Source organism: Quercus robur, chromosome 8 (assembly GCF_932294415.1).
Source record: "Quercus robur chromosome 8, dhQueRobu3.1, whole genome shotgun sequence".
Taxonomy (NCBI): domain Eukaryota; kingdom Viridiplantae; phylum Streptophyta; class Magnoliopsida; order Fagales; family Fagaceae; genus Quercus; species Quercus robur.
In genome coordinates, this window is record NC_065541.1 from 63,705,106 (window position 1) to 63,849,284 (window position 144,179).

Below are 144,179 nucleotides of genomic sequence, written 5' to 3' on the forward strand. Positions count from 1 at the left end.
GATAATCTTATTTTTCTAAGTGTAATTATGTTTTAATTAAATTCCAATAAATATTGTTTCAGTAAAAATTTACATTGAAACAGAAACTAGACTAGTACATCAATGAGTAAAAATTGTACTCATTTTTTCATATACCAAGCTTGATTTGGAATCCTTTTTTACATCCTTTTTGCCCAAATGAGAGATCCATTCTCATGCTTGTTTGAGTAATAGTAATGAAATTCTTCAATATTATGTTAAAATTATCTAGAATTTTCAGAAAAAGATGCCATTAGTTTGACAAAAAATAAAAGGGAATATTGAAAATTCAAATGGCTGAAGCTGAAGCAACTTTTGAAGTAACAAAAAGAAAAATAACGAGTGGAGTGGAAGAGTTAGAATCGAAAAGAAAACTTCTCACTTTTTACAATTTCGTGCATCAAATATATGTATCCACATAGACACACCCAACTAAAACTCACTTTAACATTGAAAATATGATCTATGAATTCTCACATGAACTTCAACAAACAAGATCTACAAAATATTCAAAGTTGTGTGTCTGATCAATACCTCACGTGCTTGACTTTAGGCATGCGTTATAACAAAGATTTGTGTTTTTCTTTTCTTTTCCTTCTACGTCGTTTTCTATCAATCGTCATTCGTCAATGATTACATATCAACGCTAGTGTTGGAATTTAAGAAAGTATTTCGATCTTATTTGACAATTTACAAATTAAATAATAAAGAAAATTGTAAAGGCTCTCATTTCCTAGATGAGTAGAGAATGGAAGCGGTTACCATATTTCCAATATTGTTAATACCAACATTGACAGGAAAATTAGGTACAATAAAGCCTAGTTAGATGACTCTAGGTTTTTTTTTTTTTTTTTTTCAAATCTTCTCTTCTTTTAACTTTGTTAACATTGTCACACAAGTTAATTAAGAGAAACTGCACACAAACATTTTAAAGATACTAGTAACTATTTTGAACTTATGCGTATTAGCCAATGAATTATTAACCAATGTTATTTTTTTATATATAGTCAAAATTGAAAATTTTGTTATTCTTTAACTAGTGTTTTTAACATGTTTCTTTGTTAATTGCACACATTATCAATAGATTCAATACCTTCTTCTTCTTTTTTCAATATGTACATTGCATGTTATATTCCAACATTTTAAGCATTTTTTCTCCTTTAAAATGTTCTCTAAGGTATCCATGAACGATATCCCTTTTTATACGCCCTTTGTTTTAGTGGATATAACTAGATTCGTTAGTCTAATTTTGAGAAAACAAGCCTATTTTGGCTGTATTGGTCAATTAAAAAAAAAATTTGGGTCTGTTGCTTAGAATTTATGAAATTTTATGATTATAACAAACTAGCCTCCATCATTTTTTTTTTTTAAATTATAATTGCAGACTTATTATTTTGAAGTTGTACTAAAGAAGTTTCCAAACCCCCCCCCCCCCCCCCAATTCTTATAAGTCTTAATGCAAACTGCAAAGTACTCTAAATACACTTGCAGACTATTATCTCTAATGATACAGTGGGCATGTATTTGGATTCTAGAGTTGAAAAGGATGAAAAAATCAGTTGAATTAATTGAGCATTTTCAGATTTTAGCTCCTTAAGAGCAACCTTAAAAACTTATCGATCGTAAAACATAGAAACATATGGTATTATGGTGGTTGAGGTCAAGCAATAAAATGACATGTAAATGAAATTTAGAATGTGGAGAAGATCCTATGTTGCATGTCGATTTGGTCATAAACTACACCAATCGATCTCAATACGTCCCAATTTTTTCCAATTAGTTCAACTAATAATTAATTGAGGTTTGAATTTCATTTATATTAAAAATTAATTTGTGCTTTAGCCTAATGATAAAGAACAATTATTGTGGAGCAGTCGTTATAATATAAGTTATTATTATATTGTATTATGTAATAATAATAAAAAAAATCATATATTAGCCTCAACTTAAAGGATTTTATTATTTATAGAAATTAGTTATGTTTTTTTTTTTTGAGAAAAGAAATTAATTATGTTTTAGTTACGTTAACTACGATATGTTTTAGTTACGTTAACAACTACCCCGATCGAAATAGATGACATGCAACGCTTAACTATCCACCAAAGTACAATTTTTATTTTTATTTTTTGCTGAGATACCCAAAGTACAATTAAAACAATTTACTGATGATACCAACATTGATGCTAAGATTTTACTAGGGAAAAAAAATGTTAAAATGATGCTTACGGCACTAAAGTAGTTGCACATTAGAGGAATAATTAAATAAAGATCGAAATATGTACAATGCATGTACAATTTACTTGCATCAATGCCTTAACTACATGATACTTAAGTAATAATAACTCAGCAAAACCAGGGGAATGGTGGAACAAAGAAAGTGTTGTTTGCTTGGATTGTGAGCCTCTATTTATATTCGAGGTCTCGACAATTATTGACATTTGTTTTTGTCACATAAAGCATCATCTTTGATCTTTAAGGACAATTGTCAATTGTGTTATCACTAGGCGTTTATTTCTTATTTAAAATCTCATAAAGTTAGTGATTAACACACTTAGCTCCACTCTTTAACGCTTTTAAAATATATTACCACCACATCCATCACATGTTAATCATACTATTTGTTTGCCTTCACAGTCTTCCATAATCTATCACATATGTCGCATCCTTTTTTATTTATCTTTTGGATTTTTGATTATAATACTAATGATAATATGCTTTTATTTCGTATTCACCATGTAATGAATCAAATGCATACCTCTAAGATCTTGTCTGAAGCTATCCTCAACATTGTAATTCATGACCCACATAATTGTTGCTCATGGTGGTGTTTGCTCTTAGAGCAAGGTACACAAAATCCACGACCCAAAAACCATGGCAATGAGAGAATCCAAGAGCATGTCTATTAGTGGAGGAAGATTTCTTTTATTTTTATTTGCAGTAGTTTCACAAATTGGGTTACACCCGTTTTGTAAAACTCACACCACATAACTTGCATGTTATATGGGAGTAAGTCCTATTAAATAAGGCCAATTTGGATGGTCGAGTCATGCCCACTCTAACACACTAGTAATAGCTATAGGTTCAAAAACTTTATTGTATAAAATTATTGTAACCAGTCACCACATCTATCAACAATAAAGACACCATCCATAATAATGATTCAAACAGTTTTTTTGACCATCACTGACTAAATTTAGATTCTGTGTCGTAAAATCTTTATGAACGAAATATCTCTTACCAAAAAAATAAATAAATGGGAACCCAAATAATTTTCATGCTTGCAAAACATAAGTGTCCACCAAGTTTGGATAAGGTCTCAGACTCTCAATTGATGATTGCCACCCAGACTAGTTTGTAGTTTGTACGTATCAAAAAAGAAAAGAAGAAGTTTGTAGCTTGTACGAACTAACCAACAAAAAAAAAGACGGATGAAGCTTCGGGTGCAAGTGGAAAATAGCTGCAAAACAAAAACAAAATCAAAAACAAATCTGACCGTTGAGTTCAAATTTCGAACAACGCGAAGCACGAATAAGTAAAAAAAAAATTAATAATAATAATAATAAGTAGAAAGGTTTGACTGAAATTTAAATTTAAGTTGTCCTTTGTTTAAAAATTAACATTTTACTTGCTTGAAGTTTGACCAAATTTTAAGTTGATTACTTATGGTTTGAAATTTTTTTATCTTATTTGATATTATATGTTTATATTTTTTGTATTTTTGAACGAGAGAAACATAAAAGTAAAGTAAAATCACATACTTAACAATGTTTTTAACTGAAGTAAATTAAGGAAATTAAACCGAATTAAATTTCAAACAATTTACCAAAAAGAAGGTAATGAAAATAATTAATATTTATTGATGTCTTAGTCGAAGATATTGATATATTATTATTCGAAAGCGACGGTTGAGTTGGGTCTCTCACTCTTTCAATGGCTTTCGGCGGGAAATTCAAAAATAAATTGCGGGAACGAGAAGCAAAGCCCATTAATAAATAAATAATAGTTTACCCAAAAAAAAAATATATTGGTATAGTAATAATAGTATAGAAGTAGAAAAGTAAATATTAATAAATAAATAATAGTAAATAGTATATAATATAAACGAGGAGTGAGTGAGGCTGGGCCAACCGAGGAAGGAGTTCGTGCAGGCCGAACGGCAGACAGTCCCCACCATCCATTTGTCTGTCTGTCTCTCTGTCACTGTGTTTGTGTTTGTGTGTGTGCGCTTTCCTCTCCTTTTTCCGTCTTTTGCAATAGAAAAATATAATAATTAAAGTATATTACTATTATAATTTATAACACTCTCCACCAAGAGAGAGTGACTTTCACATCCGCCTAATACTTCCTAGTGTGTAAAGGGTTTGGATTAGATTAGGTTTGAGAGGGTTGAATATTTCTACACCGGCTTGCAATTGAGATTTTAAAGTTGCTTGCATGCAATCATTGTGGTCACGTTTAATTTGAATTTCATATTCATTGTTTTAATGACAAAATTTGATTACAATCAATAATAATAATAAAAAATGATGTGGTGTTTTTGTTTAGTAAACCTCATTTAAATAATTGTATACAATTATTTTAAGTTAGTGTTATTGTTTGAATAATTCTTTCTTACATTTAAATTCGATTATGTTCAAAATAAAGGACAATGACCTTAGATTGACCTACCAAAAACATTTGTCAATTAGTATAGTGTTAATTATGATCCTCACAATCGTAATCTTACAATAATACAGACAAAAAATATTTAGGAAAATGATCCTTCATAATTTTCATAAATTTTTCTTATGTAAAGGAAGAGAAGAATAATGAAGATATGCATCTTAATTATAAAAAATAAAAATAAAATTAAAATTAAAATTATGTCAATTGAAAAAAGACAATATCTATTAACTTAAATATCATAAACCAGTGGTTAGTATCACACTGGTGTCATTCCAATCAAGCATCTATTGTTACGTCAACCATGTAATTAACTAGTTTTTCAATCAGGGAAGGAGCCAGAACTTTGAGTTAGGGGGGCGGTTTTATTGTTGGCTGTGTGCAATGATTTCAACCTCTGATAGCTACTGAGATTTTATTTATTTATTATTATTTTTTTTTTGTAGGTAAGAACAAAATTATTTTTGTTTAGAATTTTTTTTAAAAGACAAGGTTATTTTATTTCGAATAAAATTAGTTAATTAACCTTAATTTTGTTTTTAGTTTTACTCCTAAATTTTGTTGTTGAGCTTTTTTTTTTGGCTTGTATATTTGTTTAGATTTTAGATCTATAAATTTTTTTTATAGTCACTAAAATGAGGAAAATGCTATAGCTGCAAGTTTTTTTTTTTAATAAATTACTTATGTAATAAGTGGTTGACGGTAAGTAAAAAAATGATGTGAGTGGTGTGCCCAAATGCGAACCAATAAGAACTTGCTGTCAAAAAGGTTTGTAAAAATGTTATAAAAAAGTTTGTAAGTATATCATTACTCTTAAAAAAATCAATGATATTATTAAAGGGGAATAAAATGTAATTTTATAATACAAAATTGCTAAAATTAATACATATATATAATAATATTTTTTAAAAAAAAATTTAGGGGGGGCCATTGCCCCCCTGGTCCAAGGGGTAGTTCCGCCCCTGTTTTCAATAATCATACGACATTTCAACCATATAATCAACCGTCCAATTGCTTTTTATGGGTTTTTTATAATACTCCTTTTTTTTTTCCTTTTTTTTTTGCTTAATTGGAATAGAATAATAGAAAGGGAGCACTGAGTTATGGTACTACTATGACAGCACCTAAAATAAACAGTGCCCAAGGTATCAAGCCTAAGTTGATCTAAAATACAATTAAGGGGAGAATCAAAAACAACAAAATCTAGAAACATATTAGTTCCACTTTTAGCCATACTGTTAGCACATCTATTGGACTCCTTGTAACAATCTTGAATCTTGTGGTGAGGAATTCTACTAAGTATAATACTCGTTTTAAAATTTAGTCAAGTATTATGGTAAGAAAGTATGGAGAAATGCTAGAGCTACCTCAAAAACATAATCCTTGACTAATGATTATAGAAAGCAAACCACGTTCTAGTTTTTTTTTTTTTTTTTTTAGTAATATAAATTAAAACATCTTATTTTGGATTATAGATAGCAAACCACATTCACTAGTTCATGTGATTAAATCATTTTCTTTTTGCATATCTCCTACCAATCAATCTTACCATACAATTAATGGATGAAGACAATTTCTTTATATATATATATATATATATATTAGGGTAAATTGCAAAACTGACCCTTTAATTTTCTTCATGTTTCATTTCAGTTCTCTAACTTTCAAGTTTATTCAATTAAGGCTTTTTCGTCAACTTTTGTTATATGTTGTGGTTAATTTTTCAATTTTATAAATTTTTCTTCAATTTTTATAAATTAAAAAAATTCACTTAATGATTGAAAAAAATTTTAAAAATTTTAATAAAAGTTAACAGAAAGGTCTTAATTGAAAAAATCTAAAACTTAGAAGACAGAAATGAACGAAAATAAAGTTAAAAGACTAAAATAAAATCTAAAAAAATTTAGAGAGTTAATTTTTCATTTTAACATATATATTAATAGTTGATATTTTCTAGTATTTTCAAGTTAAACTTTTAAAGTTCAACCGTATATAAATTTTGCAGTGCAACTTACCACAAACATTGGACATTGAAGTCCCATGTGTCACACAACATGCAGTAAATTGTCGAGTGTAGATAGAGATATTGATTACGGAAGGGCAAGAAACTACTTTTTAGCCGCCATAATCCTTCGAAAGTAAAAGATTGCTGTTATTAATTATTATCCATCAAGTCTTAATCTTTAGACTAATTAATGTATAAGCTTTAAAAGCGTGACATACAAACGCGAGATTACCTTTATCTCTTATTTGACCACCGAAACCAATGAGCTGTGTCGCACTGCATAGCAGCAGCAATCCCAGCTCGATTACTGAAAAAGTAGCTTAGTCCTCTATTCAAAAAGACACAAATACCCTCAACAAAACTCCAAATCCCAAAATGTACATGACCAAACGAGCATAAATTTTTTGGTTTTGAAATTGCCCTCAGCAACAAAAAGATAAAAGTCTCATAAATAATCTGTGATATATCTCAATCACATCAAAATAATTTGTTGCTTTTTGAAAAAAAATAAGAATAAGTTTAATTTAATCACATCTCCATTTTTTTCAAAAAGATACAAAATAATGTTCCCGCTATTTTGACTAACGGTGTGCAGCCGCAGCAGCCCTCTTAAGGCAGGTATTTCAGCCCTGTCCCACCACGTCCTCTTTTGTCTTTTTCACTACTAATTAAAATTTCAAAATCAAATATTTTAAAAATTAGAAGAACGAAAATAAAAGAAATGCAATAATTTCTTATTCTTTTTTGGCGGGAAATTAATTAAATTCTAATTGATTGTAAGTTTTGAGTCCGGCGTTTTAACGATGTTTTAGCGATTTATCAAAAAAAAAAAAAAAAAAAATGGAAAAATTGTTAAATATCCATTATTTTTAAAGTATATAACAAAATATATATTTTTCTAAAGCATCTAGTAAAATTATCTCGATTTTGGGAACTTGATAAAATCAAGTAGGTGTAAAACTCGATATCCTCACAATTAAGTTCTAGATGTATTTTTAAATAATACTTGATATTAATAATGTTAAGTTCTACTTAAATTTCAAAAATAAACATGTCTTGTTTGGTAGGTGTGTTCTAACACACATTTTCACATTTTAAATAATATTACATATATTTTCATATATTTTTTTACTCACACATATATTAAAAATACTAAAACTCCTCTACTAAACAGAACCTCAAATACTAAATTATATATAAAATTCGATATTAACAATTTGGAGTTTCACCTGAAACTAACAAAATTGAGTTCTAAAATCATAGATATTTTCCTAGATACCTTGTTACGTAATTTAAAAATAAAGGATTTTTAACTCTTTTGCCCTAAAAAGACACGCCTTTAACGATAAATGTGAAAAGCCGTTAAAAGAGACGGCGGGAGAGACTGAGGGGATAACGACAGATGACAGTTAAGTTTTGCTCGAATCTTGTACTAGTGCCTTGTTGCCACGTCACATAAGATTCAGATTCCAAGGTAGCCTAAAAGATATTGTATATTGGGTAATGATCTGCTCACCGGGTAATTCACGGGTTCTCTGTGATGTCCGGACTCTGAGCTGTGATTGTGCACTCAGCTAGTTTAGACCAGGCACAAATTTGTGCTGTAACATATTAATCAAGCTTTTTCCATTTCTAGTATATTTCGTGCCTGTATAATATTTGAATCATTGATTGATGGACAAATTTTTTTTGTTGGTACTGTTGGTTCAGGAACATTTATGCTTGTATAGTATGATTTGGGGGGTTAAACAGCAAAACAAAACAAAAAAACCAAGATATCAAAAAGTCTACTCTCATTCTTGTAGTTTTTATTTGTCTATGATTTAGATAAGACAAAGTTTTCATTGTATTCTTCGTGATTCATTATAATGGGTGACTTATAAACTATCTATCTTTATTATTTAAATAAATTATATAACTTAATTGAATAAATTATTGTGGAGACTTTTTGCCTCAGCTCGGCTAATAACTTGCGGCCAATAACTTGCTTGTAACCGATTTTGGCTTGAATCCCACATCAAAGGAAAACCCCCCCAAGCCTCTGATCTTATTGTGGAGACTTTTTGCCTCAGCTTGGCCAATAGCTTGCTTGTAACCGATTTTGACCTGAATCCCACATCGAAGAAAAATTCCCCCACTTGCTGCCTTATAAGCTGTGAAGTTAAGGGAGTAGTGTACCACCAAGTAAGCCAAAATCGGTTACAAGCAAGCTATTGGCCGAGATGCCCATAAGCCTTTTAAGTGTGTGTATTTTAGAAATTATCGAGAAAATAAGAAGTTTAGAATATGATACATCGATATTTCATGAATAATTCTATAGCCAATCAATCACTGCTTCGCTAATACCTTTGCTATTTGATTGCAAAAGCCTTTTGATAATTTTCTCCAACAAAAAGATCGATTGAGCACGCTTTAAAAAAAGCAACCGTTCTATGGATATACTCGCTAGATTTGAATCTTCTATGTCTAATATTTATGTTTTGTTTGACAATCCACCGCCTATAAACTCTAGCGAAGAATTTGTTAACCCATGATACGGAGGGTTTACCTTGTAGCATTTTGGGGGTGGGGTGGTGGAGAACACACTTGAATGCCTGCTATGCGGGCAGTTAACCCCCGGCAAAATACTGTGAATCTTGCATATTAGTGGATGAAGGGGTACTGGATGTTTTGACCATGCGAAGCAATGAGAGGCAATTATTGATTAATAGTAGTAGTACAACAAATATTCACATAGATGACCTAATGAAGTAATGATTGTGTCTGTTACTTTAATTAGCGATGACTGGTGACAGATGAGGTTAATTAAGACTGATAAATGAATGAGAATTGGGTGCTCTTGTGCTAGTAGCAAAACACAGGGAAAGTTACTTAGAAGTGGGTCATCTTAATCAGCAAGATTATATTGATAAAGCAAAAAAAAGGGTAGCTTGGTTTAAGGTTAATCAATGCATGGGGTTTTTTCTTTTAATACATATCAAACTGCTTTTGTATGAAAAGTTAAGAGCTTTATTGCTCAAATGGTACCCTATTTATTTTCAATTAAGACATCTAATCACCAACGTTTAAGGGGGTGTTTGGTTTAGTAATTTTTATCACTCAATTCTCAAATTTTGTGGGCTCCACTTTAAGGGTACTTGTTTGGTTCAATTTTATCTCAAATCTCATGACTCATTACTCAAAAAAGTGAGTTAGAATTGTGAAAACTGAAAACAACTTTTAAGAGTTTTCAAAAATTGAAATTTGAGTTTTGGGATATGGGATATTAGATTTGAGTTATGGGTGATGAGTTATGAGTGATGGGTTTGAATGTTCAAATAGTGTATAAAACACCTATGAACGTTTAGATCCCCAATTTACAAATTACCAACACAAGCTTATAATCAAACAATGTATATGCGAAATATGATAATAAGTTAAAATATAATAGGTAAAACAATCTAAACCATAATTAATCACAACCACAACAGTAATTAAAAGGCAAAAATTAAGGGAAGAGAGATGCAAACACAAAAACAACATAGCGATGTGTTATCGAAGAAGAAACCGAAGTTCTCGGCGTAAAACCTCTCTGCCGCCCTCCAAGCGATCAATAATCCACTAGAGAATAAAGTTGAGATACATGAATAGCAGAAAACCCTTCAATCCTAATTTACCCAGTGCACCTAAATCCTCCAACCTTCTTGCTCTAACAGAGTTACGCCGAACCTTATATTCTCTAGCTTATCAGATTCCGCAATAGCTCATTACATCAACCAAAATCAATTGGTCCCTTCTGAATTGTTTCCCAAGCACCAAAATACTTTCTCACAGATATGGGTATGGTGATATAAGGATTTGGCTAAATGTATCTCTCAAGGCTGTATCAATGGAGAGAGTGAGAATAGAGAAATTTGGAGAATCAAAAGATGAAAATTGTGGATGAGTCAATCTTGTTTTTCTCTTGGGTTTCTCTTTCAAAATTCTTTCTGGAAACTCTCTACATTTCGTGGGTATAGGAGTATTTATAGTAGGGTGTGTATGGAATGCAAATAGTCAGTTATAACCAAACAGGGTGTTTTGGCGACTCGAGCTCGTGACTGGAACGAGTCGCGAGTTTGAGTTGTGAGCTAACTGTCTTGCCAAATTGGAGGTTTTGTCCTGTAGCGCAATAGCTAGCATGACCCTTCAGCTCCCCTTGCATGCTTCACATGTGTGCCATTATGGCTACTTGCCAGTCGCGAGGCTCTTCTTTATTGCACACTCTTGAGCTTTTCTTCACACTCACATACTACCCTTACGTGATTCTCACCTAAATACAAGGTTTTTAAATGTTGAACTACAAGCAAATTTGACACGGAATAAAACTAACAAAATGATTGAATAAATTCAACCTCACAGGGTTAACCAAACATGCCCTAAATCTCTTTATTTTCAACTATTGGTGTATACAAAATAAATAAATAAATAAATAAATAAAAAACGTACGAGATTGCATATTATACGTAAATGACAGACTGGACCAAATAAAATGTAAATGACAAGCTAGAAGAGAGGCAAGATGTGCGTGATAATTGAAGCTTGAATCTTCACACAGGACGTGGCATAGTATGAAAAACTTTACTTGAGTATGATAAAGCTGCATGAGCAAAAAGGAAAGGCAATAGTGAAGGCTACCAATTAATGTGATTCTAATACTCAGCCAAGACGTGTAACTAAAATAAAAAGCCCAAGACTAGGTGTCAAAGAAAGATGCATGTGCCTATTAAATGTAGTAGAAATCACCAATGTTGTTTTCTTTGTAAAATTTTAAATCCAAGAATGATACGTATAAGGTTATTTGAATGTTGTTCATGGCAGGGAATAAATCAAGATGAATTTGCAGATTTATTAGAAATGGTGGAGAGAGAAGGAACTTAGATCTAGTGATTACATACATGGATTAATGAAGGCCACTAAAGCCTAACTCTTATAATTAATGGAGGTTACATGGAGTTGGCTCTAATACAATTTTAGAAAAGATAGTTTCAATACCATGTTAGAAGAGGTATGGAAAATATATATATATATATATATATATTAAAATTACTATGCTTACAAAAAAAAAAAAAAACTTTGCTTAAACTCAAACATTTGAACATGCACACTATTTTTATTTTTTGAAAAACGTACACACTATTTTTTTTATTATGTTGCAATTAGTGGAACATAAAAAGTTAAAAAATAAAGCATTATGAAGTCATATATTACAATATACATGATTTTTTTTTTTTCTTCCTCCTTTTGGTGATATCGTAGTTAATACTTAAGAGAGTACTTATGACTAACAAACATGCATGATTTCAAGATTTACGAATTGACATGTGATTGATATTCATGCCTTAGGCCCTTAGCAATTCATTATCAATTATATCAATTACCTCCCAGGAGTAATTATGGCGACTCTTACGGAAAAGTTGATGTGGCACTCCGAATCAATATAAAAAACATAAAATTTCAGCTTTTTTTTTTTTGTTCATTTGATTTTTTGAGCTTATGGAATTTTTGGTATTAGATAGTTTGCTCTTATTGATTTGGAATATCACATCAACGGTACTATGAAGATCAATACACTTTTTTTTTTTTTTTTTAGATCAATATACTTTATATATATATATATATATATTTATATATAAAGGCGCTTCATATCTCTTGTTCCATGACAAAAGATTTCATTAATTATATTAACTAAAACTCATATATTATATACAGTACGTAATCCATAATTAGATGCGCAAATCACAAAATATATTGATACCATCACAAGTTAGACAGATTTAGTTTTCTTCCATTTTAAAGAAAAGTTCCTTAAATTCACTTTGTAGGAACTCAACAAAATTATCCATGTACATTTTTAGTTATATGACTTACTTTATTTATGGATTTTTTTAATATAAAATTTAATAAATCATGTGATTTAATATATGTGGACGATCTTATAAACCATCAGGTAATGGGATTGAGTAGATTCATTTAAATAAATTTAGAGGAAAACTTTGTCCATGTTAGCCAAAAGATAATAAAGTTTATAGCAATTTCACATCGTTAGCCATATAATATGGAATTTATCTTTCTTAAATTCTAACCAATTATACCTTTAGTGAGACTAACCTTCTTGACAATGCATATCTATTAGCATTAGTGGTAGAGTCAGAATTTGACTTGAGGAAGGGAAATATTTATACATAACACACACATATCTAGTTCATTTAAAAAATAAAAAGGCATTAAAAAAATCACATTCATTTGAGTACTGAGTGACACTTTAACTTCTTGATAAGTAGGTTTCTCAAAAAAAAAAAAAAAAAAAAACTTCTTGATAAGTACTAACTAGTAGTACACAAGGAGTACACAAAGAAGAGTAATAAATGATATTTTAACCTAAGAAAACCTACAAAAACATAGCAAATTTCTTATGTTGCGTTTATTTAATAGATGGTTTTTCCACATGAATAATCTATATTGCTTTTTTTTCAAAGTTACATTTCCATTCACGAATGGAAAGATTTTTAATAGTTAAATAACTAAAAATTGCAGCTTACATACATTTCAGTAATTTTAGTTAATATAACTTCATAAAATGTTCAAGTTTTAATAATCTAAAACTATACTATAAACATTTATGTACTCAAAACTATTGAATTTCGATAGAAAATAATATAATTTGAAATTTGTCATGTAAGTATTTTCATATTTTATTGTTAATACACAATTTCTTTAAAGGGAAACGAATTATTAAAAAAAACAAATTGAGATTCTATTACCATTTTTTTATAACTTTTGAAAGGTAACAATAATGTTCTTTTATTTTTTTTGTCTCTTTGATTAAAACTCTTGTTTCATTATATTTCTTTGACATTTTTTTTCTTCTATAGGCCTTGAAAACTATAATAGGCATTGATAAAAATGTGTGTTTTTTTTTTTTTTTTTTTTTTTTTTTCTAATGAAATCTGACATATAAGTATAAGAGGGATAATGGTTTATTAATGACATCAACAAGAAATTTTATCCAAAGAATAACAATTATGAGTTAAATTATAGTTTTTTTTTTTTTTTGAGTGGGGTCGGATGCCTTTAATAAGTATCATAACAAAATGTTTAGGTTAGTTTGTGACATGATAATTAGTTACTAGTTTTTTTTGTTTTTTTAGAATACTAAGTATTTTTAACACACATGGAAATAGGGGAGAAGGTTTTAAAGAAACTGATAGTAGTGTATATTCAAAAGAGCATAACTCTTAAATATACAATACAAATTTTAAACTTCTTTAACTTAAACTCATTTTTCTAATGTGGGATTAACTCATTGTTTTTTGTTTTTGTTTTTAGAATACTATGTATTTTTAGCATACACACGGAGAGAGGAGAGAAGGTTTTGGATACTAGTTATTGATTGGTCATAATCTTGCTTCATTTGCAACCATTAATTAAGGAAAAATAAATACCAACTTTGTGTACAAATGAATACCATACAGAGTTATTATGTAAATTATATATTACTATATTCCGGAATTCATAGCAAATCCTTGACTCCTTGAATACATTAAGATTTCACACTTGCAAATCTTTCACTCTATGTCCTCTTATTAAGACCATAGAATATATGTTCCTGCAAATTTTGATCTTTGTCCGGAATTTGAGCAAATATATCATGAAATATAAATATTGGCAATTAAATTACTCATGGTACATGAAGAATGGCATGCTAGCCAATACTAAGCATTATTTAGATTAGCACATACAAAATCCTTGTTAAGTGCTTCAAATTGAAGATAGTAGAACAAGTAATGGATGCCAATTGAGTTTGAGTAAACCACATAGGGAATTAAAAGAAATTCGAATTTCCAAGAAGTGTTTCGATTTCAACATTTTCAAATACTACAATAATCAGCAATAAACAATAACCCAGAGGGAGTGCTTTAGAAGAAAAAATTGCAGAATGCAGACTATAGATTTGGACAGTTAAGCTTGTAACATCAGAGTTGAAATTGGACAATAAAAGGGCATGTTTAGGAAGTCCATTGAATTCTAGGTTGTCTCATATCATGTCGTTTAGTCTATGGCAATGCAAAGAAAACCAATCATTTTGAATAGTTTATTGTAGGGAATGCATATCATCATGGCATATCACTGCGACTATTTGAAACGGCAATCAATTACAATGATGATGATCGAGGTCCAATATTTTTTTTCGCTTTAAAATAAAATTCAATAGTCATTAACATCAACCTGTGTTTTTAACTGTGTTTAAGATTAAAAAGCTGCTGCACATAAGATACTGTTGTATGCTATGTTTACGGTTAGTGACTCAGTGGACTAGTAAGGATAATTTTTATCTTTGGGGAATGATTGAAAGTGTGATGATTAATCATTTTTCTTGTATATATTATACTTCTATTATATACAGTAATATAAAATAATTAAAAATACCAACTAAATACTTTATAAGTAACTGTGTACTACAAAAGGAATATTTAATGTGTGTTTGGATTGAGATTATATATTCAGCTTATTTTTAATACCACCTATTGCATTTTTTGGTACTATTCATGGGCTCCACTTTATTATTTCAATTAACTTTTATCTTTATCTATTGTACTTTCTATAATAATTTTTTAGTTTCAGCAAAATAAGCGGTATACAAATACACCCTTATTAATATAGACAAATTATTTCAATATTGGCAAAATGATTTTATATTTTTTATCTATCTTTAATATTCTACAATAATTAAGACACTAGCCAAGAACCCAAAAAAAAAAAAAAAAAAAAAAACTTTAAGCTTCTTGATTTAAATTACAATCCATGAAAGTGTAAAAAGTAATTAAGATTCGTATTTGTTTTCCCCTTATTACATGAGATAATACTTAGGATAATTATATGTTGATTATAATTTTATGAACATCCAATTATTTTAAGTAATTTGTACAACTAATTAATGGTCCATTTGGATTGAGGGAGAGGGAGGGAGAGTAGAGTAGAGTAGATTTAACACAAAATTAGCTTATTTTTAGCTAACTCTACTCTACTTCCCTCCACTCCCCCTCCTTCCCCCCTCTATCCAAACAGATCATAATAGTGAGATTATTACTTTATTTAAATGAATATAAATAACCATAAATTCTTATAAAAAATTATATACATTTTTAAGCAATAATATTACTTTGAAATTTGTAATCTGAATTCAGGGTGTAATATGTTGCACAATGTTGTAAAATTTGTAATCAATGGCCATTATATTATTTTAAAATTTATTTAAGATTTATTTTAAATTTTTTTTTGAGGGTCCATGACCCCTTGTCCCCAATGTGGCTGCACAAAGTCCAGTGTCCACTGTGTGTCTGAACACTTGCTAAAAACAATTGCATTTACAAATTAAAAAGACAGAAGTATTATTATGCAAATGAAATGAAATTAAACAAAAATTTCCTTGAAGTAGACAAACTGACAAGGTGAGGGTTGAAAGTTTAAACTTAAAAAAAAAAGTAATAAATAAATTTCAGTTAACTGTAACATAAATTCAAAAAACCAATCACCTTAACTTAAATGAAGCTCTTAGAATCTGTGGCAGTAAAAACAAGTAGATTAGTAAATTAAGTAATTAAGTGTTTACCCAAATTTTTTTTTTTTTTTAAGTAATTAAGTATTAACTTTCCAATCCCAATCATAAGTTTACTGTATAATAATACAAACAATAATTAAGTAATTTTTGTATTTGTGCAAAATTTAGACAGGTGGCAGATTGATTGCACACAAGGACAAATGTCTCCAACCACTGGGCCATTCTTCCAGTTGTTTTCACATCCTACTCTCTCTCTCTCTAACTCTCTCTCTCTTTTTTTCATATATATATTTTTTTGAACTTGTCTCAATGAGACCCTGAAACCTTAATAAAAGCAAGCTTGTCTTCAACATTCTCTACTCCCAACCCATTCTCTCTCTCAAACTATAGATAATAGACTATAGTTCCCTCTTTCTATTCTTTTTTACTTTTTCTATCTTTTGTAGTTTTGTTGGGACCCTCAGCCTGCAAACTCAGCAAACTCATCTGGGTCATTATTAAATCTTCCCCAACCAGCAACACTTCCTCATACCCATTTCATTTTCAACCGCAACACCCTTCTGGGTCTCTCTCTTTCTTTTTCTCTATAACTCTTTTGGGTTTTGCATGGCTAAGTGTCTGGGAGACTCTGAGCTCTGGCTTCCCTCTAAGTTTCTCACTGAGGAGGAGGCACTCATGGACAAGGAAAACCTCAACAAAAATGGGTTCAATACTACTACTACTACTGCTGGGTTTGAACCGAGTCTCACCTTCCCAACTGAGTTTCCCTACGAGTTCGACTCGTTTGGCTCCAGCTCAGCTCTCAGCTCCCCGGTTGAGTCCGTTGCGGGTTCCACCGAAACAGAGAGCAGCGACGAGGAAGACTTCTTCGCCGGGTTAACTCGCCGCCTGACTCAGTCCTCTCTTCAGGAAACTCAGAAACTCACCGTCCCGAGTAGTTTCTCTCACACCAAACCCGAGGTAACTTTCTCTTCTAAAGCAAAAACAACCCTTTACTTTAGTTTCTTCTTCTTCTTCTTTTTAATCTCTTTTAGTTTTCGAGAACCGAGTTCTGATTTGTGTTTTTTTTTTTGGTGAGTTAACTCAGTGGGTCATGGCCGGGTCGCCTCAGTCGACGCTGAGTGGAATCGGGAGCTGGTCAGTTCGAAGCGGTGTCTCAAGCAATGGAAGCCCAAACGGCCCGTCTCGGTTCCCATCTCCTCCAACGACGCCGTTCGGTGCTCAAAACGACACCTGGGATTTAATCTACGCAGCGGCTGGTCAAGTTGCGAGGCTCAAGGTATCTGGTGAATCTCAAAAGTACAACCCCCAAAGCAGAGGCCTACTGTCTTATCCTAATACAACCCCAGCAGCCAACTCGGCAGCTCCAAAATCCTGCAACTTTGGGTTGTACCCCAACCAGCCTCTCACTCACAATCTTCCCCATACAGCTCAGGTAAGCTTATATTTGTCTTCGGTTTGCTTAATGCTTAAGGTTTAAGGTTTAATTTTCGACAAATTTGAAATCCGGGTGTCTGATTTGCGTGTGGGTTTTTGTTGTTTTTTGCAGTTTCAGCATGTAATGAAGCCACAGTGCTCTTCAATTTGGGGGAGACAACAAGTGAAGGTGGGCTTTGCGACTCAGCAGCAAAGAGAGCCACAGATACAGACTCAGAGTAGAGTGAGAAGCACTAATGGGTATGAGAGTGGAAGAAGTGGTGCTCGGCCTCTGGGTTTGCCTCAGTCTGCATGGCCTACACTACAAGCACAGCAACAAAATCAAGCGCCAAATCCCAATGGTTCAAGTATAAGAGCTGGTGTTTTGCTTAGTGGATCCAACACTTCTGTCAAAAGGGAATGTGCTGGTACTGGGGTTTTCTTGCCTCGCAGATATAGCAACCCTCCAGATTCTCGCAAGAAAACAAGTATGTTTTTAGATTTTTGCATTTGGGTATTTCTGATTTGGTTAAATTTTTAGCCTTTTTCACACTTGCGGTGTGAATGTTGTTAATTTTGGTCTGATTGTATATATTTTTTTGTTTTTGTTTCAGGTTGTCCAACAGTTTTAGTCCCAGCCAAGGTTGTTCAAGCTTTGAATTTGAACTTTGATGACATGAATGGTCACGTTCAGCCACGCTTCTATACTGGTTTTACCTCAGACCATGGTAAGCCAGTTTTCTATGTTACTTTTAAGGCCTAAATCTTATAGATCTGTTAGTGTTTGGTTGTGTTAAATTTGGGTTTTATATTTCAGATGCTATTGTGGCTCGGAGGAATGCTCTATTGGCACAGCAAAGGCGAAGTTTACGCACTGAAGGAACACTTAACCATGAAGTACATCTGCCTCAAGAATGGACATACTAAACGCTGCAATTAGTCTCTTTATATTAGAGTTTGTTTTGTTGGACACAGAAAGCAGTATATTAAAGTAGAAGGTTTGTGATAGATTATGGTATTTTGGGTTGGTTTTATAAAGCAAGGATAATTCAAGAATGCGAGTTGTAGTTGCAATAAAAAGATCCAGCTTTTTGAGGAGGTTGCAGCTTTTGGTGTTCTAGCTTTAGGTAAAGTAAGAACAGAAGGGAAGGGAGAATAGTAGTGAGTAGGAGAGAGATGGGTGTTGTTTAAAAGTTTTTAACTCCTTGTAATAAGTTGGGGGTAATTTCTTCCATGGCTCAATGGGTAAAAAAGAGAATGGAGAAAAGTGTAATTTGTGGGGGAGAGGGAAGGTTTTAATTAATTAAATTATGAGGTTGTAGATGAGGTGAATTTACAAACCTCTTGTAATATCCCATATCGGGTAAAACTTTAATAAGAAAGCTCCAAGTTCTTGTCTCTAATGCATGTGTGTGTGATTGTTTTCTTCCTTCGTGTCATGTAGAGATCGTTTTGTTTTCGTGTTTTAAAGACAACCAGAACATGGGGGATCTCTTTGGCCTTCAATATTTTTAATTGGGCACTTGCGGTTGTTTAACTAACAAAGCTTTGTGTCCCATCAAAAAACAAAAAACAAAGCTTTGACTAGTTTAAAAATTTGCTAAATAGTATAATACACTTAATTAAGTAAAGTAATCAAGTCCAACCTTAAGTTTCAAACTCTTAGCCAACTCTTAATGCTTAAGCAAGAACTGTGTATGCTCTGCATGATTAAGCTCCCATTTGGCCAGCATTATTTTACTCTTTTTGATTAGATTTCCCTTTGTACTATTTTATGAAGTAAAAGGTGTGAGTGAATGTTGGTTTAGTGGAGGATGATATTTCCTTCATAAATTTTTGCTTTAGCAATAAAATAAAGTTCAAAGGATAAAGCGCAAGTTAAGGGTCATGGTGGAGATATCTTCAGCTTGAAGTTTTATTTTTTTTAAGTGCTGGAGATAAGAGAAGGGTTTATAGGGATAAAATTTACCGTACGGTTTTTGTTTATTTTTTGTGGGACCCGAGATAGGCAATTTTTTGGTGGGTCCCTTTCTAGAACAGTTCCCGTAGCATTTCCCGCTTCTTTTTTCTTAAAAAAAGTAACCGGAGACAGCTTTGGTAGTTGTGATTTGGTGCTCTGGAAGCAGTGCAATGTTTGACTCAGTCAAATCTCTCCCTTTCACTCAACAGCGTTTTGATATGAACAATATTTTTTTTTTTCAACCTATAACTAAAAATTAATATGACAAATTTTAAAGTGAATGACTTTTTAGAATGACTTGTAGTTATTTTTGTAATTTCCTAGCAAAATTTACTCTGGACTAATAAATGATGTGTGTAAATGTACATCTATATCACGTGAAGCATAGTTTTGGCTTTTTTTTTGTTTTGTGTTGCAAGACTTCTGCATCAGTGTCTCACTTATCTTAACTTTAATTTGAAAAAAGAAAAATACAATTATGATACGACACTTTTATAGGATTCTTTTTTTTTTTGAGCATCAGTGTCTCACTTTTATGTATTTTTTTTGAGAAAAATACATGTCTAGGAGTATCTGCATTTGCTTCTGCCAAATATGCCTAATGAACCTCATATAAAACACCAACATTGAGTTATCTGTACATGATCCAAAATGCTATTTAGCTAGAGCACTTCTCTAAAAATATAAGACATTGTAGCTTATGCAAATATATATATATATATATATATATATATTTGTGTCTCATAATGAAATAGTGAAAAGTAGATATTTTGAAAAGTAGGAGAGATATTATTTTTTTATATAAATAAAAAAGAGAATAGAGAATAAGATGGGAGTTGTGGGGTCAGAGAACTTGTGACCCTAGCTCACTTTACGTTAGGGCCCAAGGCCTGAGTCGAGGAGGAACATTGTCGAGGACATATAATGAAAGTCCAAATGGCCTAGAGATATAGCCGAGGACAATTCTGTCATCGGCATCCTAAAGCGCTCCTGAAAGAAAGGGTAAGTACGGTATATGAACAGTTTGAGGAAAAGCTGAACACCTCCGCATTGATGAAGAAAGGACCCCTGAACAGTATGGCGACAAAGGACAAGGGAAAGGCTGTCATTATTGCAATTAAATACTCTGCGCCTGACAGAGCAATGCTTTTCAGTTTTTACAACCATCCCCAACCATTTTGGGTATGGGCTGATAGGACAAGTATCAGCCCTAGAAAGTTGAACCTACACGTGGACGTTGGAGGGAGGGTAAAGGCTAGTACAAAAAGAGAAGTAAGCAATCCAGAAAGAGGGCTGGGAAAAAAGGCCAAGAACTAGAGCCTCCCAGGCCGTGCCAAGGAGAAAGACTTCTTGGGCAAACATAGCTCACCTCTGTGCATCCACCATGTACCCTATGACTAACCCCTGTCCGGTGACCAAGGTTTAGCCTTTCAGCCCACTCTCTACAAATTTTATTGTTTGGGCCTTTAATGTACGAACCCAATATCAGTTTGGGATCGTTACAAATTGAGTCCTTACAATTGGCGCCGTCTGTGGGGAGGCTTGTTCGTTGGCATAGGCGGTAGTAGGATCAAGCCCCTGTCAAACAAGGGTCTGCGAAAGCCCCTCCATCATTTCCAGCAGCCTGCTGTTGCTGCCCTAATATAAAGTCCCACTAGGGGCTACGCTTCGAAGCGCCCGTGGCATGGACAGTTCTAGGAGCTTCCAACATCAAGTCAACGGCCCACACCTTGGCCGAGGGGCTAGTCCTCGAAACTTTAATAAAAAATTATAAGTTTTGGACAGAACTAAGGTATTGCATGGTCCTCGGACTCAAACCTATGGGGAAACCAACTACTTTAAGCAAAAATTATAAGTTTTGGACAGAACCAAGGTATTGCATGGTCCTCGGACTCAAACCTATGGGGAAACCAACTACTTTAAGCAAAAATTATAAGTTTTGGACAGAACCAAGGTATTGCGTGATCCTCGGACTCAAACCTATAAGGGCTATGAATATTGTCAGGAACGTGGCTTAGCATCCTAGTGCTCGGCAAGCCTCTCGGATAGTTCATTTTAGGTTACCCATCCTTGGGTGATCACCCCATATGCAATACAGAGCATTCAGTGGTTATTTCGGTCAGTCTCATATGACTAACCTACTTCAAGTCGGCATTATTGTGCCCGTTAGTTTTAATAAGTTCAAAGCGATAACTCTTTGTTAACAAGGGTTTCGGCCCTAAGTATTGTTCAAAAGAAAAGGATACCAACTCATCCATTCGCAAAATAATTATGGAAGAAATGAAAGAACACGCAAAATGAGATAAAGTCATCTTTTATTAGACAAAGAAGTAGTACAGCGTACAATAAGGGGCTTAAACAAGCCTATACCAGAAGCTAAATACAGAAGCCAAAAAGAAAAGCAAAGAGGAAAAGAATACAGGGAAACGATAAATCCTTCAAAATTTTGCCCTAGCAGCAACCAAGCGCGTCAGGATGGCACCAGTGATGGAAGAGAAGAGGAAGCAGAGGCACCTAAGTTGCCCCAGTGATGGAAGAGAGGAAGAAGCAGTTGAGCCTAACCCCCGTACCAGCTCTGACTGCAATCAAGCAGGTATCATATTAGCAGCGCTCGAGAGAGAGCGGATGGTACCGATGATGAGAAACCTCAGTGCTGTCGCACCAAAAATCTGATGCGACCTCCACCTGCTTCGGATTTTGGCTGAAGGAAGAAGAGGCTCCTTTCTTGCCTTGTTAAAAGGAAAAAGTATCTTGAGTCTTTGTCTCCCTTGGCCTAACCTGGCCATCTTAAGTCTCAGGGAAACCTAATGCTTCTGGAAAGGGTGTGGTCCCTTTGCCCTCATCCCAGATTTGACCATATCACTCCCTAGGGCTCAGTCACACTGGTAACAGGGGCTATGGGCACAACTGGAAAGTTAGGGATTTGGAAGGCTTGAAGGGTCTACGAATAAAGAAAATGACCTCCCACCGCACTTCTTATATGGGGGGCGAGCCTGGTGGCATTTTCTCTGTACAAATCTCTAAGAAAAGCTACAAACGAGATAAGTCTCACCCAACTCCCAACGCCGTCTTCAACGGTTGGATTCATGTCGCCTCGTAAAGGGAACTTATTAAAGATGTGCCTCGTGCACCGAAACGGCAAGAACGCGACGTGAGTAAAGTTAAGGGAATGTCTCATAATGAGCACGTCCCAAGCAAATGAAGAGACGCCGGCATTGATGAAGGACGAGGCTTGGCAAGCCGTGACATAGGCCCGACGTCACCAAAACCCTCCTCTCCGTCCGAGGGGCCGAACAGCAGGATTTTGAGGGGCTATTGTGGGGCCAGAGAACTTGTAACCCTAGCCCACTTTACGTTAGGGCCCAAGGCCCGAGCCGAGTAGGGACATTGCCGAGGACATATAATGAAAGTCCAAATCGCTTAGAGATATAGCCGAGGACGATTCTGTCCTCGGCATCCCAAAGCGCTCCTGAAAGAAAGGGCAAGTACGGTATAGGAACAGTTTGAGGAAAAACTGAACACCTCCGCATTGATGGAAAAAGGACCCCTGAACAGTATAGCGGCAAAGGACAAGGGAAAGGCTGCCATTACTGCAATTAAATACTCTGTGCCTGACAGAGCAATACTTTTCAGTTTTTACAACCACCCCCAACTACTTTGGGTATGGGCTGATAGGACAAGTATCAGCCTTAGAAAGCTAAACCTACACGTGGATGTTGGAGGGAGGGTAAATGCTAGTATAAAAAGAGAAGTAAGCAATCCAGAAAGGGGGCTGGGAAAAAAGGCCAAGAACCAGAGCCTCCCAGGCCGTGCCGAGGAGAAAGACTTTTGGGAAAACATGGTTCACCTCTGTGTGTCCACCATGTACCCCATGACTAACCCCTGTCCGGTGACCAAGGCCTAACCTTTCAGCCCACTTTCTACAAATTTTATTGTTTGGGCCTTTAACGTACGAACCCAATATCAGTTTGAGATCGTTACAAATTGAGTACTTACAGGAGTGTTTTGAAAAGTAATTAGCAAAATTACGAAAAATACATTATTTTCTTATTCTAATATAGAAAGAGAATTTTTGCTAACCTAACGGGAATGCTCTAAGTTTAATAAAAAATGATAAGAATTAGGTACACTACATTGGGTATAGTACACTAGGTTCTTCAACTAAATGTACACACATAGTTACATTGAATTTAATTATTATTAATTTTTTTTTTGTTACTTTATATTTCATTGATTAATTCAACCATGTGTCGGAATTTCAATTAAATAACCCCCAATATATTGCATGTAAGGTACTTACTATACCTTGTAAAAAGAGATGGTATTAGATCCAGTAATGGTCTTTTGTTGTAATCTTCTATTTCTTTCTTTTCAATAAAAGTAGATTTATTAAAAAAAATATAAGTTGTTGTACTTAAATTTTGTCTGTTAAAAAAAAAAAGAAATTCATTACTTTTGTGACAAATAAGTGAATAACATTATCATCCAAAAATGACTTAAAAAAAAAAAAAACTCATTTGGAACTAGCCTAATTCATGCCACCAAAGTCTTAAATTAAAAGGGCCAATGACCATGTTGGTCTAATGGCACCTCCGGGTTGTGGGCGTCTTGGGTTAGGGGTGGGGTATATTAAGTATTTATATATATTTCTAAACAAAAACTAAAAAAAGAAAAAGAAAAAAAAGGGTCTTGAATAAAAAAGAAAGAAGAGCAAACCTGATTGTTCTAGTTCCAGAGGCCATCATGAGTTAGAAATAGTTTGATGGGAACAGTGGAGTTATTAACTGGTACTGTTTCTATTTGGGGTATACTTTTTAATTAAATTAATCATATTTTAAATTCAGGTTTTATATGAAACAGTGAAAGTACAGATGAAATCGGTGGAGGTGGTTGGAGAGAATTGATTTTCCATTAAAGTTAATCATTATCCCGTAAAATTGAGTTTGTCTTTTCTAGCATAATACAAATGGAACAGACCCCCAGTCCCTCTGCTTTAGAAGTTCACTATTTATATTAAATGAAATTGATGGTCTTGTTTTTGATAGATAAAAAATGGACTCATCTATTTTATCATTGATCTGGTCCACTTAAATTCGTTATTAATGGTGTTGGGTATTTTCGGGTATGTTAGGGTTATCTGCATCGTTAAATAGCATTTTTATCAAGTGCACTATTCGAACCCAATAACTCTTGATCTCACAAGTGTGACCAAATTCGGGACTCTTACGAGTGTGCAATGGGATAAAAGCAAGATGTTTTTGTTTTTGTTTTATCATTGTTGTCCTTTTTCTTTTTAAGGTTTCCCAGCATTTCTTACTGGATGTTATTTTTTTGATAATCTCATTTCTTACTACTGGATGCACTGGATCCTTCTGGTCCAGTTGTTATGCATGGCTTTTGAGACTAGAAACCAGATAAATTTGTTTTGAAAAGGAATTTAAGTTATAAAAGAAATGAAAAAAAGGTGAAACTTTGATCTTATTACTCAAATATGCTTGTTCACCTAAAAGCAAAAATATCAGGGAAGTCAAAATTTTTCCTAAAACGGCTAGTCTCCATCTATATTTTTATTTTCTTAAAAAAGTATTAAAATAAGTTAGTTTCATTTTTATTTGTTTTTAGTTTAGCCATTTTAATTCATATTTATGTGACATTTTTTTTTTTGAGAAAAATGTTGCAACTTTATTAAAACTAGTTAGCTGAATTAGCTAAGATTACAATATGAAGCAAATTTGGCAAAACCAAATCATGGAACAAATTTGGTGTGTATACAAATTTCTGAAATTTAAACTAGAAAATTTTAAATATCAATTACTAAAATAGAACTAAACCCAATTTTAGATAACAATTATATACTCGTTGACAATTTAAATTGAATTCTGTCACAATATGCTGTTCCCATCCTTAATTTGTTAGTGTCCTCTTTATTCTGAATCTGAAATCAGGTTAAGGGATTGTGGATATTTTTCATTTCATATTCTAGGGATTGCATTTTAAGTAATAAGTAAATGTTGACAGAGGATAGTAGCTTCCATGTTCTAAAATCTTTTTGCCTTTGAATTAAAAATCCACTTGGTGCAATGGCTACTACTACTAGTTAAAAATTGTTTATTTATTTATTTTTTTTTGCAGAGAATTGAATTGCAAGCAAGCCTAAACAAATCTACGTGGCATAGAAGGAGTTGTCACCACGTGGAGAGGTAAAGATTCTATTCGTTTGGTTGGGGACTTTCTTGATTTCAGGCCCATATCCAGCCGTCAATCACGATATCTGAGCGATTTCCAATCAGCAAATAGAATTGCACTTTGCGTTTTTTGTTGCACTAATTTTAGTTTCTTAGATTTAGTTTTCTTGGTTCTTGTTACAATTATTGTACTGCAGAAGGACCTGTAACTGAATTGACACGTTTTCATATATTAAATGTTTGAGAGTTTAGGAGAAAGAGTTGGAATTACGTGTTAACAACATGTTATAATTATTTATAAAAAAAGACTTGATACTGTTACGCATCATTGGTAATGATGGTTATTTCATAAGTATAAAGTTTTTGTGAATTGAGAGTCCAAAATTGGTTCAAGTTTTCAAGAGAGAGTTTCGCACACATATGTATATTTAGATTTAAGTTAGAGTAGAATTTTTATCTTCTAAAAATAAAGATTTGATAATATATGACTGTGAGAATGTTCTTTTTTACTCGTTTGTAATGCACACACATGCTTTTATTATGATAACATGTTGAAACTCTCATTCTCTCCCATTTGCTTTTATTTATAATTGCATGATTAGGATTTAGGATAGTGTTTGATGGATTGAGAGTTAAGCTGTTTTTTGGGCCTTTGAGGTCAACTGTACGGACAAATCAAATTTTGGGGGGCTATGCTTTGTTTGATTTGGTTGCATAAAAGCATAGAATTACTCTTAGATTTGATGTTGTCGTGAACGAAAAATGAGTCACAATTTTAAATTCTAATGCCTTTTTTATGTTAGATTATATTGAGTCGTTGCAAAGGGATAAACCAAAGAAAAAGGTCGACACATTCATTCATGTTGATGCTGTCTATATATAATGCAAACCACTATGAGTAGCGTGCTACTAGTAATCATGTTGGTGGCCTTGTCTATGGTGAATAATGATGTTAATAATGGATATAGGGAAGCAATAATGTAGCTTATGAGCTGGGTCAATGGGCTTTGACATGTTAGGTTTGGTTGTCAACTATGTAATTTCACTGTATTGTCAGCCTTTGGAAGAAAGCTCTGGTTGGTGATGCTTGTACAATTTGGTTTGGTGCAATTCAATTGACTTTTACAGAGTTTTACTAGGAAAAAGGACAGCAATTCTGTCCGGTTTACTTGCTTCTTTGTTTGGAATATACATGATACTATGATAGTATGATACATTCAAGAAGAGCGTAAATTATAAAAAGTCACTGATACAATACTCATCCGGAATCTAAAAAATATCTAATTTTTTTATTTCAAAAACTACTTTATCTATTAACTATATCATTTTATAATACATTTAACATTTCAACTTTTATTTTACTGTACAATACATTATAATAATATATCTACATAATAAAATAATATAACCCAAAACCCAAAAAAAAATTATTTAAAAAAAAAACCTTTTTGTTACAGTACTACCATAAAAGTAGGACGATACTATAGCTCAATGGTAAAATTTTTTAGAATTGGAAGTGCGGATAATGCAAGATTTATGGGGTTTGATACTAAATTTTAGCATATTTGGAGTTTTAGCACGCTGGATACTGATATTCAGTGAAGATTGGAATTTTGCTATAAAAAAAAGTTTCAGCCACATGACACTGTATAGCACTTTTGTATAGCTACTTTTGAGTCATTGACCAATGCCGCGCAAACAATATTTATTTTTTTATATGTTTGAATATAATTGAAGGATTTGATATAAAAAGTATAACTAAGTTTTGTCAATATTTTGTTCCTAAAAAAAAAAAGTTTGTCAATATTTTAATAGGAAAACTTTGATGCTTCAACAGTTCAACTCAACCTGAAAACTAGCATGCCATATTTTGGGCAGAGTAATGAGGTAAAATAGTTAGGCCCAATGGTCTAACTCGAAAGTGTGCCTTGGAATGGCTGGACTATTTATAATACTAAAGCCCAGTTACAGACAGACATGCACAAGCAGACAACTGAAATAAAATGGATCTCAAGGTACTAGGAAGGAGAGGTGAAGCAAATTTGACCCAATGGGAAATCTTAAAAATTTGTTCCAACCCAATTTGCACATTGGGCTTTTTCACTCTTCTCAACTGTAAGATTGATCCTATTTAACCTCCTAATAAGATAAATACCCAATTCCTTAATAAATTAAAACGAATTATGTCCATTTCTAGCAAAAACAAAGAAAAAGTAGTATGTCTTCTTCATTTTTTTTTTCATTGTCTAGTTTCTTACGTTAACTTTCTATTGATTTTCAAAACGTATAATAGGAGTAAAGTTTTATTATTGAAATCAACACAATCGAGAAAAGAGGGTACAGGCTAACACTCTGATCAATCAAGAACATTAGTATAATTTAATCATAGTCTAAATTTAAAACTAAGATTCGGTAACTTACCCTCACACTAAACTTCTTTTCTAAAAAAAACCTCATAAGTGAGTTTGCTTCACATAAAAGAAGAAGAAGAAGTAAACCAATTGGAATCCACTACTTAAGAAGAAGTAAACCATAAAAGAAGAAAAAGAAGGAAACTTGTGTTGATCAATAATGTTTAAAATTCCATTGGGTCCACTACTTAAGAATTAGAATCCAATTGGAACAAGTAACCTAATTAGAAGTTTGTACACGTAATCTCGTTAGTCTTAAAAAGGTGCCCAATTTCTTATTTGATTGGTCTACAAAAAATTATTTTTGAGGGTGTCTCTTTCTCATTACCTTTGCTCCTTTTAAATAGAATTAAATTTCAGGTCCTCTAGGCAAGTGGGCATTGAAGGGCAGGCAGCCTTTCTTGATAAATAGAAGCAACAATCATATGGAGAACCAAATAGACACCCAAATGGAGCAAAGGAAGGGCCGCAGATTGGTACTTTTTCCATTGCCATTCCAAGGCCATATAAACCCTATGCTACTACTTGCAACCATTCTTCACTCCAAAGGCTTCTCCATCACAATAATACACACAAACTTCAACTCTCTCAACCCTTCAAACTTTCCCAACTTTACATTCCACTCCATCCAAGATGGCATCTTGGAATCTGAAGCCTCTTCAAAAGATGTTGTAGCTCTTGCTAAACTCCTCAACACCAAATGTGTAGAGCCTTTCCGGGATTGCATGGATAAGCTCTTGTCTGATGCCTCAGAGGAACCTATTTCTTGTTTAATCTCAGATTCTCTCTTTTACTTCACTCAAGCTGTTGCTGACAGTCTTAAGCTCCCAAGGGTTGTTTTGAGGACTGGTGGTCTTTCCTCTTTTGTTGTTTTTGCTGCATTTCCACTACTAAGGGAAAGGGGTTACCTCCCCATACAAGGTATGTGTTCCTTCTCATTTATATGTATGTAGGATATAGGAGAGAAAAACTAGGAATGAAGTCTAGATGGATCCAATACAATGCTAGTCTGAACATGATCGTGTGATTTATAACACTGTCTTAGAGGAATCGCTTTTGGTTGCTCATTTGTTAGTTGTTACTGGATGATTTGTTAATGAAAGTTTTTATGGGATAAAAAAAAAAAAACTAATTTTTTGATAATTTTTTATTTTTCCATAATAGTGGTATCAAAACTTTCTTAAAATAATTCATTAATAAATATTTTAAGGGCACTTGTTAATCAAACTCAAATAATACTTACTTTTCTAGATGTCTTGGTGTGTTTCAAGATGCCTTCCAAGATGTCTTGGTGTATGTGGAAATGCCTTAGGAAGACTTCTATTTATAGGAGTTTGGGGTAGGTGAGTGACACACGGCGGAGTGGAGGATTTTTAAGACTTTTTTTTCCAAAATACATGGCATTGTTTGATTGGCCGAAATGTCTTGATTTTCAAGATGGCACATGTCAGCAATTGATTGGATTGCTTATGTCATCACTTACACGTGCCAAATCTCATTGCTTACACGTGTTAATTGTGGCATGTGTCATTGCTTACACACACTGGACTGCTTAAGTCATTGCTTATACACGCTGATGTGTGATTGGTTTTTTGCATGTTTTTTTAGGTCTTTATTTCAACGACATTTAAATTTTTGTTGGTTTCTGAATAGTGATAGCAAAACCTAATAGCAGTACGTGGCATTCTGTAATTGGCTGTACTTTGTAAACTTGGTAGTATGATGTGTCAGCTTATAATAGGTTGGGATTTTCCCTCTTTACACCTGGACAACTTGGTTAGTCATATATCTAAACTAGAATCATTTATCTTTCAATCTCAATGACACCAGTTGGCTTTGGACTTATTTGGTTTGGGGGCATTTTAAGGGTCTACAAGAGTTTCACTTGTTATATTATGATGTACTTTTAAGTTTTGAGCATTGGCACAAAAAGTATTCTCACTTTGAGAATAAATAAATTCAAAGTCCTTATGTATTTAAATTTAATTGAAGAATTTAATATAAATTATTTCAAAAATTGTACCTAAGTTTTGTTATTATTTTAATAGGAAAACTTTGAAGCTTCAACCAACCCAAAAACTAGCAGTCCAGATTTTGGGCAGAGTAATGAGGTAAAATAGTTAGATCAATGGTGGCAAGTGCACCTTGGAATAGCTGGACCATTTTTGCAAAACTAGAAGTATAATTTTTATTTATTTATTTATATTTTATTTTATGTACTCGAAGTATAAAATTATTGTCTCAAGTGACGATTCCTTTGACATTTTCTTTTCTTAAATCACATGTCCAAACTTACGCATGGACAAATATGTACAAACCCATTTCACTTTGCTGACTTCTCAGCACTTGTCCAACAAGCTCATTTAATGAGTTAGAATCGGCTCAATATGTAATGCAATTGATGCAATCGTTTAAGACCTCCAAATAAAAAAAATGCCTCACTTGTAAAAAAAAAATTATATATTTTAAATAACAAATTTTAAACACTTTTATTAGTAAATAAAATGCATTAAAAATGCTTTATTGTATCTTAAAATATAGAAGATTTAGCCATAAAATGATTGGAGTACAGGCCGGAGACACTCAAAAAAAAAAAAAACAAAAGAAAAAGAGTACAGGCTGGAATGCACAGCCTGCACTGCACAGGCGCACGGGCTGCACAGTGCGCAACTGTGCAGTGCAGCCCATATAAGACAACCGGTTTCTCACTTTTTTTATTTTTTTAATTTATCTGAACAGGATTTCTCATTTTATTTATTATTATAAATTATTATATCAATTTTGCATCTTAAAAAATAAGGAAAATAGATTTTAAATAAAAAATTCAAAAAATACATTATTTGATTAATATTTAAATATAAAAGTACTCAATTTAAAATTTTTATTTAAAACTCTCAAAATTGTTGAGCCGGGGCTGTAATGAGCTAAGCAAAAGAGTGGGCTGGACATATGGGCGTCGGCACCCGACAGTAGACCCATGCTCAAGAAATACATTTTTAAATATGATACAGTGTCTTACCTATTGAATAGGTAGCTTTGTAGGAAAAGTTTTGTACGAGTACTGTATTACTTTTTCTACGAAACAAAAAGTAGAAAAAAGAAAAAGAAAAAGAAAAGAAGAAAAACAATTTACTTAACTTTGTTAAGCTGGAATACTATAGAAAGTGCTCAATTTCTGTAATATTAAGTATTATATTATTTTATTAATTGCACAAATTTCAGTAATGCTGTGCTGGCAATTTACTTAGGAATTCGAATCTACTTAACTCGAGTACTATTTAAAATTTAATTTTGTGAAATTTGAATACTAAAAAAGTAATACACCGTTAAATATTTCTGAAATAGTATTAATTTGTCACAAATTTTGGCAAAACATGACATTTGGCCATTTTTGCCCTTATTTAAATTTCGGGTCCGCTTGGCGTTGAAGGAAGTCTTTTTTAATAAATAGAGCTATAGAAGCAAGTCTTCAACAACAACATAAAAGCACAATCATATGGAGAACCAAATAGACACCCAAATGGAGCAAAGGAAGGGCCGCAGATTGGTACTCTTTCCAGTGCCATTCCAAGGCCATATAAACCCCATGCTACTACTTGCAACCATTCTTCACTCCAAAGGCTTCTCCATCACCATAATACACACAAACTTCAACTCTCTCAACCCTTCACATTATCCCAACTTTACATTCCACTCCATCCCAGAAGGCTTATTGGAATCTGAAGCCTCTTCATCAGATCTTGTAGCTCTTATTAAACTCCTCAACATCAAATGTACAGATCCTTTCCGGGACTGCATGGATAAGCTCTTGTCTGATGCCTCAGAGGAACCTATTTCTTGTTTAATCTCAGATGCTCTCTTTTACTTCACTCAAGCTGTTGCTGAGAATCTTAAGCTCCCAAGGGTTGTTTTGAGGACTGGTGGTCTTTCCTCTTTCTTTGTTTTTGCTGCATTTCCACTACTAAGGGAAAGGGGTTACCTCCCCATACAAGGTATGTTGTTCCTTCTCATTTATGTGTAGGACATAGGTGTGAAAAAACTAAGAATGAGGTCTAGATGGATCCAATCCAATACTAGTCTGAAATGTTGGAAATATAGTCTAGAAGATTGCTCAAATTAATTAACAAATTTACAAAGCAATTTCAATAATATATCAGTAAAACAAGGATATGCATATATTAACTTATAAAACAAAATAGAAAAGTGTAAAAACATATAAAATTAAGGATTAAGTAAAAACTTATCGCTGAGGCACGAAACTAAATCAGTTATCCTTAAGAAACAATTTCGCCCCCACTAGAGTGCATATGGCTTAAGTTGTCACTTTCCAGGATACAACTCACAAACAGAGTTTTGAATTCGTCTTATATGCCCAAATTGAATATATTTAGTATATGATAGAGGGAAAAATATAAGAGTAATATGTTTTTGATTGTTTGTGTTAAACTTATGGTTAAGTGATTAAATTCACAATTTTTTATTAGTTTAAGTTTTTGGGACAATCGGTAATTTAACATGATATCAGAGCAGGAGATTCTAAGTTCAATCCCTGACTTTACTTTACCTCCCATTTAAAATGTTAAATTCCCACTTATTGGGCCCCCACTTATTAAGGGGAAGTTTAGGTCCACAAGTGAAGGGGAGTGTTAGACTTATGGTTAAGTGATTAAATTCACCATTTCCTAATAGTTTAAGCTTTTGGGACAATCGGTAATTTAACAGTTTGCAACTAATCTTATATATAGAATTTGATAGCCTTAGGGCTCTTAAAAGAAAGTAGCCAAGGATGATTAGAGTGAAAAGGGAAAGATAAAAACAAAGGAATTTCCTTTCCCATTGATGCCGCAAGCTGCTGTGTATTTTCTGCAAATGAAAGGGAAGGTGTGGCTGAATAGTTGCTAAGGAAATATGAGATGATTGTGGGTTTTGTTTGCTGCCAAAAATTCTAGAGCATGGGCTTGGGCTTTCTAACAAAAGACTATGGGCTGAAGCTTTGAACATACCCAATAATCCCTCACATGTTTTAAAATTTAATTTTTATTTTTCAAAAATTGGGCAATCACAAGATGAATTAGTGTTGATGTCTTGTGGACTTTGAATCAACACTTGGTATTCATAGTCTAGAGTTCACAAAATCTTGGTGATACAAGATTTTGAACCAGTTTCATGAGCCACAAGAATATGAACATCTTTGCTTGTGAATTCTTAGATGAGTTCTAAATTTGGCACATTTTGGCCATATGCCCCACCTGGATTTTCATGAGTGCTCTAGAAAGTTTGCCCTCACTCTCATAGGAGGTGGCCCCACCTCCAAACTCACATAGTAGAATTCATTAAGTGTGTGCTACCACTCACTACCTATAAAGGCTATGAATTCATTAAGAGTCATAAAACTCAACCTCACTAGTTTGGTAGTAAGCACTATCTACACCATAGTAGGGACAGTGAGATTCTCACTGATAGTGTTATTTTGAATATCTCCATGATGCCCATTGAACCTTTTGTTGATATAGGTTGGGTTGTCATCATGGGTGATTCACTCAATGGGATTAAGTCCCATCCCCTTTGATGTATCATAGACAAATTGTCTAGTTAGCCCTTTGGTCAGAAGATCCGTAAGATTATTTTCTGATCGTGCAAACTCCATGGAAATTACACCATTGCTTATGAGTTGCCGTACTATATTGTGCCTTAGGCGTGTATGCCTCTTCTTCCCATTATAAATTTTATTTTTTGCACTCGCACTTGCAGCTTGGGAATCACAATGATATTGATGGTAATGGCTTATCCCATTTTGGTATATCAGCAAGTAGATTTCTTAGCCACTCAGCTTCAGTACCTTCCTTTTCTAAAGCAACAAACTTAGGCTCTATAGTTGATTTAGCATTACTGGTTTGTTTAGAAGACTTCCAAGATATAGCTCCTCCACCTAGGGTGAAAACATAACCACTAGTGGGGTTGGTCTCATTGTTATTTGATATCCAATTTGCATCACAATAGCCTTCTAATATTGTTGAATGATTTGTATATGTAAGGCCCAAATTCATGGTGCCTTTCAAATATCTCAAGAGACGAGTTAGTGCATTCCAATGTTCATATGTAGAATTATGTGTATATCTACTAAGTCCACTAACAACATATGCAATGTTAGGGCATGTCCAATTCATTTGAAACCTCATACTACCAATAATTTTAGCATACTCGGATTGTGCAACAGGAGACCCTCTATTTTTTTTTTATATGTATGTGGAGTTCTCACAAGGTTACAATCAAAATGATAGAATTTTTTAAGTACTTTCTCAACATAGTGTAATTAGGAAAGTATAATCCCTTCGCTATTTTTATGATTTTTATTCCCAAAATTGCATTTGCCACTCCAATGTCTTTCATATCAAAGTTTGAAGATAAAAGATCTTTAGTATTTTTCACAACATTTATATCAATTCCCAACATTAGCATATTATCCACATATAGGCATATAATAATACCATTATCACCAGAAAATTTACTATACACACATCTATCAGATTTGTTCAAAACAACTCCATTAGAAATTAAAGTGTTATCAAAATTTTCATGTTATTGTTTAGGAGCTTGTTTCAAACCATATAATGATTTTCTAAGTTTACACACTTTATTTTCTTGTCCTTGAACCTCAAAACCCTCTGGTTGGTCCATGTAAATTTCTTCATCTAAATCACCATTTAAAAATGCTGTTTTGGCATGCATTTTGTGAACAATCATTTCTTTGAGAGAGAGTGTTTATATTGTTAGAACTAATAAAAATAAGATAGATAGTGGAAACAAAGTATTATTTTTTATCGTTGAAATATATTACCTTGAAATATGATGGATGATCTATTCTTGTTTCTAGAATTTAAAAAATTATATCTTTGTCTATGAAAACTTAAAATGTTCCCCATTTTATCATTTTGTCCACTTTTATTAAACTTTTTGTTGATTTGTCTAATAGAACACATTCTAAAGAAGAAGGAAAAAAAAAAAAAAAACACATGAAATATATTTTAGGAGATTCTAAAAAAAAGAAAAGAAATATATTTTAGGGACAAAAACAATATCGTTGTGGTTCTATTTTTGTACCTGGAATATCATCCATGTTTTATTTTTGTCTCTAATATCATTAAATTTTTAAGGTTAAGTTAATAAAAACCTTAAAGGGTATTGATTTAGGAAATATTTTTATAAACTTTTTACGGAAAAAGAAATAAGTAACTGATTTTATTGATAGATTTTTTGATATATTTTATAAAAGTGGTATCAAAACTTTTTCAAAATTGTCAATTAACAAATGTCTTAAGGGCATTCCTTAACATAAACTAATTTTTAATTTTTGTCCCTAAGCTTAATAGAAATGGATGATGGAGGGATGAAAATTAAAACATTTTTAAAATTTCAGGATAAATATAGAAACCTTAAAATTTTAAGGACTAAAATAGAAACTGGAATATATTTTAGGAATAAAAAGTATATTTTAACCAAAAAGTAGATAGCCTCAATGCTGACTCGAAGCATATCTTTCATCATTGGAAGAACAGTGAGGCAACCAATTTTTATGGCAGCGACAGACGCGTGGTGAGGATTTTTGGTTTGAAGTGGAATTGTGATGCCAATATATTAGTGTGTATATATATATATATATATATATATATAGTATATAGTATATGGTTTTACTAATATATGGCCTAAGACTCTTAAGGGTATATGTTAGTAAACTACTTTAAGAAATTTTTTATAGAAAAATGAAAAAAAATAATTAATTGATTTGATAACATTTTTCAATTTTCCATAAAAGGTTCTTTATTATGGATGGTTAATAAGCAGTTTTAGGACCATAAATTATCTCACAAGTTTTTTGCCACAATTCTAACGTGACAGGTTGTGAGTGGTTAATTATCACTTACACATGGACCCACAATTTTTTCTTTACCAATTATACCTTGTCTCGTCATAGTTGTGACAAGAAATTATGAAAATTATGTGGTCTTAGACTTTTCCTTGGTTAATATATGCCACTTTTTTGTTATCAGATTCTCAATTAGAAGAGCTAGTGGCAGAGCTTCCACCTCTCAAAGTAAAAGACCTCCCAGTGATCAACACGGTGGACCCTAATTCATATTATGAAATTGTAGCTGGCATGGTCAAAGAAAGCAAGGCCTCTTCGGGAATCATTTGGAACTCCTTTGAAGAGCTTGAGCAATCTGAACTTGACACATTACGCCAAGAATTTCCCATTCCAATCTTCCCAATAGGCCCATTTCACAAATACCATCTAACGTCTTCTTCAAGTAGCTTATTAGCCCAAGACCAAAGTTCCATTTCCTGGCTAGACAAACAAGCTCCTAAATCCGTAATCTATGCAAGCTTTGGGAGCTTAGCGGCCTTAAGTGAATCCCAATTTTTGGAGATTGCTTGGGGGCTAGCCAATAGCAATCAACCCTTCTTGTGGGTGGTTCGACCTGGATTAGTCCGTGGCTCGGAATGGCTCGAACCATTGCCAAGTGGGTTCCTTGAGACATTGAATGGAAGGGCACATATTATAAAATGGGCTCCTCAGCTGGAAGTGCTGGCCCACCCAGCTGTAGGTGCATTTTGGACTCATAATGGTTGGAATTCAACATTGGAGAGTATATGTGAGGGGGTCCCTATGATTTGTATGCCTTTTTTCTCTGACCAAACCGTAAATGCCAAGTATGTTAGCCAAATTTGGAAGGTTGGTCTGCAGCTAGAGAATGGACTGGACAGATTGGAGATAGAGAGGTACATTAAAAGATTAATGGTGGAGAAAGAAGGCGAGGAGATTAGAGACAGAATTTCAAAATTGAAGGAGAAGGCAAAATTTTGCTTGCAACAAGGTGGTTCTTCACTCCAAAACCTGGACAGCTTGGTTAGTCATATATCTAAACTAGAATCATTTATCTTCCAATCTCATTGACACCAGTCGGCTTTGGACTTATTTGGTTTGGGGCATTTGAAGGGTCTTCAAGAATTTCAATCGTTATCTTATGATGTACTTTTAAGTTTTAAGCATTGGCACAAAAATTATTCTCTTCCTTGAGAAGAAATAAATTTTAAGTACTTGTATTTGAATTTAATTGAAAAATTTAATGTAAGACATTTAAAGAATTGTATCTAAGTTTTGTCATTGTTTTAATAGGAAAACTTTGACGCTTCAAACTAACCTGAAAACTAGCACGCTAGATTTTGGCAAGAGTAATAAGTTAAAAAAATAGATAGACCAATGGTTGCAAGTGCTCCTTGGAATATAGCTGGACTATTTTTGCAAAACCAAAGGTTCCCTCAATAGAATTGCTCGCAATCGTATTTGGCCAGCCCATGCATTACCTGAAAATTAATCCATGCTAGAGCTTTCTAACTTTTTTTTCAAACTTCAGAATTAAAATTTAAAATCCCTTTTCCTTTGGTGAAATTGGGTCTAAATCCTAAGCATGCCATATTTTGGGCGTAAATTACTTAATACAAAGTTCACCCTTGAATTGGCCATCTAGGAGCTTTGTGATGACATTGGGGATTTAACCTTTGATATTTATCCTTGTGGAGATGCCCTTAATGTTAATTTAAATATATATTTTACATTATTAAGTATTTTTGGAGTATTGTGAGATGTTGTGCTCATTTTTTTTTTCGTTTATGATGAATCTTATCATGAATGTGAGAGAAGAGAATACCATATCACTGACTTTGAGAGGGTACCTAATAATAACTCTAACCCATCTCAAGGCACTAGGAAGAGGTGAAGCGAATTTGATCTAATGAGAAATCTTAGAAATTTGTTTCAACCCAATTTGCTCTTTGGGCTTTTTCACTCTTCACAACTCTAAGCTTGATCCTATTTTACTTCGGAATAAGATAAATAATATCCAATTCCTTAACAAGTTAAAATGTAGTACGTCCATTTCTAGCAAAAACAAAGATGTCTAGTTTGTTTTTTTTTCATTGTCTGACTTCTAGTGTTAACTTCTAGTGATTTTTAACTTGTATAACAAGAGTAAAGTTTTATTATTGAAATCAACACATTCAAGAAGAAAGGGACAGGCTAGCACTTTGATCAAGAAAGAACATTAGCATAATTTATTCATAGTCTAAATCTAAATCCAAGATTCGCTAACTTACCCTAATACTAAACATAATGTTTTTTTCCCCCTCATAAGTGAGTTGGCTGCTTTGGTTCTAAAAAAGAGGCAAGGGCACTAGTGTTGGTATTTTATGCTATTCTAATTCTTGATGACATTAGAAGAAAAATCCAAAAGTATACAACGATATCGTTTGGTGCTTGTAAATTCTCTACTCATGCTTTCCTAGTGTTTGCAAGATATGGGAAAGAAGTCTTTATTTTTTTTGATGAATGATGGAATGCCCCAGTATTATGATTTCTTATGTAACTTCTGAAATGTCTCAATAAAACTATCATTTTTATTATTATCATTAATTTTTTAAAGAAACTAAGATAAGCAAATTAGTAAGGCCCATCCAAGACATATATTTTGAAGGCAAGCAGTTAAAATAAGAAATTTGGGTTAGTATTTCTAGTGTTAAATTATCAATATTTTTTAATGAGAAATGTTAACTAATGGTAATGGTTTAGGAGTTATTTTTAAAAATATTTTATTAAAAGAATGATAAAACAATAAATAACGTTGATGAATTTTTTATATTTCTCATAAAAATAGTGTCCTGATTTATTAACTATTGCTTTAATGTCTTTTTTTAATAAGTCAAGCTATTTTACTACGACTTAGTTTAGGTCGAATACCTCCCGTACACGACTTCAGATGGTGCAGGAATATATCATAGGAATCATGAATTAAGAAAATAAATTTATGGTACTAGAGCCGTGGAAATCACGGCTCCAGTACCGACATACACTATAAATTTATTATCTTAATTCATGATTTCTATGATATATTCTGGCAGCATTGGCCGGGTTCAATGTACTTGACGCATTGAACCTAAAGGTCCTAAACTAATTATGCGTTTGGATTGACGTTTTTGTCTTCATACCCAGCGTTTCACTTTTTTTTAGCGCGTTTTTTCAGTTTCTGTGGCTTTTTAAACCAGTGGGTCCTTGAACTGTTTATGGATATACAAACTTTTTTATTAACAATTTTTTTATTAAAAATTGTTCTTACGACATTATTTACATATTTAAAAATAAGAAATATTAATGAGCATCTTTAGGGTATTGATTAAAAATTCAGTTAAAAAAAATTTTTATGAAAAAAGAAAAAAAAACAATTAATATTTTGATAAATTTTTTCATTTCTCATAAAAGTAATATTAAAACTTTCTTAAGACGAATTTTTAACTAGTGTTTTAAGGGTATTAGTTAACATCATCCAAAATTTATTTTACTACTATATTTTACTATTCTATTCTTAAATCACGTGCAATATGGACAGACACGTACAAGTTCCGATGCCGACAGAACCTCTTTCAGTTGCATTACCTTTGCTCCTTTTAAATAGAATTAAATTTCAGGTCCTCTAGGCAAGTGGGCATTGAAGGGCAGGCAGCCTTTCTTGATAAATAGAAGCAAGTCTTCAACAACATAGAAGCAACAATCATATGGAGAACCAAATAGACACCCAAATGGAGCAAAGGAAGGGCCGCAGATTGGTACTTTTTCCATTGCCATTCCAAGGCCATATAAACCCTATGCTACTACTTGCAACCATTCTTCACTCCAAAGGCTTCTCCATCACCATAATACACACAAACTTCAACTCTCTCAACCCTTCAAACTTTCCCAACTTTACATTCCACTCCATCCAAGATGGCATCTTGGAATCTGAAGCCTCTTCAAAAGATGTTCTAGCTCTTGCTAAACTCCTCAACACCAAATGTTTAGAGCCTTTCCGGGATTGCATGGTTAAGCTCTTGTCTGATGTCTCAGAGGAACCTATTTCTTGTTTAATCTCAGATGCCTTCTTTTACTTCACTCAAGCTGTTGCTGACAGTCTTAGGCTCCCGAGGGTTGTTTTGAGGACTGGTGGTCTTTCCTCTTTTGTTGTTTTTGTTGCATTTCCACTGCTAAGGGAAAGGGGTTACCTTCCCATACAAGGTATGTTGTTCCTTCTCATTTATATGTAGGATATAGGAGAGAAAAACTAGGAATGAGGTCTAGATGGATCCAATCCGATGCTAGTCTGAACATAATCCATTGGCTAATGTGATCAATAACACCGTTATTAACATAATTTCTGATAAGTTTTTTTTTTATTTTTCATAATTTATTTTTAATAAAAGTAGTATCAAAACTTTTATAAAATAATTTATTAACAAATGTTCTAAAATAACTGTTAACTAGATTTATAAAATACTTTCATTTAGAGTGCTTATATTGTTATTACTAATAAAAATAAGGTAAAAGAGGAGAAACAATATAATTTAAATCCTTGAAATATAATGGACGATTCATTCTTGTTTTCAGAAATTAAAAAAATTTATATTTTTCTCTATAAAAACTTAAAATGTCCCCAATTTATCATTTTGTACTTTAGTATATGTTTAGATACTACATATTGTACCGAAAATAATAAAAAAAATATATTTTTGTTACGGTTCATTAATGAATTTATTGTTCATCGGCCTGATGGCACTGTTAATGGAATGTCTCCTAAACAGTGCAACAAGGGCCGAACTTAAAAAAAAAAAAAAAAAAAGCCAAAAATGTAGAACAAACCAAATGCAGACGCACATAATTTGTTGATGTGTATGGATAGAAATGATTTGCGTCTAAATAATTTTGTCCCTAAAATCATTTCTATCCATACATACGCAAATCATTTTGCTGATGTGTCTCACATAATACATACTCTAAATAATTAAAAAGAGCACTAAAAAATATATTTTAGGGACAAAAACGATATCATTGTGGTTCTATTTTTGTCTCTGGAATATTATCCCAGTTTTATTTTTGTCTCTAAGCTTAATAAAAGCGGATGGATGGATGAAAATTAAAACATTTTTAGAATTCTAGGATAGAAATAGAACAATTGAAATTTTAAGGACTAAAAGAGAAATTAGAATATATTTTTGGAATAAAATTTAAAAGTATATATATTTTTTTGAGAACGAATAAAAAGTATATTTTAACCCAAAAGTAATAACCTCAATGCTGACTCGAAGCATATCTTTCATCGTTACTACACAAATTGTGAGGCAACCAAAATTTTGGTGGCAGCGATATTATCCTTTCACATAAGAGAATGACGTCAAATTCAAATTAGCTTAGATTGCAATTGTTAAGACTGATGGATGTTTGAAAATTTAAATAATTTAAGGTATTGACAAAATGTTATTGAGTGCAAATTGTTCATTCACACTGAAAACGGTATTTTTTTTTTGCTAAATGAAATTGATCGAGAGGTTATAGCACAAATTTTCACGGTTTTTTCTTAGCTCAAGATTGAAAAGGACATGGTTCAATTATAAAAGAGAGCTGGTAGGTAAGTATCACTTAATGAGTGAGCTCAATAGATTAAGAAAGTATCTCATGAGGCATATCACGGAGTGCCTCTCTTATACATTTGGTGGACTCACTCCACACGATTATAAAACTCTCATATTGTGAGAGGATGCTCTATGAAATTGTCTCATACGATAATTTTTTCAACTCATCACCAATCTACCATCGCTTCCGGCAAGTTAAGAGTAGTAAACAATAAAGTAGTTTCATTAATGGGTCGATTTGAGGATCAATAACTCATCAAATAAGTTGTAAAAAATGTTGTATTAGCATTACTCTAAATCTCTACTGCATATGCCACTTTTTTTGTTATCAGATTCTCAATTAGAAGAGCCAGTGGCAGAGCTTCCACCTCTCAAAGTCAAAGACCTCCCAGTGATGGACAATGTGGACCCTGATTCATTTTATGAAATTATAGCTGGCATGGTCAATGAAAGCAAGGCCTCTTCAGGAATCATTTGGAACTCCTTTGAAGAGCTTGAGCAGTCTGAACTTGACACATTGCGCCATGAATTTCCCAATCCAATCTTCCCAATAGGCCCATTTCACAAATACTATCTAACCTCTTCTTCAAGTAGCTTGTTAGCCCAAGACCAAAGTTCCATTTCCTGGCTAGACAAACAAGCTCCTAAATCTGTAATCTATGCAAGCTTTGGGAGCATAGCGGCCTTAAGTGAAGCCCAATTTTTGGAGATTGCTTGGGGGCTAGCCAATAGCAATCAGCCCTTCTTGTGGGTGGTTCGACCTGGATTAGTCCGTGGCTCGGAATGGCTCGAACCATTGCCAAGTGGGTTCCTTGAGACATTGAATGGAAGGGCTCATATTATAAAATGGGCTCCTCAGCTGGAAGTGCTGGCCCACCCAGCTGTAGGTGCATTTTGGACTCACAGTGGTTGGAATTCAACATTGGAGAGTATATGTGAGGGGGTCCCTATGATTTGTATGCCTTGTTTCACTGACCAAAAGGTAAATGCCAAGTATGTTAGCCAAGTTTGGAAGGTTGGTCTGCAGCTAGAGAATGGATCGGACAGATTGGAGACAGAGAGGTGCATTAGAAGATTGATGGTGGAGAAAGAAGGGGAGGAGATTAGAGATAGAATTTCAAAGTTGAAGGACAAGGCAAAATTTTGCCTGCAACAAGGTGGTTCTTCACTCCAAAACTTGGACAGCTTGGTTAGTCATATTTCTAAACTAGAATCATTTGTCTTCCATTCTCAGTGACACCTTGTTGCAAGAGTTTTGAACTTATTTGGTTTGGGGCATTCGAAGGGTCTACAAGAGTTTCACTCGATATCTTATGTTTTACTTTTCAGTTTTAAGCATTGGCACTTTGTGACAAAATATTTTGTCCAATTTTTACTCATTATTGTAAACTTTTGACTAGGAAAATTGATTGTTTTTAGGCCCCTTAAAACAGAACTAGATTAACCTAGTTAATTAGCCAAGTGATTACTTAGTCAAATTATCAAATCTAGGTTAACACACATATATCGTATTATTGTAAAGTGCGGAAAATAAAGAACACAATAATATGATAACCCAGGAAAACCAAACCGGTAAAAAACCTGGGGAGGATTTAACCTAGTTATCCTCAAGGTAAAACGAATCCACTATGAAAGAATTGAAGTTTACACAATAGCGACTTAGACCACTAACATTCTATTGCTACCTCGAATAGGAAACTTACTACTACGACCACGTGACAGTTTCGAGTCCATGGACTACTTCTTTCTTGGATTCACAGTAAGTATAAGCACTCCTGCTTGTGTATCTTTAAGCTCTTGAAGCAGCAACTGAATTGATTACTAAGCTCTCACATCAATCTTGAGATTGGAAACCCTAAGTGCATGTGAAAGCAAACACCTCTAAATCTCACAGAAGATTCACACACACACAGCATAAAGAGCAACCCTAAAACGTGGCTAGGGTTTTCCCTTTTATACTTAATACAAAACTTAAAACCCTACACGTCAAACGGGCTTGGGCTGAGTTGGAAATTCTACCGAAAAAACAATCTGCACGACTTTCGATCAATCGAGCCAGACAGATTTACACAGTAAATCCTGTAGTAACTCGATTCTAACTTTACATAAAAACACATACTTTGAGCAAATCTAAATAAGACAAAATGTTTTGATCATGATTTGCTAACATTACAAAATGAAGTTCTAATACATTAGTTTCTAATTCCTTATAATCTAACAAACTCCCCCTTTGGCAATCCGTGACAAAACACAAACTAAACAAATTGTTCAAAGTTACATAAAAACAACCCATTACAAAAATATTGCCCAACACAACAAAATAGTCAGATTCAAACCAAAATTTTAATCGCATTTTCGATCGGTCGAAAAACTGATTCGATCGATCGAAAATCTGGAAAACACAATTTTTTGAAAAGCAGAGCAATTTTATGCAGAAACTCCTCAAAGCATAGTATTTTATCAATAAAATGCATAAGTATGAGATGAAATGTTCTTCAAAAACACTTGTTTTGAACCCAGATTTCTCAAAAATCAAAATTTTCAATCAATTATCCTTAAATTCTCAAACAGCAAACATGTTTTGCATAAAACGCAAGGAATTTTCAAACTTGGTTGACCAAACCAAAATCACATATAATAACATGTACAAAGTTTAGCAAAGAGTAACTTGTGTAGTGTGTGCAATTAGCAAAAGCTTGAAATACATGTGATGTGATATATAAATAGAAATCAATCACAATTCCTACAAAATTCATCACATAAGATTGAAAGAGACTATCACCTAAAGAGTTACATCATATAACTCTCACATCTCCTAGAATGAAAGCTTGCAATCATGTAAGTTTCTTGATTTGCTTCATAATATACACACCAATTTTTATTTGATTAGAAACTTATTAAAATAGCCAGGATAATGTACACACCAATTTTATTTGATTATGAAGTTATTGAAGCCCAATAATGTACACACCAATTTTAGCATTTAAATCGAGGCTACACCTTATGTTCTTTTTATGCATGTGCTACACTTTCTCGAGCACAAAATTTTACGATATGTACTAAGGTGTTCATGATTGGCTAGTAAACAGTAGTGAGATGGTTATTTATGCATTTCTCAATAAGTTCAAGTCCAACAATCAAAGGCATGTGACTTCAAGATCAAGATCATGTGACCAAAAACTATAAATATCTTCCCACACAACATGCACTACAAAGCTCAGACTAGTAAAGTGCAATAAATAAGCTCATCAAAGCTAAACAAGGTACATAACATGTTATGTAAAAATAAATTGGCCAACTTTGATTTCAAATCTAAGACAAATAATGCAAAACACATTTTGCTTTCCTTTTCCTTCCTTTTTTTTGTTTTATTTTTATTTTTATTTTTTATTTTTGAAAAGAAATAACAAAAACAACTTAAAATGAAATGCATGAATGTTATGCAATGCAAATCCTAGAAAAACAAAGAAAACAAAAGTAACAAAGAAGAATGGTCACAAAGAGTAGAGCGATGAAGGACAAGGACCATGTCAGAAAGACTCAATTAGATTGAGCATTTTGCATCCAAAACTTTTTAGATGCACCTCGAGCATTGAAGTTCTTATTCATACTAGAATGATTACCAACTCTAGGATTGGAATAAAAATTTAGAGCCTTTACCAATTCACCAATAAGTACCATAGGATCTTATGCTTGAGGCACAGACACTTTTGGCTTGTTTGCTCGCTTAGCAGCTTGCAACTTGAAACAGTTTAGACGAATGTGCCCAGACTTTCCACAAAAATGACAAACCTATGTAGGTTTATCATGCAACTTGCCCTTAGGAGGATTGGGAGTCATAGGTTTAGATTCTTGAAGACCAACCCTAATTTTCCTAGGCGGTGTAACTTCTACGGGTTTGACAACCTCACTCACAGGGGGTTCAGAAGAAGGAACAACATTTGTGGAATGTGGTTCAGGCACAAAGATGCTTTCTACAAAACCTAAGCCAATTTTGTCTAAGGGAGACTTTTGAACACTCAGCATGTGATCAAGTTTGGAGCTTGTAGACCTATTAGTTTGCTCTCTAACAACAGATAATTCAAGTTCCAAATTCTTAACTTTATCAAGCAAAAGTATGTTCTCAGTCTTCACATTATTCAACAATTCATTAGCATCAAATAGTTTCACAAGCAAACTTTTCTTATCAAATTCAAAAGATGCAATTTTCTTTAAGCCTAAATCAACACTCATAGCATCCTTTGTAACAACTTTACAAAGTTTTTTATAGGCTTATTGTAAATCTGCTTCCTCAGAGAAATCCCCATCAGAAGGGCTCTTTTCAACATCAACACTATCATCAACTATAGCAGTAGTTGTGAAAGTAATGAAGTTTCCATCCTCATCACTCCCAGACTCATTGTCAGAAACTTCATCATCACTAAGGGTTACAACCATAGCCTTATCCTTAGACCTCAAGAATGTTGGACATTCAGATTTCACAAGACCATATCTTTGACGTCCAAAACATTTTGACCCATAGAATTATTAGAAGGTTGACCTACTTTCTCGTTAGGCTTTTCAGTGTTATTAACCTTAATGGGATCATTCCTCTTAAAATTTCTAGGTTCAGCATTGTTTTTACCTCTTGCCCTTCTGTTATTGTTTCTAACAAAGTTTCTAAAGTTCTTGGCAAGATAGACAATCTCTGTAGCAGAGAGCTCATCATCAAATTCACTCACATTAACATCATCAATAGATTTAAGAGTCATTGATTTGGATTTGCTAGTCTTAGGTAGGTCCAACTAATAAGACTGAAGAGATCCTACAAGTTCATCAATAGGGATGGAGTCCACATTCTTGCTTTCAGTGATGACAGTTATTTTGGGTTTAACAGCCTCAGTCAAAGATCTAAGAATCTTCCTAAAAATTTTAGATTGATCATAAACTTCACCCAAATTATATGCAGAATTAATAATATCATTAAGCTTAGTATATAATTCATCAAAACTTTCATCATCAGACATCTTAATGCTTTCAAATTTAGTTGTTAACTGCTGCAACTTATTGATTTTAATTGCCTTTGTGCCTTCATGCACAGTTTGGAGGATATTCCAAGCAGTATGAGCAATCTCAACATTAAAGATTCTTTTAAATTCCTCCATAGAAACAACATTAAAAATAGCAATCATAGTTTTGCTATTAAAAGCTGTTGCTTCTTTCTAAGAAGTTTGCCACTCACTAACAGGAGTAGTGGGCTTCTCTCATCTGTATTTAACGGAGTTCTAGACTCTCTCATCAATAGATTCCAGGAATGCTTTCATCCTTACTTTCCAATAAGCATAGTTATTCCCATCAAAGTGAGGTGGAATAACAAGAGAGTGTCCGTGTTCCATGACAACAGGGGTCAAGGATCAGCTCTTAGATCAAAAGATCTACAACAAGAGAGCAACCCGCTCTGATACCACTTGTTTGTTTTTAGACCCCTTAAAACACAACCAGATTAACCTAGTTAATTAGCCAAGTGATTACTTAGTCAAATTATCAAATCTAGGTTAACACAGATATATCATATTATTGTAAAGTGCGAAAAATAAAGAACACAACAATATGATAACCCAGGAAAACCAAACCGGTAAAAAACCTGAGAAGGATTTAACTTAGCTATTCTCAAGGTAAAACGAATTCACTATGAAAGAATTGAAGTTTACACAATAGTGACTTAGACCACTAACATCCTATTGCTACATCGAATAGGAAACTTACTACTACGACCACATGATAGCTCCGAGTCCACGGACTACTTCTTTCTTGGATTCACAGCAAGTACAAGCACTCCTGCTTATGTATCTTTAAGCTCTTGAAGCAGCAATTGAATTGATCACCAAGCTCTCGACATCAATCTTGAGATTGGAAACCCTAAGTGTATGTGAAAGCAAACACCTCTAGATCTCACAGAAGATTTACACATACAGTATAAAGAGCAACCCTAAAACGTGGCTAGGGTTTTCCCTTTTATACTTAAGACAAAACATAAAACCCTACATGTTAAACGAGTTTGGGCTGAGTTGGAAATTCTGCAGAAAAAACAATCTGCACGACTTTCGATTGATCGAGTCTAATTCTCAATCGATCGAGCGAGCCAGGCAGATTTACACAGCAAATCCTGCAGTAACTTGATTCTAACTTTACATAAAAACACATACTTTGAGCAAGTCTAAACAAGACTAAAAATGTTATGATCATGATTTGCCAACATTACAAAATGAAGTTTTAATACATTAGTTCCTAATTCCTTAAAACCTAACAAAAACCATCTTTATTTCCTAAACTATTGTAAAATGTGAATTAATAATTTAGCTGAAGTGATGGGCGTTCGCACATGCTACACACTTTAATAATGACTAGTTGCAGATTCGCGCATTGCCTGTCGAAAAATTTGATAGTTTATTATTTTATCAAGTGAAAAATGAAAATAAGAGATGAGATTTATAAGTTCTAGTCATAAATTATTTTTAAAATGATGTGATTATTTTTTAATAAAGTATAGTTGATACAATATATTAGATTTTCTAAATGAAGCTATTATATTTGTTACTTGAAAGTGTTTTAAATTTTGTAAGTTTTTTTTAAGGAAACATAATGAATTTTACATTCAATTATTATATATGGTGAAATATTTATAAATAATGTAATGTGTGGTTGGAATCTATTTTTAATGCTCCTTACAAACGGTTTATCCATTATACATTTTGAATGACCTAAAGAAGAAGCAAATATAAGTAAAATCTATCACTTATATTAGAAAAAAAAAATACAAGACTTTAATAACATAAAAAAAGTAATTTTATCAAGAATCTACTAACATTATGCTAAAAATGTGATATAATTGTCAACAAATCAGCTCATTTTCTTACACAAACCTCTCCTCCCAAAGCATCATTGTAGTGGATTGAAATGGACAGAAGTTGATCAAAGTGGGCTGAAATGGATTGTATGGATTGAAAGGATTGCAATGGACTTTAATGAATCATATAGATTGAAATGGACCAAAGTGGACCTAATGAGATTGAAATGGATTAAAACGCTACATTGATGTGTGGCTCAACAAAAGCGTAGCAACAATAAATCCATATTTAAACTTTTAGATATTATATAGATATAGATAAATAATAAATTTGGTCCTTTTTTTAAAATAAAAAAACATATAAATTTTATTAATGGTATTGTAGTACATTAGACTGTTAGAGCTTACTTCCTTAGGTAGGAAGTGTGGTGTTTCCTCCATCCAAGTTTTTAAACAATCCACAATTTTATTTATTTTTACATATAAAATATAACAATATTACGGACATAACAAATTTTACAATTTTTTTAAGTGATGGACTTTGATTAGTGTACAAATAATTTCACACAAATTCACCACTAACATTACCTTTATTGTAATCAATCACAACTTGCTATTTCAACAATTGTAGTAAAAAATTTAAAATTTGTTATACTAGACTTATTGTACTACGTATCTAGTTAGATGTGGGTAGCTTTGTATACACTCACTGCATGCTTAAAATATTGTAAGTTCTGCTTTGCACCATCCAATACATATATGCTAGAATCGAGAGGTTTGGTTGATTGAGTTTGAGAGCTTTCAATGTCATTAATGAGGCAACAAGAAAGGGCAATTTTAAATCCTTTACAGATAAGACCACTGCACACCCTTTATGTGATGGTCACTCCACAAGTATAAGTGCTTGTGGGGTGTGAGGGGCAAGGGTCGGGGTTCAAGTTTCCAGGAGGGAGCTTCACACACATATACACTTATATTAGGTTAGAGTAGAAATTCTATCTTGTATAAAAAAAAAAATAATAAAAAAAATCCTTTATAGATAAGGTCTCATTAAATTTTAAAAATCAACAATAGAAGCTCTTGTGCAATGAGGAAAGCAATTGAAGTTGGTATAAAACATTTGTTGTACAGGACAGCCTCAATGTCATACAACCTTTGTAGAACCCCACCTTATTTACTCACTTGTCTATTGAGCATATTATTCTTTAAGACAAGATATTTTTTGGATTCTTTTGATGGTTGGTTTGTATTTCATATCTTAACTAACTTTCTATTAACTTTGTTGCTTACAATATTGCTAAATGTGTTTTTCTATCAAATTAGGTGGGAATGATCCCTATCTCTTACATCCTGGAGTTTCACTTTTGCCCATGACCTAGAGATGGTGGTTCTTCCTGTTTTGTGTGCTATTTTTCTATTGTTTAATGAAATTCTTATTCATACAAAGTTATACTATAGTATATCCTTAGAGCATATATTAGTAAACCATGTTAGGAATTTTTTTATGGAAAAACAAAAAAGTTACTAACTTTTTTTTACAACTTTTTCAATTTTTCATAAAATATTTTCAAAAATGAATAATTAATGTATGCGCTAAGAGCATATATTAACTAGATCCTTCATAAAAAAATAAAGTGTTTTTCTCTTGTTATCACTCCACTTCATATTGATTGTACCTTTTTTTTTTTGGCATAAATGGGAGCTATATTACATAAACATAAGTCTTACAAACATAAAAATTACAACAACACTTATAGTACAAGAAAACACATCAACACACAAACTAACCGCAGGAAACTAAAACACAACCGACCAAACCAAAACCAAAGAGAGGGCTAGCTATAACTAAACAAAACATTGTTGGACCTTTATTAACCACGATGACTACGGGATGAGACAAAACCCATGGAGTCCCAATATAAACATTGCCAGAAAATAGTGGGGCATGTGTCATACAAAACTTCCCTTTCTGATTGAGAAGCACCCCTTTCTGTAAGTAAATCCGCATAGCTATTTGCCTCTCTCCATATATGCTCAACGTGTGCCTCCCAGTCCTTGTTGAGGAGCCACTTGCAATCCAAAATCAAGTTAGAAAATTCCATAGGATATTCTATATTAGTATTCAACCATTTGTATGCAAGAAGGGAATTAGTTTGAAGACAAACTCGATGATGACCCTTGGCCCATGCTCGAGCCAACGCCTCTCTAAGACCCCACAGTTCGGCCATAGTATTATTGGTGACTCCCAGAAGTAAGAAGAAACCCCACAACCATTCTCCATTAGCTGAGCGTGCCACGCCCCCCACACCTGATTTTCCGAGTTTACCTATCAAGCTGCTGTCTGTATTAATAGTGACGTAAGGGAAAGGAGCTGGGCTCCACCTTATGTATTTGATGGACAATGAAGATGACTGCCTCAAAGGAACGCTGCTAAGAAAGAAGAACTCCGTGGCATGAGAAATAACATTTTGTTTTAAAATATGAGAAGGAATGGAATTTCTTGAAAATATCAAAGAATTTCAACCCAACCAGATATTCCATATGGTAAAAGCGAAAATAATGTTCCATGGGACATAGCATGAAAGGTAATTAAGTTTGGAGTTAAGCTTACACAATCATGTAACTCTAGACTGAAAAAGTTCAAAATAAGTAAATACCCAGGGAAGGAAAACCAAATATGACGGGCAAAATGGCAATCACGCAAAACATGAATTGGTGTTTCAAGCTCATTGCAACGGGGGCACGCTTGGTCACTCAGGGCAGCACGAGGGAAAATGATCAATTTGGTGGGGATACGATGATGTGCACATTTCCACACAAAAAGTTGAATTTTGGGAGGTATTTTGAGTTTCCAAATCCATGATCAAGTTGTTGATGGCCGCCCTATAACCTCTTTGGAATTAGGTAAAAGATAATGATATGCAGATTTTGTTAGGACATATGTGATTCAATGTTAGGAACATACGTCAATATTTTATGTAATTGGCTAATCCTTTGACAAAACGCACTTTACTTGTAATTGGGTAAATCTAGGATGTGTTTAATTCTTCAAGAAATAAGGTTTCAAGTTTAAGTGTTAAAGCCATGCAAGTCTGTCAAAGAATCAAGTGATGAAGTGCTAGATTTTAAAACTCGACAGCTAGCATCTATCGAGGTTTAAAAGCTGCTGAAGCCCGTGGCTCGACAGCTAGCTCAATAGATGGCTATCTATTGAGATTTATGAAGTTCAGTTTTTCAGAGCTGATTTTCATCCAATCTGTTAATGTATGTTTGGGCTTTTTTTCTCACAACTCTAAACATATATAAGAATTATTTTAAGGGTCGTAAAAGGTGAGACAAGTTGCACAAGAGCACAATTCCACAAGTGTGAAGAAAAGTGTGACCGAAAACCTAGTTTGCCTTAATTCATCTTTCTCTTGAAGAAGCTGCTGTGTTTGTACACCATAGGGTTTTGTGACCAAGCAACTTCTTGATCTTCATCGCGTGATGAATTGAAGAACTTTGTAGCCAACATCTTTCTCAAATTGGTGATTAAGTCGCGTACTGAGATTCGCGCAATTGGTTAGTCATGTACTGTGAGCCGTGCATTGAAATGAGAGATTATCACTGCAGAACAAGTCCAATTGGGTATTGGGGTAAGGGTTCAATTGTAGGTTGGTATAAGGTACTGGAATTTCTTTACTTGTAACCGATTGTTTTGATAATAGTAGATTTTCTGGAGTGGTGACCTTAAAATCACCCAGTGGGGTTTTTGTTGTGTAGATTTTCCCCATTCATAAACAAATCACTGTGTCAATTTATTTTCCGCTGCATACTTAGTTTAATTGGTGATTTGTTTGTGCTACCACGCATCTTGCATGTTAATTTGATTAATTAATAAACTTGGCTAATTAATCAATTAATTCATCACAAGGGGTCAATACATTCTTGGCCTATCAGATTTTACTGAACAAAGATACTTATTTCCAAATAGGACTGTACCTCTTTGGAAATAAGTATCTTTGTTCACTGTATATGAATAATTGTAAATTAATAAAATCACCCTAGGTTCAAGAGGTTAATTGAAACTAGTAAACTAAACAATAGTCTCCATACTGCAGATAGGAAATTGTGGTCCCCTAGTCTACACTGGACATAGCTACAAAATTTAATGCAAAAATTACCTGCTCCTTGTGCTTGGCACCATTGGTGCATGAGTCTGCAGGTCGCTATCACTCCATTACATTATGGGTCATGCTAACGAGTGCTCTTAGGGTATTGGTTAACAATCCAATTAAAGAAAGTTTTTATGGGAAAAGAAAAAAAAAAAAGCAAGGGTAAAATGCAAAATTGACCCTCTAAGCTTTTTCAGATTTCATTTCTGTCCTCTAACTTTGCTTTTGTTCATTTTAGTCCTCTAACTTTCAAGTTTATTTAATTAAGGCTTTTCCATCAACTTTTGTTATATGTTGTGGTTAATTTTTCAATTTTATAAATTTTTCTTCAAATTTTTAAATCAAAAAAATTCAATTAATGATTGAAAAATATTTTCCAGATTTTTTTTTTCAAAATTTTTTAACAAAAGTTAATGAAAAGGCCTTAATTGAAAAAAAAATCTAAAACTTAGAGGATTGAAATAAACGAAAGTAAAGTTAGAGGACTGAAATGAAATATGAAAAAAGTTAGAGGGTCAGTTTTGCATTTTAGCCAAAAAACAATTATGTTTTGACATATTTTTTCATTTTCCATAAAAATAATGTTAAAACTTTCCTAAAATAGATTATTAAACAATGCCCTAAGGGCACTCGTTAACATTTCCCTTACATTATAATGGTAGGTGGCAACAGGTGTAGTCTTAAAAAAAAATTGTTTTCCTTAAGTTGATTTTATTTATTTATATTTTTTTTGGTACGATAGAATTTAAACTTATGTCATCTGCTCTATTATGATTGATTTTTGATTTTAAATGTAGGCAAGTTTGAAATCCAAATCCTTTGTTCAACGACAATTGATTTCCTAAGTTTAATCTTTGTTTATTTACATGGTGCACTATACTTATACACATGCATTTGTGAGGTGTGCCTTTTCATCTTATGTGGCAATTATTTACTAAAAATTAATAATCTTATGTGGCTTGGATTCTAGCTAGTTAGTTCAATTAATAAAGTCTCCCATCCTAAAATAAAGTATTATGGTTTGAATCTTGCTTATACCAGAAAAAAAAAAAAACTCATTGGTATCTTAATCTAATAATAAAGGACAATCATAATTAATCTATAAATTGAGATAAATTTCATATATATGAAAAGTATAACAATCAATTTTTTTTTAAATTTTTAAAATTTTTATTTATATAAAATAGAAATTCTACTTTAGTCTAATCTAAGTGTATATGTGTGTGAAGCTCCTTCCTAGAGACTTGAATCCCGGCCCTTATCCCCCACACCCCACAAGTACTTATAACAATCAAAATTATTATTTCACATACAATTGTACAACTTAGTTTCATTCATAAACTTGTGACTTTAAACTGAGGGAGGAAGGAAAGAAAGTTTCATTATTCAATTCCATGGAGATCACAAGAGAGATCCATATGCAACAAAAAACAGTCCACAGGCTGATACTTTTCCCATTGCCCTTGCAAGGCCACATAACCCCTATGCTTCAACTAGCAAGCATCCTTTATACGAAAGGATTTTCTATCACCATCATCCACACACAGTTCAACCCTCCCAATCCTTCTAACTATCCTTGTTTCGCATTTCATTCCATTCCTGATGGCCTTTTGGAAAGTGAAGCAAACACTTCAGATGTTATAAGGCTCCTCACATTGATGAATGTCAATTGTATCACACCCTTTCGTGATACAATTGACATTATATTAGATTATCTAAATGAAGCTGTGCGAACCAGAGATGAGACTATTGGGCTTGAACTCACTTGGGCTCACAATTTATTTGTAGTGGGCTTCAAGATTTCCTACTCTGGGTCGTTCTCGGCAGAGAGACTCAAAGCAACATTCATTCTCTCTTCCTCCTTGACTGTTTTCTCTCTATTTTTTTGAACCCCCTCCTCTTCCCAAACTTCTGCTATTTATAGCTAAGGTTAGTGGGGAGATTATGATTACAGCCACCGCTAGTGCTATTGAAGGTCCAATATTATCTGCTTTAAGTGGGTGTTTAGGTGAGAGTGGGATGCAACATTTATGGCCTTGGAACTTGGTTCCAGCTTAGTCGATTGTGCTCGGTAATGCAGTTCCCCGAGCATTTCATGATTTTCCCGGACAGGGTTCATATGCTTGTTCAGGAAAGCTTATGTCAACCACTTCTCGGGATTCGAGACCCAAAACTTATTTTTACATGAAGGTAGTTTCAAGAAGGGCTTAGGGCAATGGGGCCGTTCCATTGGGCCTTGGGATCTCGGTGCCGTACAGAAGCTATTATATTCGTTATTTGAAAGTATTTTAAATTTTGTAAGTTTTTTTAAGGAAACATAATGCATTTCACATTCAATTATTATATAAGGTGAAATATTTGTAAATAATGTAATTTGTGGTTGGAATATGTTTTTAATGCTCCTCCCAAATAGTTTATCGATTATACATTTTGAATGATCTAAAGAAGAAGCAAATATAAGTAAAATCTATCACTTATATTAGAAAAAAAAAATACAGGACTTAATAACATAGAAAATGTAATTTTATCAAGAATCTACTAACATTATGCTAAGAATGTGATATAATTGTCAACAAAGCAGCTCCTCTTTTTACACAAACCTCTCCTCCCAAAGCATCATTGAAGTGGATTGAAATGGACAGAAGTTGATCGAAGTGGGTTGAAATAGATCGTATGGACCGAAAGGATTGAAATGGACTTGAATGAATCATATAGACTGAAATGTACCAAAGTGGACTGAATGAGATAGAAATGGATTAAAACACTATGCTGATGTGTGGCTTAACAGGAGTGTAATAGCAACAAATCCATATTTAAGTTTTTAAATATTATATAGATATAGATAATAATAATAAATTGTCCTTTTTTTGTTTAAAAAAAAAATATAAATTTTATTAATGGTAATGCAGTATACATTAGACTGTTAGAGCTTACTTCCTTAGGTAGGAAGTGTGGTGTTTCCTCCATCCAAGTTTTTAAACTATCCACAATTTTATTTATTTTTACACATAACAATATAATAATATTACGTACATAACAAATTTTACAATTTGTTTAAGTGACAGACTTTGATTAGTGTACAAATAATTTCACATAAATTCACAACTAACATTACCTTTATTGTAATCAATCACAACTTGCTATTTCAACCATTGTATTAAAAAATTTGAAATTTGTTATACCAGACTTATTGTTCTACATATCTAGTTAGATGTGGGCAGCTTTGTATACACTCACTGCTTAAAATATTGTAAGTTCTGCTTTGCATCATCCAATACATATGTACCAAAATCGAGAGGTTTGGCTGGTTGAGTTTGAGAGCTTTCAATGTCATTAATGAGGCAACAAGAAAGGGAAGGTTTAAATCCTTTACAGATAAGGTCTCATTAAATTTTAAAAATCAACAACCGAATCTCTTGTGGCAAAGAGGAGGAAAGCAATTGAAGTTGGTATAAAAAAATTTGATGTGTGAAGGGGACAGGACAGCTTCAATGTCATACAACCTTTGTAGAACCCCACCTTATTTACTCACTTGTCTATTGAGCATATTATTCTTTAAGACAATATCTTTTTTGGATTCTTTTGATGGTTGGTTTGTATTTTATATCTTTACTAACTTTCTATTAATTTTGTTGCTCACAATCTTGCTAAATGTGCTTTTCTGGCAAATTAGGTGGGAGTAATCCCTATCTCTTACATCGCGGAGTTTCACTTTTGCCCATGACCTAGAGATGGTGGTTCTTCTTGTTGTGTGCTGTTTTTCTATTGTTTAATGAAATTCTTATTCATAAAAAAGTTTTACTACAGTATATCTTTAGGGTATATATTAGTAAATCATTTTAGAAAATTTTTTATTATAGAAAAACGAAAAAGTTACTAATTTTTTTTTATAACTTTTTCAATTTTCCATAAAATGTTTTAAAAAATGAATGAATAATATATGCACTAAGAGCATATATTAACCAGACCCTTCATAAAAAAATAAAGTGTTTTCTCTTGTTATCACTCCGCCTCATATCAATTGTACCTCTTTGGAAATGAGTATCTTTGTTCACTATATATGAATAACTGTGAATTAATAAAATCACCCTGGGTTCACGAGGTTAATTGAAACTAGTAAACTAAGCAATAGTCCCCATTCTACATATAGGAAATTGTGGTCCCCTAGTCTAAACTGGACACAGCTACAAAATTTAATACAAAAATTAACTGCTCCTTGTGCTTGGCACCATTGGTGCATGCGTCTGTGGTTCGCTTTCACCCCGTTACATTATAATGGTAGCTGGCAACAGGTGTATTCTTAAAAAAAAAAAATGTTGTTTTCCTTAAGTTGATTTTATTTATTTATATTTTTTGGGTATGATAGAATTTAAATTTATGTCATCGGCTTTATGATGATTGATTGATTTTTTATTTTTTATTTTTATATAGGCAGCCCAAATATTTTGTTTGACAACAATTGATTTCCTAAGTTTAATCTTAGTTTATTTGCATGGTGCACTATACTAATACACTTGCATTTGTGAGGTGTGCCTTTTCATCTTATGTGGCAATTATTTACCAAAAATTAATAATCTTATGTGGCGTGGATTCTAGTTAGTTCATTCGATAAAGTCTTCCTTCCCCAAATAAAGTACTATGGCTTGAATCTTGCTTATACCAAAAAAGAAACTCATTGGTATCTTAATCTAATAATAAAGGACAATCATAATTAATCTAAAAATTAAGATAAATTTCATATATATTAAAATTATAACAATCAGTTATTTATTTATTTAAAATTTACACAAAATAAAAATTCTACTTTAGCTTAATCTAAGTGTATATGTATATGAATTTCTCTTCTGGAAATTTGAACCTTAACCCTTGCCCTCCATACCCCACAAACACTTGTAACAATCAAAATTATTAATTATTTAACCTACAATTGTACAACTTAGTTTTGTTCATAAACTTGTGACTTTAAATTGAGGAAGGAAAGCAAGTTTCATTATTCAATTCCATGGAGATCACAAGAGAGATCCATATGCAACAAAAAACAGCCCGCAGGCTGATACTTTTCCCATTGCCCTTGCAAGGCCACATAACCCCTATGCTTCAGCTAGCAAGCATCCTTTATACTAAAGGCTTTTCCATCACCATCATCCACACACAGTTCAACCCTCCCAATCCTTCTAACTATCCTCATTTCACATTTCATTCCATTCCTGATGACCTTTTGGAAAGTGAAGCAAACACTTCAGATGTTATAAGGCTCCTCACATTGATGAATGTCAATTGTATCACACCCTTTCGTGATTGCTTAGCTAAGTTATTAGCTGATGTCTCCAAGGATCCTGTTGCTTGTTTAATTACAGATGCTATGTGGCACTTCACTCAATCTGTGGCTGAAATCCTCAAGATCCCAAGAATTGTGTTAAGGACATCCAGTGTCTGCTCATTTCTTGCTTTTTTCGCCTTACCACATCTGCTTGAAAAGAACCTCTCCATTCAAGGTGCATTTCTCTGTTGTGTGTGTCTAATTCTATTTTCAATTTACCTACCACTTAAAAAGTTAGAAAATTCATGTATTTAATTACATTTATCAATCGAAATTTAGACCCCATTAATGTGACAGTTTATGAGTTGTCAAATTGTGTTAGCTAGCTATTAGTGCGTGTGTTCTACCGTTCTATTCTATCACCTTCATCAATTTTGATTTTTGAACAAAGTTAATTTTCACAACTGTATCCAAAAAAAAAAAAAAAAATAAAAAAAAAAAAAAACTTTTGCTTATCTACACCATTAATATTATTCTTTCATACGCTAATTACAATAAGTTGACATAATATGAAAAATTTTGTCTTTAGGAGTGATGTCAGTAATAATATAAAAATAGTATAATTTTACAAATTAATGTGTTAATAATTACAAAAAATAATTTAAATATTTATTTATAATGTTAATGAAGTGGTTCCAACCATATTTATTTTGTAGTAAAAATTGCAATAGTGTTAATATTCTCTATATTTCTTGGATGTTAAGGGGAAAAAAATCTCTGATATACATTGGAACTTTCAGTTTAGTTCTTTAATTATGATCACATTAGAAAACTGGTTTGGGTATTTATCATCACGTGGTTTCCCATGTGAATATGGGATGTCTTTACCATCTTTGTTTTCATCAATAGCTCGACATCTTCCCCACATTCTGCTGATAGTTCCTGCTAAACATTGAGCATGAAGTTTGGTTTAGTACAAATGTACATACTGATGGGCACAATGTCCTTTTATGTTAGAATATAGTGTCATATTATATATTAAAAAATTCACCTAAAAAATAGATCATGATTTTATGAAAATAGATGCCACTTAAAAAGTTACTCCTATAGTTTTGAGTATAGTTATGTTATATTAATTAATCATTTTTTTTCTTTTCTATATGAGACTTCAATTCACATGCATATACCTAATATTATAAGCTTAATATATTTTTTTTTTAATTTTTTTTAATTTTAATTTATATATATATATATATATTATATTAAATTTTTTGTAGCACAAATTTACACAATAAATTGTATCTACTTAGATTTTTTTATTGTGTATATAAATTGTCAGGTCAAATCATGTTAATTTTTCGCTTCTTGTCGCTTTCTCTTTCTATGCTTCTTTATTTATATTTTGACACATTCTTTTATCTTTCTGCTTACAATAAATGCATGATAAGCATGTATCTTTTTTTATTTATTTATTTTATTTATTTTTAAGTTTTATTTTTATTTTTAAGTTATGACCGATTAATGTGAATAAGAATGAGAGATACAGTCTACCTGCCAACATTAATAGGGCTTCAAACTTTTTTGTATGCATTGATGAGATTATTAGGTACATACCATGAACATTCAAATAAATCTGTAATAAATAATAAGTATCGATAGTCATTTTTAGTCTTGATTTGAATTAGTATGTCCCAATGACTAACTATTTTTTACTTGAATCTGAATATTTGGACTGAAATGTGTATATAGGAAAAATGGGAGCACCTGTTTGTACATAGAAAAAAAAAACTAATATTATTTTTCACATTGTTATCTCTTGTATAAGAATCATTAATCCATTGAATATTTTAGATTATTGGAAAATTAAACCAATATATGTGAAAATACAGGTGAAGGTTAATGTTTCCTATCATAACGTCGTCCATCTATTTATTTGTTTAATTAATCCAATTGTTTTGTGTACTGTCTTATGAGTAATATTCACCTTTTTCCCCTTTCATTTCTCATAATCTCGATTAGAGGAACCAGTGCAAGAGCTTCCGCCACTGAAAGTGAAAGATCTTCCAATGATTACCACACGCAATTCAGAGGACCTTTATCAACTATTGTCTCTCGCGGTAAAAGAAACCAGGGCCTCCTCCGGATTCATTTGGAACTCATTTGAAGACCTTGAACCATTGGCATTGACCACTTGTACACAGAAGCTTACAATCCCAACCTTTCCAATAGGCCCATTTCACAAGTACTTTCCAGCCTCTTCAAGTAGCTTACTAACACAAGACCAAAGCTCAATTTCATGGTTAAACACTCAAGCACCTAAATCCGTAATCTATGTAAGCTTTGGAAGCATTGCTGCATTAAATGAAGCTCAATTTTTGGAGATAGCTTGGGGCTTAGCCAACAGCAACCAACCCTTTTTGTGGGTGGTTCGACCAGGATTAGTCCGTGGCTCAGAATGGCTCGAACCATTGCCAAATGGGTTCCTAGAAAATTTGAATGGAAGAGGTCATATTGTGAAATGGGCTCCACAAGAAAAAGTGCTGGCCCATCATGCTACTGGAGGATTTTGGACACACAATGGATGGAATTCCACGTTAGAGAGTATATGCGAAGGAGTTCCAATGATTTGTCAACCTTTTTTCGGTGATCAAATGGTGAATGCTAGATATGTGAGCCATGTTTGGAAAGTTGGGGTGCATTTGGAGAATAAGATAGAAAGAATGGAGATAGCCAGAGCAATTAGAAGACTAATGGTGGAGACAGATGGGAAGGAGAAGGAGATGAGAGAGAGAATTGAGCATTTGAAGGAAAAGGTTGATGATTGTCTAAGCCAAGGGGGTTCTTCGTACCAATCCCTAGAGAACTTAACTAGTTATCTATTATCATTTTAGTCCTTCAATCTTGAATTTTTTATTTTTTATTTTTATCCTCAATAATAAATGCTTGATTGTTTATTTTATTTTACATAGGTTTCCAATTCAATCCAAGGGATCATTTGAGTTTAGTTTTTGAGATTTTAGCACCTAGCCAAAATTATGTTTAGGGGAAATAATATTACGGACATGATCGTTTAATCGCTAAGAAGGATTTTAACAAATTGATTGTCCCCTTTAATTTTTATTTATAATGAAAATGTTTTTGTACCAGCTGTGTGTGAGATTTTTTTTTTGAGAAACTGGTAAGTCAATATTATTAAGGAAAATCATATTGGAATATAGCCTCCAACTCACTAGGTAGTTCTTCTACCCATATATTAAAATATGCGGATGAAACCGCTCTCCTACCTAGTGCATGTGCCAACTTATTAAAATTGGCAAAACTGTAGAGATAAACTTTGATTGTGCGCCTCTTCAATTATATTCCCATACAGAGTGTTACACCTTTCCTTAGCTTTTAAGGCCTGAACCACCCTCAGACAATCTCATTCCACAACCACCTTAAAAATACATAGTTCTTTAGCAAACACAATAACTCGGCATGCAGCTAATGCTTCAGCAGCTTCAACTAAATTGGGCATCGGGATTTTTTGACTTAGAGAAGCTATAACGTGGCCATGACATAACCGCATCAAAATTAGCTATATGGAACGTATCCTGAGGAGGAACCCAGCGAGCTGATATGCTCCCAGTTCTCGGTCTGACATCCTGCTTAGTTGTATCCAAAAATTCAACCACCAAGTCTTTTGCTCGTGCCCCAATCTCATGAAGATTTAGCATGCATTGGATTAGTGTTTTTGTTTTTTTGTTTTCATTTAGTTTATTAATGTATTTGTTTATGTACTATTAGGACATATGTAATTTAATGTTAGGAACATATGTCAATATAAAATTGGTTAATCCATTGACAAAACGCACTTTACTTATAATTGAGTAGATCTAGGATGTGTTTAATACTTTAAGGAACAAGGTTTCAAGAATAAGTGTTAAATCCATGCAAGTTTGTCCAAGAAACAAGTGAAGAAGTGCTGGATTTTAAAACTCGACAACTAGTATCTATAAAGGTTTAAAAAGCTGCTGAAACTCGATGCTCGATAGCTTCTCGATAGATAAGATATCTATCAAGGTTTATGAAAAACAGATTTTTAGCTTTGATTTTCATCAAATCCGTGTGTATATGTTTGAGATTTCTTTTCTCACAACCCTAAACATATATAAGGATTATTTTAAGGGCCGTCAAAGGTTGTGCGAGTGTGAAGCAAAGTTGTGTTCATGCAAATTGTGACCAGAGACAGAATTAGCCCTAGTTCATCTTTCTCTTGAAGAAGCTGCTGTGTTTGTACACTATAGGGTTTTGTAACCAAGGAGTTTCGTGATCTTCATCATGTTGATGAATTGAAAAACTTTGCAGCCAATATCTTTCTCAAGTTGGTGAGTAAGCCGCGTACTAGGATCCGCGCATCGAATTGGTTAGTCACGTACTAGGAGCCATGCATTGAAAAGGAGAGATTGTTATTACAGAACAAGTCCAATTAGGTATTGGGGTAAGGGTTCAATTGTAGGTTGGTATAAGGTACTTGGATTCTTTTACTTGTAACCGCTTATTGTGATAATAGTGGATTCTCGGGAGTGGTAACCTTAAAATTACCTGGTGGGGTTTTTGTCGTGTAGGTTTTCCCCATTCGTAAACAAATCACTGTGTCAATTTAATTTCCGTTGCATTTAGTTAATTGGTAATTTGTTTGTGCTACCACGCGTATTACATGCTAATTGAATTAATTAATTAACTTGGCTAATTAATTTGATAATTCATCACAAGGGATCAATACATTCTTAGCCTATCATGTACAGTTTATTAAAGTCTCATTTCTCTACCTCTTTCAGTTAAAAAAATAAAAAAGTCTCATTTCTTCTACTTTTACCTACTTTCACAATTTCACCAAATTAGTAAAGCAATAAAAAAACCAATCTATCTAATTGCACATTTATTTTCCGTGTTGCCAATGGCCTCTTATCTTCAAACCAAATAATTCAAGTGGTTTCCTTCATGTTCGTGAGGAAGTTTAAAATCCCCTTATTATAGAAATACTATTATTTGATACACAAAAACCAATTAATCTGCTCCCATGCTCATCAACCTTATATCCTCAACCAAGAGGCCCAAATTACAATAAGAAGACCCACCTTCACTTACACTTTTTCTTGCCAACCTAGCCATCTCAGTTGTTGATTTCATGAACTCCTCCCTCCTTTCTCCCATCAAATCATTCACCATCTTTTCTACAATGAATCTATCACACACATCCTTCATGTCCAATCCTAATTTCCAAACCTCACTCACAAACCTACTATTCAATTGTTGATCACCAAAGTAAGGCCAACAAATCATAGGCACTCCAGCTACTATACTTTCCAAGGTTGAATTCCACCCACTATGAGTCAAAAACCCACCTATTGCATGGTGGGTTAGGACCTCCTCTTGTGGGGTCCAACTCACTATGTACCCTCTCTCTTTTGTCCCCTCCACCAGCTCTATTGGAACCTCATTCCTATCATGCTCTCCAACAACTGAGTCGGATCGTAAGACCCACAAGAATCTTTTTTTGCAATTCACCAAACCAAACCAAAACTCAATGTGCTCATCCTTTGTCATAGTACTAATGCTTCCAAAGCTCACATAAATTACAGACTTCAATGGTTGAGCGTCAAGCCATGTCATGCAACTCCTATCCACTTCAAAGAGGCTGTTTGAAGATTGAGATTGGGACAATGATCTTTTGGCTTCAAGTTGAAACTTTAGAAGCGAGTGGAGGGGTCCAATGGTGTAAACTTTAGAACAATGAGTTCGTATGTGGGAGAGTGCAGGTCCTTCTAGGTCTTCAAATGTGTTAAGTATGAGGGCATGTGCTTGAGGGCTTCATTGAGTCTCGGTTACAAAGATAGGGAGATTGAAGTGGTTAAGGTCTATGCCTCGACAAAAACTTGGGAGGTCTCGGTAACGGAGAAAACTTTCCATGCCTGGCACAGTTGTTATCAAGTGGTCCATGTCCTCATTACCTAGAATTTATTTTAGCACATATACACCCACACATTAGTATGATATCAACTTGAGTGATCTTAGAAACACTAAGAATTTTACCATGTAAAGCACTATATAAACTTTACAGATTGATGTGTCACTAATCATAAAAAAGTCATTCAGACATGGACCACTTGATATTATTATTATTATGTTGTTGTTGTTGTTGTTGAAGTGACATCAATAACATTTTTTTTCACATCATTTATAAGAATTTTGTAGTAAAATTGGTTATTGTTTTAGCATTTTGCTTGGGAATTTTTTTTTCTTTTGGTTGCTTATGAAAAATCAATAAATTTAGTGACACAAAACTTTTCACAAATATTGACATATAGCCTATTGTAATGGGTGCTTAAGAAAAATGTTATCCGTAATGAGTCCATATGAAGTAATATTGCTCCAATCATAATTTTAAACAATTGTGAAAATTTGCATGTCTCCATTGCTCATGGAATATTGACCTAAGAAGAGCTATCAAATTCTTTAAAGAGCTTTCCCAATTTCCCTAAGGAAGTGTCTTAAATTTCAGCTATGTTAAGAAAAAGGAAAATTACTACTTACTAGTAGACACACTCTAGTGTATACATAGTACACATAAATTGTGATTTCTGTGTACATTAGAGTGTGTGTAATAGGCACCACTCTAACAAAAATGACTAGTCTTTTAAAAAATAATATACCTTATATATAAGATTTTTTTTTTTTTTAATATTCAATAATTGGAGGTGAGGAGATTTGAAAACTAGATGTGTCTCTATTGAATATCAAGAGATTTCAATCAAATTCGTGGCTATAGAATGATCAAATTCGTGGATTATTACATAAATAGGTGAGATTAACATTGTATACAACATCTTTAGAACTTATCATCATCCTTTTTGTGCATATTCATGTGCAGTCTGCAACAGGTGAATCCCAAACATTTGTCCGTTTGCAACTGGTGGGAAAAAAGAACTGTTACATTAATGTATTAGTTCAGCTAAGCTAAGTTGAGTTTTCATTTTCTCATGAACAATAAAGAATATTAGACTTTTTGATGGTTTTTCTTTTTTTTCCTAAAACTTTTTTCCAGTAGCTAAAAATGTTTTAAAAAACAAATAAAACCTTGCAAATGGATGCTAAATATGGAAGTTACCTCTAACAGGAAGCTCGCCAGCTTCAATTATATTAGGAAGAGAAAAAAAGGCCCAGAAGCAGCTGGCACTGATGGTACGAAAATAAATGATTGGAATTTGAAGCTCATTGGCAATATCGCTGGTAAAACTGCTAATGAGTCCATCAACTATGATGCAAGTCAAGGAAGGCCTAGTGTTGGAGCCAAGTTGATTTGAAGCCAACATCTCCCTAAGAAGAGGCTTGGTTTTCGAATTTAACGAGTCATACAGTTCCATGAACTTGTCAAGAGCTCGTGGGTGGTCAGTTGAAAGGCCATCAGAGACGGTCTTGAATTGGAACCCTGGATAGCAACTAAAACGGGTTTCGATATCGGTGTAGCGGACAAGGCGTTCGTGGATGAAATCAGTGTTGAGGAAGGTGACATGAATGCCGGCAAGGCCAAGAAGCTCAGCTAGCTTGAGCATGGAGTTTACATGTCCCTGCGCCGGAAAGGGAAAGATTAGAACATGGGCAGTAGGACACTGTTCCATGATCAACTTTAGGTTTTTGGATTCACTTAATATTGTCACTTCTTTCTGTGACCCTCCTATTGACACTGCTTGTGGTTTGAGTGGTTTTTACTTTTTATAATTATCTGAACACATTATTGCACAGAAATACATAGCTACGTATACTTCTTTGTCACAATTTCCAATAGTCGTGCATGTGCGTGGCAGAGTACTGTAGAAGTAGAATTGCTTCCTAGCTCCATGTCCATGTCATTGCAAAAGTCGTGCAATTTGTTGTGTGGTCTTAATGTTTTACTTTGGGCAAGCCTACTAAATGACACATATAATGGTAGGTGCTAACTTATTAGTTGTTGGCACAACGTGTGGCTATGAGAAGAAACACCGTACGTAGAGCCCATGGCAGAGGTGGACAAGACCTACCGACACTGCCAAAGGGATGAAGCCAAAAATTTTCAATTGTTTACGAAGAGATATGGAAGTGGAAAAAAAGCCAAAGATGAAAAGTCATAATAAAGTGTATTTTCGTAATTGTAATAGTTAAGTTGTGGGCTGATCTGAGCAATTAAAGAAACTAAAGGGTATACATAGGTAGGCTGATTTGAGAAATTGAGCCCAGTATAATCAAGCTTCCCCCGAGCAAAGAAAAAATAGCCCAATTAACAAAAGTTACCAACTTTTTTTAAAGAATTAGCCCATTAAGCCATTAAGAAAAATTGGGAACACCAAACATATTCAATTTCAGGCTCATATAATACACGTGGTATTATTTATTGTCGTCACGTGGCGTAGGGTAGATAAACCCATACCGGAGAAACCTTTTTTATTTAGCAAAAAAAAAAAAAAATTCATTCTACTAAATTCAAAAATGAAAAACCTAACATTTGCCAACCTTGTCTACTCCCTTCGTCCAATCATGGATTTCGGACTAGCAGAGTAGTAGATAGTAGCGAGACTAGTCTCAGTCGAATCTCCATCAGAGTTGCATCCCTCGCTGCGGTGTGGCCCAATGGTATTTCTCTAACTCCATCTCCATCAGAGTTGCATCTCTCTCTCTCTCTCTCTCTCTCTCTCTCTCTCTCTCTCATAATAGTCATATGAGCAGAAAGTCTTTTTTTTTTTTTTTTTTTTTTTTTTTTTTTTTCACAACAGAGTAGGCCTCGTCAATGGGCCGGCCTGACCCGTTTTTACTTGGCCCATGGGTCTAATGGGCTGGGCTTAACGAGCTGTTGACTAGTCAATGGGCTGGGTCGGGCTGGGCTTGATGGAAAAACCCTAGCCCATGGCCCTACCCATGGGCAATGCCCATTTGGGCTTTAGCGGGCTGGGCTAGTGAGGTGGGTTTAATGGGCTACCCATGAGCATTTTTAATAGGTCTTCAATGGGGTTATAAAAATTTAACCAAAAAAATTATAATTATATATTATTACAAACTATCAAATTGAACAATTAAATCTACTAAAAAGATTCTATTAAAAAAAATACTAAGACATACCTCTTAAAAAGGAACTAAAATAAGATTAATTAACTTTTATTGATAAGAATAAATAAGTACATTGAATAAAATATCAACTCTTAAAGGAAATATATGAAGAATCAAATATCAACTCATTAAGGAAAGAATTTCTTCCAACCAACGGTAAGCCTTTTTTTTTTTTTTTTTTTTTTTTTAAGGAATTTCTTCTATAATTGTAACTTGTAAGGAAAGAATTGGAATTTATCAAAAGAAAGAATGACTTTCTTTCCAGAGGCACAGAGGTAGGACAACAGTCATCTTAGTAACTTTGTTTTAAAAATCAAAGCTACTAGACTAATACCAAAATATATATTTATTATGCATATTGTATCACAATCATTCCAAGCATTTAGTGGTTAGGTGTGTGGTCTTAAAGTTTTTATAATGTCTAAAGTTCAATCTCTCACCCACCCAACCCCCAAATTATTTTGTTATACATTTTGGGCAATGAGTCAGGCTAACGGGTCAGGCTACTGGGCAAGGCTAACGGGTCGGGCTACTGGGCAAGGCTAACGGGCCGGCCCACCGGACGCCCATGGGTAAAGAAACCAACCCATAGCCTGTCCCATTGGGCTACTGGGCTGCCCACGGGCTTCAATATTATCGAGCTGGGCTGCCCATTAGCCTGGTGGGCTAGCGGGCTACTGGGCCAGCCCATGGGTCATGGGCTATTTGATGACCCTTATAACAGAGGATTTTATTAGATAAACAAAACAGAGTTTAAAAAACACTACACAACAGCAGAACATAGTTTATACAAACACAACAACATGCGAAAGATAAATACAAACACCCGATAAGAACCAACAGCAGATACATCACAAAAACAAAAGCATTGGAGGAAGATTATTGGCAGCATCGTTTACGGGATGAAACAAAACCCATAGAGTCCCAGTAGAGACATTTCCACAAAAAGGTGGGGCATATGTCATATAAAATCTCTCTCTCAGGTTGAGAAGCTCCTCGATTTGCTAGCATATTTGCACAGTTGTTGGCCTCCCTCCACACGTGTTCAATGTGAGCCTCCCATTCCTTGTTGAGGAGTCACTTGCAATCCAATACTAAATTAGAAACTCAATAGGATACTCCACATTAGTATTCAATCATTTAGCAGCGAGAAGTGAGTCTGTTTGAAGAAGACAATATGTCTGCACATTTATTGGCTTCCCAATAGATATGCCTAAGTCTAACTTGAGGAAACCTGTTAAGAAATGACTTGCAATCATTTAAAGGATACAGTCTGATCTCTTTGAACCAAAATTCAAACCAAGTTCCACAACAATTTTTGCATCAAGTTCAACTTCTTGAAATTGCAACCTGTGATTAATAGCCAGTAACAATCCATCCCTTAAAGCCTATAATTTAGCTATAACACTGGTAACAACTCTTGTAGATCTAGAAAATCCTTCTAAAACATCTTGTATGTTGATATAAGTGCAACCTACCAAGTAAGTGGAGATGAATTGAGTTAAGCTATCCCATCATATAATTTTTAGCTAAAGATAAAAGTTGATAGTCAAGGACATCTAGCACAAGGGAGAGTAAAACTATTGGAGACATTCACTATTCAAATTCTCCTTCTCTCAATTTTATAAATTATCAAAATAAATTAATAAAACCGATATTGTCTTTTTAGTCCCATTTTCCTAATTTATTTTCAAGAATAAACTTTACTTAAAGAAGACTAAGCAAAGCGAAAGAAAAAAAAAAAAAAAACATTTACACACTAACTATATAAGAACTAAGTATATTAATCCATTATCACCAACATCCCAAACAAAAAATATATCATTTTTTTAATAAAAGAATAATGGGTAGAAATGATGATCAAGTTGGCTTCTCTACTTGGACGTTACTACAGTAGCATCCTATCCGCTGAGTCTATACCTACAAGTAGGAGAACAAGTGAGCTATAGTTGTTATCCCATTCCCTCAAGGGCACTAGTGGGCATTGAGTTGGGAGAGTGAGTTTTTTATTTTTTTTTATTTTAAGGGCTTCCTATTGTAGGATTCAAATTAGAGCACCATCCTGTGTGTGTGTGTGTGTGTGTGTGTGTGTGTGTGTGGGGGGGGGGGGGGGGGGGGAGGGGTGGTGAAAGAACATTCCATTTTGCTACTCTTAAACTGGTAACATGAAATTATCACCCCATTCTTCAGCACTAAGCCCTTCTTAATCAAGACAAAAAAAACACTTATTGATGAGACCCATATTCTTCCAAGTTAAGTTAATAATCAACAATGAAGCTTTGCTCATCCTTGCGCACAACTGGTCAAAATCTATCTCTTTGAATTGAAAGTATTATGGTTGAACATGTATTAGTTTACAATATTCCTTAGTCCTTACCATTGGACTTGTATGGTATTACAAATATCTTACTGTTGGACTTATAATTTTCTTTTATGGTAAACTGTTGTGTTCTATCTTTGACTTTGCATTTGTTTTAACTGCTAAATTGCAATTCAATCTAAAGGAATCATTTGAGTTTAGTTTTTGAGATTTTAGCACCTGGCCTAAATTATGTTTAGGGGAAATATTACGGACATGATCGTTTAAGTGGTCCAATGACTAATAAGGCTTTTTTACAAATTGATTGTCCCCTATTATTTTTATTTATAATAAAAGTGCCTTAGGACATGTGCGTGGGATGAATTAATTATTGTAAAAGACAAGACAATTTAGTGTATATATATTTGTATTATTTTTTTTTTTCTTAATGTGTTTGTTTATGTACTGTTTTTTAAAACCTCATTTTTTTCTACTTCTACAATTTTACTCACTTTCACTAAATTAGTAAAGCAATAAAAAAATCAATCTAATTGCACGTTTATTTTCTATGTTGCCAATGACCTCTTATTCAAAGTTGATAATTCAAGTGGTTTCCTTCATGTGCAAGAGGATGTTCAATATCCCCTTATGATAGAAATATCATTATTTGACACATGGAAACTGTTTAATCTGCTTCCATGCTCATCAACCTAATATCTTTGACCAAACGGTCCAAATTATAATAAGAGGATCCACCTTCGCTCACACTTTTTCTTGCCAACCAAGCCATCTCATCAGTTGATTTCATGAACACCTCCCTCCTCCTCCCCATCAAATCATTCACCATCTTTTCTACAATGAATCTATCACATGCATCCTTCATGTCCAACCCTAACTTCCAAACCTCACTTGCAAACCTACTATTCAATTGTTGATCTCCAATGAACGGCCAACAGATCATGGGCACCCCAGCTACTATACTTTCTAAGGTTGAGTTCCACCCACTATGGGTCAAAAACCCACCTATTGCATGGTGGGCTAGGACCTCCTCTTGTGGGGCCCAACTCACTATGTACCCTCTCTCTTTTGTCCCCTTTAGCAGCTCCTCTGGAACCTCATTCCTATTGTGCTCTCCTACAACTAAGTCAGATCGTATAACCCATAAGAACCGTCGTTTGCTATTCACCAAACCAAACCAAAACTCGATGTGCTTGTCCTTTGTGATAGTCGTAATGCTTCCAAAGCTTACATAGATTACAGACTTCAATGGTTGAGCATCCAACCATGTTATGCAACTCTTGTCCACTTCATACAAGTTGTTTGAAGATTGAGATTGGGACGATGATGTTTTGGCTTCGAGTCGGAATTTTAGGTGCGTGTGGAGGGGTCCAATGGTGTAGACTTTGGAACAATGAGTGTGTATGTGGGAGAGTACAGGTCCTTCTAGATCTTCAAATGTGTTAAGTATGAGGGCATGTGCTTGAGGACTTTGTTGAGTCTCGCTCACAAAGATATGGAGATTGCAGTGGTTTAGGTCGTTGACTTGGCAAAAACTTGGGAGGTCTCGGTAACGGAGAAAACTTTCCATGCTTGGCACAGTTGTTATCAAGCGGTCCATGTCCTTATTTCTTAGAGTTTTAATGCATACACACCCACTTATTAGTATAATATCAACTTAAATGATGTTAGGGATACTAGAAACATACCACTTAAGTTTTACAAACTAATATATCACTAATTATGGTAAAGTAATTTAGACATTTATTATAATAGTATATTGTTGAAGTGATCACATTGATCACATATGTTGCCATGTTATTTATATGCAATTTGTAGTAAAATTAATAATAGTTTTAGCATTTTTCTATCATCTTTGGATCTTTTGGTTGCTTAAGACCTCATGAAAAATCAATAAATTAAGTGACACAAAATTATTCACAAATATTGCCATATAGCCTAATGTAATGGATGCTTGATAAAAGTGGTGTTCGTGATGGACCCATATGAAGGTGATTTTACTCAAATCACAACTTACTACTTTAAAAAATTGTAAAAAACATTGTGAAATTTCTTGTGTCTTTGTTGCTCATGGAAAATTGACTAAAGAAGAGCCGTCAAACTCATTAAGGAGCTTTCCTAATTTTCCTAAGAAAGTATCTTAAATTCTAGCTACATTAATAAAAATGGCTACTCTTTTAGTACATAATACATCTTAAGGATCATATTCTTTTTGATAATTTGGTAGTTGGAGGTGAGAGGATAGTAACTTAAATGTGTACATTTAAACACTAGAAAATACTTATTAGTTGAGCTACAAAGTTGTTAACTATATAAGGATTAGATTCATTAATTACTCTTTTGCAAATAACATTAATACATTATTTACACAAAAATTATGATCGTTAAATTATTTTGTAGTAAATAATATATTAATGTTATTTGCTGAAGAGTAATCCAAGAATTCCATTTCAATTTTTAATTTCGTATTAAACAGGGGACATTAACATTGTATACAATATCTTAAGCACTTATCATCATCCTTTTTGTGCACATTCATGTGCATTGTTCGGATGAATCCCAATTGTAAGGACATTTGTCTCATTGCAAAAGGGGTAGAAAAATTGTTATATTAGTGTATTGGTTGAACTAAGTTGGGTTTTTCATTTCCTTATTGAACAAGTGTTTGGTACGGGGTATTTTAAGGAGTCTGGAAAATGGGAAAGAAAAACAATTTTGCTTTGTCTGTCTGGTAGGGGAGCAATTTGGATGGAAAGAAAATGGGTGTGAGGGAGTTTTCTTTTCTTTCCGAGAGTACAAAATTGTTCCCCTCCAAATTGAGGAGAAAATATGGGAGAAAGTGTGCGATAAAGACACAATTATCATTTTTTACCCCTCTCTCTTAGCCAATAAACATTATCAACTGAAGGTTCCATCATGCCTGCCTAGCTATTATAACTTTTTATTCTTTTTTAAAGAATCATTATGCCATTATAAGTTATAACTGTATCAAAACAACTTTGTCTACCATTATCAGTGGAAGTCTTGGAACACAACAAAATTACACAATATTTTTACAATATATTTATTTTGATTGTGATAAACCGGCTAAAATATTATTTTATTTTATTTTATTTTAAGATATGATAGATTGGATCTAACTATTTTAATTTGTTGTGAAAATGTTATGAGATTTTGTTGTGATAATATATAAAAGACTCGTTATTATAAGTTATACATTTTCTGTAGTAGAAATCAATTATTATTATATTAAATTGTATTTTTTTAATAAAAAATTATAATTAACTAGCCATGCATCAATACAAAAAAAAAAAAAAAAAAAAAAAAAAATTCAGCTTTTCAAAAAAATTATATTCACTTTTTTATAGTCTGTACAAAAAACACATGGTTAAAAATTAAAAATTTTCCTATGCTTCCAAACAAACAGAGTCTAAAAGATTAAAGATTGGACTTTGATAATTTTCCCTACACTTTTTTCAGTACCCGATGAAAATGATTTTAAAAAACAAGTAAAATCTTGCAAATGATGACTTAAAAAAAAAAAAAAAAAAAATCTTGCAAATGGATGCCAATTCTGAAAGTTACCTCTAACAGGAATCTGGCCAGCTTCAATGATTTTAGGAACAGAAAAATAAGCCCAAAAGCAGCAGGCACTGATGGTACGAAAATAAATGATTGGAATTCGAAACTCATTGGCAATATCACTGGTAAAACCGCCAATGAGTCCATCAACTATGATGCAAGTCAAGGAAGGCCTAGTGTTGGAGCCAATAAGTTGATTTGAAGCCAGCATCTCCCTAAGAAGAAGCTTGGTTTTCGAATTTAACGAGTCATACACTTCGATGAACTTGATAAGAGATCGTGGGTGGTCAGCGGAAAGGCCATCAGAGATGGTCTTGAATTGGAACCCTGGATAGCAACTAAAACGGGTTTCGATATCGGTGTAGCGGACAAGGCGTTCGTGGATGAAATCAGTGTTGAGGAAGGTGACATGAATGCCGGCAAGGCCAAGAAGCTCAGCTAGCTTGAGCATGGAGTTTACATGTCCCTGCGCCGGAAAGGGAAAGATTAGAACATGGGCAGGAGGACAGTACTGTTCCATGATCAACTTTAGGTTTATGGATTCACTTAATGTCACTGTTATCTGTATTGACACTAATTGTGGTTTGAGTGGTGTTTAGTTTAACGCATTATTATTGCCCACAAATACTACATATATAGTTATGTACACTCACTTCTTTGCCTAGAGTCAAGTCACGATTGCAAAAGTGTCCATGTCATTGCAAGAATGGTGTAATTTGTTGTGGTTAGCATTTTTCTTTTTGGGGAAATTAACTACTCTTGACACACTACAAGTTTTTAAATAGAACCTAAGTCCTGGATGGCTCCTCGGACCACAGGTTTAGGGGAAATTAACTACTCTGTCCCTATTACAAGTTTTTAAATAGAACCTAGGTCCTGGATGACTCCTCGTACCACAGGTTTAGGGAAAATTAACTACTCTGTCCACACTACAATTTTTTAAACAGAACCTAAGTCCTGGATGGCTTCTTGGACCACAGGCTTAGGGGAAATTAACTACTCTGTCCACACTACAAGTTTTTAAACAGAACCTAAGTCCTGGATGGCTCCTCGGACCACAGGTTTAGGGGAAATTAACTACTCTTGACACATGAGAGCACTCCCATAAATGTTAAACAGAACTCAAGACACGAGGTATGTCCCCCATAAATGAAGTGCTCATTGTATGTGGGTTAGCCCTTAGCATAAGTAGATAGCAACTCTTTATTGCTAAATATATCACTATGTTCGTCTACGACAATAACAACGAATTCTAAGAAAAAAGAGTAATAACGAAAAACACAGATTCAGAGAATAAAGGAAAAGGTTCATACATTAACTCCAAAGTTATATTACATGCTACAAAATCACAAAAAAAGAGAAAAGTAAAACCCCACAACTACTTTTTCTTTGGATGAGGATCTTCCTTGGTAGTTGCAGCCTTAGACCGGGCATCTCCACTTTTAGGCTTCTCAGCTTCCTTGGCTTGAGAGATCACGTCCTTAATGGTCAAGTGCCCTCGGAAGGAGCGCCATTGGCTGAAGGAAGGCCTTCTTTACCCATATCCCCTCCGGCAGAGGTCTCGACGTCAGCGGTAAGATCTTGAACGCTGGGAACATGCTCAGAAGGAGGTAAGGGTAATGCGGCTGAGGAAAGATCGGTTGGGATCTCTCTAATGGGCTTTGGAAAATACACCCTATTCGCCCTCCTCAGCTTAGAGTCTGCCGGAACCCCTGCACTGTTAAGAGCTTCTTTCCCGGTCACGGTGCAATAGTCCCGACACACTTCGGCTACCTCCTTAGTAAGTCTCTGCTCTATCTCGAGCATCCCCTATTCATAGGCTGTTGTCTCCACGGCCTAAGTAGCATCCTTGACCGCCTGGGCCTCTGCCTTAGCCTTTTCCAGCTCGGCCTTTAAGCTTAGAACTGTAGCCTTCTCAGTGGCTAAGTTCAGCTCCATGGTGAAGAGAAGCTGGCGTTGGTCCTCGGCCTGAGTCTTGGCGTTCTTTAGCCCTGCCAAGGTGCTTTGAAGTTCATGCTCAAATTTTTTGAGCTTTTCGGCCAGTTGATTCTTCTCCTCCTTGGTAGACCCAAGCGCCTTCTCCGCCTCGCATCGGAGGTTCGACTCGGCCTCAAATTTGTTGTGGGCGCCCCTAATGCACTCTTCGACCATGAAGACTTGCTGGGTGACCTGCACAAAACAACAAGAGGATTACACCTAAAGAATACAAGTGAATAAAAAAAAAAAAAAAAAGAAGAGCGAGTTGAGATGCGTATGAAATTGCACTCACCATCGCGAGATCTCTTTTTAGAGATATAAACAAATCAGGCTGCCTCATCCGCCAAAGGGCATCCATGTCCTTTGGCAGGAGGAGGGGCTGCTCTAAGGCTTGGGCCAAGTACATGGAGTACCCCCTGCCAGACTCCCTTATAGTGGACTCATAGGGGATAGGGGCCCTGTCCATCTCTATCACTGGAGCCCACGTGCATTGCTGACGACGTGTTTTAACGTCGTCTCTGCTCTCCAGAGACTTTGACCTCTTGTCTCGAGGGTCTTTTGTTCTTTGTTGTTTCGTGCCCTTCTATGAAGGCATTTCCCCCTCTTCCAACTCTTGAAGAGGTCTTTTCTTCTTCAGATTCGGGTTAGCGCGCGGACCTTGGTTGGCGGGAGGAGGAGGAAGGTTGGCAGAAGCTTGGGTCTTTAGAGAGTCTTCAATGTTTTCTCTAGCCAACAGGATGTTCTTTATTTCCTCAGCTTCTTGTGGTGCAAAAATTCCATTTATCATAGCAACATTCCAAGTTCTAGCTTCCTCATTAATTAAGCAATCAACTATGGCTTCTTCCATTGTTTCCACCATTGGAGAGAGGATCTTGGTTGGATGTTTTTGGGGCAGCCAATGGTGTTGCCAAATTTTTATAGACTTTCCATTCCCCACCTTTCAGCAAGCACCATCGAGGATAACATCACGACCGTATAATATACTCTTCCAAGCATAAGACCCTGAACTTGTTTCCTTAGCTTCTAAGAGAGAAGTGTTAGGGAAGAACTTGGCCTTGAAAACTTTGTAGAAGAGGGTTTCCTTGTTGTGCAAAAGCCACCACACTTGTTTTGCCAAAAGGGCGTCATTAAAATGCGTCAAGTTGCGAAAACCCATACCACTCACCATTTTGGATTTAATCAGTTCGCTCCACCGGATCCAATGAATTTTCCTTCTATTTCCCCTTTGCCCCCACCAAAACTTCTTAATCATTGCTTCAATGTCATCACAAAGCCCCAATGGCAATTTAAAGCACCCCATGGCATAAGTAGGGATAGCTTGGATCACAGCTTTGATTAAAACCTCTCTCCCGACTTAAGATAACAATTTACCCTCCCATCCTTGGAATTTCCTCCAAACCCTTTCTTTTATGTAGTTGAAGCTAGCCTTTTTTCCCCTGCCAACAAAAGAGGGGAGCCCTAAATATTTCTCATAGGACTTCACTTCTTGGACTTGGAAAAGGTTCTTTATGCTTGATTTTGCTTCATCCGTGGTAGATTTGCTAAAGAAGATTGCGGTCTTTTCTTTGTTAATTTTTGCCTTGACCAAGACTCATATTCACCCAATATCTTTAGCACATTATGGCAATCCTCAGGGATTGACCTATAGAAAAGCAAGCTATCATCTACAAAAAACAAGTGGGTTAGCTTTGGGCCTCGTTTGCACAAGGAAAAGCCCTTAATATCCCCATTCCTCGCTGAATGTTTTATGAGAGCATGAAGTCCTTCCATACATAAAAGGAAAAGGAAAGGAGATAGTGGGTCTCCTTGTCTGAATCCTCTCTTAGGGTGGATCATCCTAGTTGGCTCACCATTCACCATGATAGAGTACGATACCGTTGTTGAGGTCTAAAAAAAAGGGTGTTGAAGGCTAAAATTTCACATTCCATGAAAAGTAAAGAAGGCCCAATTCAAGCAGCAAGAAGAATCAACATTAAGGCCCAATTTATGTTCAGATTTCCAGCAAAAATGCCATTAAAAAATCCAGCAAAATCCAGTGAAAGAACTGGACCGGGATACCCAGAGGCTGCCAGAGGCTCGGGATCCTCGGGACGTGCAGCACAGCTAACGTGGGATTGAGACAGCTCAAAAGGGTTACCACGAAATACAATAAATGAAGAACAGATATGTCCTTCTCAAGCACCCAGTGGTACAGCAAAGAACCAGAAACTTGGAGAGTGACAATTCATGAATAAAAAGCTGGTACATCGAGAAACCCAGAATGAAGAACTATAAAGGGAAGCAACTGGAAGAGAACTTTCAACCCAGCAGTAAAAGATTCCAACTATTTGGGAATAATGACAACAAGGAAATAACACCAACGGCTAAATGAGAAATCTTGAAAGAAGAGAGATTGAAAGCTAATTGCTGAGGACGCCCCGGAATGGAAAGTCAGCAAATGACTTTTAGAGAAACAGCAATAAAAGATGAAAACTATGAGAAAAATGGAAGAGACCAGCCCTTGAGCAACTGTCACAGCACAAGCTCTGAGGGGCAAAAGAGAGAAATCACTAGTACCATGGAGCCCTAGAAAACACACTATAAAAGGAAGAGAAAACCCATGTTGAAAGGCAGAGGATTTTCAGTAGGAAGAATATCATAACAGAGTCATTAGAACTCTGTTTTTTAAGAGAAAAACAGAGGAATGTCTCCCGGTATCCCAGAAACAGCCACTATAGCACATACTTGGATTCAAAAGGATTCAAAAGGATTCAAACTTTGCAAGTCTTAGAGGCTTGAATAGCCATCAAAGTCTGTAATTTTTGAGCTTATTTGAACCTTGTATCACGTCTTAGTGAGCACACTTGTAATCCACAATCAAGAAAAATAATGAAATATTTCATATTGATTTGAGAATTTCTAACAATTACTTTGCATATTTCTTTACTGCTTCTTGCTGCTCAATACATATATATTCTTGCTTGTAAAGCTGAGTCCCTACTCAAGCAAAGCCACTCAGACTTGAGTTCCAAATCCCACAAGTCTTGTGCAAAAGCATAAGTCTGTGAGAATTGGGGCCAGGATCCTCGTGGCTGAATCATCCTTATGAAATTCATTTACATATATGTATATGTATTAATATATATATAGTGCAGAGAACCAGAGATTCTGGGTTCTTACAGGCCCAGTACGTCCCGGGATCCCACGACAGTACGCCCGGGGTACCAAGTGAAGGAATTCTTTAAAATGAGGAATCGCATTTTTGCCTTGAGGAGATTTATGTGACTTGCGCACAACTTGGTTTGTAATCAGCCCCCATTTAGCTGCGGTGAACCAAGCCCAGTCCACCAAAACACAACTATTTGGCCCAGGATCCTTGGGCCTGTGTGCTAAAGAAAAAAGCACTCTCACAAAGGGGTCATAGTAAAATAAGCCCAAAAAAAGAACAAGTCCAGCCCAAAAGGAAAATTCAAGCTGAGCCCAAAGAAATAGATACGGGAGACCCATGAGGGAATAAAAGAAAGGCCCAGAGGATCCTGAAGCCCAGAAAAAAAAGAAGCATCCAAAAAAAGAGGACCACGGCAAAGTATAAGAAGCAAGGATCCTCAGGAACCGTCAATAAGCACGGATCCCTTCAGGCACAAAGAAAAAGGAAGAATGGGACAGATCGATAGAAAGAAGACAGAAGAAGAAAACAAGAAATAAAAGCAAAACGCGAGCGACCTCTCATGGCACAGACAGAAAAGGCCTCGGGGAACCAAGACAGGGAAGAAGAATGATAACAAACGACTTTCAAAAATGGCAGAACAAGATTCTGCCCAAATAGGAAAGAAAAGGAAAAGTGGAAGACGCTAGAAATGGGGATGCCGAGAAGGGCATACCTCAGCACGTCCCAAAGAAGATGGCCAACCGGAAGCTTTCAAAAGAATCAGAACTGAGAGAAGGAAAGAATGAGAAGAAACGGAAAAGGGACTTACCGAGACGATGGAGACAGGACATGCTCTGTTTGCAAAAGAGCAAAACAGGGGAACCAATGGTTTCCCGGGAAGCCCAGAAAACTCCATTATAAAAGGAGGGGATGGGTTGTGAAGAAGAACAGCGAAAAAAGAGTGAGAAAGAAAGAAGAAATTCTCTAGAAAAAGAACTATTAGAAAAATCAAGAGTGAAGAGAAAATATTAAGGGAAAACAAATATTGCTTCCTGGTATCCTGTAAAAGCCACTATTGCACATACTCGGATTCAACGAGAATCAAACTTTGCAAGTTTTGAAGGCTGAAATAGTCATTCAAGACTGCAATTTTTGAGCTTGATTGAACCTTGTATCACGTCCTAGTGAGCTTTCTGTAATCAAACAGATAATGTATTAATGAAACATTGCTTCATATTTCCCAGGATCCTCACAGCACTAATTTTTATCACTTTGTTAATCCTGTTCCTTTCCTTCTGAATTTACCTTGTTAATTTTTGGCACTCTACGATATCCTTGTTTGTCATTTTCTTTATATTGTCAGGAGTACTCTCTGCATTTCACTTGATTCTTAAACAGCTCGTTAGCTGCGGTGAGTCAAGGCCCGGTCCACCAAATCCTCCTTTTCATTTAGGCCCGGGATCCTTGGGCCTGAGTGTCACGAAAAAGGGCACTCTCACATTTTGGGGACTTCACTGGGGACTGGGCAAAGAAGAAGAAAGAAGCAACCCCTTCACAGAGAATGCCTCCAAGACAAAGAAACAGCAAAGGAACTAATGTGCCACCTACGGCCTCTGAGCCCGTAGGAGAAAACGAGGTAGCTTCCAGGCAAGGAGGTGAGATACCCTTGGTAGAACAAGAGGTTGTGTCAGAACAAAGACACGCAAGGCAGGAACCAGACCTCATGGCCAGGATGACAGCAATGTTAAAGGATCTGGAGCAAGAAGTTCGTCTTCTCAAAGAGGGCAGGACACAGGAAATTAGAGACAATGTTCCCCCTACTGGCCACCAAGACGGGACGCAGCCAGAAGGAGGGTCAGCAGTGGGAGGAAGAGCCAACCCTCAGTACTTGACACTGGCAGATGTCAATGCCCTCCTGGAGCAAGAAAGGGAAAAACTCTCAGGGATCCCCAAGCAATTCTCTCGGGATCCCCCGTTCCCTCCAGAACTTCTTGGCAAACCATACCCTAAGGGATACGAACCCCCAAAGTTCCATCATTTCGATGGGAGGAACGGAAGTGCCGTGGAACATATGAGTAGGTTTGTCCACACTATGGGCCCTTATGCAGGAGACAGAGAATTATGTCTGAGGGAATTCGCCAAATCCTTAGTGGATAGGGCATACACTTGGTACACCACGCTGAGACCCAGGTCCATCAAAACCTAGGATGAGATGATGGAAAAATTTTGCGCCAAATATTACCCTGGTGAAGACAAAATCACTTTCCAGAATTTGCAAATGGTGAGGCAGAGACCTGGAGAAGATCCCGTTCAATTCATCAAAAGATTTGAAGATGTGTCCCTAGATTGCTATGGGGACCATGAAGAAAAGGAGCTCGTAGAAACCTGTATAGCCAACATGCTTTTTGATTATAGGCTCAACCTTGAAAACCTATGTATCGTGCAGTTTGCTGACCTGTTACAGAGAACTAGAAGGACAGCACAAACCATGAGGACAAAAAGGTTGCCCGCATCCCAAGCTATGACAGCATCAGTAGGAGAGAAAAGGAAGAGACCAGATGGGAAGGTGTTCGAGGAACCACCAGTGATCCCATGTACAGCTGAGGAGTTAAGCCATGTCCTAGACAAATGGATTGGAGATGGGGTTGTTAGGCCATTCACTGTGTCCAGACCACCAACTGAAGAAGAAAGGAAGAACCCTTTATTTTGCAGAATCCATAATTATGTCAAGCACTCCACCAAGGATTGCTGGACCCTTCGCAGACTCTTCCACAAAAAGTTGAGAGAAGGAACCCTGGAGCTCACTCAGAAGGAGCCGGAAGTGCAGAGGAACCCCTTGCCTAACCACAAAGGAAAAGGGGTGGTAGCAGTAGTAATACATGGGAACCCGGCAGAAGCAGGAGAATCTGAAGGATCCTTCCACCCGAGCACAGTCAGGACCCTCCAGAAGAATCCTAAGTTCAGGTCACTATTCAATCAATTAGGATTCGGACCAGAAGCAAGAAGGGTGGCCACAAAGTCTCTCATGAGCATAGCAGCAGATTCAGGGATGGAATGCTTTACAGCTGAGTCACATGCTAGTCGAGCTTTCCTGGAGACAACCAATGCAATAACCTTCACTGATGAAGACATGGAGATTGAGCACCCAGACCATCGCAGACCCCTTTATCTAATGGCCACCATAAACGGCGTTCAAGTCAGAAGAGCACTGGTGGATACGGGGGCATCACTCAATCTCATAGCCTTGAGTACCCTGGAAGCTGTTGGCTTAGTTGACAGAAGGATCTGGGGGCTCCCATGGAAATAACAGGATTTGGAGGATCGGTGGAATCAACAGAAGGATACGTGCAGCTAGCCTTAAGGGTAGGACCAATAGTAGCTTTGACAAGGTTTCATGTGATTAATGCAGAAGTTTCTTATCACGTGTTGCTGGGACGCCCGTGGCTTCATAAACATCGCCTTATTCCATCCACGTTCCATCAATGCATTAAAGGGAGACTGAATGGAAGGCCCATAAGGATCCCTGCCAACCATAATCCTTTCAGCCAGGGAGAAGTGAACTTTGCAGAAACAATGTTTTATGATGAGTTGGAGCCAGATGATGAGAACCTCGCCCCAGGGACCCTAGGGGCACCTATCCTAGAAGAAGAAGAAGGAGGGAGGGGCACCCGTGACCTGAGGAACCTTCTAGAAAGAAAAAGACAAAAGAGGGAGCCCAGCTCTTCAGGATCCCGAGAATGTGTGGTGGTGCGAGAACCTGGGGGAAGGCTGATCTATCGTTTGTGAAGGTGCGCGGGACCCGAATGCATTGTGCAGGAAGGTCCCGGACCACCAAGCTACATGATGGCCCAAGAAGTAATCCCAGAAGAACCAGTTAAGGAGGCCCAGATTCAGCCTGAGGAAGAATTAAAGGAAATAGATTTGGGGACAGAACCAGGATCTCGAAAACCTGTCTTCATTAGCAGTCAATTGGTGGCTCAAGAAAGAGAACAACTAGTAACCTTGCTTCAAAAATACAGAGATGTGTTTGCATGGACCTATGATGAGATGCCTAGTCTAGACCCAGGGTTGGTAGTCCATTTTCTTAATGTGGACCTAGGAATGAGGCCAGTAGTCCAACCAGCTAGGGTCTTCCACACTGAGGTAGAAGCTCAAATAATTCAAGAGGTCAAGAAATTGCTAACAGCTGGTTTTATCAAACCCATCCAACACCCAAAATGGCTTTCCAACATTGTACCTGTGAAGAAGAAAAATGGTCAGATCCGTTGCTGTGTAGACTTTCGTAACTTGAATAAGGCATGTCCTAAAGATGAATTCCCCTTGCCTAATATCGACGTCCTTGTAGATTCAGCTGCAGGAAGCTCAATGTTCTCATTTATGGATGGGTACAGTGGATACAACCAAATCCGCATGGCAGCCAAAGATGCAGAGAAGACGGCATTCAGAACTCCGATTGGAAACTTTTACTACATTGTAATGCCCTTTGGCCTCAAAAATGCGGGGGCTACATATCAGCGGACCATGACAGCCATTTTCCATGACATGATGCATGAGGAGATGGAAGATTATGTAGATGATATTGTGGTCAAGTCAAAAACCAGAACAGGACATTTCCAAGTACTTGAGCAAGTCTTTGAAAGATGCAGGAAGTACAAGTTACGTATGAACCCCATGAAGTGCGCCTTTGGAGTGTCTGTTGGAAAGTTCATTGGGTTCCTGGTACATCACAAAGGCATAAGCGTGGACCCAGCCAAGGCCACAGCTATCGCCACGATGAGAAGACCAACTACTGTTAGGGAACTCAAAAGCTTCTTGGGAAGGGTCTCCTATATTAGGAGATTTGTGCCTGGTTTAGCCTCAGCTACCGCAGGCTTATCCAAACTGTTGAAAAAGGGGAATGAATTTACCTGGGGGACAGAGCAGCAGGAAGCTTTTCAAAGAATTCAGAGCATCATGAATCATCTGCCCACCCTCCAGGCACCAGTACATGGGCGACCTCTGTTGCTATACTTAGCATCAAACTCTCAGGCAATAGGAGCTTTGCTGGCACAAGAAGATGACCAAGGAAATGAGCAGCCTGTATATTATGTAAGCAGAACACTTAAGGATACCGAGACCAGGTACCCCAGAATAGAGAAAGCCTGCCTAGTGATCATTTATGCATCCCAAAGGTTGAAGAAGTACTTCTCAGCTCACCAAATCCTCTTGGTAACCAAGTCCCACCCCATAAAAGCGCTCCTGCACCAGCCCCTTCTCACAGGAAGGATAGCACAATGGCTAGTGTTGCTCTCACAATATGATATAGGTATAAGAACTCCCAAGGCTGTCAAAAGCCATGCCATAGCAGATTTGCTAGCTCAATTCCCAGGAAAGGAGGAAGGCCCGCTAAGCGAAGAAATCCCTGGTGAGGTAGCAGTGATGGAGATCCCAGGGAAGAAATGGACCATGAGGTTTGATGGGTCGGCTACAGCAACTTCAAATGGGGTAGGAATTGTACTAAGCTGTGAAAATGGGGATATCATGCCCTTGTCTTTCAAGCTTGGTTTCTCATGCTCTAATAATGCAGCTGAATATGAGGCATACTTAACTGGGTTGAATATAGCACTTAGCATAGGAGTGAAATATATGAGAGTGTTGGGAGATTCCAATCTTGTAGTCTCCCAAGTGAAAGGTGACTTTGCATTACGGGAACAAAACTTAGCAGCCTACAGGACTTGGGCACAAAGGCTGGAGATGAAATTTCACACCTTCAGCATAGAATACATTTAAAGAAGTGAAAATAGGTTTGCTGATGCGCTCGCCACCCTGGGATCCCAAATACCGCTTAATGGGAAGGATACACTGATAAAAATAGGAAGGCAGGAACATTCTATTGTAAGGATCCTCCAAGGGATGTACCTCGGAGAGTCCAAATAATGGGACTAGAGGGACGAAGTCAAAGAAAAGATGAAAGAGGTAGGTCCTAGAGGGAACATCAAAGAACTAATGGATTACACTCAGATAGAAGGAGAATTGTATAGAAGGCTGCCAGGAGGGATACTGTCCAGATGTATCACTGAGAAGGAAGGAAAGTCGAAACTAGAAGAATTACACGCCCAAGTATGTGGAGTTGCAGAAAAGGTCAGCCTATACAGAAGGATGCAACGCATGGGGTATTACTGGCCAGATATGGACAAGGAAGCAGCAATCATACAGGGGAAATGCCAGGAATGTCGTTTGACAATTGATAAAGAAGAAAGTTACGCGGTGTTTATTGCAGAAGATTGGCGGGTTCCTTTCATAGGATACCTGGCCCACAAGCTCAAAAAGTTAGCGTGCAGGTATTTCCTGCAGAATGACATTTATTCAAAAAGGGATACCATGGGGATCCCCTCAGGTGCTTGGGACCAAAGGAAGCTAGAGAAGTAGTCAGAGAGGTACACTCTGGAGATTGTGGAAGTCACCCAGGGAAAAGAAGGCTGTACAAGCAGTTACTATTGTTGGGATATTACTGGCCAACGATGAAAAGGGACTCTGAGGAGCTGGTCAAAACATGTCATGCTTGCCAAGTCCTGGGAGATGTAATTCAGACTCATCCAAATGTCCTACAGGATATGACGACGCCATGGCCTTTTCATACTTGGGGGCTCGATCTCATAGGGCCTATAAACCCTCCATCCAACGGTTATATATGGATCCTGGCAGCCACGGAGTACTTTACAAAATGGGTAGAGGCCATCCCCTTGAAAAAAGCTACTGGAGCAGCTGTGGCAAATTTCATTCGAGACCACATCATTACAAGGTTCGGGATCCCCAGAAGATTGATCAGTGACAATGGAACCCCATTCATAAACAAAGATATGAAGGGATTAACTGAAGCATACCACATCAAGTATAGAAGATCTACCCCATATTACCCACAAGGAAACGGCCAAGCTGAAGCTACTAATAGGGTAATGTTGAAGATCCTTAAGAAAATGAAGCATGAGTATGGAGGGAAATGGAGTGACCATCTGGCAGATGTGCTTTGGGCATGTAGAAGCTCTGTAAAGACAGCCACAGGATTTTCCCCATTCTCCCTGGTCTATGGAACAGAAGCCATCAGCCCCGTAGAGTTAGTCATTCCTACACCAAGGGTAATTCTGGAGGAAAATCAAGGAGAAAGTGAGGACGCAAACAATGAAAAGAGGCTAGCAGATCTGGAAGGGGTAGAAGAAGAAAGAGAGCTGGCTAAGAAAAGGAGCCAGAGATACCAGCAAAGAATGACCAGAGCATATGCACAAACAGTACGCCCAAGAGTGTTCACTGAAGGGCAATTAGTACTAAGGATGGCGGAGCACGTGAGGAGGAACCTGCCAGGGCCTTCCAAGTTCACCCCAAAATGGGAAGGACCCTACATCATCAATGCAGCTCATGAGAGTGGGTATTATTACCTTGTCAAAAAAGATGGGACAGTCCTGACAGAACCCATAAACGGGAAATGGCTGAAGCAATACTATGCATAAGGACAAGGGGATCCCGGTACCTCAGGGTCCTTTTACCAGCTTCACTATCTGCTAAGTTCTTTTTTTTATTTTTATCTTTTTATTTTTCAGCCTTTATCATGAATTCTGGTCTAAGATAATTTTGTTCAGGAACATGTGATAGATTGACACTTTGTGGTCAATACTGCACCAAATGATTTTTTTTTTTTGTTCCTTAAAAATGACCATGTTTTAGTGAAGTTTCTGTTTCTTCAACATTTAAATCTTTCTTTAAATACTGCAAAGACCAAATTTGGATAGATTTAAGGAAGGATACCTGAGTAAAAAAAAAAGGGAGAGTATGTAATGCCCTTTTACACATGGCCCAGGATCCACCTCACAAATAATTTCAGATATCCCACAAACAGTTCCAAGTGCATAGGTCTAGGATCACAGAATAAAAGCAAAGTATCTAGGATACCTAGCCTAGCACTTGGCAAAAGGGGAACCTGTCAAAGTTCATGAACTGGGACCGTATCTCAAAAAAAAAAAAATTACATACATAGGAAAGGATACTAGCGTACCTAGTTCAGTACTTGCATAATAGATTGCCTGGTACCTGGACTAGAACTTACAGTGAAGCATGTGGAAACCATGGTCCAGGACTCAGGAAAGAAAAGAGTCATAGGAAAGAAAAGGGAATATATCAAAGAAAAAGGCAGATTCACATACTAAGAAATGAGAAGCAGTTTTGAAACACAAAAAAAAAAAGAGAAAGCAAAGAGTAGAGCAATGTTCAAAAAAAAAAAAAACTTATACAACCCCAAATTGTTTATGTAAATCTAAAATAAGCTAAGGAATGAGGCCGGCCAACAGAGAGGCATCCGGAGAAATAACAGGCACAGTCAAAGTAGAAAGGATCCTCTGCCGCTTGACCTTCAAGTCTTGTAAAACCTTGTGAGCATGAGCCAAAGCTTCCTCAGCAGCAGCTATCTCAGTGTCTATACTCTTGAATGATTGCTTCTGAAACAGCATATGAGCCAGCAGACGCAAGTGATCCAGCAGAAAAGACAAATTGAACTTGGCCTCCAGAAGGTCTTGCACCACCCCTCTCCACTCCAGAAGTTTTTCTTTAGACAAAGAATCTACAGAGGAATTCCTCAGGGAAACCAGCACGGCACACAGCAACTCCATCAAAATATTGCCTAGAAAGATGCCTCCCCTAAAGCCACTGGTGAAATCCCCGTGACTCTTGAGCAAACTCTCTAGCAGCGGCAGGCCTTCCACAGGAACAGAGAAGCGCAGGAAGCTGCCATAAGAAGACCCAAAAACATGGAAGTGGCTGGCAGGAAGACTGTTAAATTCCAAGAGATCAAAGCGAGCTAGGAAGAAGGAAAGCCTTGAATCAAGATCTGAGGCAGCCACTTTCGAGGCATCCCCCATCACTGTGTCACCACTTGCAGAGACAGGGGGACTTGCAGCCTTTCACTCTGGATGAAGGTCAGCAACTTGAACAGGTCTCACAATTCCTTCAAGGATAACAGGCTCAGAACCTGCAAAGCCTGTATCAATATTCAAAAAGAAAAGCAAAAGGAAGAATAGATTTATTCTTAAAAAAAAAAAAGGAAAAAAGGAAAAAGAAGGACAAACCAGTTCCGGCTTCTTGGGGCAAAGCCTCTTCTTCCTGATCCCCTGACTTCCCCGAGGATTCTGGGAAAGAACATAAGGCAAGTTGAAGAAAAGGTGCAGGACCAACGGCAAAATGGCTAAAGGAAGGAATAGATGCAGGGGGCTTCGCCATAAAAGAAAAGGAAAGAGAAGGGCGAAGGGAAGGAAAGAAAAGAAAAGGAAACACAATGGGAGCAGCTCGCACTCACTTTCTAAGCTTTCTGATTCTAAAGAAGAGGCAACACTGGGAGCGGATTTCTCACTGGTTTGACCTAAAAGGGAGAAAGAAAAGGAGGAACTCAAAAAACTGGAAAAGAAAATAAAGATATAACGCTATTTCAAGGAAACAAGGCTTACCTGTTTGTTTGGATAAAGGAGTGTCTCCCAAAGTGCCTTTATCTGACAAGGATTGAGGAAACACAGTCCTGATAGGACTAGGAGTACGTTCAAGATGGGAACTTTGAGATGAAGGGATCCTAGAGACTTTGGGATCCTGAGAATCCTGGGAATCTTGCATCGGTTGCCCGGTTTCCTCAACTGAACCACCAGTAGGGGACTCCTCCCCCACAGTAGGAAAAACAACAGAAAGAGCTGTGATAGCTTCCTCTCCCAGAGCCTTGCCAGTCATAGGAGGGGATACCTCCACCTAAAGGAAGAAGAAGAGGAAAAGGCAGCGCCAAGTAAAAAAAAAAAAAACAACAACGGGAAATGCTAACAACACAATGTCAGAACAAAAGGGAGAAAACAAAAAAAAGGGGGGACACACATACCACATCGTTACCAGAAGATTGGCTTTTACCCTTCTCGTGATCAGACTTGCGCTTGGACTGTAAAGGAAATCACCACTCGTCAGCAAAATAGAAATAAGTGCAACAAGGTGAACAGGTAAAAAAAAAAAAGAGAGAAGAAGGAAAGAAGTCTTGCCCTTCTCTCTCTCTCTACAGATTCTCTGGAAGTCTTTTGCTTACTACGAGTACGCCCAGAGGGTCCTAAAGGAGGCTGGGATACCAAACCAGAGGATTCTAAAGAATCATGGACTGAAGCAGTCACAGGAACCTGGGAAAAAGAAGACTCTACCTTGGTCTTCTTCCGGGTCGTTGAAACCAAAGGTTCCCTGACATCCTTGCCTTCCTGAGATGCCAAGTGTGCTTGAGATTTCCCAGTTTTTCTTCTTTTCGCCTCAGAACCTATCTCCAATCCCCCTGTACTTTCGCTAACATCAACAGCTTTCATTTTCTTCGGCCTGACGTCCTTACCTTTACTCGGAGTAGTGGCAGCACTTATTGTCTCCATTGCACCTTTCTTGATGGGCACTTCAGAAGAAGCGCCAATAATGAGACTATCACCCAGCCAAGTCTCAGGAAAGTCCTGTCCATAAGCCACCCAACCTCCCCTGGAGGCATGCCACTCTGCGAACCCAGTCTTGCTGCTTGCAGCAGCAGAAACAATCCCAGCAGTAGGAAAGGATAAACGTCTATTGGATGTCGGAGCAGAAACAATGCTAGGATTCGGGGCTTCCCAAACTGTACCAGAGCCAACATAATCAACAAAAGACTTTTGTACTCTTCTCCAATAACTGGTATAGCTGCTAGAAGCAAAGACTCCTCTCTGGGAGTTAGGCACTGCAAATTGGGGGCTCCTCCGTGACCAATAAGAAAAGGCCCTGCAGCCTCAGGAAATGATCCAAGGAAGGAAGGGATGGCACCACGTCCTTAAAGACTGGAGGAATGTCTTGGTCAAAACCAAATTGTCGGAGCACCTGGTGTGCTGAATAATGAGTATATTTTGCGCCACTTGAAGAAGGCACAGGAAGCCAGGAGGGGCTAATGCAGGCAAGATAAGCCAGACTGCCTTCATCACCACGGCGCAAGTCAAAGGTATTACATGTAGAAGATAAAAAAGAAGACAACACAGAATCACACACGAAGCCAGGACCAAACTCACGAGGGGATCTCCAATGTAAGCTCCCTGCTTGATCAAATAACTCCACAAGATTAAGGCCACCACCTTTCAAGCTAATCCAATGAAAAATGATGGGAAAGGCATCGATAGAATTGCCACAAAGACCCTTCACTATGTCGGGGGATCCTTGGAACTTGTCCTTCACAAATTTCAAATTCCTGCACTTGGCCAAAGTAGCTGCAGAACGGTCCCACATGAAAATCTGAAGAATGGCACAGTGAAGAGATGAAGTGATCACATAACAAGAATCACCCTCAGTCTCATCTCCATGAAGCTGGTCCAATTGAGAGTAAACATGACCCAAAAACAGAGGGGCCAAAGGATACTGGGTGCCTCGAGCCAACTTGATTGCTAACGGAAAAAATGAAGACTTAACACCGTACCCAGGGAACTCACTAAACAAAAACTTACTAAGCCAAAAAGCCAGAAAACCGGCCCACCTCACTTCCTTATCCTTCTCATAAGAAAGGGTCATCACCCATCTCCCCATCCTAGCCGGCTTACCACCAGAAGAGGCAGCGCGACCACCAAAATGACCAAACAATTTATCCTCTACCACGAGATCCTCACCAGAAAGGTTAATATCAAACGGGCTCTCTTCACCAAACACCGGGAGGAGGAAGTTATTAACCACATCTTCCAAGGTGATCGTCAATTCACCAGCAGAAAAGAAAAAAGTATGAAGAGAAGGGCACCAACGACGTACCAGATGCTTGAGCCCTTTGGCATCTCTGAAACCCTCAAGGTTTCTGGAAATAGCCACTGCCTTTAGGATACCGGCGCGCTCCAAGCGACCCACAAACTCAGCATCAGAAAGTTCCTTGTCTACCCATATAGGCCAGCCCTGAATCTTTCTTGGAACAAAATCAAAGAAAATAGGAACCGCCTCTCGAATTCCTTGTCTAATCTGGAGATCGAAAATCTCTCTAGGGTCAGGAACCTGGGCGGAACCAGCGAAACCCGCTTGGCCAGAAAACATCCAAACATGAGGGGATGGAGGAGCCTCACCATGAGATATATGAGGGGAAAATAAACTGGGAGAATACCAAGGATCTCGTAAAGGGAAGGCTGGACGTTCGGTAACCTCGTGAGAATCACTCGGAGCAGAACTAGAAGAACCTTCACCCTCAGAAGGACTGGGAGTACGCTCTCTCCTCTTTCGAGAAGAAGAAGAAGCCATCGGAACAACACGTACTATGAGAAGAAAGGAGATTGAAAGTGCGAGAAGGAGGAAGACCAGAGTAACAGAGAAGAAGAGAAAAGGAAAGAGAAACTCAAAGAGTGAAAGACTCAGAGAAGCAAAGTGATAAGATGAAACGGCTACAATAAAGGCGCAAATAGCAGTTGGGGAAAACAGTTCATGGAAAGACGCGCTAGTTGCAAAAAGAAATTTAATTTGAAGAAGGGATTAATCAGCGGTTATTAATGAGAAGTAACGGGAAACGAGAAAAGTGGGTAGAAGAGTTTTACCTCAAATACTCAACTGCCACGTCCCGTGTAAAGAGGAAGCTGCAAAAAGTAATAATTATAAGGGAGTGCGACACGCAAAAAGGAGGTGACCAAAAGCAGCAGAAAAGGGCCAGGATCCCAAGTAAAAAGGGAAGGGAACCTAGTAGAAGTTGAGAAAAAGGGGATCCCACGAAAATCTTAGGAAACCTAAATCACTCACGCGTGGGCTTCAGGCAACCCACGAGCTCGGGGGGCTAAATGTTGAGGTCTAAAAAAAAGGGGTCATAGTAAAATAAGCCCAAAAAAAGAACAAGTCCAGCCCAAAAGGAAAATTCAAGCTGAGCCCAAAGAAATAGATACGGGAGACCCATGAGGGAGTAAAAGAAAGGCCCAGAGGATCCTGAAGCCCAGAAAAAAAAGAAGCATCCAAAAAAAGAGGACCACGGCAAAGTATAAGAAGCAAGGATCCTCAGGAACCGTCAATAAGCACGGATCCCTTCAGGCACAAAGAAAAAGGAAGAATGGGACAGATCGATAGAAAGAAGACAGAAGAAGAAAATAAGAAATAAAAGCAAAACGCGAGCGACCTCTCATGGCACAGACAGAAAAGGCCTCGGGGAACCAAGACAGGGAAGAAGAATGATAACAAACGACTTTCAAAAATGGTAGAACAGGATTCCGCCCAAATAGGAAAGAAAAGGAAAAGTGGAAGACGCCAGAAATGGGGATGCCGAGAAGGGCATACCTCAGCACGTCCCAAAGAAGATGGCCAACCGGAAGCTTTCAAAAGAATCAAAACTGAAAGAAGGAAAGAATGAGAAGAAACGGAAAAGGGACTTACCGAGACGATGGAGACGGGACATGCTCTGTTTGCAAAAGAGCAAAACAGGGGAACCAATGGTTCCCCGGGAAGCCCAGAAAACTCCATTATAAAAGGAGGGGATGGGTTGTGAAGAAGAACAGCGAAAAAAGAGTGAGAAAGAAAGAAGAAATTCTCTAGAAAAAGAACTATCAGAAAAATCAAGAGTGAAGAGAAAATATTAAGGGAAAACAAATATTGCTTCCCGGTATCCTGTAAAAGCCACTATTGCACATACTCAGATTCAACGAGAATCAAACTTTGCAAGTTTTGAAGGTTGAAATAGTCATTCAAGACTGCAATTTTTGAGCTTGATTGAACCTTGTATCACGTCCTAGTGAGCTTTCTGTAATCAAACAGATAATGTATTAATGAAACATTGCTTCATATTTCCCAGGATCCCCACAGCACTAATTTTTATCACTTTGTTAATCCTGTTCCTTTCCTTCCGAATTTACCTTGTTAATTTTTGGCACTCTACGATATCCTTGTTTGTCATTTTCTTTATATTGTCAGGAGTACTCTCTGCATTTCACTTGATTCTTAAACAGCTCGTTAGCTGCGGTGAGTCAAGGCCCGGTCCACCAAATCCTCCTTTTCATTTAGGCCCGGGATCCTTGGGCCTGAGTGTCACGAAAAAGGGCACTCTTACAACCGTTTTCACACAACTCATCATGAGAGCAACCCATCTATCACAGAAACCCATTTTCTCAAAAAGCCTCTCCAAATACACCCATTCCACCCGATCGTAGGCTTTACTCATGTCTAATTTGATAGCCATAAACCCATGCTTCCTTGAATTATGTTGCTTCATATGATGGAGGGTCTCAAAAGCAACCATAATATTGTCTGAAATAAGTCTTTCCTTAGCAAAGGCAGATTGGTGTTCAGTAATTAGAGAAGGTAAAAATTTCTTCAACATATTTGCTAAGACCTTAGAATAAATCTTTTAAAGGACATTATAAAGACTAATGGGGCGAAACTCAGACACATGTTCAGGATTTGCTATTTTAGGAATGAGAGTAATGAGTGTATGGTTAATTGGTTTGGGTAGTGTACCTGAATTCAACCATGAGAGGATGGCTGAAGTAACATCATGCTACATCGTCGCCCAAAAGTGTTGGTAAAACAACGGAGGCATACCATCTGGACCCGGTGCCTTTAGGGGAGCCATTTGATTCAAGGCTTCCTTGACTTCCAATTCTGTAAATTCCTTCATCAGTTCTACATTCATCTCATCGGTCACCATGCATGGGATTTTCTCAAGAGAGTCAGCTACAAGGATTGGATTGGAGGTGGAGAAAAGGTCGTTGTAGTAACTTTCCATCACGTGCCCTATTTCCTCTTGGTCGGTCAACCAAGCTCCATTTCGATCTCTTATCCCTCTGACCAGATTCTTTCTAAATCTCTTTGTAGCCTTGCTATGGAAGAAAGCTGTGTTGTTGTCCCCTTTGCTTAACCACAACACCCTAGATCTTTGACACCACATCCATGATTCCTGATCTTGCAACGAGTTAATCTCCACTCTTAGACTTCTAACCCGAGTATTATTCCCACTCACCATAGCCTCATTCTCAGCCAAGACAAGTTGGTTCTTCTTAATCTCTAACTCCCTTCTCACGTTCCCAAAGTTGTGCTTATTCCACCATGTTAATTCTTGTTCACATTTAGCCACTTTTTTCAGAATGGCTATGCTTGGATTCAGCTCCCTTGTATTACTCCAAAATTCCTTGATCGTTTCACCACATGTTGGATCCGATAACCACATTTCTTCGAATCTAAAACATCTCTTCTTTCTAGATTCAGGCAGTCCTGACAAATTGATCAAAAGAGGAGAATGATCCGATGACATATAGCTAAGATGGTGAATTCTAGTTTCTGGGAATTTTCGGAACCAAGAATTTGTAGCCATGCACCGATCCAATCTTATTCTTATGGAATGCCCATCAACGTAGTGTTTCACCCATGTGAATTTAGGCCCCACATATCCCAAATCCATAAATTGACATTCATCGATCACATCTCAGAATAGTTGTATTTGATTGTGATCTCTAGGAATCCCACCCCATTTTTACTCTTTACGAACAATTTCATTAAAATCTCAACCACAAATCCAAGGAATATTCATTCTAGAATTTAGACTTCTCAATTTGCTTCATGCCTCACTCCTCCAATAGGTTTCGGGCTCGCCATAAAAACTAGTGAATCGCCAAGCATTTTTAGTGTTCCCATAAATGATCGTATCAATAAAATACCTGTGAGAATCTACCACATCAACATTAATCCAATTTTTCCAAAACAATACTAAGCCACCGCCTCTATTTTGTCGTAGAACCACCCATTTCTAATCAAAATTAATCTTGCTCAGTACGATCTAGCCTTTCTTCATCTGCCTCTGTTTTAGCTATAAACACGATAGATAAATCTTTTGCCTGTATCAAACTAACAAGCTCGTTCTCTGTACGTGAGTTTCCAAGCTCACGACAATTCTATAATAACAAACTCATTACTTCTGACAAGACTGATTACCAACCTTCGCCAATATTTTGTTTCTTGTTGCAACTCTATGTAAAACCCTTATTATTATTTTTAGTAACTCCCCCCCTCCCCCAAACATACATGCATCCACTGTCACCCCTACTCTAGTGATTCTTTTCCATGTCCCCTCAACATACTCGTGACTGATAAAGGGATTTGGGATATGTGCCAAAGGTGCTTTAGGAGAAAGAGACAAGTGGGCTGGCATTGATGACATACAGAGCACCTTGCCTTCATTGATATTCGGCTGGCCCACATGATTTTCCTTTCCCATGCTAACATCAGACCCTGTTGTTTCTCAAAAAAAAAAAAAAAAAAAAAAAAAACTTCAGAACCTGTTGACTCATTCCTTTTGGAGTCATACTTTCCTATTTCTTTATCTATCTCACCTAATCCCCCCTCAAAAGGTTAATTGAAACTAGTAAACTAAACAACAGTTCCCACGCTGCAGATAGGATATTGCGGTCCCCTAGTCTACGCTGGACACAGCTACAAAATTTAATACAAAAATTAACTCCTCCTTGTGCTTGGCACCATTGGTGCATGCGTCTGTGGTTCGCTTTCACCCCCCATTACATTATAATGGTAGGTGGCAACAGGTTGTGTTAAAAAAAAAATTGTTTTTTTTTTTTTGGTAAACAAAAATTGTTGTTTTCGTTAAGTTGATTTTATTTATTCATATTTAGTGAGTATGATAAAATTTAAATTTATGTCATTTACTTTATGATGATTGATTGATTTTTTATTTTTTTATTTTTATATTGACAGGTTTGAAACCCAAATATTTTGTTTGAGGATAATTGATTTCCTAAGTTTAATCTTAGTTTATTTGCATGGTGCACTATACAAATACACTTGCATTTGTGAGGTGTGCCTTTTCATCTTATGTGGCAATTATTTACCAAAAATTAATAATCTTATGTGGCATGGATTTTAGTTAGTTCATTCGATAAAGTCTCCCATCCTCTAAAGTATTTGAATCTTGTTTATACTAAAAAAGAAATTTATTGGTATCTTAATCTAATATTCCTTCCGTCTCACTTTTTTTGTCTTGTTTAAAAAGTCAAACTTTTTAAGGGTATATCATTTATTGTCTTGTCTACCTTTTAAAAATGTATAAGTTTTCAAAACTATCCTTAAAAAAATCTATAAAAAAATTGAATTAGTAAATTAATGACTTTTATTTTTAGAAATAAGACAATATTTTAGGACATCTCAAAATGGAATAGAAGACAAAAAAAGTGGGACGGAAGGAGTAATAAAGACAATCATAATTAATCTGTAAATTAAGATAAATTTCATATATATATATATATATATATATATTAAAAGTATAACAATCAATTTTTTTTTTAAAAAAAAAAATTTATACAAAATAGAAATTCTACTTTAGTTTAATCTAAGTGTATATGTGTGTGAAACTTCCTCTTGAAAATTTGACCCTTACCTCCTACACCCCACAAACACTTATAACAATCAAAATTATTAATTATTTAACCTACAATTGTACAACTTAGTTTCGTTCATAAACTTGTGACTTTAAACTGAGGGAGGAAGGAAAGCAAGTTTCATTATTCAATTCCATGGAGATCACAAGAGAGATCCATATGCAACAAAAAACAGCCCGCAGGCTGATACTTTTCCCATTGCCCTTGCAAGGCCACATAACCCCTATGCTTCAGCTAGCAAGCATCCTTTATACTAAAGGCTTTTCCATCACCATCATCCACACACAGTTCAACCCTCCCAATCCTTCTAACTATCCTCATTTCACATTTCATTCCATTCCTGATGGCCTTTTGGAAAGTGAAGCAAACACTTCAGATGTTATAAGGCTCCTCACATTGATGAATGTCAATTGTATCACACCCTTTCGTGATTGCTTAGCTAAGTTATTAGCTGATGTCTCCAAGGATCCTGTTGCTTGTTTAATTACAGATGCTATGTGGCACTTCACTCAATCTGTGGCTGAAATCCTCAAGATCCCAAGAATTGTGTTAAGGACATCCAGTGTCTGCTCATTTCTTGCTTTTTTCGCCTTACCACATCTGCTTGAAAAGAACCTCTCCATTCAAGGTGCATTTCTCTGTTGTGTGTGTCTAATTCTATTTTCAATTTACCTACCACTTAAAAAGTTAGAAAATTCATGTATTTAATTACATTTATCAATCGAAATTTAGACCCCATTAATGTGACAGTTTATGAGTTGTCAAATTGTGTTAGCTAGCTATTAGTGCGTGTGTTCTACCGTTCTATTCTATCACCTTCATCAATTTTGATTTTTGAACAAAGTTAATTTTCACAACTGTATCCAAAAAAAAAAAAAAATAATAAAAAAAAAAAATAACTTTTGCTTATCTACACCATTAATATTATTCTTTCATACGCTAATTACAATAAGTTGACATAATATGAAAAATTTTGTCTTTAGGAGTGATGTCAGTAATAATATAAAAATAGTATAATTTTACAAATTAATGTGTTAATAATTACAAAAAATAATTTAAATATTTATTTATAATGTTAATGAAGTGGTTCCAACCATATTTATTTTGTAGTAAAAATTGCAATAGTGTTAATATTCTCTATATTTCTTGGATGTTAAGGGGAAAAAAATCTCTGATATACATTGGAACTTTCAGTTTAGTTCTTTAATTATGATCACATTAGAAAACTGGTTTGGGTATTTATCATCACGTGGTTTCCCATGTGAATATGGGATGTCTTTACCATCTTTGTTTTCATCAATAGCTCGACATCTTCCCCACATTCTGCTGATAGTTCCTGCTAAACATTGAGCATGAAGTTTGGTTTAGTACAAATGTACATACTGATGGGCACAATGTCCTTTTATGTTAGAATATAGTGTCATATTATATATTAAAAAATTCACCTAAAAAATAGATCATGATTTTATGAAAATAGATGCCACTTAAAAAGTTACTCCTATAGTTTTGAGTATAGTTATGTTATATTAATTAATCATTTTTTTTCTTTTCTATATGAGACTTCAATTCACATGCATATACCTAATATTATAAGCTTAATATATTTTTTTTTTAATTTTTTTTAATTTTAATTTATATATATATATATTATATTAAATTTTTTGTAGCACAAATTTACACAATAAATTGTATCTACTTAGATTTTTTTATTGTGTATATAAATTGTCAGGTCAAATCATGTTAATTTTTCGCTTCTTGTCGCTTTCTCTTTCTATGCTTCTTTATTTATATTTTGACACATTCTTTTATCTTTCTGCTTACAATAAATGCATGATAAGCATGTATCTTTTTTTATTTATTTATTTTATTTATTTTTAAGTTTTATTTTTATTTTTAAGTTATGACCGATTAATGTGAATAAGAATGAGAGATACAGTCTACCTGCCAACATTAATAGGGCTTCAAACTTTTTTGTATGCATTGATGAGATTATTAGGTACATACCATGAACATTCAAATAAATCTGTAATAAATAATAAGTATCGATAGTCATTTTTAGTCTTGATTTGAATTAGTATGTCCCAATGACTAACTATTTTTTACTTGAATCTGAATATTTGGACTGAAATGTGTATATAGGAAAAATGGGAGCACCTGTTTGTACATAGAAAAAAAAAACTAATATTATTTTTCACATTGTTATCTCTTGTATAAGAATCATTAATCCATTGAATATTTTAGATTATTGGAAAATTAAACCAATATATGTGAAAATACAGGTGAAGGTTAATGTTTCCTATCATAACGTCGTCCATCTATTTATTTGTTTAATTAATCCAATTGTTTTGTGTACTGTCTTATGAGTAATATTCACCTTTTTCCCCTTTCATTTCTCATAATCTCGATTAGAGGAACCAGTGCAAGAGCTTCCGCCACTGAAAGTGAAAGATCTTCCAATGATTACCACACGCAATTCAGAGGACCTTTATCAACTATTGTCTCTCGCGGTAAAAGAAACCAGGGCCTCCTCCGGATTCATTTGGAACTCATTTGAAGACCTTGAACCATTGGCATTGACCACTTGTACACAGAAGCTTACAATCCCAACCTTTCCAATAGGCCCATTTCACAAGTACTTTCCAGCCTCTTCAAGTAGCTTACTAACACAAGACCAAAGCTCAATTTCATGGTTAAACACTCAAGCACCTAAATCCGTAATCTATGTAAGCTTTGGAAGCATTGCTGCATTAAATGAAGCTCAATTTTTGGAGATAGCTTGGGGCTTAGCCAACAGCAACCAACCCTTTTTGTGGGTGGTTCGACCAGGATTAGTCCGTGGCTCAGAATGGCTCGAACCATTGCCAAATGGGTTCCTAGAAAATTTGAATGGAAGAGGTCATATTGTGAAATGGGCTCCACAAGAAAAAGTGCTGGCCCATCATGCTACTGGAGGATTTTGGACACACAATGGATGGAATTCCACGTTAGAGAGTATATGCGAAGGAGTTCCAATGATTTGTCAACCTTTTTTCGGTGATCAAATGGTGAATGCTAGATATGTGAGCCATGTTTGGAAAGTTGGGGTGCATTTGGAGAATAAGATAGAAAGAATGGAGATAGCCAGAGCAATTAGAAGACTAATGGTGGAGACAGATGGGAAGGAGAAGGAGATGAGAGAGAGAATTGAGCATTTGAAGGAAAAGGTTGATGATTGTCTAAGCCAAGGGGGTTCTTCGTACCAATCCCTAGAGAACTTAACTAGTTATCTATTATCATTTTAGTCCTTCAATCTTGAATTTTTTATTTTTTATTTTTATCCTCAATAATAAATGCTTGATTGTTTATTTTATTTTACATAGGTTTCCAATTCAATCCAAGGGATCATTTGAGTTTAGTTTTTGAGATTTTAGCACCTAGCCAAAATTATGTTTAGGGGAAATAATATTACGGACATGATCGTTTAATCGCTAAGAAGGATTTTAACAAATTGATTGTCCCCTTTAATTTTTATTTATAATGAAAATGTTTTTGTACCAGCTGTGTGTGAGATTTTTTTTTTGAGAAACTGGTAAGTCAATATTATTAAGGAAAATCATATTGGAATATAGCCTCCAACTCACTAGGTAGTTCTTCTACCCATATATTAAAATATGCGGATGAAACCGCTCTCCTACCTAGTGCATGTGCCAACTTATTAAAATTGGCAAAACTGTAGAGATAAACTTTGATTGTGCGCCTCTTCAATTATATTCCCATACAGAGTGTTACACCTTTCCTTAGCTTTTAAGGCCTGAACCACCCTCAGAAAATCTCATTCCACAACCACCTTAAAAATACATAGTTCTTTAGCAAACACAATAACTCGGCATGCAGCTAATGCTTCAGCAGCTTCAACTAAATTGGGCATCGGGATTTTTTGACTTAGAGAAGCTATAACGTGGCCATGACATAACCGCATCAAAATTAGCTATATGGAACGTATCCTGAGGAGGAACCCAGCGAGCTGATATGCTCCCAGTTCTCGGTCTGACATCCTGCTTAGTTGTATCCAAAAATTCAACCACCAAGTCTTTTGCTCGTGCCCCAATCTCATGAAGATTTAGCATGCATTGGATTAGTGTTTTTGTTTTTTTGTTTTCATTTAGTTTATTAATGTATTTGTTTATGTACTATTAGGACATATGTAATTTAATGTTAGGAACATATGTCAATATAAAATTGGTTAATCCATTGACAAAACGCACTTTACTTATAATTGAGTAGATCTAGGATGTGTTTAATACTTTAAGGAACAAGGTTTCAAGAATAAGTGTTAAATCCATGCAAGTTTGTCCAAGAAACAAGTGAAGAAGTGCTGGATTTTAAAACTCGACAACTAGTATCTATAAAGGTTTAAAAAGCTGCTGAAACTCGATGCTCGATAGCTTCTCGATAGATAAGATATCTATCAAGGTTTATGAAAAACAGATTTTTAGCTTTGATTTTCATCAAATCCGTGTGTATATGTTTGAGATTTCTTTTCTCACAACCCTAAACATATATAAGGATTATTTTAAGGGCCGTCAAAGGTTGTGCGAGTGTGAAGCAAAGTTGTGTTCATGCAAATTGTGACCAGAGACAGAATTAGCCCTAGTTCATCTTTCTCTTGAAGAAGCTGCTGTGTTTGTACACTATAGGGTTTTGTAACCAAGGAGTTTCGTGATCTTCATCATGTTGATGAATTGAAAAACTTTGCAGCCAATATCTTTCTCAAGTTGGTGAGTAAGCCGCGTACTAGGATCCGCGCATCGAATTGGTTAGTCACGTACTAGGAGCCATGCATTGAAAAGGAGAGATTGTTATTACAGAACAAGTCCAATTAGGTATTGGGGTAAGGGTTCAATTGTAGGTTGGTATAAGGTACTTGGATTCTTTTACTTGTAACCGCTTATTGTGATAATAGTGGATTCTCGGGAGTGGTAACCTTAAAATTACCTGGTGGGGTTTTTGTCGTGTAGGTTTTCCCCATTCGTAAACAAATCACTGTGTCAATTTAATTTCCGTTGCATTTAGTTAATTGGTAATTTGTTTGTGCTACCACGCGTATTACATGCTAATTGAATTAATTAATTAACTTGGCTAATTAATTTGATAATTCATCACAAGGGATCAATACATTCTTAGCCTATCATGTACAGTTTATTAAAGTCTCATTTCTCTACCTCTTTCAGTTAAAAAAAAAAAAAAGTCTCATTTCTTCTACTTTTACCTACTTTCACAATTTCACCAAATTAGTAAAGCAATAAAAAAACCAATCTATCTAATTGCACATTTATTTTCCGTGTTGCCAATGGCCTCTTATCTTCAAACCAAATAATTCAAGTGGTTTCCTTCATGTTCGTGAGGAAGTTTAAAATCCCCTTATTATAGAAATACTATTATTTGATACACAAAAACCAATTAATCTGCTCCCATGCTCATCAACCTTATATCCTCAACCAAGAGGCCCAAATTACAATAAGAAGACCCACCTTCACTTACACTTTTTCTTGCCAACCTAGCCATCTCAGTTGTTGATTTCATGAACTCCTCCCTCCTTTCTCCCATCAAATCATTCACCATCTTTTCTACAATGAATCTATCACACACATCCTTCATGTCCAATCCTAATTTCCAAACCTCACTCACAAACCTACTATTCAATTGTTGATCACCAAAGTAAGGCCAACAAATCATAGGCACTCCAGCTACTATACTTTCCAAGGTTGAATTCCACCCACTATGAGTCAAAAACCCACCTATTGCATGGTGGGTTAGGACCTCCTCTTGTGGGGTCCAACTCACTATGTACCCTCTCTCTTTTGTCCCCTCCACCAGCTCTATTGGAACCTCATTCCTATCATGCTCTCCAACAACTGAGTCGGATCGTAAGACCCACAAGAATCTTTTTTTGCAATTCACCAAACCAAACCAAAACTCAATGTGCTCATCCTTTGTCATAGTACTAATGCTTCCAAAGCTCACATAAATTACAGACTTCAATGGTTGAGCGTCAAGCCATGTCATGCAACTCCTATCCACTTCAAAGAGGCTGTTTGAAGATTGAGATTGGGACAATGATCTTTTGGCTTCAAGTTGAAACTTTAGAAGCGAGTGGAGGGGTCCAATGGTGTAAACTTTAGAACAATGAGTTCGTATGTGGGAGAGTGCAGGTCCTTCTAGGTCTTCAAATGTGTTAAGTATGAGGGCATGTGCTTGAGGGCTTCATTGAGTCTCGGTTACAAAGATAGGGAGATTGAAGTGGTTAAGGTCTATGCCTCGACAAAAACTTGGGAGGTCTCGGTAACGGAGAAAACTTTCCATGCCTGGCACAGTTGTTATCAAGTGGTCCATGTCCTCATTACCTAGAATTTATTTTAGCACATATACACCCACACATTAGTATGATATCAACTTGAGTGATCTTAGAAACACTAAGAATTTTACCATGTAAAGCACTATATAAACTTTACAGATTGATGTGTCACTAATCATAAAAAAGTCATTCAGACATGGACCACTTGATATTATTATTATTATGTTGTTGTTGTTGTTGTTGAAGTGACATCAATAACATTTTTTTTCACATCATTTATAAGAATTTTGTAGTAAAATTGGTTATTGTTTTAGCATTTTGCTTGGGAATTTTTTTTTCTTTTGGTTGCTTATGAAAAATCAATAAATTTAGTGACACAAAACTTTTCACAAATATTGACATATAGCCTATTGTAATGGGTGCTTAAGAAAAATGTTATCCGTAATGAGTCCATATGAAGTAATATTGCTCCAATCATAATTTTAAACAATTGTGAAAATTTGCATGTCTCCATTGCTCATGGAATATTGACCTAAGAAGAGCTATCAAATTCTTTAAAGAGCTTTCCCAATTTCCCTAAGGAAGTGTCTTAAATTTCAGCTATGTTAAGAAAAAGGAAAATTACTACTTACTAGTAGACACACTCTAGTGTATACATAGTACACATAAATTGTGATTTCTGTGTACATTAGAGTGTGTGTAATAGGCACCACTCTAACAAAAATGACTAGTCTTTTAAAAAATAATATACCTTATATATAAGATTTTTTTTTTTTTTAATATTCAATAATTGGAGGTGAGGAGATTTGAAAACTAGATGTGTCTCTATTGAATATCAAGAGATTTCAATCAAATTCGTGGCTATAGAATGATCAAATTCGTGGATTATTACATAAATAGGTGAGATTAACATTGTATACAACATCTTTAGAACTTATCATCATCCTTTTTGTGCATATTCATGTGCAGTCTGCAACAGGTGAATCCCAAACATTTGTCCGTTTGCAACTGGTGGGAAAAAAGAACTGTTACATTAATGTATTAGTTCAGCTAAGCTAAGTTGAGTTTTCATTTTCTCATGAACAATAAAGAATATTAGACTTTTTGATGGTTTTTCTTTTTTTTCCTAAAACTTTTTTCCAGTAGCTAAAAATGTTTTAAAAAACAAATAAAACCTTGCAAATGGATGCTAAATATGGAAGTTACCTCTAACAGGAAGCTCGCCAGCTTCAATTATATTAGGAAGAGAAAAAAAGGCCCAGAAGCAGCTGGCACTGATGGTACGAAAATAAATGATTGGAATTTGAAGCTCATTGGCAATATCGCTGGTAAAACTGCTAATGAGTCCATCAACTATGATGCAAGTCAAGGAAGGCCTAGCGTTGGAGCCAAGTTGATTTGAAGCCAACATCTCCCTAAGAAGAGGCTTGGTTTCCGAATTTAACGAGTCATACAGTTCCATGAACTTGTCAAGAGCTCGTGGGTGGCAGCTGAAAGGCCATCAGAGACGGTCTTGAATTGGAACCCTGGATAGCAACTAAAACGGGTTTCCATATCGGTGTAGCGGACAAGGCGTTCGTGGATGAAATCAGTGTTGAGGAAGGTGACATGAATGCCGGCAAGGCCAAGAAGCTCAGCTAGCTTGAGCATGGAGTTTACATGTCCCTGCGCCGGAAAGGGAAAGATTAGAACATGGGCAGTAGGACACTGTTCCATGATCAACTTTAGGTTTTTGGATTCACTTAATATTGTCACTTCTTTCTGTGACCCTCCTATTGACACTGCTTGTGGTTTGAGTGGTTTTTACTTTTTATAATTATCTGAACACATTATTGCACAGAAATACATAGCTACGTACACTAACTTCTTTGTCACAATTTCCAATAGTCGTGCATGTGCGTGGCAGAGTACTGTAGAATTGCTTCCTAGCTCCATGTCCATGTCATTGCAAAAGTCGTGCAATTTGTTGTGTGGTCTTAATGTTTTACTCTGGGCAAGCCTACTAAATGACACAAATAATGGTAGGTGCTAACTTATTAGTTGTTGGCACAACGTGTGGCTATGAGAAGAAACACCGTACGTAGAGCCCATGGCAGAGGTGGACAAGACCTACCGACACTGCCAAAGGGATGAAGCCAAAAATTTTCAATTATTTACGAAGAGATATGGAAGTGGAAAAAAAGCCAAAGATGAAAAGTCATAATAAAGTGTATTTTCGTAATTGTCATAGTTAAGTTGTGGGCTGATCTGAGAAATTAAAGAAACTAAAGGGTATACATAGGTAGGCTGATTTGAGCAATTGAGCCCAGTATAATTAAGCTTCCCCCGAGTAAAGAAAAAATAGCCCAATTAACAAAAGTTACCAATTTTTTTTAAGGAATTAGCCCATTAAGCCATTAAGAAAAATTGGGAACACCAAACATATTCAATTCTAGACTCATATGGTACACGTGGTATTATTTATTGTCGTCACGTGACGTAAGGTAGATAAACCTATACCGGAGACACCTTTTTTATTTAGCAAAAAAAAAAAAAAAAAAAATCATTCTACTAAATTCAAAAAAGAAAAACCTAACATTTGCCAACCTTGTCTACTCCCTTTGTCCAATCATGGATTTCGGACTAGCAGAGTAGTAGATAGCAGCGAGACTAGTCTCAGTCGAATCTCCATCAGAGTTGCATCCCTCGCTGCGGTGTGGCCCAATGGTATTTCTCTAACTCCATCTCCATCAGAGTTGCATCTCTCTCTCTCTCATAATAGTCATATGAGCAGAAAGTCTTTTTTTTTTTTTTTTTCTCCATAACAGAGGATTTTATTAGATAAACAAAACAGAGTTTAAAAAACACTACACAACAGCAGAACATAGTTTATACAAACACAACAACATGCGAAAGATAAATACAAACACCCGATAAGAACCAACAGCAGATACATCACAAAAACAAAAGCATTGGAGGAAGATTATTGGCAGCATCGTTTTGAAACAAAACCCATAGAGTCCCAGTAGAGACATTTCCATAAAAAGGTGGGGCATATGTCATATAAAATCTCTCTCTCAGGTTGAGAAGCTCCTCGATTTGCTAGCATATTTGCACAGTTGTTGGCCTCCCTCCACACCTATTCAACGTGAGCCTCCCATTCCTTGTTGAGGAGACACTTGCAATCCAATACTAAATTAGAAACTCAATAGGATACTCCACATTAGTATTCAATCATTTAGCAGCGAGAAGTGAGTCTGTTTGAAGAAGACAATATGTCTGCACATTTATTGGCTTCCCAATAGATATGCCTAAGTCTAACTTGAGGAAACCTGTTAAGAAATGACTTGCAATCATTTAAAGGATAGAGTCTGATCTCTTTGAACCAAAATTCAAACCAAGTTCCACAACAATTTTTGCATCAAGTTCAACTTCTTCAAATTGCAACCCGTGATTAATAGCCAGTAACAATCCATCCCTTAAAGCCTATAATTTAGCTATAACACTGGTAACAACTCTTGTAGATCTAGAAAATCCTTCTAAAACATCTTGTATGTTGATATAAGAGCAACCTACCAAGTAAGTGGAGACGAATTGAGTTAAGCTATCCCATCATATAATTTTTAGCTAAAGATAAAAGTTGATAGTCAAGGACATCTAGCACAAGGGAGAGTAAAACTATTGGAGACATTCACTATTCAAATTCTCCTTCTCTCAATTGTATAAATGATCAAAATAAATTAATAAAACCGATATTGTCTTTTTAGTCCCATTTTTCTAATTTATTTTCAAGAATAAACTTTACTTAAAGAAGACTAAGCAAAGCGAAAGAAAAAAAAAACATTTACACACTAACTATATAAGAACTAAGTATATTAATCCATTATCACCAACATCCCAAACAAAAAATATATCATTTTTTTAATAAAAGAATAATGGGTAGAAATGATGATCAAGTTGGCTTCTTTACTTGGGTGTTACTACAGTAACATCCTATCTGCTGAGTCTAGACCTACAAGTACGAGAACAAGTGAGCTATAGTTGTTATCCCAGTCCCTTAAGGGCACTAGTGGGCATTGAGTTGGGAGAGTGAGTGTTTTTTTTTTAAGGGCTTCCTATTGTAGGATTCAAACTAGAGCACCATCCTCTGTGTGTGTGTGTGTGTGTGTGTGTGTGTGTGTGTGTGTGTGTGTGTGTGTGTGTGTGTGGGGGGGGGGGGGGGGGGAGTGGTGAAAGAACATCCCATTTTGCTACTCTTAAACTAGTAACATGAAATTATCACCCCATTCTTCAGCACTAAACTCTTCTTAATCAAGACAAAAAAAACACTTATTGATGAGACCCATATTCTTCCAAGTTAAGTTAAGAATCAACAATGGAGCTTTGCTAGCTCATCCTTGTGCACAACTGGTCAAAATCTATCTCTTTGAATTGAAAGTATTATGGTTGAACATGTATTAGTTTACAATATTCCTTAGTCCTTACCGTTGGACTTGTATGGTTTTACAGATATCTTACTGTTGGACTTATAATTTTCTTTTATGGTAAACTGTTGTGTTTTATCTTTGACTTTGCATTTGTTTTAACTGCTAAATTGCAATTCAATCTAAAGGAATCATTTGAGTTTAGTTTTTGAGATTTTAGCACCTGGCCTGAATTATGTTTAGGGGAAATATTACGGACATGATCGTTTAAGTGGTCCAATGACTAATAAGGCTTTTTTTACAAATTGATTGTCCCCTATTATTTTTATTTATAATAAAAGTGCTTTCGGACATGTGCGTGGGATGAATTAATTATTGTAAAAGACAAGACAATTTAGTGTATATATATTTGGATTATTTTTTTTTTCTTTTAGTTTCTTAATATGTTTGTTTATGTACTGTTTTTTAAAACCTCATTTTTTATTTTATTTTTACTTCTACAATTTTACTCACTCACTAGATTAGTAAAGCAATAAAAAAACCAATCTAATTGCACGTTTATTTTCTGTGTTGCCAATGACCTCTTATTTTCAAAGTTGATAATTCAAGTGGTTTCCTTCATGTGCAAGTGGATGTTCAATATCCCCTTATGAGAGAAATATCATTATTTGACACATGGAAACCGTTTAATTTGCTTCCATGCTCATAAACCTGATATCTTTGACCAAACGGTCCAAATTATAATAAGAGGATCCACCTTCGCTCACACTTTTTCTTGCCAACCAAGCCATCTCATCAGTTGATTTCATGAACACCTCCCTCCTCCTCCACATCAAATCATTCACCATCTTTTCTACAATGAATCTATCACATGCATCCTTCATGTCCAACCCTAACTTCCAAACCTCACTTACAAACCTACTATTCAATTGTTGATCTCCAATGAACGGCCAACAGATCATGGGCACCCCAGCTACTATACTTTCTAAGGTTGAGTTCCACCCACTGTGGGTCAAAAACCCACCTATTGCATGGTGGGCTAGGACCTCCTCTTGTGGGGCCCAACTCACTATGTACCCTCTCTCTTTTGTCCCTTTTAGCAGCTCCTCTGGAACCTCATTCCTATTGTGCTCTCCTACAACTAAGTCAGATCGTATAACCCATAAGAACCGTTGTTTGCTATTCACCAAACCAAACCAAAACTCGATGTGCTTGTCCTTTGTGATAGTCATAATGCTTCCAAAGCTTACATAGATTACAGACTTCAATGGTTGAGCATCCAACCATGTTATGCAACTCTTGTCCACTTCATACAGGTTGTTTGAAGATTGAGATTGGGACGATGATGTTTTGGCTTCGAGTCGGAATTTTAGGTGCATGTGGAGGGGTCCAATGGTGTAGACTTTGGAACAATGAGTGTGTATGTGGGAGAGTACAGGTCCTTCTAGATCTTCAAACGTGTTAAGTATGAGGGCATGTGCTCGAGGACTTTGTTGAGTCTCGCTCACAAAGATATGGAGATTGCAGTGGTTTAGGTCGTTGACTTGGCAAAAACTTGGGAGGTCTCGGTAACGGAGAAAACTTTCCATGCTTGGCACAGTTGTTATCAAGCGGTCCATGTCCTCATTTCCTAGAGTTTTAATGCATACACACCCACTTATTAGTATAATATCAACTTAAATGATGTTAGGGATACTAGAAATGTACCACTTAAGTTTTACAAACTAATATGTCACTAATTATAGTAAAGTAATTTAGACATTTATTATAATAGTATATTGTTGAAGTGATCACATTGATCACATATGTTGCCATGTTAATTATATGCAATTTGTAGTAAAATTAATAATAGTTTTAGCATTTTTCTATCATCTTTGGATCTTTTGGTTGCTTAAGACCTCATGAAAAATCAATAAATTAAGTGACACAAAATTATTCACAAATATTGCCATATAGCCTAATGTAATGGATGCTTGATAAAAGTGGTGTTCGTGATGGACCCATACGAAGGTGATATTACTCAAATCACAACTTACTACTTTAAAAAACTGTAAAAATCATTGTGAAATTTCTTGTGTCTTTGTTGCTCATGGAAAATTGACTAAAGAAGAGCCGTCAAACTCTTTAAGGAGCTTTCCTAATTTTCCTAAGAAAGTATCTTAAATTCTAGCTACATTAATAAAAGTGGCTACTCTTTTAGTACATAATACATCTTAAGGATCGTATTCTTTTTGATAATTTGGTAGTTGGAGGTGAGAGGATAGTAACTTAAATGTGTACATTAATTTAAACACTAGAAAATACTTATTAGTTGAGCTACAAAGTTGTTAACTATATAAGGATTAGATTCATTAATTACTCTTTTGCAAATAACATTAATACATTATTTACACAAAATTATGATCGTTAAATTATTTTGTAGTAAATAATATATTAATGTTATTTGCTGAAGAGTAATCCAAGAATTCCATTTCAATTTTTAATTTCGTATTAAACAGGGGACATTAACATTGTATACAATATCTTAAGCACTTATGATCATCCTTTTTGTGCACATTCATGTGCATTGTTCGGATGAATCCCAATTGTAAGGACATTTGTCTCATTGCAAAAGGGGTAGAAAAATTGTTATATTAGTGTATTGGTTGAACTAAGTTGGGTTTTTCATTTCCTTATTGAACAAGTGTTTGGTACGGGGTATTTTAAGGAGTCTGGAAAATGGGAAAGAAAAACAATTTTGCTTTGTCTGTCTGGTAGGGGAGCAATTTGGATGGAAAGAAAATGGGCGTGAGGGAGTTTTCTTTTCTTTCCGAGAGTACAAAATTGTTCCCCTCCAAATTGAGGAGAAAATATGGGAGAAAGTGTGCAATAAAGACACAATTATCATTTTACCCCTCTCTCTTAGCCAATAAACATTATCAACTGAAGGTTCCATCATGCCTGCCTAGCTATTATAACTTTTTATTCTTTTTTAAAGAATCATTATGCCATTATAAGTTATAACTGTATCAAAACAACTTTGTCTACCATTATCAGAGAGGAAGTCTTGGAACACAACAAAATTACACACAATATTTTTATAATATATTTATTTTGATTGTGATAAACCGGCTAAAATATTATTTTATTTTATTTTAAGATATGATAAATTGGATCTAACTATTTTAATTTGTTGTGAAAATGTTATGAGATTTTGTTGTGACAATATATAAAAGACTCGTTATTATAAGTTATACATTTTCTGTAGCAGAAATCAATTATTATTATATTAAATTGTATTTTTTTAATAAAAAAATTATAATTAACTAGACATGCATCAATACAAAAAAAAAAAAAAAAAAATTCAGCTTTTCAAAAAAATTATATTCACTTTTTTATCGTCTGTACAAAAAACACATGGTTAAAAATTAAAAATTTTCCTATGCTTCCAAACAAACAGAGTCTAAAAGATTAAAGATTAGACTTTGATAATTTTCCCTACACTTTTTTCAGTCCCCGATGAAAATGATTTTAAAAAACAAGTAAAATCTTGCAAATGATGACTTAAAAAAAAAAAAAAAAAATCTTGCAAATGGATGCCAATTCTGAAAGTTACCTCTAACAGGAATCTGGCCAGCTTCAATGATTTTAGGAACAGAAAAATAAGCCCAAAAGCAGCAGGCACTGATGGTACGAAAATAAATGATTGGAATTCGAAACTCATTGGCAATATCACTGGTAAAACCGCCAATGAGTCCATCAACTATGATGCAAGTCAAGGAAGGCCTAGTGTTGGAGCCAATAAGTTGATTTGAAGCCAGCATCTCCCTAAGAAGAAGCTTGGTTTTCGAATTTAACGAGTCATACACTTCGATGAACTTGATAAGAGATCGTGGGTGGTCAGCGGAAAGGCCATCAGAGATGGTCTTGAATTGGAACCCTGGATAACAACTAAAACGGGTTTCGATATCGGTGTAGCGGACAAGGCGTTCGTGGATGAAATCAGTGTTGAGGAAGGTGACATGAATGCCGGCAAGGCCAAGAAGCTCAGCTAGCTTGAGCATGGAGTTTACATGTCCCTGCGCCGGAAAGGGAAAGATTAGAACATGGGCAGGAGGACAGTACTGTTCCATGATCAACTTTAGGTTTATGGATTCACTTAATGTCACTGTTATCTGTATTGACACTAATTGTGTTTGAGTGGTGTTTAGTTTAACGCATTATTATTGCCCACAAATACTACATATATAGTTATGTACACTCACTTCTTTGCCTAGAGTCAAGTCACGATTGCAAAAATGTCCATGTCATTGCAAGAATGGTGTAATTTGATGTGGTTATCATTTTGCTTTGGGCAAAGCCTATTAGGTGGCACATATTATTGTAGGTGCTAACTTATTAGTTGTTGGCACAACGTGTGGCAGCTATGAGAAGAAACTCCGTAGAGCCCACGGCAGAGGTGGGGCAAGACTTATCGACACTGCCAAAAAGATGAAGCTAAAAATCTTCAATTATTGAAGAAGAGACATGAAAGTGGAAAAAAGCCAAGACAAAAATATATGACTAATCTAAAGTGTATTTTCATAATTCTTATAGCTAAGTTGTGGATAAAACAAAGTAATATGGAAAAGATACTCATGAATAGCTACTTTGTTGACGACTTGCTAATTGCTGTGAAGAAAATGGTGAGTGAAAAGCGAGAACATCTTTTTCTTTTTCTTTTTTAAATAAGGAGATAACATAAAAAACTAATTGGTCACCAAAGGCACAGTAGAGGCAGACAACTTATTACTGTACATTTTTTAAAATAAGGAGATAACATAAAAAACTAATTGGTCACCAAAGGCACAGTAGAGGCAGACAACTTATTACTGTACATTTTTTAAAATAAGGAGATAACATAAAAAACTAATTGGTCACCAAAGGCACAGTAGAGGCAGACAACTTATTACTGTACATTCCAGAAACATCAAAGCTTAACAAAAGAAAAAGTAAAAGAGGGAAAATCGTTAAAAACAACAAAATCTTCACATGCTGGGATAGCCCTTTTTTTTTGTAGTGATGTTTGCACATTTGTTAGCTTCAAGATAGATATTCCTAAGTTTGGCTAGAAGAAACTTGCTAAGAAATGACCTGCAATCATTTAAAAGGGCAGAACATGATCTCTTTGAATTAACCAAAATTCAAACTAACAAGATCCACAACATTTTTTTGCATCAAGTTCAATTTTTAGAAATTGCAACCCGTGATTAATAGCTAATAATAATCCATCTCATAAAGCCCACAATTCAACTATAACACTAATAGCAACCCTTGTAGATTTGAAAAATCCTTCTAAAACATTTTGTATGTAGATACAAGTGCAACCTAACAAATAAGTGGAGATGAATAGGCTTGTTTAGCCACCACCCGATACCAACAAAACCGCCCCCTACCGCACCATCCGACCGACTCATGGCTCAATTGTAGGTTTTAAGTGCGGTGGTTGGTAGAGTTTTCTGAGTACCAATGCCAGCCGGTGCAGCAAGCGGTGGTGAGTTTTGCACACCGATGAGAACCACACCACAAAAAAATACTGAGAGAGAGAGAGAGAGAGAGAGAGAGAGAGAGAGAGAGAGAGAGAGAGAGAGAGAGAGAGAGAGAGAGAGAGGCGGGTTAGGTCTAAGTTAATAGTAATATGCGTTAAAACAATTCATATAGCAACTTTATAAGTTTAAAAAACTGATATAAAATGACGCCATTTTGAACCCAATATTAAAATTAATATTAATTCCAAAACTACAAAGTCGTTTAAGACTTTAAGTCTTTAAGTTTAGGTTAAAATTTTCAGATCTCACACTTTCTCTCACATCTGCGTCTCCCCCTTCCTCTCTCTTAGGTCTTGTGTGAGAACATGTCTCCCCTCTCCCTCTCCCTCTCTGCCTCTAGCTTCGCCTCTTCCTCCACCTTCGCCTTAACCTCAGGGCCGGCTCTATGGTGGAGCAAAAAATGCAACCGCCTAAGGCCCCAAGTAAAAAAAAGGCCCCTAAATTTTAACCAATAGGATTATTTATAATTAATAAATAAAATAAATTTTTTTATTAGATGAAAAAAAAAATAAAAAAATAGAGAAAAATGCAACGTCGTCCACAATATTTTTCACCACACTTGTACAACTAATGCTAAGTAGCAAGTTATTACAGCCTATTGTTGATGGCAAAAAAATAATTATAGTGATATTTTCAAATAAAAAACAAAAAACAGTTTAAAATCTAGGATTTGTTGTAAAAAATATTGTGAATGTTGCACTTCTAAAAAAAAAATAATAATAAGAGTTTAATTAGCAAATTTTTACTAGTTTTCATCTAAATCTACCACTAACACCACTGTTTTACTTACCACTATCAATCTACCACATCAACAAGTATGAAAAAATTTGTCAAATTTTTTTTGTCTTAAAAATTAAAAAAAAAAAAAAATTCTATGTAGTTCATGTTAATTAGTAGTAATTTTGCATCTAAATAAGATGATCAATTTTTGCTTTAGGCCCCCAAATGCATCAAGCCGCCCCTGCTTAACCTCAGCCCCTTGAAGCCATTATTCTCCAAGGCCACCATGTAGCTTTCTTAAAGATTTTAGAGAAAGTTTTGATGCTCAATTCCTATTGTGCTTTCTACTAAATTTGTATATGCATTTTGTTCTTTTGTTTTTTTAATCTATTATGAGTTGTGTTTTGCTTTTCTGTTTTTATATGAGTTTTTGTGATTTGAAATGGGATAGTTGACATAAAGATAGTGAATTTTTTGTTTGTTTGATTTTTTATTTTGGGAATATTTGGAGTATTTTAATTATTAATATGTGGTTAGGGGTGTTAACTTTATTGTGTTTGGTTCCTGAGAAAATTGAGGAATAACCAAACTAACTGCATTGAATCGGCATGGTGCACCGCACCTTGTGCAGGCCAGTTTCCTTCCTCCATAGTTAAGGTGCGGTTAGACATGTAGGGAAACCGCCTCTACTGGTGTGGTGCAAAATAGCCCCCAAAAACCGGTCGCACCGCACCGTGTACAGCCCTAGAGACGAATTGAGTTAAGCTATCCCATCATATCATTTTTAGCTAAAGATAAAAACAGATTGTCAAGGACTGTTAGCTTAAGGAAGATGAAACCCATCGGAAAATTCACGACTCAAATTTTCTCGCTCAATTATTAAATTATCAAATAAATAAATAAAACCACTCTTAGGATATGGTCTTTTAAGTCGAATTTTTCTAATTAATTTTCAAGAATAAACCTTTTAGTCCCATTTTTCTAAATTAGTTTCAAGAATAAACTTTATTTAAAGAAAGACTATGCAAAGTGAAAGAAAAAAAAATTTACCCACCACTATATAAGAACTAAGTATTAATCCATTTTCACCATCATCCCAAACCAAAGTATACATCATTTATTTTATTTTATTTTATTTTTATGAAAGAAAAAAAAAAAATAGGAGGGAGGATTAGAGAGACTTCTCTATTTAAGCTTTACCATAGTAGCATTTTTTCCGTTGAGTTTAGAACTAATTATCCATAGTTGTTTTCTCAGTACATATTCAAACTTGGGATTTGGGAGCAATCCCAATGACAACATCCCATTTTGCTACTCTTAAACTCGTAACATGAAATTATTTCTACACTTCCTCATCTTCGGCACTAAAAACCCTTTAATAAAGACAAAAAAGCACTCATTGATGAGCCCATATTCTTCGAAGTTAATAATCAACAATGGAACTTTGCTAGCTCATCCTTGCGCACAATTGGTACACTCTCTTTCTTTGAATTGAGGGTGTGTTTGTTTGGAGGTAAAATAGGGTGGATGGAAAACTTTAGAGAGAAAATAGGAAGGAAAATTTTTTTGGAGTGTGTTTGGTTGGGTGGGGAGGAAGGAAAATAAATGATGTGGTTCGGATGTTTTCTCCCTGGGCTAACCAAAAAGTTTTCTCCCCAAAATGGAGAGAAAACTGAAGGGAGAAAATGAGACTACTTAGTGGACAAAAATGCCCATGTGCACTTGCACATGGACAATTCGTCCACATTTTTATTTATTTATAACTATACATGACTTTTTTTTTGGGACATGATTTTTATTTTTTAATAAATTGAGTGACTGTTTTTTTTTTTTTTTTTTTGGGTTGTTTATCACTTTTTTGTTTTAATTGGTCATCATTTTTTAACAAGGGTGTATGGGTAATTTTATACAAACTTACTTTTTCCATCCTTCCACTTTTCCACTCCCAATCAAATAAAAATGAGAGAAATTAAAATCTTTTATATCCTTCAACTTTTTCATCTTCGCATAATTTTTATCTTCCCACTTTTTCACCATTCTAACCAAAAGATCCCTGAAAGTTTTATGGTTGAACTATCTTACCGTTGGACTTGTATGGTTTTACAGACATCTTACTGTTGGACTTATAATTTTCTTTTTATGGTAAATTATTGCTTTTATGTCTTCGACTTTGCAATTGTTTTAACTGCTAAATGCCAGTTAGCTCACTATTACCTTATTGCTTTTTTTTTTTTTTTTTTTTTTTTGAGAAGAACTATTACCTTATTGCTAAAAGCCTAAAAGCGAGTTCTATTACTATTCTTATATTCTCAGCAAAAAAGCACCATTCTTCCAATGCTAGACGTGTAATGCTTCATTAGAACTTCACCGCTAAAGCATGTTGTTTTATTGATTTTTACTGCTTGACTCACAAAACTGCATTAACTATCGGAACTAATTTTTTCTCTTCTATCTCACCACTGATCAAACATTTTTTTTTTTTTTGAAATTTATAAAATTTACCTTTGGACATTTATTGCTAGATTTTTTTTTTGAAGAAAATTTTGCTAGACGACCTATATTGTTACTCTTTAGTCTTTACTTTATCACTTAATATAAAGTAAAGTTCCCTTATTGTTTGTAATTCTTTAATTTTTGAATTTTGTTTCTTTAAAAGGCTTAAATTTGTTCCGGTAGCCGTCGGTCTCCTTTGGGTTGGTGTCTTTTAACTTGACTCCCAAAAACAAGTAATGGAAAAAGCACAGATACTCCTCGTACTCTCTGATTATTGGTACATTCAGTATTCTCTTTGAAGTCTCTTAAATCTAAACAAATGTGTTATATATTGACCAGAAAAATAGAAAGGTCTTGTATATCGCAGTTAATCTTCTGACTTGATGCAACTTCTTACATAATGCAAAATATATTGTATCCTAGCATTCATCCAACGCTCTGACCTTAGAGCATTCTTATCAAGGATCTCAAAAAATTTAGCATTTAATATCTCAAAAACCTACTTTATTTATTTTAATAACTCACTTTATAATACACCCAACATCAAAGGTTTTATATTTTTTACCACTTCATTAATTAAAGATAGTGAGAGAGAGAAGAAAAGATAGTGAGAGAGAGTCTGGTGAGAAGAAAAGAGGAATAGTGAGAGAGAGAAAAGATATTTTAATTAAAGTAGTATTAAAATATTATTATATTTATAAGATTTGAACTACAGTGGATTGTCATACATAGCAGTCTACTGTAGCTCAGATGCTAAAATTTTTGACACTAACACCTTTATTGTGAGCTTTTTTGGAGTGAGATGCTAAAAACTAGCATTTTTAGCTTTTGAGAGTTTTAATGTGAATGCTCTTATTAGTTTAAACTTTAAAGTAGTGCATGATATAGAATCGTGGTTTCTCACTATCACTTGCAATGCCTTATCATCTCTCCATTATACTATTTGATTGTAGCAATATGGATAATTGCCCAACCTAGTTAATTGAAAATGGGGATACAAAAATTACTAAAAATGCCATTTAAAAAAAAATTCATGGCACATTTTTTTTTAAATTTTATATATATCTATATATATATATATATATATATACAAGAAGGGAAATATTACAAAACTAGAAACAACATACAAAGGAGTTCATAAAGTGAAAAAAAAAAAAAAAACACTTTTAAATTACAAATACGGGTTGTGGAAAAACCTATAATATCGAATATCCCATAGTAAGCAATCTAATTAAAACATAGTCATATAACACAATTACACATTGGATGAACTTGAATTCCAAGAAGTAGACTCAAGCTCAGATTATTTTATTGCAGTCATGCTCATTAGTCTTATATCCTCAATCAAACGGTTGAAATTACAATATGAAGACCCACCTTCACTCACACTTTCGCTTGCCAATCTAGCCATCTCAACTGTTGATTTCATGAACACCTCACTCTTCTCCCCCATCAAATCATTCACCATTTTTTCTATAATGACTCTATCACACACATCCTTCATGTCCATCCCCAATTTCCAAACCTCACTCACAAACCTGCTATTCACTTGCTGATCATAAAAGTAAGACCAACAAATCATGGGCACTCCTGCTACTATGCTCTCTAAGGTTGAGTTCCACCCACTATGTGTCAAAAACCCACCTACAGCTTGGTGGGCCAAAACCTCTTCTTGTGGGGCCCAACCCACTATATAACCTATGTCCTTTGTCCCTTCTAGTAACTCCATAGGAATTTGACCTTCATCATCTTTTTGGGTCACCAAATCGGGTCGTATTACCCATAAGAAGCGCTTCTTACTATTAACCAAACCATACCAAAACTCCATTAGCTCGTCTCTTGTCAAGACTGTAATGCTTCCAAAGCTTACGTAGATTACAGACTTCAAAGGTTGAGCATTGAGCCATTCGATGCAGCTTTTGTCCACTTTGTATATGCTATTTGGAGCCAGAGATTGCAATAAGGCATTTTCAGATTCAAGCCTAAATTTCAAGAATGTGTGTAGGGGTCCAAGGGTATAGACCTTGGGACATTGAGATCGTATGTGGGAGAGTATAGGTCCTTCTAGATCTTCAAACGTGTTGAGTATGAGTCCTTGGGCTTGAACAGATTGTCTATTAGCGTATGCATTAAGTTGGAGATTTGGGTCTTCTAAGTTGTTGGTTCGACAAATACTAGGTAAGTCTCGGAGTCGGAGAAAAGTTTCCATGCCTGGCACACTTGTTATAAGACGATCCATGTCTTCATGTCCTAGAGTGGTTAATGTAGACCTCGTTAGTAATAACAAATTTGTCTCTATGTTTATTTTTGCTCATGAACTAAACAAATGTTCAACCTAAAAAAGCTAACAAAATTTATAAGAGAGAGAGTTGGGTTTAACTTATACATGGTGTGATTTTTTGTTATACAACCCAATTCTTTTTTTTTTTTTTCTTTTGAAATGTTTTATTTACAAATTTACCATTAGATTACATTTTCTACTTCTAGCTATCTTATATACATGCAAAATATCTTTGAGTCTACTCATGAAGTTTCGTACACTTTGATTTTGCATTATATTTTTTTGAAAGGATACTTTACTAGTTGAATTGCTTTTTCATGATATACATGGTGATATATCCGTACATTTGTTTGGGGAGAGGGAGGGAATCAAAATGCTTTAATTAAAAGAATAACTCCAGGAAAACACAAGAGGTCTGTGTCAAATTTAATTCACTATATTTTAAATTTGTAAAAAATCATAGAGGTACTGTGTACTTGTTCATATGTTTGAAATGATAATATTTTAGCTATGTTTTAAAAAACATTGTGAACAGTAATTTTGAGCTATTTAAAATAACGGTCTGGTTCGAAGGGTGGAAAATTGGCAGGATAGAACAAGGGGAAGAGCTAGAAAAGTGAGAGGAAAGAAATGATTTAGTTTTCTCTCATATGTGTTTGGTTATAAAGATAGAAAAGTTGAAAGATGGAAAATTTATTTAATTTTTTTTTTTGAGAAACAAACATACACGCACAGACAAAGGAGAGGGAAGATGAAAAACTTATTTGTTTGGCTGAAAAGAAAAATGAGAGGATGAAAATTGAAGTTGGTATAAATTTGCAGTTATATCCTTATTAAATAGAACAAAAAAGTAACACATTTTTTTTATTAAAAAATTGTTTATGAATTGTACTTCATTCATACATTAAAAAAAAAAAAAAAAAGAAGAACCAAAAATATTTTTATTAAAAAAAAAAACCCAACTAACTGTTTGAGAAAAGAAACATTCTGCACATGATAAAAAAGAAAAAAGAAAAAATTACGTCAAAAAAGAAAAGAAAAGAAAAGGTAAAAAACCAAAGAAAGGATAAGCACAAAAGAAGAAAAAAAAAGCGAAGATAAGCACAAAAGATAAAAAAGATCAAAGAAAGGATCAAGCAACAACACATGAAGAAATAAACGGAATGACGAAAGAAACAGAGAAGAAAAGGACAGAAAGATTAAAAAGCTTTGAACGTTAGCCTGGACAATTTTGTCCAAAATATTGCCAGATATTTTCACCCATTATTTCACTCCAAATTGGAGTGATACACTTTTGATGAGCTTGGAGAGAATAAGAAACAAAGGAATTACTATTCACAAAGAATGAAAGAAAAAAAGAAAAAAAAAAACCTATTATTATCTTTCAATCGAGGACGGACCAGGTGGGGGCCCGAGCTCCCCCTAGTCCAATTTTTTTTTTTTAATAGTTATTGTATATTTCATTTTTATCGTTGGCTTCTCCTTCCAAAACCTTAGGCCCATTCTTCCCTATCAGCCTAACTAGGCTAACTCAAATAGCAACTATTCAATTCAAAAACTTAACAAAAACAATAAAAACATTTATAATGGTAATTGTTTTTTAGCAAAAAAACAATTTTACCATAAAAAAAAAAAAAAAAAAAATTGTGTTATTGGAGAAGCTAAAACTAAACTTTTTGTAACTATAGTAAACTGGTATAAATATCGGTTGACTGTAGCAAGTTGTTAAAAATAAAATAAAATATTTTATTTAAATTATATCCCTTCCTTCAATTAAAAAAAACTCAAATTCTCTCTCTTTCTTATTATTTTAATAAGTTGTTTATATTATTATAAATGAAATGATAAAAAATAGAACATTTGATATTGAGTGTATGGTAAAATGAAGTGGTAAAATAGATAAAGTAACTTTTTGAGGTGCTAAAAAAAAAGTTACACCACCACTATGAATGCTCAAACTTCCAAAAAAAAAAAAAAAAAAAAAAATCTAGCTAGCCTAGTATTAAAAAAAAATTTATTTTGTTTTTGTTGGTAGATTATTGCATTTTAATGTATTTAGAAATAACGATTTGTGTATTTATAATTTTTTAATAATATATGGATATCTAACTTTTTTTTTACTCCGCCCCCATTAGCTTAAAATCTTGAATCCATCCTTGCTCTCAATATAATCAGTTTATGAGCTTTTTGTATTCTTTTTATACGAATTAAGAAAATAGATTAAGAATTGATACAAAGATACAAATAAATGTTTTCATTAAAAGTATAGCTCATGACAATCAAAAGACGTTGCTGTCTTCTTCTTTTGTTTTGTTTGTTGGGGGGCTAGATAGGATAGCATATAAACTCTTTTTATTTTTTTTTTAATTTTTTTTTTTAAGAAACAAAAACACACACAAGGGAGTGAGAAAGAGATTCTAACATAAAAACACACCACAACTCTACTTAAAAGTCATGGTAATTATTAAGAAAGGGTGGAGCAAGTTATACTACATACAACACACTCTCTTAAACAATGTGATACAATTACCTATTTATTTATTTATTTTTTTGGAAAAACAAACACACATAGTCTTCACCAATTAAGGTTTGGAACCCACAAAGGGTCATTGTCTTGATAGCATGTGCAATACATAAAAGTTAAAATAATAAAACATACTAGGAATTATATATTACAGACAAAGTTTAGCTATAGGTCACTTAATAAAATAAACATAATTACATATTTTAAAAATCTAATCGTTGAATTGTATGTTCTTTATGCTCTTAATACATATGTCAAATTTTGTATTAATCGGATATTATTTATTATATAATCTATAAATTTATATTTTATACATAATTTTAAACTATAAAAACTTGTAATTTAAACAATTTATTGATGAAATAGCTATTAATCTTTAATTTTTTAGAAATTTTACAAGCATGAAGGATATAAGAAGTAGATATAATTTAATGGTGGATTTGTCAAAATTCACTTCCAATAAAAACATATTGAGTAAGGATATAGCCTCAATTTTATAACTAATTTTTTTTATATATTATTTAATTGTCACTAAACCATGACTGAACTAAGTATAGTTTTTTACTTTGATTTATATATTTCACTGTCTTTTTAGTAGCTAAGTCGTACGTTTGCTTAATTAATTTATTTATTTATTTTTATAAAAAATATAAGTGACTAAGTTAGAAAAAACCTGAAATAGAAATGAAAATAAAAAATTATTATAGAAATACTATCTTGAATATTGTATCAAGTATTTCATTTTGGGATATCCCAAAATAAAATTTTTTTAATTTAAAAAATAATTATAAATTTCATAACTTGCCATTTATTTTACTTAAAACGTTTTTTTTAGAAACTTTTTTACTTAAAACGTTAAAATCTCATTTTCTCTAAAGTTAATATTAATGAGTATACTTCTGGGAACAAAAACAATGAATTAAATTAATGATAGTTCTTTAAAAAGTTGGATTTGACCAACAAAATGGGACAGAAGGATTATGAAGTGTGTTTAATTTTTTATTTTAAGAACTTGATTACTTTAATTACCAAAAAAAAAAAAAAAAAAGCGTGACCGACTTTAATTGGTAAAACATGAAAGAGCATGAAGCTTGTAGAAAGATCTTTGTCCATTTATAATAGTGAAGAAATCAATGGGAATTACAAGAAAGCGGATACGAATTTGCAAAGATGCCATGCCAGATTCGTACATACCTCTACTGGGAAGCTCTCCAGCTTCTATTATATCTTGAATAGAGAAGAAAGCCCAGAAGGAGCAAGCACTGATGGTACGTATGGAAATGACTGGAATGCCAAGCTCATGCCCAACATCAATAGGAAAGCTCAAGATCCCATCGGCTATGATACAAGTCACTGAATCTCCAGTAACTGAGTTCAACTGACCCGAACACAGCATCTCTCTAAACAGTGGCTTCGTAACCAATTTAAAGGAATCAAACAATTCCATGAATCGATCACCAGCTCTTGGGTGGTCAGCTGGAAGTCCATCAGAGATGGTCTTGAATTGGAACCCAGGAAAAGAAGCAAAACGGTCTAGAATATTGGAGTGAAGGACAAGGCGATCGTGGTTGAAATCGGTGTTGAGGAAGGTGATGTTGAGTCCAGCAAGTGAAAGAAGCTCAGCTAGCTTGAGAGTGGAGTTAACAGGTCCCAGTGCTGGAAGTGGAAAGATGATAACATGAGGAACTTGTGACCCTTGTTCCATAGTTTCTAGCTCGATCGATCTATACAGTGCTAAATTCTGTGTGTGTGTGTTCGCTAGCTTGTGGTTGTAAGACAACGAAGAGATAAGGAGTAGTATTTATTGGAAATTTAGTTGTATTTTATTTTGAGGTGTGTGTAAAACTGCCCGTTAACACAACTCTCTATTTTTTATTATAGAAAGAGTATCTGCTCATAAGGATAAGGGGGTAATCACGCGGACTTGACTCAAGTTTTTTGTTCATTGGACAAAAGACCATATGGATCATTGATAGCCATAACTTCGTTATTCAGACAATTAAATTGATTGAAACCGCCTCAGACTTGTGGTTGTAAGACAACGAAGAGATAAGGAGTAGTATTTATTGGAAATTTAGTTGTATTTTATTTTGAGGTGTGTGTAAAACTGCCCGTTAACACAACTCTCTAGTTTTTATTATAGAAAGAGTATCTGCTCATAAGGATAAGGGGGTAATCACGCGGACTTGACTCAAGTTTTTTGTTCATTGGACAAAAGACCATATGGATCATTGATAGCCATAACTTCGTTATTCAGACAATTAAATTGATTGAAACCGCCTCAGACTTGGTGGGGTTGATGTGTCAGTTTTGGAATCACCTTTGCTATCACTCTTTGATTTTTGTTCTCAGGAAAATTGTTTATTGGCATTGTTATTGAGTGCATATCGTCGTTTATATTTCTTTTCTTTTAACTATGGTGCAATTTGTTTATTTCAAACCCTATGGGACCAATTTCAATCAATTTTTTTCTTCAAATTTAATGGCACAAACTATGCTCTTTGAGAATTTCATTTTCATGTATTTGTTAAGGGTCATGATATATAAAATCTGGAACTTTCTTTCTAAAATAGAAGAACAGAACTTTATTGATTCAGAAAATGAATGTAATACAAAAACTGATCCCAATACATTAAGGTTATTCTATATATATACACACGTCTCAGATAACCAAGTCCCTAATTTTCAGCAAAATTAGTTTCTAACAATTCTAAACTATACAAAGGTATTATAGCATTTACAAGACAGACCAATTCCTACAAGCCACGAGTATTATGATCTCCAAAACTATGTATAAACACTTCATGATAAGGCACAGCTTCAGTGGTCTCTAGCACATCCTTGCAAGCTCACTGAAATTGTAGCTGAAATTGTGTGCAAGTGGTGCTGCTCCACTCTTGCATTGCTGTCCTGCATTAATTTCATCAAATGCATCCTCAAGCATTGAACAAAGGGCATTAGTTTTAACAGTATACTTGATGGAACCCTAGTAAAGCACAATTCAGATAAAGAGAAAAAAGACTAGAATAAATTAAAGGATACTAGTAAAAAAAAAAACCCTTTATTTGCTAAATTCATTTTCCCTACTTGACGTTATTAAAAAAAAAAAAAATTCGTTTGTGTTAGGTAAGACCCACATATTTCATATAAGCTATGGATACATTGGAGTCATAATTTTAAAATTTATCAATATGATTGTAGCTAATTGTCCCGAAAATAGTTCAAAAGTTTTCAACATTAGGACCTATCTGGCTCAGCATCTTGATATCCTTAATTAGATGGTTCAAATTACAATACGAGTACCCACCTTCACTCACTCTCTTTTGCCAACCTAGCCATCTCATTCGTTGATCTCATAAACTCCTCCCTCCTCTCTACCGTCAAATCATTTACCCTCTTTTCTATAATGACTCTATCACACACATCCTTCATGTCTAACCCTAATTTCCAAACCTTATTCACATACCTACTATTCACTTGTTGGTCAGCAAAGTAAGGCCAACAAATCATGGGCACCCCAACCCCTATGCTCTCTAAGGTTGAGTTCCATCCACTATGAGTAAAAAACCCACCTATTGCCTCGTGGGTCAAGACCTCCCCTTGTAGGGCCCAACTCACAATACATCTCTATCCTTTGTCCCTTCAACTAGCTCCATTGGAACTTGACCCTCACCGCCTTTTTGGGCCACTAAGTCAGGCCGTATGACTCATAAAAATTGCTTCTTGCTATTGACTAAACCATACCAAAACTCCATGAGCTCGTCCTTCAACATAACTGTAATGCTTCCAAAACTCACATATATTACAGATTTCAATGGTTAAGCGTCAAGCCATGTCATGCAACTCATGTCCACTTCAAATAGGCTGTTCAAAGACTGAGATTGAAACGGTGGCACTTTGGCTTCAAGTCGAAATTTTAGGTGCTTGTGAAGGGGTCCAATGGAGTATACTTTGGAAGAGCAAGTGCGTATATGGGAGAGTACAGGTCCTTCTAAATCTTCAAATGTGTTGAGAATAAGGGCATATGCTTGAGGGGTTCGTTTAGTCTCAGTCACAGCGACATGGAGCTGCCAGTTGTTCAAGTCACTGAACCGGCAAAAGCTTGGGAGGTCTCGGCAACGAAGAAAACTTTCCATGCCTGGGACACTCGTTGCCAATCGGTCCATGTCCTCTTTTCCTGTAGTTTTTAACACACACAACAATCATTAGTATAATAATAGTTTAAAGTTACTGTTTAGCATAAAAAACATACAAATTTATGTGTTAAAGAATGTGATTGGTGCCAATTTAACTCCAAAATAAATAAGGGGCAATGATACTCATACACTTGTCTTTTTGCATCCATTTTCATGATTTAAAATTTGGATATTTTCCCATAAATCACTGAAATATACTCTTTTATCATTGGTGAGATACTAATCTGTAAAATTTATAAGATAAAATTTGTAATACCCTATCATCGCTTTATCAGTTTTGGTTGCTAGAGACTAATTTAAAATTTACAAGAAAGAACTATCAACTCTTTAAGAAAGAGAGATTTCCAATTTTCCTAAGAAAGTATTTTGAATTCTAGCTTCGTCTCACAGCAACCAAAAATGATTAATAAGAAAACAACTAAAAGCTTGTAAATGGATACCCAATTAATCCTACCTCTAATAGGAAGCTCGCCAGCTTCAATGATACTAGGAACAGAAAAATAAGTCCATAAGCTGCAGGTGCTAATGGTAAGAAAATAAATGATTGGAATCCGAAGCTCATTGGCAATATCACTGGTAAAACCGCCAATGATTCCATCTACTATGATGCAAGTCACGGAAGGCCCAGATTTGGAGCAGAGTTGATTTGGAGCCATGAGCATCTCCCTAAGGAGAAGCTTAGTTTTCGAATTCAACGACTCAAATAGCTTGAACAATTGGTCACCTGATCGTGGGTGGTCACCGGGAAGGCCATCAGAGATGGTCTTGAATTGGAACCCCGGATAGCAACTAAAACTGGTTTCAATATCAGTGTAACGGACAAGGCGGTCGTGGATGAAATCAGTGTTGAGGAAGGTGACATGAAGGCCAGCAAGGCCAAGAAGCTCAGCTAGCTTGATCATGGAGTTCACATGTCCCTGCGCTGGAAAAGAAAAGATTAGAACATGGGCAGGACATTGCTTCATATGAACTTTTAGGTGATCAATGGTTTTACTTCACACTTTTCCTTCTGAGTTGTGACCCTCCTTTTACATTACCTGTGATTTTATGCTTAGCAATAATGAACGGAGATTCCAAGGTCATCGTTTTGTTTTTAACTTCTTTGTCGTAATTTTGGTCTTTGTTTTATTGGTCACGTATGTCTTGCGCGCTTCCTCCATGCCATAAAAATCATATGAAGAAACTAAATGACAATGGAAGAAACTTCATTCTTGGTACGTTCTAACTTGTTTAGTAGCACAACGGGTGGCTATGAGACGAGACCCCGTGGAGCCCAAGAAAGAGGTGTACATAATAGGACGTGAAGATCCCAGCCAAAGAAATGAAGCCAAAAATTTCAGTTATTAATTTTAGATATGGTGGAAATTTTTTGGAACCTGTGTACTTATAAAGCAAGTAAACTAATTTTAACGTTTGCGTAAGATTATTAATTTAGGATACTCTAGTATGTAAACTTTACAATGAGTATATTGTAATGGAATACACTTCAATACGAAAAACGTAACCATCAAAGATTTTTCGTTGTAGATATAAGCCACAATCGGGCCAAATTACATTAAAAATTTATGCTTCCACTTTTCTCTCTTTTCTCTAGAACAATTTTAACATTTAAATAGATATGGATCTCAAGTTTAAAAACCAAGTATCGACAGAAGTAAAGGAGCATTAATATTTCCAATTGAAATTAAGAAGAAGAAAAATGAGATAGATAATAAAACTATAAAAGTATATGAATAGAGTTATAATATATATCATTAACAAAAGGAAAATTATTTGAGTAAAAGGATTTATCTTTATTTATTCTTTGAATAATTAACTAAATCTCATTGGTTCAATTTTAATACAACAATGTATTATACAATACATGAGACGAAACCCTTTTAATTAATTATTTATGATTTTGTTAATAATAATTAATTATTCATATTGTAATTAGTGGTGTGCAATTTATAATTTACCCAATGAACTAAAAAAAAGGCTATAGAGTTAGAGGGTGTTATTTATAATTTAGCCAAAATATAAAATAATTCCAAATAACGCTAATTCAAACCAAATTTTAGATGAAGTGTAACTATTTAGTGTTTTGAAAATATAATAAATGAATGTTTCTTCCTCATATATGAATAGTGGGTCCTACCTTGAATTTAATTAATAGCAACGGCATTCCAAGTTTCCTCCTTCATCTGGATTAAGAGAACTTGTAATTTTGCTACCCATGCCACCGCCAAGTTTGCTTTAAATTTCTATGTTTCTTGTTTTTTCTATGTTTCTTGTTGACAGTTTTTTTTTTTATATTTTCGATGAAAATAGTATCAAAACTTTTTTATTACGATTTATTAACAATTGCACTAAGGACATTCGTTAATATAACCTTATTAAGAAATGCTTGGACAGAAATTTTATAAGGTATTTAAAAATAATAAATAGTGGGTCTCTTTGTTTTAATTATATATATATATATATATATATATATTTATATCTTTTTTCAAATAATTTAGCCAAAGTATAAAATAATTCCAAATAACGCTAATTCAAAAAAAAATTTAGATGAAGTGTAACTATTCAGTGTTTTGAAAATGTAATAAATGCATGTTTCTTCCCCACATATGAATAGTGGGTCCTATCTTGAATTTAATTAATAGCAATGGCATTCCAAGTTTTCTCCTTCATCTAGCTAGATTAAGAGAACCTGTAATTCTGCTACCCATGCCACCGCCAAGTTTGCTTTAAATTTCTATGTTTCTTGTTGATAGTTTTTTTATATTTCGGATGAAGATAGTGTCAAAACTTTTCTATTACGATTTATCAACAATTGCACTAAGGACATCCGTTAACATAACCTTATTAAAAAAATGCTTAGACAGAAATTTTATAAGGTATTTAAAAATAATAAATAGTGGGTCTTTTTGTTTTAATGAGATATATATATATATATATATATCTTTTTTCAACTACTCCAAATGTGGCGGTCTTGAGTCCATATGGATCAAGAAGGGAAATGTCAACCAATGCCGTTAGGGCATTGATTTAAGAATTATTTTTAGAAACATTTTATTGGAAGAATGATAAAATAATAAATGTTGTTAACATTTAAAAAAAAAATATATTTTTCATGAAAATAGTGTTAAAACTTTTCTATTATGATTTATCAATAATTACACTAAGGACATCCGTTAACATGACCTTATTAAAAAAAATGCTTGGACAGAACTTTTATAAGGTATTTAAAATAATAAATAGTGGGTCTCTTTGTTTTAATGAAATAGGGACTACTCTATAGGAACTGCTATAAATAGGATGCCTGAATTATATGGTCCTCCAACTATGGGTTAAAACTAATTTGATCCCTCATGTATTATGGTCCTCCAACCGTGGGTTAAGGCTAATTTAATCCCTCATATATTAATTGTATGAATTTAGTCTTTTAAATATTAATTGTTCCAAATTAAATCCTTCAACTTTCAAGATAAAGACAATTTCATCCTTAGAACGCATCTACAGTTCTTCATATAAACCGTAATAACATAATGTCACATGCCCTTGCATAAGAGCATTAAGCATCTGGTCTCTTAAAAAAAAACTACTTTAACCCCCAAAATATTAGTTTTGCTACTTTAACACACGATTTCACACTTTACCCTACCCTCCATCTTTTTTTTATTTTTTATTTTTTTATTCAACTCATTAAAATAGTATATAACAATTAAGAGAGAGAAAGTGTTGGGAGAAGAGAGAAATGATTAAAAAATAAACACTTACTAGTTGTTGCATAGTGTGCTCACTCCATCGAGTGCTAAATTTTTGTGTGAAAAGAACACTGGTTGGAAGCTTCTTGGATGAAATGGGAAATTAGCCATAATTTCCCAACTATCTAGTTAGTAGTTCCGGTTCCTAAACTATATTATTTATTAACATCTCGAGTCTAAAAGACTCGATTTTGGCCTATAAATCGAGCATCAAAGACTCGATTTCTATGTTCTAATTACGTCCAATGTGGCATATTTTTCCACGTGGCGATTACATGGAAATCGAGTCTCTAAGACTCGATTTACAACCCTTATAAATAAGAACAAATCAGACCAGAACATCATAGGAGAACCAAAAAAAAAAAAAAAAAAGAGAGAGAAGATTGAGATCGGAGAAAAAAAACCCCCAGAACATCGGAGAAGATGGAGATCGAAGTGAGATCGGAGAAAAAAAATCACCAGAACCCAGGTTGCGCGAGCCCAGGCAATGCGTGACCCAGGCCGTGCGCTGGTGAGGTGAGCTCTCTCTCCCTCTGATCTGAGTCTCTAAGATTGGGATTGTTGTGTTTTGGGATTTCTGAAATTTTTTTTTGGGTATTTTGGCTGGTACATGATACTTCAAATTTTTTTAAAATTTTTTCGGTTTATAAATCGAGACTTAAAGACTCGATTTTCAGTTGGTCACCACGTGGCATTAATGTCACATTAGACGTGATTAGACCATAAAAATCGAGTCTTTGAAACTCGATTTATAGGCCAAAATCGTGTCTCAAAAACTCAAGATGCTAGTAAATAATATAGTTTGGAAACTGGAACTACTAACTAGATAGTTGAAAAATTATGCTTAGTTACCCATTTTGGCCTTCTTTTTGATATTCGGTGCACTAAAACAGTGTTTGGTGTGTTTTAGCATTTATCACTTAGCACACTAGTTTTTGGTATTTGGTGCACTAAAATGGTGTTTGGTGTGTTGTAACATTTATCACTTAGCACACTAGATACTAATGCTCGAATCATTTTTATGTAGGTAAGAAGCATGCTAAAGGGACTTCATGTCATTAATGATTATGAATTGTCATTAATGCTATGATGTGATATGTTGGGGATAATTTATTTTCCTATAACTCATGGCTATAATTGGATTAGTTTATCAGTGAGTACTAATTAGCTCAATTAGTAAAGTTTCTATCGTAAAAAACCAATTAATATATTGGTTTAATAATAAAGAGATCATCATAAAATGAATGAGATATGTTGATTTTTATTTTTATTTTTATTTTTGAACGATATAGAGCAGATATCATATGCTGAAATTCTATAATGTAAAAAAAAGAACTAACTTGCCCTTTTACATGGATTTATTAGTGACATCACTTTTATGATACATTATTTACAATAAACCAAGTCATTAATTATGAAAAGGATGGAAAAAAATGTGTCACCACGCTTATGACCATATAAATTTAAATAGTGCCCTCTTTCTTAACTTACAATTACGAGGGAAAAACCACATGGTATCAGAATTCTAAACAAATTACAGTAAGAGGACCCACCTTCACTCATACTTTCCTTTGCCAACCTAGGTATCTTAGTGGCTGATTTCATGAAAATCTCCATCCTCTCCTCCATCAAATGATTCACCATTTTTTTTACCGTAACTCTATCACACACATCCTTCATGTCCATTCCCAACTTCCAAACCTCATGCACAAACCTACTATTTGTTTGTTGATTAGCAAAGTAAGACCAACAAAATCATGGGCACCCCAACCACTATGCTCTTTAAGGTAGAGTTCCATCCATTATGAGTCAAAAACCCACCTATAACCTGGTGAGGCAAAACCTCCTCTTGTGGGACCCAACCCACCATATACCCTAAATCCTTTGTCCCTTCAACAAGTTCAAGTGGGATTTGACATTCGCCATCTTTTTGGGTCACCAAGTCGGGACTTATTGTGATACCCCAATTTGATTGATTGTGTGATGTGTGTGGGTGTGTGATGAGTCCCACATCGGGTATTTACTGGGTTGAACTAGGCTTTATTAACAACTACAAGAAGCCTTAATTGTGACTAGTCCTTTTGAGGTATAGCGCAGATGTGGCTAGCGCTTTTCCTTGGGTCGTTACACTTATAGCCCATAAAAAGCGTTTCTTGCTATTAACCAAACCATACCAAAACTCCATGAGCTCATCCTTTGTCATGACTGTAATGCTTCCAAAACTTCCATAGATTACAGATTTCAAAGGTTAAGCATCGAGCCACACCATGTAGCTTTTGTCCACTTTGAAGAGGCTATTTGGAGACCAAGATTGCAACAATGTTGTTTTGGATTCAAGTTTAGATTTAAGAATTGCATGGAGGGGTCCAATAGTATAAGTTTTGGGACATTTTGTGTGAGTGTAAGATAGTACATGTCCTTCTAAATCTTCAAATGTGTTGAGTATGAGTGCATGGGCTCGAGGGGATTGCCTAGACATATTTTTAACGTGTTGGAGATTTGGGTTTGTTGTGTTTCTTGCTTGGCAAAAACTAGGTAAGTCTCAGATTTGGAGAAAAGTTTCCATGCCTGGCACACTTCTTATAAAGCAATCCATGTATTTGTTTTCTAGAATGGTTACCATACTTTTCATTAGTAAGAAATTTGACATAAACATTTTTGTTGAGAAACAAAACAAATGTTACTAACAAATTTCACTAATATTTTTAATTCGTAAAAAATAATAAAACTATCATAGAATTATTTATACTTTCAAACTAAGAAAATTATAGCTATGTTATATATATGCAAACAAGTGATCATATGCGACAGCGACAACACCTAGAAATGAAGGAATGACTACTTAAAAGAAAGAAACTATCACATGATATCTTGGTAGGATCAAATATATCTATGATTTTTCTTTTTATTTTCTGGTTATTAATTTTTTACATTTTTTTTTTGAGGGGGAATTTTTTGCATTTTAGTGTTGAAGAATGTCAATATGTATAAAATCAATAATTCATACAAAAAATTCTAGTCTTCTCTATCCAATTAGTTTAACCAAAAAAGAAAACGGTTCGAGTATAGCTCATGAAAGTTTCATCATCTTTGACATGCATTTGCGCATGGCTAATTTTATTTGAATTTTAAAATGATATTTTACCAGTACGTCTAATTGTCTGTTCCTTACTTACTAAATGGGTAGCTCATGATAAACAAAAGAGGCCGCTGTCATTTTGAGACAAAAATATAAATAGCTTAGCTGCCATGCCATCAAGTGTCACACAGTCACACTCCTTAGCTACCTAAATGGCTCATATCTTAATTACACTTTTTTGGCTTTTTGATGATGGCTGGCCCATCTATGTTAAGTCTATTATTTGGAGGGAGGCTGCTTTCTTGGCTGTTTTGTAGTGTTTGTTGTGTTAGACAGAAAAAGAGGTCACTGTCACTCTTGATAGCCTCCCTAAGAGCATTCTCATTAAGGATGCTAAAAATGCTAAAAGCTAAATTTTACCACCAACACACAAAAATACCCACTACATCAAAGATTTTAAATTCCAAAATTTTTGACACACAGCTACAGTGAGTTGTTATCAATAATAGCTCACTGTAGCATAAATCTTAAACCAAATATATTTTCTTTTATTCCCAACGGTCACTTTTCTCTTTCTTTTTTATTTCTCTCTTCTTTCTTCTCTTTCTTCTCTCACTTTCCTCTTCTCTCTTTCTGGTAGCTTCTGTTTCTCTCTATTTCACAGTTTAAGCTCCTCCCTTCCAAGATTTATGAGTCGAGAACTTCAAAGCCCAAACGCCACTGGACACGAAATCCACTTCGCCTTCGGAGTGTTGTCATTAATATGGAGGTAGAGTTTGACGGCGGGGTGATTTGATTTTGTGGGTCTGGGTTTGTGGGTTTTTGACTGGCGTAGGCATTGGCGTTGAAGGGAGATCGGCATGGGTCATCAGCTAAGAGTTTGGCGTGGGTCATCGAGTTGATTGCGTGGGTTTCTGATCGGCATGGGTCATCCAGTTGATGTGCTTTAGCTCTCTCACGATGGTTGTTCTTCTTTTTCCTTTTTCCAATTGTTGGTGGTAATGAGGTTGTGGGTTTGGGTTTGTGATTTGGTGGGTTGTTTTTCTTTTTCTTTTTCTGATTGTTGGTGGTGATAAGATTGTGGGTTTGTGATTTGGTTGTGATTTTGGAGGGTTGTTTTTCTTTTTCTTTTTCCGGTTGTTGGTGGTGAATGGTGATGAGGTTGTGGGTTTGGGTTTGTGATTTGGTTATGATTTTGGTGGTTGGTGGTCGTGGTTGGTGGTCATGGTTGTGGGTGGTGGTGACAATGGCAATTGTTGTAGCTGTGGCAGCACCGGTGGATGGTTTTTTTTTTTTGATGGTGGTAGTCGACAACGGCTAGCTGTGGGTGTGGGTTTGCAAAGAAAGTGGTGGGTTTTTAGAGAAAGGGAGAGACAAAGATAAGAAGAGAGAGAATGAAACATACAGAGAATAAAAAAAATAATATTTAAATGAAGTGGGAAAAAATATAGAATCTTTGATGTATGATGTATTATAAAGTGAGGTGTTAAAAGCTAAAAAGTAGTGTTTTGAGATGGTATATGCTAAAATTTTTAACTCCCTTGATGAGAATGCTCTAATAATTTAGAATAATAAAATTGTGATAGTTGAAATATTATATTTATATGAGATTAAAATAAAACATATATATGGGGTGGTATATATATTTTTGGTAGATGCATGTGACTAAAACTTGTTGCACATGTGTATATGTTGTGCAACAAATGCTGCCAATATGGATGCAATATTATTATCATTGTGTAATCACTTTCAATCAGAGCTATCTATATTTTTTTCAAAAACTCCAAATCTAGCGGTCCCAAATTTAAAATAAATAAATAATGTGGCTGTCTAGAATCCACATGAAGTGGTTTTGATTTGATAATAAAAACCAATTGGCATCTTGCTTTGATAATAAAAGACAATTATATTGGAGCAGGCACTATAAGTTGATTTTTTTTTTTTTTTTTTTTTTTTTTGTGTGTGTGTGAACCATATGAAGTGGACATCATAATTTGAAATACTATCGTATTTTAAAATAATGATAAAAATAAAGTTGGACTAACCTTTAACATGAATTCATTAGTGGCAAAATTTGTATGGCAAATTAATTACAATAAATCAAGTCATTAATCATGAAAAAGTAGGTAAAAAATTGTGTCGCCACACTTATGACCATAAAAATTTGAATAGTGCCATCTTTCATAATTTGCAATTACTAAGGAAAACCACTTGGTACTAAAGTTTTAAACAATAACAACTCAAGAAATGATAGTACAAGCTATTTTGTTGTAGCCATGCTCATTAATCTTATATCCTTAATCAAATGGTCCAAATTACAGTAAGAGGACCCACCTTCACTCACACTTTCTTTTGCCAACCTAGCCTTCTCAGCAATTGATTTCATGAAAATCTCCCTCGTCTCCTCCATTAGATGATTCACCATTTTTTCTACCATAACTCTATCACACACATCCTTCATGTCCATTCCCAATTTCCAAACCTCACTCACAAACCTACTATTTATTTGTTGATCAGCAAAGTAAGGCCAACAAATCATGGGCACCCCAGCCACTATGCTCTCTAAGGTAGAGTTCCATCCACTATGAGTCAAAAACCCACCTACAGCTTTGTGGACCAAGACCTCCTCTTGTGGGACCCAACCCACCATATACCCTCTATCCTTTGTCCCTTCAACTAGTTCCACTGGAATTTGACCTTCGCCATTTTTTTGGATCACCAAGTCGGGCCTTATGGCCCATAGAAAGCGCTTCTTGCTGTTAACCAAACCGTACCAAAACTCCATGAGCTTGTCCTTTGTCATGACTGTAATGCTTCCAAAGCTTACATATATTACAGATTTCAAAGGTTGAGCATCAAGCCACACCATGCAGCTTCTATCCACCTTGAAGAGGCTATTTGGAGATTGAGATTGCAACAATGTCGTTTTGGATTCAAGTTTAGATTTAAGTATTGCATGGAGGGGTCCAATGGTATAAATTTTGGGACATTTTGTGCGAATGTGGGAGAGTACAGGTCCTTCTAAATCTTCAAACGTGTTGAGTATGAGCGCATGGGCTCGAGGGGATTGCATAGTCTCATTTGCAATGCGTTGAAGACTTGGGTCTGCTAGGTTGCTTACTTGGCAAGAACTAGGTAAGTCTCGGATTCGGAGAAAAGTTTCCATGCCTGGGACACTTCTTATTAGCCGGTCCATGTCTTCATTTTCTAGAGTGGTTACCATACTTCTCGTTAGTAAGAAATTTGACTCAATATTTCTTTGTGGAGAAACGAAACAGACATTAGTAACAAATTTCACTAATATTTTTAATTCGTAAAAAATGATAAAACTATCATAGAATTATTCATATTGTAACTGAGAAAATTCTAGCTATGTTCAAACAGTATTGTGAGATGATAACACTTTAGAATAATAAAATTGTGATTGATATGTAAAATTGTGATTGCTGTAATATCATATTAATATGAAATTATTGATAACACACAATGTTTGTTATGCACCAATAACAATAGTCACTACAATAATTATCAAAAATATTTTAAATATTTTAATGTAACTAAACAAGAAAGCAAACACGAATTTGCTAATGGATGCCGCATGACAGAGTGAAAAAGATTACCTATAATGGGAAGTTCACCAGCTTCTATCATATCTTGAATACAAAAGCAAGCCCAGAAGTAGCAAGCACTGGCTGTACGAAAATGAATGACTGGAATTCCAAGCTCATTGCCAACATCAATAGGAAAGCTCAAGATTCCATCTGCTATAATGCAAGTCACTGACTGTCCAGTATCTGAATTTAACTGACCAGAACACAACATCTCTCTAAATAATGGCTTAGTTACCAATTTAATGGAATCAAATATTTCCCTGAATCGTTCACCAGCTCGTGGGTGATCATCTGGAAGGCCATCTGGGATGGTCTTGAATTGGAATCCAGTAAAACATGCAAAACGGTGTAGAATATTGGTGTGAAGGACAAGGCGATTGTGGTTGTGATCGGTGTTGAGAAAGGTTATGTTGAGGCCAGCAAGTGAAAGAAGCTGAGCTAGATTGAGCATGGAGTTGACATGTCCTTGTGCTGGAAGTGGAAAGATGAGAACATGTGGAGCTTTTGATTCAAGAGGTTCCATGCTTGTGTGAGCTCGATCTAGGATTCTTCTAGGGTGCTAATTGCTACATGTGGCAGTCAGGGCTCTATATGCATATACTTTTCTTTAGGTTTGTGGTTTTACCTCACTTTTCTTTAGGTGTTGTGACCCTTTAAACTGCTCTTGTGGTTTGTGGTTTCTTCTCCTGTGGCCATTGTATACTCGTACGTATTTGTGGAGAAATTTTGTCGGCATAAAATGCCAATGTCTATAATTCTAACATAATTTTTATTTTTTATCGTAATCTGATCTTCGTTTTATTTGTCAGGTTTGCATGGCTTCCTTGATGAATGATTACTCATTCTCAGTCTGTTATGACTTATTTGGTATCACAAGTTGCACAACGTGTGGCTATGAGACGAAACATCGTACTAAAGCCCAGGCAAGTGATGGGGTAGGATAGGACCTAACTCACCTGACGATTCCCAGCCAAAGAGATGTAGCCAAAATTTTCAATTATTAAGAAGACAAGCATCTAAAAAAAACTCAGGTCGAAAATATGTGACTAATCTAAAGTATATTTTCATAATTGTCATGGTGAAGTTGTAAAATAAAAATCAACTAAGCTGGAATAAGAATATATGAAATAGCTACTTTGTTGATGGCATGTTGATACAAGCGCAAACTACCAAATATTCAGGGGAGGAAAAGTGTCCAAGCTACCAAATGAGTGGAGGAGCATTTTTGAGGAGTTTGATGAGGGCATAAGCGACAACATCAGCTTTCTCTGAAATTATGCACTTGAAGGAAAATGTGCATCTTTCTCTAAATTTAACTGGGGGGATCCTCGTATTAAGCCCTAAAGTGGTTAATTAATTACGTATCTTCGTACTATTCTTGTCTTGAAGAAATAAATAATCAATAATAAAGTCTTGTGTTTCTTGAATAAATTATTAATTGGTCTATTGATTGAGCTTCCATTAAGTAAACATTTTGAAGGTCGTTGTGCTTAATGGAACAGTTTATAGTCCTTGACAAAAATGGTCCGTTCAAAGTAGAAGTATCGAAGTTAGGGGTAGATACCAGTTTTTATTTATTTATTTATTTTTTATTTAGAATGAAACATCAGATGAACTGCAAAACAAAACAAAATTTCAGCCACAAAGAAAATACTGTAGATGATTCCCTGACTTTCAATCTTCATTTTTTTAGAACCATTTCTACTTCTTTTGAAACAGATTATCGTGAAATTAACAAAAGATTAGATCTATTCTTATTCATGTCCTAAATCGAGGTGCAAGCCTGCAAGAACCCAAAATACACTTTAAATAATTAATACTATTTATTGATTACTTACTCCAAAAGAGTCAAAATACTCTTTTTCTACTTTAACACACCATTTCATAATTCACCCAATATATTATCTTTTATATTTTTATTCAACCCATTAAAATAATTATATAAATCAACCAAGAGAGAGGAAAGAGAAATGATTGAAAAATATGAGAGAAATTGTTGAAAGGAATGAAAAGAGAGAGAAATTATTAAAAAAATATGAAGTACTTTCTAGTTACTACAGTGTGCTACTTCTATTTAAATAACACATCGGATGGAGGCCTCTGTTTGGATATCGTTTATTTTGCTAAAAACTGAGAACTAAAAACATTGTAGCAAATAATTTTAAAACTAGACTAAACAGTGCACACGTGGGTCCCAGCAAGGATGGACAAACTGTTACGCAAATAAATGTTGAGACGTACACAGTGCACAGTGGCTGAAATTTGGTATTAATACCACAAAAAGTACATGTGGGTCCCGGCAAGGATGGACAAATTGCGTGAATGGCTGAAACGTGCGTAGTGCCGTGGGTCCCACTGTTCAAACTCCAAACGCAAAACATGCAATAAACGTTATATCTAAACGCACACTAAGTTGTGGCAATAATTGGATGAACTTATTGGTCAATTATAGTTAATTCAATTAGTAAAGTCTTTTTATTATTGAATATGAGATTTAAGGTTCTAGCACTACCTACATTAAAAACCAAATTGGTATCAAAGTTTGATGATAAAGAGAAATCATTATGGAGTGGATGCCATAAGTTGATTTTTTATTTTTTGAAATCATACGAAGTGAACGTACATCATAGGTTGAAATTCTATCGTATCCATAAAAAGATAAAAATAAAATTTTTTTAAAAGACTAACTTACCCTTTACATGGATTCATTAGTGACATCATTTTTATGATACATTAATTACAATAAACTAGGTCATTAATTATGAAAAAAGAAAAAAAAAATTGTCACCACATTTATTACCATAAAAATTTCAATAGTATCATCTTTCTTAATTTGCAATTACAAGGGAAAACCACCTAGTACTAGAATTCTAAACAATAACAACTCAAGAAATGATAGTACATATTATTTGGTTGTAGTCATGCTCACTAACCATATATCCTTAATCAAATGGTCCAAATTACAGTAAGAAAGCCCACCTTTAGTCACACTTTCTTTGGCCAACCTAGCCTTCTCAATAGTTGATTTCATGAAAATCTCTGCCCGCTCCTCCATTAGATGATTCACCATTTTTTCTACTATAACTCTACCACACACATCCTTTATGTCCATTCCCAACTTCCAGACCTCACTCACAAACCTACTATTTACTTGTTGATCAGCAAAGTAAGGCCAACAAATCATGGGCACCCCAACCACTATGCTCTCTAAGGTAGAGTTCCATTCACTATGAGTCAAAAACCCACCTATAGCTTGGTGGGCCAAAACCTCCTCTTGTGGAACCCAACCCACCATATACCCTTGATCCTTTGTCCCTTCAACAAGTTCATGTGGAATTTGACATTCGCCATCTTTTTGGTTCACCAAGTTAGCTTTATAGCCCATAAAAAGCGTTTCTTGCTATTAACCAAACCATACCAAAACTCCATGAGCTCTTCCTTTGTCATGACTGTAACGCTTCCAAAGCTTACATAGATTACAAATTTCAAAGGTTGAGCATCAAGCCATACCATGCAACTTTTGTTCACTTCGAAGAGGCTATTTGGAGATCGAAATAGCAACAATGTCATTTTGGATTCAAGTTTAGATTTAAGAATTGCATGGAGGGGTCCAATAGTATAAGTTTTGGGACATTTTGTGCGTATGTAAGAGAGTACAGGTCCTTCTAAATCTTCAAACGTGTTGAGTATAAGCGCATGGGCTTGAGGGGATTGCCTAGTCATATTTTTAACGTATTGGAGATTCGGGTCTACTAGGTTGCTTGCTTGGCAAAAACTAGGTAAGTCTCGGATTTGGAGAAAATTTCCCATGCCTGGCACACTTTTTATTAAGCAATCCATATCTTCATTTTCTAGAGTAATTACGATACTTCTCATTAGTAAGAAATTTGACATAAACATTTCTTTGTTGAGAAACAAAACAAATGTTAGTAACAAATTTCACTAATATTTATAATTCGTAAAAAAAAAAAATCATAGAATTATTTATACTTTTTGTAGGGACACAATTTGTAGCCCAAGCCCAAGATGTATGAGATCCTGGCCCAATGAGCCCAGTACAATAAATTTGTAGAGAGTGGGTCGAAGAACTAGGCCTTAATGAATTAGACAACGGCTAGTATGGATTTAAAAGATGATCAAGCAAGAACAAAGAGAATAAAAGTGAATGAATTTACTGTCCGAGGAGGTATTTTGTCATACAAATCAATAACATTGGGATACAAATATAATTTTGATTGCTATAGTATTCTTTCTCTATTTTTCCGATTCTTTCCTCATGGAAGGTCCCTTACATTATATAGTTCCCTTTGGATCATCTTAACCCTCCACTTGTTGGTCATCTGAGCCCTTACTTGAGTACCTGTCCCATCGACACATTTTTTGGCTTTCTGTGAGTTGTGGTGGCCAAGGCAGCACTGTTCAAGGGTCTTCTTCACATAAATGCGGCCAAAAAAGTAGATGCAGTGCATTCAATGCGATGGTAGTAGCTTTCCCTTAGATATTTTTGGGTTCCCCTCCTTTTCGTATGTTCATGATGCACGTCCCTATCAATGTTTCTTGAAAGGTCACCCCGATTATTGGAATACATATTTGAGTTGTACTTATCGTATCCGAGGAGTTACTCCTCCTCGGACTGACTTCCCATTCGTATCTTGCTCATTAAATCCTGAGCCTGAATCATTCATTACCATTTGTTCCTCCTTGATCTACTCATGCTCTCGGCCAAGGCCCAAGGCCCAATATATAATTTGGGCCCTTAACCCTACACTTTCAAATTGAGAAAATTATAGCTATGTTAAAATAAATAAATAAACAGATATATATATATATATATATATAAAAATTGTTTTGTGCAAACAAGTGATCATCTGCAACAGCGACAATACCAAGAAATGAAGGAATGGAAAATTAAAAGAAAGATATTGAATATACTATGAAACTCAAAGATCAACAATGGAGTTTATAGAGAGTTTGTGAAGAAAGATACTTTTTGATTAGATTGATAAGATTATAAGGCTCTTGATAATAGCTTGAAAGTACAATATTATCTTAGTTTTGGTAGGCATTATCACATCTATTTTGTATTTATTCCCACACTCACATGTAAATATGAGAGTTTGCAAGTTTTCTTTAAAATATACTTATTATGTGTGTTTTTCTCTTGTAAGAGATTTAAACTAATGAGCTAAACATGCATACATGAAGTCAAGAGAATCCAAGGGTAATGATCAATTGAGAAGTGGCTTTTGAAAAATTTAGTGAGTCAAAGTGGAAACATAAAAGTAAAGAGAGAAATTCGTTTGAGCCAAAGAGGACTGAATTTTTACTCTAATATCTTCTTACTCCAATATCAGATTAACTTGATTCTTGTGGCCACAAAAAGAGGACTTAAAGATCTAAAACTTTGTAGTTTACCAAAATTTCAGAATCTACCGCATTAAAGGCCAAAACCAACCTGGAAGTTGACCCACTATTGAAAAAGGGGAATGACATTTTTATATTTTTCTTTTTGGGAAGCATGTGTTTTAGGGTTTTGAATGTTATAAATATTATAGGGATTCAAGAGCAGCCATGTTTTTGGCTACCGAGAAACCTTATTTTTCATCAATTTTTAAGAGTTTTTATTTTCTATGGAAACTTAAGAACCTAAGCTAGGGTTAGGGGTGAGTCCCCAATGTTGTAAGTTGTCCACTATTCAATCCAAGCATGTTTTTCACGTTTTGATTATTGAAACCGATTGTTCTCGTTTAGAATTGTTTTATTAGATTGATATTTGATTTCTATTTCTTTTATAAGTCTATTCTTGAATTTTCTTATTGTTAGAATAGGGTTTTATAATCTCTTTAGTAAAACGTGGTAATTTTGTTAGATATTACTTTTGCCATATTATTGCCTTTAGGGTATGTGATGTTCTTAAGTTTTTCTAGCAAGGTTATTCTTTTCTAGACTAAAATTTTGGAACAATTGATGAATATAATCAACCAAAGAGAGTTTTATTAATAAAGCTTTTTTCTAAATCTTCCAATCGAATAGTTTGTGTTTACTTACCCGATTGTGTACTAAATTGGATTAGTAGTAAATGCTTAACAATATTGGTGGGCAAACCCTAACGCCCTAGTGATATTAATTTATTGAATTTTACTAAACTCTATTTTTCCTAAGTTTCAATCATATTTTTCTATATATTATTGGTGCTTTCGACATGTTCTTATTTTCCTTTTCTCTGTGGAACGACAACCTTAACTGCACTACAATTTTCATTACAAAATTGGACATCAACTCTGCATATTTATACTATAGCAGAGAGGCGGGAAAGTCTAACTAACCAACTACTAAACTGCCAAACTATAAGGATCAAACAAAAGATTGACATCTGTCACCTAAAACTGTAACTAAGCAACTATAAAATACAGCTTATACGACAAATAGTTTTACATATACAATCATAAAACGATTAGTAGTTCCAGTTGTATTATATACTTTCACTGCTTGTCTTTAACAAAAGAAGCTATCATGAATTGATTTCTCGATAGGATCAAATATATCCATGAGTGTCTCTAAAAAAAATATATCCATGAGCTTTCTTTTTCACTGCTGATGTACGCAGTGACGTAGCTCATCAATTTTATTTTTTTGGGTTGGACAATGACCATCTCCTTAATTAACAGCAACTGTAAAAGGGTAGCTCGGGACAAATAAAAGAGGTCGCTGTCTTGACCCATGACAACCTACCTAATTCTTATAAGGGATTTATTATTGTGTGGGTATTTATTAATAAATTATTTTATAAAATATTTTATGAAAAAATGATAAAATAATTAACTGTTTTGACAGTTTTTTTTTTTTAATTTTTCATAAAAAATTTCTTTAAAATAGATGATTAATGTATGCCAATCCTACTTAGAATAATAAAATTGTGGTGGTCTGTTGTTGTCCTATAATATTATATTTTTTATGAAATTATTAATAATATAATGTTTTTTATACACCAATAACACTTGTGGGGGCCAATTAATTAGGAATTACTGTTAAGACATTGTTAACTAGGCCTATGGCCCGATTCGAGGACGTTAGACCATCCGAGGAAGTCCAGATAAGATCATAAGGAGAACGGAATGAAGAGAGGAATAGAGGCGATATGAGATAGGTCAAACAAGTATCCGAGGCCAAAAGCCCTTTTGGCAACATGTGTCCGAGGTCGATCTGAGTGTCACATCATCACAGACTTACTTCGGAGTTACATCATCATTAAGGGTTAGACGTCGGACAAAGGATAAGAAAGGAGAAGGGTAACAAATATCTTCAAAAAGATGCTACCTCCGCATTAAATGACTCCCAACCAACTCTCTGGCCGTATTAATGTGGAAGTGACGCCTGAACAGTGACCAAGCAGCCTTACAGCTACTAGTTGATGGTTCTGGGAAGTGCTAGATGGGACAGGAATGAGTTCTTCGAATCTAACCTATACGTGTGTGGTAGGAACGGCACCAAGGCTGGAATATATAACATGAAAAGATGTACCAAAGAAAGGGGAGCATAAAAAAAAAAACAAGTAAAAGACTGGAACTCTTGTTTAATTGGATTATTCAACAAAACCATATGATATGTACTACTAGGACTATTCCGAGGATAGATTTTCTAATCTGAATTGCGTCTTACAGTTCGAAACCACTAAATCTAATCATTTTTCTTCTGGGATAAATCTAGTTTTTCTATCCACTTTCTACAAATTTATTGTTGGGCCGCTTGGGTTTGAGCCCAATCCTATTTTGGGACCAATCCAATTTCAGTCCCTATAATTGGCGCCGTTTGTGGGAAGAGCTTGATCTAGTCTAAAGGAAATTCGGTCACAACGTTCACGATGTAGGAGGCAGGTCCATACCAGGCAGCAGCAGGATCACATCAGATAGACGCTGATCTACATCAAGCAGAATCAAGGGGCTCTCAGCATGGCAATCCACGCAGGAGCCTCAAACGAAGAGGGGGCCGTAGGGAAGTGTGCGCACAACTCATACCAGTAAAAGTCAGTCTAGAGGGAAGAGTTATGTTTCCCATGCAAAGAATGACAGAGACACGCAACGTGAAATTGACGAGTTGAAAAGAGAGTTGCGACACACTCGGCGAAGACATTCCCCACCCAGCTTCGAATCATCCTTCGAAGAGACAGATGGTGCTAGTTATAGACGGAGATCCAGAACTCCGCCTAACGAGACTTTTTCCTATGAAGAGGAGCACCACCATCGACATAGGTACAAAAGTCCGCCTCGTAGAGGCTTGGGAAACGATGCCATGAACAAGGCACTGAGTCAAGTTTCCAAATCACCCTTCACCCGGAACATAGAGGATGTGAGCCTTCCTCGACGATTTCATCAACCTACATTCACCATTTATAATGGTCGAACAGACCCGGTAGAACACGTTAGTCATTTCAGTCAAAGGATGGCTATTCACTCCAAGAATGAGGCCTTGATATGTAAGGTCTTTCCATCTAGCTTGGGCTCGGTGGCGATGAGGTGGTTCAACAGTTTAAGGGCTAACTCTATTGATTCCTTCAAAAAACTTACCCGGGCTTTTGGTGCTCACTTTATTACTTGTAGCAGGATTTCTCAGCCTTTGGGGTCTTTATTGTCTATGTCCATGCGGGAGGGTGAGATTCTGAAGACTTATTCGGATAGATACTGAGAGATGTTTAATGAGATAGAGGGAGAGCATGATGATGTGGCCATAAGCACTTTCAAGGCTAGTCTTCCAGCCGAGCATGATTTGAGGAAATCTCTAACTGGTAAACCTGTTACTAGCGTACGCCAATTAATGGATCGGATCAACAAGTACAAAAGAGTAGAAGAAGACCAATTGCAGGGGAAAGGAAAGGCTAATGTGATCCCTCAGGAGAGGAGGGATTTCAAGTCGGACCGGTACAACAATAACCGACCTCGGAAAGACTTTGTTGGACAATCAGGTTCTGCCAACATCCAGGCGATTAATGCTGTGTTTTGAGAGCCAGTGCAACAAGTACTGGAGAAGATCAAGAATGAGCCGTTTTTCAAATGGCCAAACAAGATGGCAGGAGAGCCTATGAGACGCAACCAGAATCTCTATTGTAAGGTTGAATTTATTCAACCATCTAATTGGCTTTATTCCGTGCCAAATTTGCTTGTAATTCAGCATTTAGTAACCTTGTATTTAGGTGGATTTGTTGTAAGGGTAGTGAGTGAGATAGAGTGAAGTTTGCTCAAGAGTGTGCAAGAAAACAGAGACTCGCGGCTGGGACTCGCGGGTGGACTCGTGGCTGCAAGCTGCCGGAAGCTGCACACGTGCCAAGCATGCTGGAAGATGAACAGTCATGCTAGCTGGAGCACTACAGGACAAAACAGGACAACTGGCCATACGGTTAACTCGTGACTGGATCTCGCGACTTGGTCAAGCCGCGAGGTCAAGCCGCGAGCCACCCCTGTTTTGTAAAACCTGACGTTTCACATTCCTCTCCCACTCCAGTATAAATACCCCTTTAACCCACGATTGAAAGAGAGCTTCCAGAGAAAATTTTGAGAGAGAAACCCTAAAGAAAAACCAGATTGTTTCACCCACAATCTCTACCTTAGAGTCTCTTCAAATTCCTCAACTCTCTTCCTCTCCATTGTCAAATCCTTGAGAGACATTATACCAAACCTGGTTCTCATCATCATCATCACTGTGAGACAGTCGTTTGGATTTCTGGGAAGCAGTTAAGAAGGAGCCAATCTTCATTGGTTGATGCTACGGTCTAGT

At 35.2% G+C, this 144,179-nt stretch overlaps 10 protein-coding genes and 3 pseudogenes across 11 annotated transcripts; 6 read left to right on the plus strand and 7 right to left on the minus strand.

The window, feature by feature from the left end:
• Positions 1-16,613: 16,613 nt before the first annotated feature.
• On the plus strand, positions 16,614-19,084 carry LOC126697612 (uncharacterized). The gene is made up of 5 exons (XM_050394687.1): positions 16,614-17,225; positions 17,353-17,700; positions 17,815-18,169; positions 18,296-18,409; positions 18,499-19,084. The coding sequence occupies exons 1-5, from the start codon at positions 16,872-16,874 to the stop codon at positions 18,606-18,608; spliced, it is 1,281 nt and encodes a 426-aa protein (XP_050250644.1). The 5' UTR covers positions 16,614-16,871; the 3' UTR covers positions 18,609-19,084.
• Positions 19,085-22,116: 3,032 nt separating this feature from the next.
• Positions 22,117-31,365, plus strand: LOC126696613 (UDP-glycosyltransferase 76B1-like). Its single transcript, XM_050393312.1, has 3 exons — positions 22,117-22,234; positions 28,598-29,158; positions 30,286-31,365. Exons 1-3 carry the CDS (start codon positions 22,117-22,119, stop codon positions 30,294-30,296), a joined length of 690 nt encoding a protein of 229 aa, XP_050249269.1. The 3' UTR covers positions 30,297-31,365.
• A 224-nt stretch (positions 31,366-31,589) lies between these two features.
• LOC126697614 (UDP-glycosyltransferase 76B1-like) lies at positions 31,590-37,391 on the plus strand. Its single transcript, XM_050394688.1, has 2 exons — positions 31,590-32,229; positions 36,286-37,391. The coding sequence occupies exons 1-2, from the start codon at positions 31,734-31,736 to the stop codon at positions 37,188-37,190; spliced, it is 1,401 nt and encodes a 466-aa protein (XP_050250645.1). The 5' UTR covers positions 31,590-31,733; the 3' UTR covers positions 37,191-37,391.
• Positions 37,392-39,748: 2,357 nt separating this feature from the next.
• On the plus strand, positions 39,749-43,107 carry LOC126697615 (UDP-glycosyltransferase 76B1-like). The gene is made up of 2 exons (XM_050394689.1): positions 39,749-40,337; positions 42,061-43,107. The coding sequence occupies exons 1-2, from the start codon at positions 39,842-39,844 to the stop codon at positions 42,963-42,965; spliced, it is 1,401 nt and encodes a 466-aa protein (XP_050250646.1). The 5' UTR covers positions 39,749-39,841; the 3' UTR covers positions 42,966-43,107.
• A 10,980-nt stretch (positions 43,108-54,087) lies between these two features.
• LOC126697619 (UDP-glycosyltransferase 76B1-like) lies at positions 54,088-60,932 on the plus strand. 2 transcript variants are annotated; one of them, XM_050394692.1, is made up of 3 exons: positions 54,088-54,315; positions 57,924-58,203; positions 59,988-60,932. In XM_050394692.1, the coding sequence occupies exons 1-3, from the start codon at positions 54,103-54,105 to the stop codon at positions 60,857-60,859; spliced, it is 1,365 nt and encodes a 454-aa protein (XP_050250649.1). In that variant the 5' UTR covers positions 54,088-54,102; the 3' UTR covers positions 60,860-60,932. The 2 variants fall into 2 exon arrangements, with proteins under 2 accessions (XP_050250649.1, XP_050250650.1); XM_050394693.1 differs by lacking the exon at positions 54,088-54,315 and having other exon boundaries at positions 57,676-58,203.
• Positions 60,933-62,874: 1,942 nt separating this feature from the next.
• Positions 62,875-65,755, minus strand: LOC126697617 (7-deoxyloganetic acid glucosyltransferase-like; annotated as a pseudogene).
• A 4,196-nt stretch (positions 65,756-69,951) lies between these two features.
• On the minus strand, positions 69,952-73,597 carry LOC126697621 (7-deoxyloganetic acid glucosyl transferase-like). The gene is made up of 2 exons (XM_050394695.1): positions 72,991-73,597; positions 69,952-71,016 (listed from the first exon to the last, which is right to left on the minus strand). The coding sequence occupies exons 1-2, from the start codon at positions 73,505-73,507 to the stop codon at positions 70,073-70,075; spliced, it is 1,461 nt and encodes a 486-aa protein (XP_050250652.1). The 5' UTR covers positions 73,508-73,597; the 3' UTR covers positions 69,952-70,072.
• Positions 73,598-95,529: 21,932 nt separating this feature from the next.
• On the plus strand, positions 95,530-98,811 carry LOC126697620 (UDP-glycosyltransferase 76B1-like). Its single transcript, XM_050394694.1, has 2 exons — positions 95,530-96,085; positions 97,867-98,811. The coding sequence occupies exons 1-2, from the start codon at positions 95,593-95,595 to the stop codon at positions 98,736-98,738; spliced, it is 1,365 nt and encodes a 454-aa protein (XP_050250651.1). The 5' UTR covers positions 95,530-95,592; the 3' UTR covers positions 98,739-98,811.
• Positions 98,812-100,566: 1,755 nt separating this feature from the next.
• LOC126697618 (7-deoxyloganetic acid glucosyltransferase-like) lies at positions 100,567-103,635 on the minus strand (annotated as a pseudogene).
• A 3,192-nt stretch (positions 103,636-106,827) lies between these two features.
• LOC126697616 (7-deoxyloganetic acid glucosyl transferase-like) lies at positions 106,828-110,471 on the minus strand. Its single transcript, XM_050394690.1, has 2 exons — positions 109,790-110,471; positions 106,828-107,824 (listed from the first exon to the last, which is right to left on the minus strand). Exons 1-2 carry the CDS (start codon positions 110,304-110,306, stop codon positions 106,881-106,883), a joined length of 1,461 nt encoding a protein of 486 aa, XP_050250647.1. The 5' UTR covers positions 110,307-110,471; the 3' UTR covers positions 106,828-106,880.
• A 5,687-nt stretch (positions 110,472-116,158) lies between these two features.
• On the minus strand, positions 116,159-121,684 carry LOC126697622 (7-deoxyloganetic acid glucosyltransferase-like). Its single transcript, XM_050394696.1, has 2 exons — positions 120,974-121,684; positions 116,159-117,224 (listed from the first exon to the last, which is right to left on the minus strand). Exons 1-2 carry the CDS (start codon positions 121,482-121,484, stop codon positions 116,278-116,280), a joined length of 1,458 nt encoding a protein of 485 aa, XP_050250653.1. The 5' UTR covers positions 121,485-121,684; the 3' UTR covers positions 116,159-116,277.
• Positions 121,685-122,974: 1,290 nt separating this feature from the next.
• LOC126697624 (7-deoxyloganetic acid glucosyl transferase-like) lies at positions 122,975-125,006 on the minus strand (annotated as a pseudogene).
• A 7,884-nt stretch (positions 125,007-132,890) lies between these two features.
• LOC126697626 (7-deoxyloganetic acid glucosyltransferase-like) lies at positions 132,891-135,104 on the minus strand. The gene is made up of 2 exons (XM_050394700.1): positions 134,421-135,104; positions 132,891-134,007 (listed from the first exon to the last, which is right to left on the minus strand). The coding sequence occupies exons 1-2, from the start codon at positions 134,932-134,934 to the stop codon at positions 133,061-133,063; spliced, it is 1,461 nt and encodes a 486-aa protein (XP_050250657.1). The 5' UTR covers positions 134,935-135,104; the 3' UTR covers positions 132,891-133,060.
• Between the last annotated feature and the right edge of the window lie 9,075 nt (positions 135,105-144,179).

Bases quoted from the DNA above. Each gene is read 5' to 3' on its own strand.
- LOC126697621 (XM_050394695.1), bottom strand. From the start codon at position 73,507: ATGGAACAGTACTGTCCTCCTGCCCATGTTCTAATCTTTCCCTTTCCG. The intron at 71,017-72,990 runs GTAACTTTCAGA...TTAAAACTCTAA, and splicing joins TGGCCAGATTCCTGTTAGAG to GAAATAAGGACATGGACCGC.
- LOC126697620 (XM_050394694.1), top strand. From the start codon at position 95,593: ATGGAGATCACAAGAGAGATCCATATGCAACAAAAAACAGCCCGCAGG. The intron at 96,086-97,866 runs GTGCATTTCTCT...AATCTCGATTAG, and splicing joins AAAGAACCTCTCCATTCAAG to AGGAACCAGTGCAAGAGCTT.
- LOC126697622 (XM_050394696.1), bottom strand. From the start codon at position 121,484: ATGGAACAAGGGTCACAAGTTCCTCATGTTATCATCTTTCCACTTCCA. The intron at 117,225-120,973 runs GTATGTACGAAT...TAACCACTCTAG, and splicing joins TGGAGAGCTTCCCAGTAGAG to GACATGAAGACATGGATCGT.
- LOC126697619 (XM_050394692.1), top strand. From the start codon at position 54,103: ATGGAGATCACAAGAGAGATCCATATGCAACAAAAAACAGTCCACAGG. The intron at 54,316-57,923 runs CTTTTGGAAAGT...ATTCCTGATGAC, and splicing joins TTCATTCCATTCCTGATGGC to CTTTTGGAAAGTGAAGCAAA. The intron at 58,204-59,987 runs GTGCATTTCTCT...AATCTCGATTAG, and splicing joins AAAGAACCTCTCCATTCAAG to AGGAACCAGTGCAAGAGCTT.
- LOC126697614 (XM_050394688.1), top strand. From the start codon at position 31,734: ATGGAGAACCAAATAGACACCCAAATGGAGCAAAGGAAGGGCCGCAGA. The intron at 32,230-36,285 runs GTATGTTGTTCC...TTTTGTTATCAG, and splicing joins GGGTTACCTCCCCATACAAG to ATTCTCAATTAGAAGAGCTA.
- LOC126697612 (XM_050394687.1), top strand. From the start codon at position 16,872: ATGGCTAAGTGTCTGGGAGACTCTGAGCTCTGGCTTCCCTCTAAGTTT. The intron at 17,226-17,352 runs GTAACTTTCTCT...GAGTTAACTCAG, and splicing joins TCTCTCACACCAAACCCGAG to TGGGTCATGGCCGGGTCGCC. The intron at 18,170-18,295 runs GTATGTTTTTAG...TTTTTGTTTCAG, and splicing joins AGATTCTCGCAAGAAAACAA to GTTGTCCAACAGTTTTAGTC.
- LOC126697616 (XM_050394690.1), bottom strand. From the start codon at position 110,306: ATGGAACAGTACTGTCCTCCTGCCCATGTTCTAATCTTTCCCTTTCCG. The intron at 107,825-109,789 runs GTAACTTTCAGA...TTAAAACTCTAG, and splicing joins TGGCCAGATTCCTGTTAGAG to GAAATGAGGACATGGACCGC.
- LOC126697615 (XM_050394689.1), top strand. From the start codon at position 39,842: ATGGAGAACCAAATAGACACCCAAATGGAGCAAAGGAAGGGCCGCAGA. The intron at 40,338-42,060 runs GTATGTTGTTCC...TTTTGTTATCAG, and splicing joins GGGTTACCTTCCCATACAAG to ATTCTCAATTAGAAGAGCCA.
- LOC126696613 (XM_050393312.1), top strand. From the start codon at position 22,117: ATGGCACCAGTGATGGAAGAGAAGAGGAAGCAGAGGCACCTAAGTTGC. The intron at 22,235-28,597 runs GTATCATATTAG...ATTAAATTTCAG, and splicing joins CTCTGACTGCAATCAAGCAG to GTCCTCTAGGCAAGTGGGCA.
- LOC126697626 (XM_050394700.1), bottom strand. From the start codon at position 134,934: ATGGAACCTCTTGAATCAAAAGCTCCACATGTTCTCATCTTTCCACTT. The intron at 134,008-134,420 runs GTAATCTTTTTC...TAACCACTCTAG, and splicing joins TGGTGAACTTCCCATTATAG to AAAATGAAGACATGGACCGG.